Source organism: Pyrgilauda ruficollis, unplaced genomic scaffold (assembly GCF_017590135.1).
Source record: "Pyrgilauda ruficollis isolate IOZ18807 unplaced genomic scaffold, ASM1759013v1 scaffold30, whole genome shotgun sequence".
NCBI classification, from domain to species: domain Eukaryota; kingdom Metazoa; phylum Chordata; class Aves; order Passeriformes; family Passeridae; genus Pyrgilauda; species Pyrgilauda ruficollis.
The window spans coordinates 539,823-684,001 of record NW_024524378.1 but is presented as its reverse complement, the minus strand read 5'-3'; the positions used below and the strand labels follow the sequence as shown (position 1 = coordinate 684,001).

The 144,179-nt window shown below is 38.0% G+C and overlaps 3 protein-coding genes and 1 non-coding gene across 14 annotated transcripts; 2 read left to right on the top strand and 2 right to left on the bottom strand.

Annotated features, from left to right (window-relative positions):
* Positions 1-5,633: 5,633 nt before the first annotated feature.
* On the bottom strand, positions 5,634-39,527 carry ARMC1 (armadillo repeat containing 1). 2 transcript variants are annotated; one of them, XM_041473729.1, is made up of 7 exons: positions 39,320-39,527; positions 36,639-36,842; positions 32,476-32,567; positions 11,983-12,172; positions 8,605-8,721; positions 8,450-8,524; positions 5,634-7,909 (listed from the first exon to the last, which is right to left on the bottom strand). In XM_041473729.1, exons 2-7 carry the CDS (start codon positions 36,828-36,830, stop codon positions 7,718-7,720), a joined length of 858 nt encoding a protein of 285 aa, XP_041329663.1. In that variant the 5' UTR covers positions 36,831-36,842; positions 39,320-39,527; the 3' UTR covers positions 5,634-7,717. The 2 variants fall into 2 exon arrangements, with proteins under 2 accessions (XP_041329663.1, XP_041329662.1); XM_041473728.1 differs by having other exon boundaries at positions 36,639-36,839.
* Positions 39,528-41,684: 2,157 nt separating this feature from the next.
* Positions 41,685-65,933, top strand: MTFR1 (mitochondrial fission regulator 1). 6 transcript variants are annotated; one of them, XM_041473633.1, is made up of 8 exons: positions 41,685-41,745; positions 48,054-48,196; positions 51,510-51,608; positions 56,851-56,969; positions 60,136-60,377; positions 62,122-62,380; positions 62,484-62,658; positions 64,251-65,933. In XM_041473633.1, exons 2-8 carry the CDS (start codon positions 48,131-48,133, stop codon positions 64,308-64,310), a joined length of 1,020 nt encoding a protein of 339 aa, XP_041329567.1. In that variant the 5' UTR covers positions 41,685-41,745; positions 48,054-48,130; the 3' UTR covers positions 64,311-65,933. The 6 variants fall into 6 exon arrangements, with proteins under 6 accessions (XP_041329567.1, XP_041329571.1, XP_041329570.1 ...); XM_041473637.1 differs by having other exon boundaries at positions 41,698-41,716; XM_041473636.1 differs by lacking the exon at positions 41,685-41,745 and adding an exon at positions 41,779-41,819.
* TRNAV-AAC lies at positions 54,131-54,203 on the top strand. Its single transcript has one exon. It is a non-coding gene; the product is annotated as a tRNA-Val (tRNA).
* Positions 65,934-67,526: 1,593 nt separating the features above from the next.
* Positions 67,527-143,543, bottom strand: PDE7A (phosphodiesterase 7A). Of its 5 annotated transcripts, none has more exons than XM_041473627.1 (13): positions 143,365-143,543; positions 103,696-103,756; positions 96,429-96,512; positions 83,644-83,795; positions 81,913-81,976; positions 79,580-79,675; positions 76,392-76,492; positions 74,084-74,215; positions 73,694-73,785; positions 72,928-73,072; positions 71,987-72,083; positions 70,943-71,023; positions 67,527-69,638 (listed from the first exon to the last, which is right to left on the bottom strand). In XM_041473627.1, exons 1-13 carry the CDS (start codon positions 143,500-143,502, stop codon positions 69,427-69,429), a joined length of 1,455 nt encoding a protein of 484 aa, XP_041329561.1. In that variant the 5' UTR covers positions 143,503-143,543; the 3' UTR covers positions 67,527-69,426. The 5 variants fall into 5 exon arrangements, with proteins under 5 accessions (XP_041329561.1, XP_041329563.1, XP_041329565.1 ...); XM_041473629.1 differs by lacking the exon at positions 143,365-143,543 and adding an exon at positions 110,481-110,597; XM_041473631.1 differs by lacking the exon at positions 79,580-79,675.
* Positions 143,544-144,179: the final 636 nt, after the last annotated feature.

Genomic DNA, 144,179 nt, shown 5'->3' with positions numbered 1-144,179 from the left:
CAAAGACATATGTTTACACAGATGGAGGAGGGAGGTTGTAGTAATGGTGTGATTGAAAGTAAATTGGATTGGTTGAGTAGCTGATGCCAGCTGCCGTTTCAGTCTAGGAGTAGGTGGGTACTCGAGATGGGCTGTAGTCACTGGGACCAGATATTGGAAGTTTGCTGGGTACCTCTTATCATTCATTTGGATGATCCTAAACCCATCACTCAGCAGCTGAAAGCTGGCTCAGGGTTCAGGATTCAGTGAGGCATTTTGGGGTTGGGTGTTCCTATCCCGAAGGAAGGAATGGCATTTAAAGTATACGTGTCTTTAGAGGTGGGCACACAGCGCATAGATGAAGGCTAAACTTAAGTATCCTTACAACTCTCCAAAATGTATTTACAGAATAAAGAATCCAGAATTTATTTAAAGACCACACTCTCTCTCTTCCCTGATGGTGGCTGACTGTCCAACAAGCCAGATACACAACTGTACTGTTGTTTAGCCAAAATAGCATGGCATTGACCTAGCAGAAGAAACACTGGTCCTTACAGCCCTAATGTTTTGGCTGGTCAAAAAGAGGTTTCTAAAGATAGAAGCCCAGTTCCAGAATTTGGGTCTTTATGACGCACCACAGGAATACTGAAGTATCAGAGAGCTAGTGGGAACTCAGTGCCAGTCTCACATGAGCAAAGGGTCTGCTCCTCCCCACATCTCTATTTACAGACTCTGCTGCAGTCTAGTGGTGTTGGGAGGAGGGACAGCAAAGGACCGGGAGGGGCTGGGCTACATTCAAGCTTTTACTTCATTTTGTGGCATTAAGTTTTTTCCTTCTCTTCCTCCTACTCAATTAATTTAAATGATGCAGGAAACGCTTACACATTCAGGGTCTTCACAAATAATAGTGAGGTGTAGCTCTCACTGTAGTTAACCAGATATCCATCCACTCTACAAACAGGTCTGCATCATGCTTCCCTATGTATATTATGAACAGTGTCTCAAAAAAGTGTTTTTTAAAATTTAGACACATTACAATTTTTTTTAATTTCTAAAGTTATTTTTGGTACTTTACCCTAATAACTACCATTTCCTTTTCATAATTTCATAATAAAATCATAGACCCTTGATTAATTGAATTGCAACTGACTATTTAGCTTTACCTACATCAGGTTCATTATACTGGGGGTGATGTGTGTGGAAGCTGAAGAAAAAGGAAAAGAGCACAATATTTAGACATTCTTCACTTCTTTAGCCAGTCACACAAATATGAACTACAAACATAATATTAGAGGGGGCATTACTTCTGACACATCCCATGTGAAGAACTAGCCACTGCCAGCTTTTATTTACAGGTTCTTAGCCTTGAACAGGGTAACACACACTTATTTGATAATAATCACTGTGAAATTATGTATCAAATGAAGCTGTTTTCACAGTGAAGGCTTATTTACAAAAATGCTATTTACTTCTTTTTCTTAGAACAAAATTTTGCAGAATGGCAGAGAATTTTTATTGTTGAAGCTATAACAGTAAAAAAGTTTCAAAAACCAGTCATTATTTATTTTATATTTGCTTAGCCTGTTGAAAGGCTAAGATATAATTTCATTTAAACAGTAGGAGTATCCTTCGAGCACACGTAATTTGCTGTTACAAACAGCACTACATTTTATACACCAGAACATCTACACATATGGAGAAACAAAAGCAGCTACATTGACTATAACAATAAGATTGCTTCAGCAGCCTAAATGACAGAGTTAATGCTCACCTATGCTAAATGGCTGCTATTTCCCTATTATAGTGGGTGATATATCTTCATTGTTTCAGTAATGTAGCCAACAATTGAGAGCTAAGTAGTAGCCACTCTTCACCTTCAGTAAGCTTTACAGGTATTTTATATGCAAAGAAATGGACTCCTTAAAATATGCCATTTACTACATCCCACTGAATTACAGTGTATAAACAATAATGGTTATTTGCTAAAACATTACAGCACATATTTGTTGTAGCAAAGGAGGTAAAGCCATGAAATCCAAGGACAACGTATAAGCTTCTAGTTTTATACCGAGATTATGAACCTGAATGGCATTGTCAATATTGAATGTGGGACTTCCATATGAATAATACAGGGTTTTACAATCAAAAATCCATTATGGCAGTTTAAGTTTTTATTCAGAAAAAAAAATTAATCTTGCAGTAATGCAAATCAAACCCTCACCTTTAGACAGTCTCACGTAAAGCTAAATTAGCACTGCTCCTTTGGCCAGGAGGAGCAGCCATTTGCACATGCAGTCTCTTTGCCCACTAATTGCCTTTCAGTTTCCTTCCACTCCCTCCCAGCCTTCCCAAAACCAGTACTGCCTGTGCTGAATCATCTACCTACCCTTTAAAATTAAATACAAAACAATGCATGGATACTTGCCCAGTGAAGGAAGCACAGCCAAAAGGTCACACCACAAAAGGGACATTTTGGTGTGCTGTCACTTTCTACCTGTGCTATACACAGGGGCAGGAAGAGAGTTTAACCAAAACATGCTCTTGACAAGTAATTAAAAAGAAACAATACATTTATATAAGATGTATAATACTGTGTATATGGGGAGTCTAGAAAGGAGACAATACCTCCTTAGAGAAATGTTAAAGATTAAAACCAACTGATAACATTAATTGCTGGAAAGAGCACAAATGCCATGGTCAGGCTGGTGTTTAACTTTGCTGAAATAGATCATGTTGTGAAAAGCTTTTGAAATACAACATATGCAAAGACAGCTGAATGTTTTTAAACAGTTTAAAAGGGTATTTGTTACTGTTATGAATAAAAAGTTATCTATTTTTGTTTAAGGTTACAGAGCTTACCAAAACTTCTTTGCTACCTAGAACTTTAACAAATCAGTAAGAACTATTTTGAGATGAAAATTCATTTTTGGCCATGCCTTTCAACATCCTGATGCAGCAAATGTATAACTCAGTAAGGAAAGTTGCTTGTGACAGGTTTGACTTTCCTACTCCAGCCCAGAGAAGTTGACAGTGCAAAGGTCTCTCAAAATGGAAAGCATTTCAGTTTATTTATGAAGTGAAGCATGAACAAAGAATCAGAGACAGCTCACAAAATTTTGCACTTCCCAGGATTCCTGAGCAATTTGGGTAAACAGATTCTGTTGTGCAGTCTGTAAAATGAGATCAGTAGAAAAATGCTTTTTTAAAGACCTTGTGTTACTTATGTTCACGTGTCTGTGGGATCTTAGGTGTGAACAGTGTGCCAACTGCACCCTGCTCGCTCGCCATGAGCTCACAAGAGATCTCACCCTCGCTTCACCAGCAAACATCCAGAGGGACAGTTCCCATGGAGAAGCTGACACAGCAATTCCCTGCACCGGTGCGTTAGCATGCCATGAGCCTGAAGGACCTCAAAGAGAAGAGGTTTGAAAGAGCAAAGTAGTACCTCAAACAGTAGCCCCTTATTTTCTGTATTTAAACTTGGTGCCCTGATAGGAACTGAAAACAATACTCCTGTCATAGGTGGGTCTGTGGCATTCAGATTTCTGTAACAGCTACGTAAAAGACCTTTGTTATGTCAGTCAGACATAGTGCCATGCACTGCTGGCACAGAAGTGCTTTTGACATAAGAAGTTTGGTTTCACTTGTGATTTTATTCAGCTCTTTAGAAACAATAGTCAGAGTAGCACAACTAGCGTGGCTGATCAACCTGAACTGTAGCCACTGGGCAAGCATTAAACACTGCAGAAATTATTTAGCTACCAAGTTCTGTATCTTGGTAGCCACAAAGAGAGAGAGCTGCTGGGAACTTGATCCAGATAGCAGCCTTCAGATCCTAACATAATAAACAACTTCTACCATGACAACTGGCACAAAAATCTGTAACAGTGTGCATCTCCTCTGAGATGTGTTTGTATCTTGAGACTAACTGCTTCAAGGGATCTTAATTTATTCCACAGAGGAAGCTCTAACTCTTGCAGTCACTTGCATAGTGCAACATGCAAATAAATGAACAGTAACTTGAAGAAACTTTAAAATAATGTAATTCTGATGTGGCACATGTGTCAGCTCACAGAGGTAGACTTGCTCTCCATGCACTCTCTATATACATGCAGAGGACTGCAAATTTAAATCAGCTTTGTTCATCCCTATTCAAAATCTGCAATGCAGGCTAAACAAAGACCATTGCCTGCCCTCTGTAAACTACAAATAGGACAATTTCTTTTTCTAATAGCTTTATACTAAGCTTTAGAGCAGGAATCTCAACAGGCTGTCACCCCTGGGGCTAATTAGATGCTGCACCTCACTGAAGAAGTATCCAGTGACCCCTCCACTCACTCCTTTTTGCCAAATCATGTGCTTTCAACTTTTCCTGAAGAATTACAATCAGCATCAGAGATAGGCTGAGATGTTGATTCTCATCTCTATCTGTTTTCAACCCTTAATTTTACCAGACAGAGGTTGTTAACATTTGAGCAACTCTGAATAATTAGGTACAGACAAAGAAACAGGAAGGCCTGTATGATCCAGCCTTCTGCCAAAGGAATATGGGAAGGAGTGGTGCTGCTAATTTTTATTAGGTGTGTTTTTAAACTCTGCTAGTTGACAGCTAGAACCTTGTCAGAGGCAAAAAGGCACACCCACGTTTTATTTTATGTTGCAGGCAGTTACAGGAGTACTTCACACCTGCCAGTTTGCATCTGCCTAGGTAGTCAATGTTTTCTTCCAAATTAGCCCCACACAGTACCCCCCTCACCAGCTTACACGGCCTGTGGCAAAACTCAGCCACATCAGCTATTTTTGTACAGAATAAGCCATAGGTGATTTGGAGTGGGAAAGCCAGAGTATAATTTATTTCACTGTTCTGCACAATGCTTACAGTGCTTTGACAGCTGCACACAGAGGCACAGCTATGAGCCTCAATTTTGCCTCTACCTATCCCATAGGCATTTACTCTTATTATGAGGAAACATGGTAGTGATTATTCCATTATGCTGTACACAACCATAACCCTAGGACAATTCAGGAGCTTCCACCATGATGTAAGCAGTGACTTCCTTGGCAACTGAGTACTTTGCAACTTGGCAATGCAATACCAATGCCACATCTCCCAGTTAAGCTTTAAAAGCCTCTAATTTTACAGTAATTTTTTTGGTCATATCCTTAGGTCAGAACAAAAGGGTTTTCTTATTCTTCATCTGACCTCTGAAAAAGTACAAGCATAAAATTAACGAGTCTTTGTTATGACTTCAACCCCAAGTTTTATCAAAGAAATTTCTCCAGAAGTGTTGGTTTTTCTTAATTTCCCTAATGAAATATGACCTACATAGCATCAGTTATTAAAAAAAAAAAAAAAAGCTAATGTACAAACAAGCCCCCTAAGAATCAATTTGAGATAATATCCTCAAGAATCATCTGCTTACCTACTTTTTACAAAAAACTTTGTTTGAAATGTAAGCACGTTCTACACACATACAAAAGACCTGCTCTGACATACAGCAAAGGAGTCACTAAAACTGGACATCTGCATTCCTCACTGTCAAAACAAAGATGAATACACTTCTAAAACCACAAGTAGCTTAAAAGAATGGCAGAACATTTAAGAAGGCACCAGATTTTCTTTAGACATTTAAGAAGGCACCAGTCATGCTTTGTTTAGTTATATTATCCTTTATTATTTTACAATGTATTTCAAAAACTTTTACAGATGCCTTAAACTGTTCTACAAGAGCTGCAATACTGTCATAAAAGCACACCTACAGACCGAATGCACAAACGAACTGTAATACCTACTGGTATTGAACCATTAATATCCAAAGGGTGTAGTCTTTTAGTAAATAGATGTGCAGTAATGCAAATGCAAACAGATGTTAATGCAGAAAAACAAAACTCTGCATTCATGGCTATAGAACAGAGGACTTTTCAAACACATTTGGTACTGTAACATTCTAGACAGCAATATGAAGAGCATTACATATTTAAAGCAATACATGCCCTGAAAAGCCTGTATTTTCAATCTGTGCGTGTAAACCTGAATCAAAAATAAACTAGATATATTAAAAAACATGAGACATCTAGTCTGCCAACAAGATTTTGGGTTTTTTTTTTTCTTAGAATGACAATTAACCTGGGTGGGTGAACTCTGACCTGCATTATTATTATTATTATTATTTTACATTATCATATCCTCAGCATTTCTGTAGTACTATGACAGCCTGTGGGGGTTTTTTTAAATTTATTCCTTGTGCATTGGCACAGGAGAATAACTTTGATGCATTAAATTTCTTTTCTGAGTCTCCAAGTGGTAAATATGATTCATATTATAGCAAATACATTACCACAAAAAAGCACTGTATAACAACGTTTATAACATGTTTCAAAGTTCTCAGCTGTATTTCTCTGGTGCAACAAAGCAGGGGCACTGCAGCTTTCAAGCACTGTGTATTGAAACCTCTCACGCACAGTGTTTACTAAAAGCTCAGATATATGTTATTCTCTACCTACAGAAGTTTTGCTTTTATTATCACTTCTGCTCGCAGGAATTACTAAGACATCTTTAGACTTATACTGTCTGTAAGTTACAGGGCAAAGCCAATTGTTTGTATATGTTTTCAAGCCAAGCTGATGTATTTTCATGGGAGTCTCATGAAAGACATTAGGAGGAAACAGTAACTTCATATCGGGATTGTTAGGGGGAAACAAACAAAAAAAGAGTCAAAATTTACAAATGTGGCACTGTGGCAAAAGAGGCATTCTGTCCTGCTTTACACTTCAAGTTTAAAGTTTTAGTTACCATTAAATATTTCCTAACAGTAAACACCATTCCTTCATCAAATATAATCTACATTCCTCTATTCTCTGCAGGCAGAGCTGCAATGGGTCATCACTACATTAGACCACAGCTTTTTCTGCTAGTCTTCCCAGCTAGCCTAAACAGCAGTCAGTGGTATTTATTAGTTATATATATGTATATATATATCAGTCAGTCACACCCATCATTACAAATATGTTCTAGTTTATTTACTGTACAATGTATGTATACATATTTGTGTTTTTTCAGTCCCTTTTTTCTTATCTTAAGCGCTCCAATAGTTAAGGGCAGGCTGGGAAAAAAAATCAATATACATAAAAGGGTTACATATTTCAAGTCTGTAGTGATTCTAGTTTTAACAGCAAAAGGGGATCCTCGTGCTCATGCTGTGAACACGGCTGGCAAAAACAAAGGCCAGAAAAAGAGGCAGACTGTATTTCTCTCTGGAGTCAAAATCTAGAAAAGTGAACAAAACAAAGGGATGTAGTCCAAAGGGATGTAAAAATGAAAAGGGTGTTTCATTCAATGTACAACTGGAGCTATTAAGAATTTTCTTTCACAGAGGCCCTGAGACGAGTTGAATGGATTCTTTCTACCATGTGTTTCATGTGAAGTCAAACTTAACTTAAAGCTCTATAGGTTTAGCATAAACATTTGGTATATAAGAGTGGACCCATTTTTAAAAAGTGAAGCAATAAAATCTACATGGAAAACTAATGAAGGAACAATTTGATTGGAGGCCTCTGTCCTTTGACCCCTGCCCTATCAGGCTAAACATCCAATAAAATGTAAAATGCAGCATACATTTGCTTAATCTAAAATTTTCGTGATGATTTATTGCAAATTGCACTTGGCAGTTCACCACACCAATGGAAAACTGGCCCCCTTGTTGGTTCATTCACACAGTCTTTCAACACCAAATACAAGTCACCAGTAGAAAGATCTTGATAGAAAGTTTGCTGCTGTGCTGAGCCAACTTGCTGCACCTTCTGGGTGTGACCCAACACGAGACACTGCTTTGTCCTGTTCCTTAGTAGGGCTCTCATCTTCTGGCAAATACTCAGGTAGATCTGTGTTCTGCTCTACTTCCACTGGAGTATCTTGGAACGGAACTAGCATCTGGTAAAACACAACAGTCAAAGTTGTATGTCAAATGTTGTAGCTTAAAAGAATGAAACAAGGTTATAACATACACATGTTCAGGGTGACAGGCATGCACACTGTGAGACTCTCCATTGCCCTACAGAGCAAGAACATAAAAGGAACCCACTATTCTTAGAAGATACAAAAGAAAAGCTTTGGCTTAATAGGGAAGAGAAAGTATCAAGTAAATACAGACTACCTTTTAGTGTAGTAGTTGTGAAACAAAAGCACAGCAGCAACTCCAACCAGGAAAATCCACCACTTTCATTGTGACCCTTTTCATATCATTATGGAGATAATCAATTACAGTACTTTTGTCCTTCTTCTGAACAATAATTTCTGTATAACTGTTCTATAGATTCATATCCTGACATAGGATATCCTTGATTCCCCTCATCCTGGATGTGTAACACTCATGCTTAAAAAATTTTGCCTACTATCAGATGTTATGGGCATGGAGGTGCTGATATTGAAGATTCAGCTGAGCTGTAACAATTAGACAGACAGAGATCCTACCTCCTCACCACTTTCACTTTTCACAACTTGCTGTGCCTTCATAACTTTGGTTGATGCTATTGCTGTTGCCAGCGCCTACAAATACAGAAAAAAGCAAGAGCTCAGTGCAACAGAATGTAATAATGTGAGGATCTGGGGAGTTACAAAGCACTTACCTCTGCTTTTAAATCTGAGCGAATTCGGACCACGCACCTTTGAACAGCCATTTGAAAGGTAAAACTAATAACACCTTTAATTTTCAACAAGGCTTCTTCACAAAGATTCCTTCGAGACTGAAAAACAAACAAAGTCCCACAACTAAAAAACACACCAGGTGAAAATGCTCACAATTAATTGTGTTCCTGTATGTCTCAAAGCACATGGTTACAAAAGTGTGGTTGAGTAACAGAAAAACTAAACTTTCATTTTAGTGCACAAATATTAGACTCTCTTGCCACAAAAGAAAAATTTGCTTACACTTTAGAAGTCAAAGAAGGATGGAATCAACTGTAAATAATTAGAGAAAAGTGCTGAAAAGCAAAGAATGTTTTTCTCTGTGTGATCAGCTAAACAGTCCCCTCTGGTTAAGTTCTGATTGACTGAAGTGCTCATTGATGAGTAGTTAGTGTTTAAGTTGCTATTTATCAGACACCTTGGCTCCATACTGACTGAATGCATCAAAGCAGCTGTTGTATCTTTCAGCTGCTTCATCTGTGGCAGCTCACAGACATCATGGCACAGCACATGCTTAATTCTTATTTTAAAGGGAAAATACTTGGTTGATAACCCACAGAGTGTCATGTTTAAAGCAAGTGACATCACCTACTGTGCTGTAACATTACATTGACCCATACTAGTCGCATCTCCTACATTACCTTACAATGTTCCATTTTTTTTTCCCCTTTTAATATTTCTACAAGATGGTTGCAACAAAAAGAATTAAAGTAAACTTGGAGAGACTGCTAGCACAGGAATAGAAGGGGATAAAAAAAGATGGACTGCATCAGAAATAAACTGACAGCCATTACACAGGGTTTAAAATAACTATACTTTTCTTTTCATGCAAGGTTTCAAATAATTAGTTCTTTCAAAGTATATTTGTATTAGTTACCAAATAATCACCAGTCAGTATTCACTGTGTGCACAATAAGCAAATGAAATTATTTTAATCTCTGGAAGAATGAACGAAAGCAGTTTGGGGTTTTTTTTTTTGTTTTTTTTTGGTTTTTTTTAGCAGTTTAGCATATAAACTGAAACAATTCATTTGTGTAAGTTTATGTATTGAAATAGCTAACATTTTTGCATTTTCCAAAAAATAACTTTGTCCGATAGGCTACCTTTACTATAGAAAGAAAATACTTCTTGCAAAGATGATAGGCTGCCTTACACAAGTGAAAGTTGAAGCCTACACCTGGACACAGCAAGCAACACTTTCATAGCTTCTTAGCCTAAAAAAATAAATTCATACATGGGTATGTACCAATTCTGTGACAGAATTCAGCTTTTTACTCTTAAGATCCCATGTGAATCACAAGCACTTCAGTTTAATTCAAAATGAGGCTTTCAGTGATCAGATAACTGGTGAATAATTTCTTAAAAGACTAAACTTATTAAGGACCACACAAACTCCTTAAAAAGCTGGCAGCTTGGCAGCCACCAGCTTTGCTGCACAGGCATACTTTGCAAAAGGCATTTGACTGGCAGGTAGCCACAAACCCCAGCAATACATAACTAAACATACTTCTGCATGGTACTCCTGAAGCATGGGCACAGGTAAAATTTAGGTTATTTCCTTACACATCAAACCCTGATTACCATGCCACTCACAAATACTACTATAATGCACAGACTAGAAAACTGACTGAGGGGCATAACAAAAACTCCTGAGTTACTGCCTTGTTTTTTACCTTTATCACCAAATTTGATTATTAGATCTTAAAATTAAAACACCACATTAAACAACGAACGACCTTTCCCCTCTCTTCCTGAAACAATAAATTATCTACTATTTGAGGTTTTGAAGTCCACAAGCATTTGTAGGACCTGCAACCATTCCTAACAGCAGCTTCCATTTACAAATGTAAATGACTGAGAACACCATGTCTAAAGCTCTATGTTTACTCACTATGCCTTTTCAAACTCATACATGCAACCTAATATTTTCTGCTACTTAAGTCAGGAATAAACTATTGAATTAAACTAAATGGCTTTTGTTGCTCAAAAGCTTTAACACCCTCCCAGTCCCAACTTATCATAACACTTAAAACAGCATTACAGGGATGTTTAACTTCTGGTGAGCACCTCTAAACATTTCTTTAATCATCTGATGAAATACAGAGCTACGTACACCAGCTATCTCAGCCTGTGCACAGACAGATCTTCTAGGAAAACATGCTGGTGTGATCTATCTGCAGTTTTGCTCTCTAAAGATGAATATCTAAATACTCTATGCTTTTTCACAATACCTTTACCTCAGCATTGCAGAGAGAAAACTCCACAAATATTGCTAAGTTCCATCTGTTGAAGAAAAAGGCATGCTTTTAAGATAGAATTGGACTACAGGCAAAATATCTAAACTCACAGAGTAGAAGTGGATGAAATTTCTTGCTTGGAGATACCTGTGAACAAATAAATCAACTACAAGCTTAAAAACAACAACCTATGGGACTGAATTTAAAAAATTTCACAGAGTAGCAAAGCCAATGCTGTTGACAAAGCACCACCTTTCTAGATAGAGCAAGTGCTGGAAGGCCAAAACTGTAAAAAATATTTGTATAAAGTGAGCTAGAGCAGCATGTTATTTCTAAAGGAATTAACTATGGTCTTATGAAAACAGAACAGTGGGTATGCTGCTGGTAAACTGGGCCCGTGGACATGCTTACTTGGCAGAATGTAAAGCAACAAAGCAAAGGATCAGGTTTGATCATTTAAAATGGGTACAAAACTGAAAGATACAGAGTCCGGAGGGCACTTGTGGATAACGTGCTTCAACAGCCTACATGCTGTTTGGCAGCCGTAAAAAGGCAAACATGGCCCTGGGGTGTTATCTACAGGGGTATGGTAGATAAATCTGTAGAAGTTATTCTGACATTACATAAAGACTCAGTGAGACCTCATTAATTCAAATGCCATTCTGGTCACTACAGTAGAAAAGATCTTACAGACAATGAAAAGATGCAGCAAAACCATCTCAAAGAAAATACAGCATTTCTAAAGAAAAATAAAAAAAACTCCCAGTGCCTGAAATCTCTCATAACTAAAATGAAACTTTTTTTAGATAAACACACTTACACAACCACAAGAGATCCTTAAGTGAAAAATGTTGAAGGCACCTTGTTCACTCTATTCTTTCTTGAAAAACCAACACGTAAACTGCCTTTAAGCATCATCTTTAGGTGTTCTGAGTAAGCTCAATTTATGCAATATTTTATACATATCTCATGCTTCAAAATACAATTCACAGAAACTGCTGACAATTGATGATGTCATACAAGGAGCCTCACTAGATTTCTGGGGTTAAAATAAATCTCAGTAAACTCTGAAGCTTTCCTTACCGAATCATCAAGGCCATCTATATGCAAAACCACTGTCTTGGCGCGTTTATTTGTGCTGCCAAGGAAAAACTGTGCTTTCCGCCGACGATAATTCATCTCATTCACATTGTCCATGTCTGACATGTTGGAAGACTGAAGGATATCATAGACTTCAGAAGCCAGAAGTTTAGTCTCTCCTGGTGTAGTGGTCCTGAAAGAAAAAAAGGGACTAAGGTTTCCAAGTATTTTGTTTTCACATTAGTACTGCAAAAAGCTATTGATTACATCCTTGCAACTGGATTATTCCACGTGGTACAGTCAAGACTTGACAAAAATGTTACATGGGGAGAGCACAAATTGGGTAAAACTATTTTCTTTTCCCGATTCCAATTTTTATGTCAATTTGTTGATTCTATGCTCATTATAAACAGGCCTGTTCTCGAACAACATGAGCACAGTTTACATCAATTTGACAACTACAAGCCAAACATGGTAGTGCATGGTCAGTGCTCCAGGGTTACTTTGTGTTGAGCTTTATTTTTTTACAATAGAACTTTTCCAATTGCCTTGTGACATGTTTTGTTTCCCACTTTCCTTGCTACATAATAAAAATAATTTCTCTGTAGAACTGGCATCTTTCCTGAAGTTTTCTTCTCCAAAGTTACCTAGCATCAGCAGCATAGCAGAAACACAAATTTTCTTGAAGAATCCAAAGGTCATTCCTGATTAGACTAAAATTTATGGTATAAATTATAGGATGGCCTTTTTTTAGATAGAGAAAAGTAGATAATAGACTCAACATATATTGAATTGTTAGGATTTAATTAAAACTAATTTTAATCAGGTACTAATATAAATCTGTTGTCCAAATTCAGCCCTGCTTTAATTATGTTAGTGACTTAAAGCTTTGTGTAGAAACAAAATTATTACTGCATCAACTTGCAATTAATTTTAAGATGATGAATGACAGCTTTGCTGCTTTGTTTAGCAAACACTAAGTAAGTAACATGTACCTTTAGATTTATTTTTTTTTCCATTTGACTTCCTTAATTACCAGACATTAAACACATTTTCCATCCTACCATATGGACAAGAGAGAACACTAAAGAAAGCAAACTAGGAGTTCTTGGCTTGTGGGGGTCTCAGCTAGCCTTTTTTTTTTTTTAACTTCTCTGCACCTTGTTTTGAACAGCACCCACTTGGAAAGGAAAATGTCAGTTCTTGTGATAATTCAGTAGATTAACAACATTCAAAGGGAAAAAAAAAAGAGAAAAAAGTGGTAATAAGCAAATAACCAAGACCTAGAAGGGGAAAGCATTCCAACATATGCTCAGTTTTAAATACATGCTCATCTTCTGCTTTCCTACACTGAGAAATCACTTAGGTTAATGCACAGAAACAAGTGCTGGGAACTCACAAAGATTTCAACTTCATCCTTCCATCATTTATTACATAAAGTAATAAAACTGATGATAAAGCCATGCAACTGGATGTCCTGAGGTAGTAATAAATCAGCTTTTGCTAAAGTGATAGCTTATCAAGAGATTAAGGACTTAACCCACCTATTAGTTTTGCCAATTTCTTTCAACAATCCTGTCCATATAAAGTGATTTACAATAGACAAGTTTTATTTTTGGTAGTTTAAATACAGCTCACTAAGCAAACTATTGAAAATGTCACTATTCCACCTACAGCACCCACTATGCAGGTGGTAAGGGGTTTTACTTCAAAACAATTGTACTATTGCATCAGAGAGTTAAAAAAAAGTCAGACAGCCAAATGAGAAATAAAAGCATCCTTAATACTTGCCTTAATATAGATGTGTGTATATATATGCATATATATATACTAACCTATGCAAAATAAAGAGAATTTAAAGCTGTCACTATGTCAGCAAATATAAAATATTCAAGTGCCTAAAGCAAAAAATCAACAGTGATTTTCATATATGCTTTATTCTCTCAACATTATAGTTGGCACGGTTCTTGAAAACCAGTGATCTGCTATTAACTGCACAACTGAAACAACCTGTTGACTTTAAAACACAAAAAGTAAATTGGGTCTTATTTGACACAGTTATTCTGAGATCTTCCTAAAACAAGTCTATACTGATAAATTTTATGTGCATACACACATATACATGCACACACTCAAAAAACTTACTCAGAACACACATATACACACACACTCTCAAAGAAGATACTCAGATAATTTCCTGTATTTTTCCAAAGAGTGGATTACCACTATCTACCCCTAAGTTATCCCTATTACCTTAAAAAAAACAAAAAAAGAACAAATGCAAGACTTTAATCTTATTTAAAGAGAATCAGTAATAAGCAATTGACTGTGTAATAAAAAGCAGTAAGACACTCAGACACTACATTATATTAATAACCATATTAATGGTTGCCACTTAGAAATATCAGATTGCAAAACAATCTCAAGTGAAGGTGTACACCAGTTTTACACTGCAAAAATAAAATACTATGCTTTCATCAACTTCATCAATTTCAGTTAAACAAAGATGCCCAAAATTCCTGACAAAACCTTTTACAATTTAAAATATACTGGTAAAATGAGTTTATATTGAATACAAGTTTTCAGCAACCTGTTATTCTTTCATTAAAGCATTTCTGCAATAGCTGTAAAAATAATAGGAACATTTATATCTTATTATCAGATTATATAAAAGGAATTTTTTTTATGATGAGCATGGTGAAACTGGCACAGACTGCCCATAGAAACAGTAGATGTCCTTTGCCTGGAACCATTCAACATCAAATTGGACAATTCAGTTGCAGATATCCCTGCTCATTGCAGGGGGTTTGGACTAGAGGATCTTTAAAGGCCCCTTCCAACCCAAACTACTCTTATGATTCTATGATCTTTAAGGAAGCAAGTATAATAAACCCTCTTGGTTGCAAAACCAAGGTGATGTTCAATGGTGAGTCTGTTTCCTTACATACTATATTGCTAATAAAAATGAATACAATGAAACTGCACATAAAATCAAACCACAGAACAGTGGATTTTTAAAAAAAAACCAAAAAAACTGTAACTCATGGGCTGTGTTTTTTTTGCCTAAAATGAGAAAACTTAAGGAGAAGAGTTCTGAGGGCACTGACACCAGTCCTCCCAGCACCAGTGTGTCAGTAGTTTCAGATAACACTGCCCACAGCTGTCTGACCCAGCCTCCTGCCACCACCAGAGCAGCACAAGGGAACTCTTGCTCCTCCCTCTCCCACTCCAGTATGGCACTTTAGTCACTATTGAAGGTGCAGGTGCATACTATAAATTCACTGTGCAGCTAGAGCTTGTTTGAGAACAATCAATCACTGAAAATCTCACCAAGGGACACAGTACAGACCCCATTGCTGGAGGTTTTCAAGATACAGTTGGACAGGACACAAGATAGTCTCATCTAGGTCCCCTTTCCCAGGAAAGGTTGGACCAGATCATCTTCTGAGGTCCCTTCCAAGCTGGGCTGTTCTGTGATTCTGTGACTAGTGTTCTGCTACCCTGCTAGGGAAATGGTAGCATCTACTTAAAGCAGAGTAACAGTTGGCAGGAGTTGGTTACCATCTCTTTCAGAGGCGGTAACATCTTACATTACTTAGCAAGATTCAGAAGATGCCTGTCAGAAACCCAAGCTTTTAGTTTTCACTGTCTTCCTGAATTCCTGTCATCCTAGATTGCTGCCTGTCCTTCCATCATGTTTACCCAAGGCTGGCTGTGTAAGAAATATGAACACAGAATCCAAGTGACACGTGCTGTATCTGTCATAAGAAGATACAAGAAATAGTTCTCATTTTCTACACTATTATTAGAAATAATTTTTTAACATGGTCCAAGTGCTACAGAGGTTTTATTAGCACAGCAAGACATTTTTTAAAGTTTTAGCTAACCTTAAAGGACATGAAAACTAATGGCTACAACTCCAAAGGTGTGTGTGATGTGGGCAGAGTATGGATGCTTGGACAGAATGTGTAAGCAGTGTACAGCATTACAGCTGAACAACTAGCATGTGACTGAAGTAAACACACAGTATCATAAATGATAATAGAAGGGCATGACAACCTTCCTACCATAGCTTCATCTGATGCAAAGGTAACACAGACTTAGATTCTTCCTTTGGAAGAAGCACAAAGACTGAGAAAGACTACTATAGTGATTTTCCCCTTTCAGAGAAGGGTGAGACATAAATAAGTTTATAAATATGTACATGGGGGCGTGAGTGTGTAAAAAATAATCTTATCCTTTTTTAAGCAATAATATTTTATGCATCTTTTTAAAAATAAACCTGTGTACATACTTGTAAATTACATACTAACTCCTGCACCACAGGAAACGTGGACCTGTAACCCTGCTCAACGTAGAGCAGATGCTGTGCATAAGCACAGGAACTATTACATGCCTTTCCTTAGTGGCATCCATTGTGCTCTAAAGACACATTAGCCAAACATGTAACTAACACACTACAACACCATTGCTGTGTTTCTGCTGAGTTTATAACCTTGACACAGGGCATTTCCAAATAAAAGAGGGGATTTTTCTTTACCCAAGACTCAATTACATCCCAGACTCTATTGAAAGGAGACGAAAGTCATGCCTGAGCACCCCAGGAACCTTCTACAATGAAACAACTGGCTTCACTAGGATGGGAGAGCAAATGGGTACTGTCCGTTGACACTGGCCCTTACACAATCCCCAAGGAGAAGCTGATGCAGGATGGACTGGCTGACCAGATTGTGATGTAGACTGAAAACTGGCTAGATGGTCAAGCCCAGAAGGTGGTGACCAAGGCCATAAAACTCAGCTGGAGGTCAGTATCTTATCAATGCACATCAGAGATCAACACGAGGCCCCATTCTGTTCAGTATCTTCATTAACAATCTGGGGCACAACGGACCCTTAACAAGATGTGCAGATGACACAAAACAGGAAGGAGTGGCAGATACATCAGACAGCTGTGCCAGAGAGACCTCAACAAGCTGGAGAAATGGGCTAACAAGCATCTTATCAAGTTCACCAAGCGTAAGCGCAAAGACCTGCATCTGGGGAAGAACAGTCCCAGGCACCTCTCAGATCAGGCACAATCCCAGAGCAAGCAGCTGGAAAGCAGCTTTGCCAAGAACCTGTTGGACACAAAGATGAGCATCAGCCAGCAAAGTGCCCCTGCAGCAAATGTTACTGGTTACCCTGGGCTGCATTGGCAGGAGTGCTGCCAGCAGGTCAAGGGAGGTGATCTTTCATCAGCAGTGGTGAGGCCTCACCTGGAGTGCTGTGTCCAGGTCTGGGCTCCCAGTACACAAGATCTACGAACACGCTACAGAGTCCAGAAAAGGATCAGGAAGGTGATTACAGGGCTGATGACAGAAGGGAAAGAGATCTGGGATGGTTGAGGCTAGAGAAGGCACAGGGGGGAGCTTAGCAGTGTGCATAAATACCTGAGGGGAGTGCAAAGAGGACAAAGCCAGGACCAGAGGCAAAGGGCACAATCTGAAAAATCAGAAAACACTTTTCCACTGTGAAGGTGACTGAGCACTGGCAGAAGATACTCAAAAGCTGCCTGGACATGGTTCTGGGCAATGTGGTTTAGGTGTCCATGCCTGAGTAGACGGGAGCTGGACACATGACCTGCAGAGGTCCTTTCCAACCTCAATCACCCTGTGAGTCTGTGAACACATACCAAGAAGTAACTAAGGAAATTCAAACAGCAATATTCATGAAGCACATCCATTTTTACCTACTTGTGGACCTCCAATCTTTCAGGTTAAGAATATTTTAGAAGATAGGCTTTCATGTAAGTAAAGCAAAAATTTATTTAATTTTCTTGTGAACTATTTTCCTTACACATTGTCTTCCAAAGAGTTCTGTATGACAGCTTACATAATTCAAATCAAATTTCTAATTTGATAATTAGAAAGACTGATTTCAAAAACTTCCTGCTCTCATATTTAGACTTAGAGTTCATTGCTCAGTCCTAAATTGTTCTATCTTAAGGCATCATTAACTAAAAGCAAGACTAGACGCAAAAAGGAAGGCATCGTTCTCAAAGTCATTAGAACTTGCCAGTTGGTATTGCTGATGTTTTCATCTTCGTAGAATCATCCTTGAATGGTTAAGGTTGGAAGAGGACCCTGAAGATTATCTAGTTCCAACCCTCCTGCTGCGGCCAGCAACACCTTCAACTAGACCAGGTTAGCCAGACCTGCATCCAACCTGACCTTGAACACCTTCAGGAATGGCACATCCACAGCTTCCCTAGGCAACCTGCTCCACCTTAGGTTACAGCAAGATCTCATTACACACAGTCATCACAGAAAAACTACACCTTATAATAACAATTTACAAACTTTTAATACAAAACTTAAAAATCCAATAGTTCACTGGTTCAAACATGACACTGACTTCAGGAGAACACTGACCATTTTTCACTCCAAATATATAATTTCTTTGTAATTCTACTTAGCGCAATAACTGTATTCAGTAAATAGAGTATAAAGAGTATAAAGCCAAAGATGAGATCACACAGGCAAACTAAAGAAATATTTTAATCTCAAGTAGCTTCACAACATAGATCAAAAAGTCAGTATGTATAAGCTCACTCAGTAGTTTACACTGTTACTCTCTTACCTGATTCTGATGTAGCTCAAGAGTATTCAATTTGTAATTTATGGACCAATCTCAGCCTGGTACCAATGGGTCTGTTTTCCCCAGGGTTGCTCATGAACAAGAGAACCAAAGACAGACAGGGAGACCATTCTCAGCTTCTAGGTTTAGAATTTGGCATCACTTGCTTCTCAAGGCTCACCTGTGGGGCTGTCCTGTGCAGAGCCAGGAGCTGAACTCGATGGTCTTGTGAACGCCCTCCAAATGAGGATGTTTTACCATTCTCAGGATACACAGAGAAGACCTACAGCTCATTCCCCTCCTCATGGAGAAGAGCTACAGCTCATTTGTCTAAACAGAGAAACCTCTATGAGAAAAGGGCACCTATGACAGAACTCACGGCCCAGAACTCTGTTAAGATCAAAGCAAGGAAATTGATACAGGAGAATGGTACATTTGCAGTACACCACTTACATAACAACACTTTTCACACAGAGAGTGTCTGCCCTATATATATTTTCAGTTGGCATGGTCCCATAAGTAAGGAAGCACGACATACAGCTTTACAAATCACGGAAAAAGGCTGTGGTACAGCCAAACAGAAAAGGTGGACATGCACTGGATAGCTCATCACTGTGCTCTTGCTCGCTAATACTTGGGAAACCAACACAAAGAACAGCTCTGTAAAAGCAAAAAGAAAAGTAGCTAACAGTGGTGAAGGAAAGATAAACTCTAAACACAAAATTAGGGAAACAGACCTAGACATTTTAAAGTTAACTCAGGTAAAATTTCCTGTATTGACGTCTCAAGGATTTTACACAGTAATGGAAAGTAGAACCTTAAAATGCAGATCTGTAAATAGAATCCACTACACAATTCAAGTCTATCAAATATCAAGAGTTTGAAGACAAAAAACATCTTCGTTATCCAAATTAAGGCTCCAATATTTGACAAGACCTCAGCACCATCCTAAAAAACCTACTCATAAATTAAAAGTATAAACAACTCTCTGACTTAACTAACAGTCACAGAAGAATCCTAAATCACTGAACGTAACAAAGGACTGAATGTGTATTTTTTCTTTCTAAAACACTACTCTGAGAGACCTCATCTACAGAGTGATGCAAGCACCTTTCCAAAAAGTTAAGAGAAAACCTATCATCACATAGAAGCAGATATTTTAATTTGATCCCAATCCTCTTCATACATGCAAGCACTGTCCCAATATTTTTCCCTAGGATCCTAAGTAGTGATACTTTCAGCCATCATTTTATTTCCATAACAAACTTCATTCATTGCACTGCATATAGTAGCCCATATGACACAAAAAGCACAAGTAAGAATTTCATGGATTGACACAAATTATATCACTCTGTTTTAACACTGTCGGGCAAGTGCATGCATATCAGAATATTTAAAGTATATACATGGTAGAGATTTATCATTTAGTCATGGGCAACAAATGGCTAGTCAACAGATACTCAGATCACTATGCTTTAAGATCACTGATGTATTTGTTTCCAGGTGAACAATTTCTTTTGGAATACATTCTTCCTATACTTAAAGACAGAAGTAGTTTCCAGCAACTAAAGGGAGCAGTAAGCTGCAAAGAGTTGTTACATTCCATAAGAGGGGGTTGGGAAATCACTAATCTTTGATTTTAGAAGTGAGACACAGTGATTGACATGGTTTTGATGAAAACTTTGAGCATGAATGACAACCCTAAAGAAAGAGCATGGTATTAGAGAAAAAGCAATCTGTTTCAAGACAGTTATCTGATCTATGCTTTTCTGCCTGTTCTGCTCCAGTGCCAGGGCAAGATTCTTTCTTATCTCCAAGAATGCTGCTCTTTCTTGTAAGCTTTTAGTGCATCCCATGATGCAGTGGGCTCACTCATGAGCACCTGACTGCTCTCCTGAGTCGTTCCAGGCAGCAGACATGTTATTTGAAAACAACTTGAAGAGTAGCATTACTTCAGCACACACCTTCTCAGAGTCCCAGGATAATGCTACCACCATGCTACACCTCATGTCCCTCTAGCCCCAAAAACACAGCAAAGACCAGATAATATGATAGAGCAGCTGACAAAACGATTATCACCTGCTTTCTGAAAAGAAAAAAGTCAAAATCCTGAAGAATACAGACAGCAGGATCCTTATGTTGGTCAAAGACAATATAGAAAGCATAGTAGTGGCTTAACAACAGGAAAAACAAGAGAACCTGTAGGACTGGCCAAGCCTTAAGTGACAGAATAAGCAGCAGCACCATGGATCTTCAAACCCCAAAACCAAGCAGGTGGACTGCTCAATGAACCTATGCCCAGCCTGGGTACAGTAGTGTTATGTGCCTACACTCCAGTGGCATCAACCACGTGCTCCAAGCTGGTTGCGCCTCGGCAACAAGGAAGGTCACACAGATTTTCCTAGACTGCTCCCTAGAACTGAAAGACGCCTGTCATTTGGCAAGCCTTCCACACACTACTCATGTCGTACTGTGGCAATTTGACCAGGAGACACTATAGTAAAAAGCATGTAATGAACAAGGAAATCTGATGTCTTAAGGCTGATTTTGTACTTAACAAGACATACTCCACTGAAATTAGGAGTAAGGATTGGATTTCTCAATGCCACTTCCAGCTCAGTTTATGTCATATACCTACTGACCCTGAAGATGTACAGAAACCCCATGAAATTGCTGGGATGTTCTGAAGACAAACAAACAAAACATCCTAAATATTAAATGAGTTGTAAATAAGAATAAAACCACACTATAATCCCACTTACTGCTGTAAAATCAGTGGCTGTGGTATAATTTAAACATTTAGCAAATTGATTAATTACCCATACTTAGAACATTTTCCTGATTCATTCCATTGTCCTCTGATCACAAGAGAATGAACTTTCAAGAATGGAATAACGGATTTGACCATATGCCATATGCTTAACCCAGCTATTCATCCAATTTTGTTTAACTCTTGCTATTTATACACTAAATGTAAAATCAACTTTTGATCTCCCACAGCTTGGTATCTACCATATGGACATACTCTACATTAAAAAAAAAACACACACAGGGCCTGTTAACTCAACTCAAAAGGCTTCATAGCAGCATTTGCTAGACAAGAGTCCACATAAAAGACAAACTCCATGTTGAATTTCACAGTAGCTAATTCCAACATCTTGCCTGGTAATGAACAGTAATAATTTCATGGATGGCAAAAATCATGTTTATTATAGGGTTTCAACAAATTGCATCAGGGTTAAAAAAAAAAATCTTAAGGGCAATAACTGACTCTTTGGTCTTTGGTCCTTTACAATGAAAGATGTAAAATATTGGCATTAAAAAGCCAGCTCTTCCTGGGAATGATGCTGTGGTGACCAGGTAGAAGTATTGGTAGTGCTGACATCAGTCTCAGCACAGAAGCATTTCAGAAACATCTTGGAGGAAGCCAACCACTTTCTTGTGTTATCTGCATGCTAACAGCACTAAGTGTATAATATAATAATAGTTGATTATAGTCTGTAATTATCTGGAAAATCCATGTATAGCTTAAAATCCCCACTGTTTATTTTAGTTTTTAAAAGTAAGGTTCATCTGATTATTTCCCTGAAATTTACTGGAGAAAAGTTTTAAAAAAAGAAAACAAAGGGTTTGAAAGCTCTAAGATTCAGGCTTCCCTGAACAAAGCCTGTATAAATAATAATAATTAAGCTACAGCAGTAACCTGTCCCAGAGGAAAAAAAATGCAGGTTTAATCTATGTAGGCATATCTATGTCTAAGCTTTGTAACTGATGAATTTGTTAATATAGTTAATATTAATTCAGTAGAGACTCAAAGTAGGTAACTATTGAAACACCACGTTTTCCTACTCTTAAACTACCTATTTATTAGCAAGGAACTGACTTTTTTATTTTTAAGTAAGCCAGTATTAGCAGCTTCATTTCTAGCCAAAGGGACTGCAGTCCCCATGCAAAATAGGCTGAAGCATACAACAAGGTTTAAAAAAAGCGTTGTGGGAGCTTGATGATGGACTGTATAAATACAGCATGTTCTAGCAATTTAAATCTGTTTCAAGTTATTAGATAGGACTTTCTACTGCAAAATCCAATGGAAATCCTGCCAAAAGATATTGTAGCAGGTACTGCAAAACAACAAAGTATCAAAATATATTCCTGGATAGAAATACATCCAATTGAGTCTCACATAAAATTCACTTCCATCTGATACAACAGCTCCATCCAGAAACTAATAATGAAGGCTGTGTCATCATTAGTAAGTTCCCAAGCACTTCCCCTTGTAGCATTTATTGCCTGTAATACCTAACTGAAACCATGTAGGTTCTAACCACACACCAGCACCTTACTACGTTTACTGATCAAGCAGCCCGCAGGAAAAAAAGAACAATAAAGGGTAATCCACTTATGGGTTTTTAGGAAAAAAATCTGCAATTTTTTTGGGATGCTTACTCTGTAGGTCACAGACCAGGGATAAATGCCACCTGTTGACAAGGTCACTGTAAACTAAATGTAGACATTTGACACTGGCAGAAGAAGGTGAGAAACCTCACAGTGTTAAGAATGTACCAATGTCCTTTTTTTTTAAGTAAATTGCTCCAGCCTACAATACTGTCAATCCACACTTGCATTAGTATTAAATACTTCACCACACAATTTGTTACTTTAATTTCAAAGCATCTTAAGCCTTCTTAGCTCTTAATTTTAGTAAGCATCAGTAGAAGTCAGCATATTGAAAAATCTACCTCAGCAGTTTTTCTTGTAAACTCAATAGTCACCAGAGAAGGTCACTGTATTCCTGAAATGCTTTCACCACCAGCTGATGACAAGGTTTATCAAGCATTAGAGGCATCCATTACCATTAGAGGCATTGCCATCGCTAATCCTGACTCTTCTGCCAATCCACTTAAATCTCTACCCTTCAACACAGGTACAGAACTGCACCACAAAAAGAAAAGAAGCTGCCTTTTGGCACACCATGTCAGGCAGGTCTTGAGGCACTGAGTTCAGCATTATAGGCTTTGTTTCCTATCCTACAGTCAGCAGTTATTTAAATATCAACTCGGATTCTATTTGTTTTAACATATCATAATGTTGTGTCTCACTCTCTAAACCACTTAATTTTTTTTATAATCAACATTTCTGAGTTCCCTGTTTGTTTTAATATAAAGTCTGCAAAAAAACAGGAAGTAAAACATCCTAAGTTTCAATGACTTCCTAAAATATTTAACTCCCTGTTTCAGCCAATTTCTAAATAAAGAAGAAACTGGCTAAGACAGCCTATTGAGCACAACAGGCTTTTAAATAGATGTGTTTTTAATAAAGCTATTTTATACTTAATAACCTTTTCTCAGTGTTTCAAAGTTCTCTACTTGTTAAATTCTGCAATACTCATCACAATATTTTTTGCCTACAGTGAAAAGCAACGAGCTCATTTTCAACTTCCCAACTAATTTTTTTCCCATTTCAACAGAAAGCACAGAAAGCAATTATTATTATGGCACTCCTTCTGTCAGAAAAGCAAGAATAACACCTATTTACCCAGTAACAGGTACTGAAAATTCTCTTCCAGGTTTAGGAACCTACGAGTTGACATCACCACTGTACAACTTAGGTGATTTGAAATCACCACTGTACAACTTAGGCACCTCAATGGATAGGTAACTACTTTCATTGCTTATCATATTCTTAAGCCAGTTATTGTAAACCAGCCAAAGGCCATGATTTTGAAGAACTTGCAGGTACTCTTTATAAAAGCACTGCATTAACAACCACTTGCTTTTTGTCAGTTAGGTAACATGGAATACTCAAAATGCCAACAAATGTAACATTTCTAACAGAGAAAAGAAGCAAAAGAAACTGTTGAAATGCAAGCAAGCATTGTCGTGTCAGAGAAAGTTTTGCATCAACTGCAAGTGCTGCACAGAAACCAGTAACAAAAGTCCTGCTGTTTCATGGAGCGTGCAAATGTTTTGACATAGCAGAGTAAAAGTTGCTCCATTGAACCAGTATGTACTGAACTGGTACTCTGAAAAGTCCATGGAAGCACAGTACCCGGATTACAGCGAGACAGACATCAGGCAGTGTAAAGCTGCACAACCAACAGTCCTGACAGAAGTGCCAGACATCAAGTGGAACATTGTGAGGTAAAAGCAGTAGCTTGGAGAACAAAGAGCAAAACAACACGGTATTTCTGATCACAGTAAAAAATACTGTAATAGGAATTACACACACAGGACAGAATGAAAAAAATAGAAAACACAAAATCCAAAACTAGAGATTAACAAACACCTAAACTGTTAAGTACAGAAACAGTACTGATCATTACATGATCTTGCTTAGTGAGCTAAGTCCTGCACATGTTGAGTACAGCACAGTTCTTAGCTAATTAAGCATGTTGCATGCGAATAGGAATGATGACTGTGTAATGTCTCTGACTGCAGAGATCCTGAGATAAACAAAAAATGTTTTAAAAACCCCAATAACATGAAAAGTACATCTTGTAAGGGCACGGAGGAGATCCCTCCATTCGGTCATGCTTTTGTAGTTTTTTGTGATCAACTCTGCACACAAACAGTAAGCTTATCCTAAGTTGTACCTCTCAAAACAAACATTTAGAACAGTTATTTACACAACTGCTAATTTCTATTAACCTAACCCATGCAAATATAAACTCATACTGTTGAAATACTCTATAGTATTTCAACACGTAAATTGCTAGTTCCATTTGAATTGCTGATGATCCAGTCTTCCACTAGTCTTACAAATTACATCCATCTTTCCAAGACTTTAAACCTTACTTCCTAACCTCACAGCAGCTGTAAGATTTTCCCAGAAAGCCTATTACATTATGACTAAAGTCCAGGTTAACACCAATACCACAACAGTAGTATTTTAACTAATGCTTTTTGTGTTTTATTTGTAATCATTTGTCCCTGTGCCAGCACCTCTGCCTTGAGATCATAACTGTCTATATGGTTATTAACACTGAAATACACTAGGGGAAACAAAGACTAGGGGAAACAAAGACTGCTGAACCAAATTTGTTAGTTGTTTTTTTGTTTGTTAGTGTGCCACAAACCAAAAGAGCAGAACTCTTTTAAAGAGCAGTACTGAGAACACACCTAACTAACTGAGGTAGTGCACTACATTAAACCCTTTCCCCTAGGTAAAACCTCCTTCAAATACCAGACAGCCTTTGACAGACAAAAAGAGCCTTCAGTTATTTAGAACAAATAACATGGTATTTTTAAAGAGGACATACTGATGTCTCTTACATTTTGTAATATTTCATTGCTTTGTTCTGGGGGAAAGCGGGCAGAGGATGCTTTTTCAAAAGTAACTTCAAGAAACAATCTATTTCCAAGACTTGCAACATTTAGACAATACACAAGAAAAACATTCTTTCAAGAAACTCAGGGTATCTAGGAGAGAGGGGGATATTAAGCTACTTTGCTTAACAATGCTGAACAGAACAGCCTGCAGTCGTCTTCCTGCTGTGACCTTCTATTATTAACAAACACATTGCTCCAGCAATAAATACACTGGAGCCCCACAGCCCAGAGATGCACCAGCAACCAAGGGTGTCATTTCATTGCGAAAAATAACAGGAAAGGAAAGGCTGGGAAAGTTACCATGGGACAGACAGAGATGTGTGTATTATTCTTCCTTCAGGTGATACACTACAATTTGGAAATAGTGACTAAAAGCCAAGTTTTTGGAACCTACACAAAAATCCAAGGCCTAGGATAATCGCATTTTTCACCAAAAACACAACTTCTCAGAGCAAAATCACAAGTACTGTAGAATTCAAAAATTATTATGCAACAGAATCATGCTTCCCATTACCCAATCTCAACTGTTTCTCAACTTTGATGTGTTAAAGAAACCCCACATGCCAAGGACTGCAAAAATAGCATTACTAAGTGATTCAGGTAGAGAAAAATAAAATCTCTACAGTGTATAAAAAGCTGTTTCATTCTCCTTTGCAGATGAGAATTTAAGTATTCTACTTAATAACATAAATGCATTAAATATAAAACATTTACAGTTTTTTAACTGTAATTTCTCACAAAGTATTCTCTTGAAGCTATATGGCAACTTCCCTTTAATCATCAAATATCCCTTTAAATACATAGTTTTCCTACTTCCTAATTAATATATGGCCTTTGCCATCTGTCTTTCTCCAACCATTCATCCTGTCACAGAGAAGAAAAAATAGTATGCCACACAACAAAAATATTATAAAACTATTGTGATGCTACATCCCTACTATTTTAGTTTCAACAAATACTATCTGAAATACTTGGCTTTTGCCTTTTTTATTTGTCAGATATCATAAATTTAAACTTTGCTGGTTTCAATGAATAATTAAATTCTCAAAAAGTGCAGGTAATTAAGACTACCAAAAATTAAAATTGAGTAAGAAGTCAGCAATTATAGACTGCATGTATTTTACCAGATCTGCAAGGGACTCTAATTAAACACATATTAATTACCCTAATCTTCTTAGGCAAGTAATAAATTGGAAGAGCTGATTAATGCACTGGATTTAGTTCAGCTTGTTAAATCTGACAACCTGGCAAAGGAAGACTATCTTGAAAAGCTCTTTTAGCTAAGTAATTGGAATTTTACTCTCAGTAATTTGCCATTCCATAAGAAGAGCTATTTAGTACATTGACTCTTCATCAGTGTTTTTTTTAAAAATACATACTAGTTATACTGAAACAGTACCATTATGCTGCTCATAAAGATTATGAAAAATTATGAACTTTGACCTTTATTGTCCATCAAAAGACACTTTCACTCTGAACACAAATTAGTGTATTTCCTTGTAGGCAATAAATCCTAATTAATTTTAATTCTAGAAGCTGCTAATAACATTTTAGGAAGTCCATATGGACACATTAAGTCCTCTATACAATTCATAAAGCCAGCAACTAAACCAGTTTTCAATATTAAATTACTGCTGATGACTGCTGGAATACAATGAAATACTAGTATTCAAAGAGTTTCAATCTCTTCTCTCTTTTTTTACCTATTTATGCAAATACTTCTGCATGTACACATGACAAGGGAGTGTAATATTTTTGTAATATCAGCCGTAAGAAAAAAATAGAGAAGTTTGGAAACCTCCAGGTAGAGACTGTCAAGGTCCACTATCTTTCCAGCACAATTTCTTATTCCTAGCTTGTAACATGGAAAAATGCCTCAAGTTTCACTTAAAAATAAGCAGATGTAGGTGAACAAAAGAAAAAAAATCTCCCTTGCTAAGGAAAAAAGCAGCAAGTAAAGAACAGGGAATCAGAAATTTTTATACTTGAAAAATGTTTTGAAGTATTGCATGAAAGCTGAAACAGCTCTTCATATGTCCTAGAAAATGTGAAAGTATATGAAGTCTTTCACATGAAGAAGCTTAGAAAGTCCTGTGTTCCAAATCAAGCTCAGTCATAAAACAAATCCTAAACATAAAAATATCTAGCTGCCATCAAATTTTCATTCTGTACTCCTCAGAGCTGACATTCGATACTTGTCCTGCAGAACCTGCAGCTTCTAGGATCTACATTTAAAATTTGTTACTCTTCTGTTAGCAAAATCTTGAAAATCACTCACAATGAACCTGAAACCTATTCTTTGTTCCGTAAGTGTAGTATCAACTAAGGCGTCAGCCAGACATCAGTTTTGAGCAGCAACATGATTTTCACAACTAAGCTTTAACACTTAGAATAAGCAAAACAGCAAGAAGTTGATCAGATAATACTAGAGGACTGATAAGCCATGGAAGGAGACATGAAGGTACCTCAAAGAACTGTCGAACTCAGATATCTCAAATATTTCCTACTCATTGCTCATGATGCAGTGCAATTTACTGCTTCTCACTGACGTCCCTAGCACAGGAGAAATTCTTTACTCTGAGGGTGGTGAGGCACTGGCACAGGCTGCCCAGAGAAGCTGTGGATGCCCCATCCCTGGAAGTATTCAAGGCCAGCTTGGATGGAGCTCTGAGCAACCTGGCTGAGATGGAAGGTGTCCCTGCCCAAGGCAGGGGGTTGGAGCTAGATGATCTTTAAGGTCCCTTCCAACCCAGGCCATTCTGTGAGTCTATGACTGAATAAACAGGTGGCACTCAATTTCAACTCTCATCCTCAGTAGTCTTCATGAAAGAAATAGTACTTTGCCGTCATGATATTGAGTTTAATTAAGTGGCATAGCCTTTTTCCATTGGTTGTGTATTACCTGCAATGGAAGGGCTAGGGCTTGTGCTGAGGCTCACATGTACTACTACAACATGCCATCAGTAGAAAGCCAATTCCAGCTACTTCCCAGTTGATGGCATTGACCATTTAAAGATCTGTTAGACTTGTTAGCTGCACTTAGGCTATGAGACAAAATTCCATATCTGAACTTGAGGTCTCTAACACAGAAACCTTCAAGGCTTATAAAAAGACACATGATGAGAAAAGCCCTCAAATCTCAGGATTTGCATAACTGAAAGTAAAAGAGAACTGGAATGTTAAAACACCTCAACTTCCTAGCACAGTGTCAGTTCAGCACTGCTGAACATAAACTTAAGTTTGAAATATGACAATTATTCAGTTTGTGACTTGCCTGTGCTCCATTTCATTGCTTGAGAAGACATACCACAGCTTTATCAGTGGCAGAATGCAGTTTGTCATAAATCAGCACTGAATAGGGAAAGCCACTGCATATTATTTAGTTAAGTGAGAAAATGGACAGTGAGAGTTGAAAAATCCTTGGAGAAAAGGAACTATTCCGATGACAGGATGTGCGTCATCTGTCAGGAGCACAAAGCCAGTGACTACAACTTCTGGCCCAAAAGATGCTGGGTTCTGTCTCACTTGAAGGAAAGAAACAAAAACAAGAAAAGCAGAATTCTGACAGAAGTATCTTTTTTTGTATAATTTGTTTGCATTTTTGTACCACATTACAAAAAAAATTAAATCCCAAATTAAATTCTGAAAATAAAAATATTTTAGATAGAGCAATGAGTTAAATACACAGCTTCAGGAAAGTACATGGGAACAGAAAGCATGAAGTAATTCAGACCAGAGCATCCATTAATGTCTAGTTTCAGTTCAATAGACTACATCATCTTCTGGTAAACTGAAATCAATTAAAAGCTAGAACCTGCATTTTGTAAAGCAAATCAAAGACAGCAGAGACCTTGTTTTCTGCCCTATAGACTTTCTAACAAAAAGCTCCACAACCCAAAACCTAACTGTGATAAAAAGAAGTCTACATTTATCTTCTCAGCACTTTTCTACCATCTTTCCCCATATTTATGCAGGCAGTACAAAACTCAACTTCAGCATTTCCTGTCAACATTAAAACCTAAAATCCTGACAAGCACATGACAAAGCCTTGTGGTTGAAGATGCTATGTATTTAAATTTTCATGATATCACACTTTCCAAATGTTACAAGCATACAAATCAAATGTATGTTCTTCGGGTTGCCAAAAGCTTTCTAGAGAAAAAAAAACAAAAGGAACACCTACAAGATTTCCAGTTTTCATTGACTTACCTCTCATTTTCTGCATATATCTGAACTTTGCTCTTTTGGCCCTTGAAACTGAAACCCCGGAAAAAACGTTGTTGAAGAGATTTCCATAAAATTCTTTCATGTTTCCCAAGTAATATTTGCATGCTACAGAGACTGATAATGAACTACCATTCCACCTCAACTTCTACAGAATGTCTCTGCACTCTAAAGAGACATGCAATCCATACTAAAAGTTGTTTTGAAACGCATGTTGTCATTACCTACATGTTTCAGGTCTTATTGTTACTATAAAAGTAGCAAAGACTTCTGTAAGTTTCACTTAATTATGCTAATCCTTAGAAAAGGTAAATATCTAAAGACTTCATTCCATTTTTCTCTCCATACATCATATTAAAAAACCTATCATTTCAAAAGGTATAATTATTACATTATTTTTAAAAAATTGACATATCTCTTCTAAATTTTAGTAACTTGGTTAATTTTTCTTTTTAAGACACATGTTTTAAAACCTTGTGTTTTGCATAACTGGTGAATCACAAAATGATACTCAGGCATAATACTGAACTCCATGCCAATACCTAACTGTCTTTAGCTTTAGCACAATTACTTAAAGGTAAACAGTAGTAATATTTCCTAGATCACACGGAACTTGAGTACAAACCATAATGTCCCCTCCTTCAGGTTAACACATATAGGTAAGGAGTGTCAGAAAGAGGGAAATACAACAATAATCCTGTAATAGCCAGTAACAGTCCTGAGTCCTGGGCAGCATCAAAAGCAGCGTGGCCAGCAGGTTGAAGGAGGTGATTCTCCCCCTCTACTCTGCTTTCCAGAGACCCCACCCAAACTGCTGAGCACAGTTCCAGTGTCCTCAACATAAGGACACAGAAGTGTTGGAGCAAGTCCAGAGGAGAGCCACAAAGTTCATAAGAGGACTGGAGCACCTCCCTTACAAAGACAGGCTGAGGAAGTTGGGGCTGTGGGTGGAAACCTCATCTTTCAGTTTTTGACAGGGCCTACTGGGAAGCCAGAGAGGAACTCTTCATCATGAACTGTAGCACCAGGACAACAGGTGCAATAGGTACAAACTGAAAGAGGTCAGATATTAGGGAGAAATTATTTACAGTGAGGGCAGTTAGGCACTGGAACAGGTTACCCAGGGAGGTTGTGGGTGCCCCAACCCTGGCAGTGTTCAAATCCAGGTTGGGTAAGGCCTTGAGCAACCTGGTCTAGTGGGTCGGGTAGATGATCCTTAAGGTCCATTCCAACCCCTTAGCATTCTATGATAATAGGACACACTGCCAAAACTGGGGGGGCTGTGGGATGAAGGAACTGTCAAAGTCTAGCTTTGTGTTTTTTCTAAAAGAAACCTGTACATCTATAGCACAAGTGACAGAGGTTCAACTGACATTAAAATATCCAGAACTTTTCTACCTAAATATTTAATATACAATTCCACTTGTGTTTTACTCTATTCTAAACAATTGTTCTGAAAATTCATCTGAGACATCTCAGAGCAGAAACATGACTTTTCTCCATCCCCATGGAACAGCTCCTCACATCTCCAAAGTCCAGAGCTCCAACAGAGCACTACCAAACTGTGTGTAAAATAATCACCTTCAGATAGTTTGATGGCAAGTAAATTTCTGCTATAACAGGCTAATCTTTGAAGGAGGCTGTTGGGGTTTCTTTTCTTTTCTTTCTAGTCACTTTGAATAGTGATTCACCTTAGTTAATCACATCAATTTCTGTTGATTAAGTGCATAATCTCCAGTGTGCATGTACACAGAGACCTTCCAGTACTCAAGACTTAGCAGTTAGAAATCTTCAGAAAATCCAACAATCACAAGTTTTAAGAGCCATAACCCATCTAACACCTCATATAAAGATATCAGAGACCATATAAACCTCATTAATTTCTACTCCACCTGCAAGATGTTCTCTCAACACAGAACTGCAGATACTTACTTCCAAAAATACATTGAAACAAATTCCCTACCCAAAGGTGGGGTTCAAAGAATAAATGTGGCAGATGCCAAGCAATTTCTTCAACTGCACTACTGCAAGGCAACCTTATACACTGATGAGTAGGATTATAAGACAACCTGAAGGAAACGGACAAAATCAGTTATCTTGTAACAAGGCAAAGAAAATTTGTTGTTTGGCAAATGACCTGCAAATTAATATTTCTTGTAGGCTATGGTCTGACTACTTCAAAATACCGTAAAATGAAAATCTTCTTGCAGCCACATAATTTCAAGAAGGAAATACTAGAAACTTAGTACACAAACTCAGTCCAAGTTGCACTTTGTACCACAAGTACATGTTTACACTGTTTGGATCCAACATTCCATTGTAAACTTACTTTTGTATTACAGTTTGTAAGCTGAGCATCATACCCAATTCACTTTTCATCTTTTCTCTGTTGACACGGCACTCAGCCAAATAGCGGAGAGCCTAAAAGAAAGAGGACCACAGCAGATTAGCAACACATCCAGCATATTACCAGTCATTTCTGTTAGTGCACATCTGCAGAACAGTCACAGAGGCAGGTCTAGTAAGAACAGAAAGAATTATCACCTACTACGAACATTACAAAATTATTATATTTTTATAAATGCACAGAAAGCACAGAATAGCTAATCTATGAGAAGAGGCTGAGAGACTGGGTTTGCTAACACCAGCTGAGAGCCTAAGGGACAATTTAACAGCTGCCTACAGCTATGCAAGAAGCCTTTACAAAGATGCTCGAGCCCAACTTTCCTCTACAGCAGCAGACAAAGGGGAACAGCCACAAACTGTAGCTTGGGAAGTTCAAATCATGTATAATAAAAAGTTTTTTTCCTCTGAAGGTAGTACAACACTGGAACAGATGACCTAGTGGAACTGCAGAACGAACGAGACAAAGCTACAACTGACCTGATTGAGTGCTGGTGACAGTCCCACTTCAAACAGGAAACTGAAGTGAATGACTTCCAGAAGTCCCTTCCAATAAACATTTATGTGACCTGAGAGCTAAAGTAATTTTTATACATGATGCTTCCAGTATAATTTCCCTCAATTCAGTGGGCTCCCCCAGTACTAGAAATAGAAACCTCACCACTAACAAGCTCCTACTGTCCACAAAAAGGGGTCTAACACATGTAAAAGCTTTTGAAGACTAACTGCAATTTCATCATTCCATGCAGGAATAAGAATACCAGCAGTAGCAAGCTTCTTAGCTTATTGTGACCTAAACTGGGAAACTGCACTTATTTGTTGCCCAAGGTTTTGTTTACTCGACTTTACAGGTAGATTCTTTGCACAATTTTACATGGTTGACCCCATGTACAGTTGGTAACTGTATATTCATATGATCCTCCTAACATAACACTCTTCCAAATAAAATGTCAGTCCTTCTTTTCATGAGACCTCTCTATTGTTTGTGCTGAGAAAGTTTTCTTAGAAGGAGCCTCCAAAGGTGTTTTAATGATGTAGGTACAAGAACTGCACTTGAAAAATCCTGCAATACACAAATACAGTAATTTATAAAGTGGGGTTTGTGACACAAGCACACCAACTCTTTATATATAGCCATGTAGCAGCTACACTGCACAGTAACTGCTTTAAAAATAACATGCTCCTTAATCCCTTCAGAAATAGAGGACTAATCATCAGGGCTTGTTTTTTCCAAGTCATCTTCAGCACATATCAGGTAAAATTCACCAGACCATTTTATTGCCTTTCAAGAAACTCTGGCTGCTGTCTGGCATGGTAAGAACCTGAGATGTGATTTTTTTATTTCCTTATGTGGACCAGTATCAATAGTTGCAGCTTATGAATGTTGTATATCCATTTATTATCTTACTTTTCAACTATGAGGAAATACCTAAATGATATCTCTCAACTAATTTGCATGCTATGAAGTGTATCCTTGCTGGTGTAACAAGTTTCTCATTTTTATTCCGGCACTTTAATAAGAGTGCAATTCAGCTGGACAAAGAAAAACCTATTCTCTTAACAGCTAATTTTTTGAGTCACAACTCAAATAAGGCCAAAGTCATGAGACCAACTTAATTGACCCAAGTTTTCAACACTAGGAAGTTCCCATCCCTCCTGCCTCCCATGGGAGATACAAAGGTATCCCTTCAAAGAAGTGAGATAATTTACACTTATTAAACACAGTATACTGAAAGCATAGGGAAAGTTATTGATATGAACTTTGGCTCAGCTTCTGTTCAGCTAAACACTTACCTCTGCTAGCTTAAAGGCTCACATAGGTGAGTTCATCAATTAAGTTCAGCATAATGAATAGGACTACCTGCATACTTTAACATAAAATACACTGCTGGCAGTCTTGATAAAAAGACATCTTTGATGGCTTTTATGTGAAATTTTAAGTAGTTCCTTAACTTCAGGGTCCTATTTAATAAAATTTTAGTCCAAATTTCAGAAGGGAAAAAATAGTAGTACTGCCTGTGTTACTTCTGATTTTTATTAATTTATATCATTCAAAAATTCTAATATACGAAGTATATCAAAAAATTTCTGAAATCAAGACTAGAGAAAACTAGAAACAGAAATATATAGAACATACATATCAATTCTTCATCAGATACAAAAGAAACCACCCTCCCTGAAAAGTTCTACAAAACATCAAAAAGTTAAATATGGAACTATTATGATTCATTCAGATTATTAGAATTTCAAGTACAGGAATTTCTGAGCAGTACGAGAAGAAATTTAAAGTCAGTGCTGCACATCCCTTTATTAGGTACACATTTAATGGAAGATCATTACTTTTAACTATTCCCATTCAAATGGAAGCACTTTTTGACCAACAGGATGACTACAAAAACAAAAAGACTTTTCAAAATGGAAAAACATAAAACATGAAGGCTAAAAAGCTGTCAGCAAAGATATTTAAACCTTCAGAACCTAAGCAGTTCAAGAGCTCAGTAACACAAGGAGTTCGAGCAGCAGACCAGAACGTGTATTCACAGTAAACTGATCCATTTCTCATTGCAGCCACATCCTGGTCTCCAAATCCTGATTCTTAATCCACTCTAACTCTATGTTATCACTACATGGAACACCCACCTGCCTCCAATCCTCACCCAAGATTTACTTCCAACACAACTTGAGTACTATCAGGGGCTGTGGAACCACACTGCAAACTGGATTAGTGCTCATCACTCTTGACAAAACCAGTCCTTTTACATAGAACTAGTTTTTGTAACATGATCAAGAGACTGATTTGTGAATCTCATGCAGGCAGTGAGAATACACAGCCCAACATAACAAAGGATGAAAAAACACAGTGGGACATCCAAACTTCTTTTAAGATCACAGCCTAAGGAAGCTACACTGGGAAGAAAACCAATGCAACACATCTCCAAGAATAGTAAACTCAAATCTACGTTCTCCTACTGAAGAAAACTACAGTCTGCCAAACACTATGGCAAGGCTAACCTAAAAAACAGTTAGCAGGACATAGGTTTCCTGGCTTATGGGACCTTCCTCCCCAAACACAAAAGGAATAAGTCACTACAGCAATTTCAAAAAGTGCATTAACATCCACTATGAAAGCAACACAAATGAAAAACAAAGAATTATGGTACAGATAGGTCTCAGTGATATAAATAATGTACACCTGCCATGTACACTTGTAAAAGCCAGAGCTCTTTGATCTTTCACATTCTTTACAATTAAATAATTACATAATTGAAAAAAAGGAGCACCACATAAACTTCAGTAACTTAAAATCTTAGAACTCTAATCCAACTCTTGAAATGACTAAATTCTGACTTTTGTTTCTCCCATTTCTAAGCAGGAAATACATTTTTTAAACTAATATTACAATTCAGGATAAGAAATCAGGACTTCAGCGTTTATGATTTAGAATGAGAAGAAACAGGCAAAAGCTAGAACAAGTTGTATATAGATACTGATAGATTTTGGGTTGGTTTGTTTGTTTTTAATACCATGAGGCTGTTCAAACGCTGGAACAGAGAGGGTATGGAATCTTCATCCTTCAAGATGTTGAAGACCAAGTGAACACAACATGAGTTGTGATCTGAGTGCACCTAATTTGGGCATGGGATCAGACTACATTACATTGGGAGGTTGTTTCTAACATAAGTTATCCTTTGATTGGATTTTGATTTTTGTAAAGTGAATATCAAGTCACTGTCCATATTTACCAAGCTCTATGGCTTCATCTTAAAAAAGAGATTTAAGGGTCCTTACCTCCCTCCACACAAAAAGTGAAATAGCTGTACTAGGGAAAAAATGCAAAGTAAATTAATATCTTTTCAAAAAAAATCCCCTGGAACAATGTGTCATTTTTGAAATACATGGGGTTTTTTTCAAAAACCTCATGTAATGAATATCAACATAATATAAAACCAGACATTATTTTTCACATTTTCACTTGTTTAAACAAATTGTTCAAACAGTTTCATTTGTAAATTGCTTGTTTAAACAACTTGCTTAACAAAGTTTAAAAATTCCCCACCAACACAGAAATTGCATCTCCAGAATACTTACTAGTAAAGCTGAATGAACAACCTGAGGGTTGGGATGGTCCAAAAACAGAATAAGGCCTGGCAGGCATCCTTGATCCTGAACAATGGCCCGTCTGTTCAACGGATCAGCTGCTAGATCTCGGAGTTGATTAACCACAGACAGTGCATCAGGCTCCTCACTCATAGCAGAATTCATCTTTTCTGCACCATTCATACAAAATACCTGCTGAAAAAAACATTTATTACTACTATCAAAACATTTATCATCAATTAAAACAGAGACAAAAAAAGCACAACAGCAATGATTTGCTCTAAACCAAAAGGTGTAAAAACCCCAAGGATTAGAATTCATGGAAGGTGGATGGAATTGGTAAGGATGTGGGTCCTGAAATTTATAAACTGGAAATCTAAACTTCCTATGCAGAGAACAGATATATTTGGATAACAAGGTTTTTGTTTCCTATATGTCATTTCAGACCAGTCGATCTTTATGGGAGTACTGTGTGCTGGTTTTTTTCTCCTTACACTAGTGAAAAATGTTTTCCATAAATCCAGTCTTCTCACAAGGCACCCTAGAAGTATATAAACATCCTTCTGTGCAAAAGTGCAAAACCCAAAGTATTTTCAGAGTAGCTTTAGCAATCAAAAACTGAACCACAAAAGTCAACAAAATATTAACAGTGCATCAAGAACAGTGAACCTTAAGCTTTATTCTTCATCCAAATATCAAATAACTAGTGCAATGCCATACACTCAAAGGCAGAAAGGGCTTTAGAGGCTGGGTTTGAGTTGTTTTTTCTCCTTTTCACAAGTATCCCTCGATAAAGAGAGAGCAAGCAGGTCATGCCTTGCTCCAGCCGAAGTCCAAGCCACCAGATCAATTTCAAAGGAGACACGTGTTAGTGTGAGAGTATCAGATTGCAGAGTTGTTTAATAATAACTACTTAACAGGCAACAAAAGCATAAGTTTGCTCAGAGATGCAAAATGCAAAATGCTAAAATCTTGACATAAAAGAAAGTTTCTTTGTGCCTCAGAAACTACTAAATGCTAACCGTAGTCCTGGTTGTTGCCAGTACCAATTCAGCCAAGTAACTTAAGGCACAAAAGTGGGAGTGAATGCATATTGTTAATTTGTTATATCACTCATTTTCCCCCAAATAAAGAACAAATATAATTTTTAAGCAATCACATTCTTTTAACATCATTTGCCAACATTAAATAGTTTTTCTTCATTGAAGGTTGGCCTCTGAGCAACATAAGTTTATCACACTTATCAAAAACAATGAACCATAAACATGCATTTAGATTATGATAATTTCTGAAATTTTCACCGAGAAAAAATGCTGTTAATCTCTAAGTCAATGTTTCTTACTTCAGGAGAGTGCTAAAGTGAAAAGTACAGGCCAGTGATTAGTGTCCAGACTATTTCTCTGGACTATCAGAAATCAAAAATGTATCAACTGGGAGATTCAGTAGCTCAACCAATACAAGTTTGTGTTTCCAAAGGAAAAAACTCAGATATAAAAAAAACCAAAACAAAACCTCAGCAAACAAAACCACCACACAAACAAAGCCAAAGCAGCTCTGTTCAGTATTATTAACTATTTTCCACAGTACACAAAGGAACTTATAAGTCTTAAAAATTGAGTCAGGGTGGAGCTGATGCTAATCAAAGTCTCTCATTTCCAGGTCTGTGTCCCAAGCACCGTATCATTTCTATAACTCTTTCCATCCTGATCACCTTTTGCCTTTTTCCTTCTAATCCTCTGAAAAAAAATCTCCCAAAAAACCAAGTTTTACCCCCACCTATTCCATTAGGCTGCACTCATCTGAAAGGAGCTACAAGAAGACAAGGGCATTTTACAAAGGCATATAGTGACAGGACAAGGGGTAATGTTTTTAACTTGAAAGGGGGCGGGTTTGAATTAGATATTGGAAGAAATTGCTGTAAGGGTGGTGATGCACTGGAACAGGCTGCCAAGAGAAGTTGTGAATGCCCCATCCCTAGAAGTGCTCAAGGCCAGCTTGGATGGAGCTCTAAGCAAGCTGGTCTAGAGGAAGGTGTCCCTGCTCCGGGTACGGGTGTTAGAACTTGATGATCTTCAAGGTCCCTTTCCAACCCAAACCATTACGTGATTCTGTTACCCCCAGACCCTCTTCCGTCTCTCCTAAGCCTCAACTCCGGAGACAGCTCTGAAATCCTCACTCTTCTCCATGACCTGCAACAACCAATTCCAGCAAAACTCACACCCCCGCCCTCTTCCCGGAGTTTTTTAATTAAAAAAATTAGGCGGTCTTAAAAGTTACAATATCTATAGTTCAGGAGTCTGGCAGAGCAGCGAGCCAGGTGCCTGCTCCTGTCTCCTCTCCGTAGCTTTGAGATAAAAGCCTGACGCAGGCACCACAGCCCCGTCTCTCTGCCGCTGTTCCCTCCGCTTTGTGCTCTGGCCGGGACGGCCCTGCAGAGGAACCTCCACGGCTCCGCTGCCAGCCCTCCCCAGGCGGCCGAGGCCTCAGCCCGGCTGGGACCAGGCCCCGGGACTCAGCTCCCCAGGCCCCGCGCTCGGCGGAGACTCAGCCCCGCAGCCGCCGGGCAGCAGAGCTCCGGGGTGTACCGGGAAGCAGGGGGATCTCGGCCGCACACGCCGCCCCCTCACGGCCCTTCCCGGCGCGGCCTGTTCCCCTCCCCGGCAGGGCCGTACCGTCGCAGAAGCCGTCCCTGGGAGGACTCGCAGCTCAGCTCCGCGCCCCCATGTCCCGCGGGGCGGGGCGGCGCGGCCTGCGGAGAGCGGCGGGAGGAGCACGGGAAGAGGCTCGGGAAGAACCGCGGGATGAGCACCGGAACGAGAGCGCCTGCACCACCCACGGAGCCCGCTCTGACCCGGCACGGCGCTACACCGCGCTGCGCGATTGGCGCGTACCGAGCGCGGCCTTCCGCCAATCGAGTTCTTTGTTTCTGGGAGGGGCGCGGTGCAGGCCGGGAGGTGTAGTCCGAGGGCTGTAGTCCAGAAACACGCCCCTCGCGCAGCTCCATTTGGATTTATTTTTTTTTTCTCCAAAGACGGCTACCACCAGAAGTTGAATTTAGTGCTCAAATAAAGTGTAGCGTGTACTGTAAAACATTCTAGTGTGAACCACAGCTGATGCTGTATGGACAGAGAGTGCCCATCTCCTGGTTTGAAACCTGAAGTGGGTATTCCCCACCCCATGAGAAACCGAAATTAAATTTGGTTTAATAGAATCAAGACATCGTTAAGGCTGAAAAAACCCTCTAACAACACCAGGTTCAGCAAACTGATCCTTTACGATGGTTTGAATCCCTATAAAAGCAAAGGTTTTCTGCTTCCACATACTCAAGCATTTTAAAATAAAGTGCGAAGGTTAAAGTTCTCAGAAGTTCTCAGTAGTTTCTAAAGCTGAAAACACCCGCTAAGTAATGCTTAAATCAATTCAGCACGAAGAAACTTTGAGTTCCCCTTTATCACACCTGCCGCACAGCGATCCTGACTTCCCGCCCGGCTCCCACAGCGCTCCGGGCCCTCCTTTCCACAAGGATTGAATGGGACGCAGCCGCCAGCCGCCCTCAGGGAGCCGCGGGCCGCCGGCCGGCCCCGCCGGGGCTGTGAGGAGCCCAGGAGCAGCCCCGCCACCACCGCACTGTTATAAATGACAAGCTTGACTAGGCCAATATTCAAGCAGCAATCAATCTGTTAATTAATATGAAGTACGAGCAATACAGCGCTGGGTACAGGGGGGGAAGCTTTCCCTCCAACTGCACGGTGGCGATAGTTGAGGCTTACAGGTATTTACAGGGGTACTCGTAAGCTTTCTCAGCAGTTTCTATTCCCAATTTTTATGTCACAATTCTATACATTATTGTGATTTAGTTTTTCTCAGGATGTATCCCAGAAAGGAGCATCCCCAGATGGTGGGGGTCTGGCTTCCAAAAGAAGTCTCCCAGCTGGTGAGGTCCAGATTCCAGATGTGGGTCCACCTTTTAATTGCAAGCACTATAAATCTCATAACAGTGATGTCCAGCTTCCCTTGGTCGAAACTATCAATCCTTGAGCTGATGTTCATCTTCCTTTCTCAAGCTGCTTTTCAGTGTTTTGTTAAGGCATTGAGATAAGCATGTTTCCTTTTTATATATTCTAAAGCTACAGTTTCAAAGCTCCTTACTACAATATGCTAAAACTATACTTCAAAAGGTTATTATTGCAAAACTCTTTAAGGCTTGGTTACGAGCAGAAAGTTCCTGTCAAACAGCAACATCCTTAAATCTTTAATTCAAATGCTCCTAAATCAACTTAAGACTCAGAAAGGTTAATTGCGAACAAAGGATAGGTTCAAAGGCCTTCTTCCATGCTTTACTTCCTCAGTTATTAGAATTCGTCTTTATAACTGTCCCATGGTCGGTTTCCACGCGTGTCACAGATACAGACATTGCCTGTGAGCACCTGACACGAAGCACAGCTTTGTGTTTCACCAGGCGAGCGCGGCTGCCGGCGGTGACAGGGGGGAGCCGCTGCCGCTCGCCGCAGAACGGCGGAACCGGCGAGGCTGGAAAGGCCCTCTGAGGCCATCGAGCCCGGCCTGCGGCCGAGCACGCCCTGACACCTACACCGGGGCACTGCGTGCCACATCCAGCCTTTCCTCAACACCTCTGGGATGGTGACTCCACCACCTCCCAGGGCAGCCCACTGCAAAGCTTTACCGCCCGTTTTGTGAACAAACTCCTCCTGACGTCCAACCTCCCCCGGCACGGCCCGAAGCCGTGCCCTTTATCCCAGCGGACTGACACCGACCCCCACAGTGCCGCGGCCGCGACACCCAACCCACCGAACCGCCCATCCCGGCGGCGCTCTCGGCGTCCGCCCCTATTGGCGGGTCCCGCCCACGTGACTGCGAGGGGGGCGGGGCGGGGCGGCTCCCCCGCCCGCTGCCGGCTCGGCGCCTGCCGGGTAGCGCCTCGCCCCCGCAGCGCGCGCCACGTCCCGCCTCCCGCGCCCGCCGCCGGGCTCGCGATTGGCCGGAGCGGCGCCGAGCCGGCCGCCGATTGGCTGCCGAGGCAGGGTCGCGAGCGGCCGCGCGAGCAGCGGGTGAGGCAGCGCGTCGGCCGTGGCGGCGGGTGAGGCGAGGCGAGGGGGGTGACGGCGGCGGTAGTGGCCGAGGCCGCGGCCGAGATTCTCCCTTTTCCATTGGGTAGCCCCTTCCTTCCTCCTGGGCATCACATTCCTTCCACCTGGGCGGCCCCTCTTGGCGCGGCCGATCCCGGGCGAGGGGCGGTGCGGGAGGGGAAGCTTGCCTGAAACCACGTACAGGCCGCTCGGGGCGGCCCCGCCGTCCCCGGGTAGGGCAGGTGCCGGCAGGACCGTGGAAACGCCTCGAGGTGCTGGGCCGAAGCTTCTGTTCGTGCAGGGAAACTGCTGTGATGAGAAGGTGACAGGTCACGGGAAATAACGTAAATACAAGATCATGTGGAGATAATATGGGAAGTTTTTTAAGGACGCTTTAAAATAGAGAGTTGGCGTATAAGAGGAAAAATGAGCCCTAAGGGGCATGGTGTTTTTATTTCTCTTTTCTGTAAACTTACACAGCAAGCAGTGTAAGTTTACAGAAAAGAGACATAAAAACACCATGCCCCTTTAGTGATACTATTGCCGTGCTCAAGTTCTTCTATAGTGGTCATAAATGAGTAACTTGCTGGGTGCGTGTTTTCATTTTGTTTAACGAGCTGTTGAAATTTCAAATATTGAGGGTGATTAGAGTTTGAATGCTGAAATCAATCGTTGTGCATTGATCTCTGCCTGACAGCGTCAGCAGTACTTTATTAATATTAACATGCTGTCCTCAGAGTGCTCTGCAGTTCTTGTGAAGGCAAGACTTACAAAGATTAAATGAACAGGAATTACGTTTTCTGATCCCCACTGGTTTTTACCTAGGTGATGAGTCAGCTGAGTTATCTGCCCATCAGGTCTAAAAGTTCTGGTTACTTGTTGCTGAATGCAAATAATGTGCTTTTTAGGGGTCACTAGCTAAAATATGATTGTTTTGTGTAGGAACTCAGCATTTTTACACAGAGAGATATCTGGGGGGAAAATTGGACATTTTAAATGCTTTTTCAGACAAATACACCCTTTTGTTTGCAAGACTTACCTGCTGTTGTCTCTCAAAGCTGTAGCAGAAAGACTGACATTCACAGCAGCTGGTGGGGAGGTTGGTCTGTCTGTCCATCAGGGAAGTGCTGATGTTTGGCTGTCTCTGTCATGTAATACCTTGTGGTCTATAGGTGTTGAAGGGTTTCACTTACCTGTCAGTGGTATCATAGTGCACTGTGCAGGTTTGATCATTGCTGAGCAAAAGCTTTTGATTAAACTAGTGCTGAAACATGGATATTTATTTATTCTCTGTCCTTAGCTGGCAAGATGGGATAGCATGAATGGAATCTGATTAATAGGGTTTTGCACGTTCAGGTAAATATGATGGGGCTGTATTTTTAAGAAAGCTTTAGCAACTTCTGTTGCAAGTAGGTATGATTTTCAATTCCTGCTTTAAATTTCATACCAGTACTAGTTTAGATTGTCCTTGCAGTATTTACTGACTTCTATGTCTCTCTTCATATCTTTCCAGACAGGTGTTTCTGTTAGTACTGGGGTGCTCCATTATTTGTAGCTTTCACATCAAAAAAACAGACTCCTCTTTCTGGCTATATAAGCTCTGCCAAATGCATGTTTACTTTGCTTGTAGCTGGTCTGTGTCAGTTTGGGACAGAGTCTGGTCCTTTATCCAAAGATTCTTCTGCCCATTGGCTGTTGTGATAATGAGGGTTTTTTTGGTTGTTGTTGTTTGTTTTTTTTTTTTTTTTTTTTTTTATTACTTTTTAAATAATGTTTCCTTGTAGATGTAATTTTATTAGATGGACTTGGGTCATGTGTTAGTCTAAAAGACTGAGTAGATACGCTTGCCCTAGTTCTTGCTCAAATAAGGAGGAGCCTGGTCTTTTTGCATTTCATTTTTTATGTGGCTGGTATTCCTTTGAACCTATGCTTCTTTGAAAATGTTACACTTCTTAAAGTTATGCCTTTTGAATTTAGAGACTACACCTTTCATTTTTCAGATTTCATACCTTTGTTTATTCTTTGTTAAGGCTAATCTCCATCAATCCCATTAAGTCATTCTCTTTTATGTTTGTATGGACCTTAAGTGAATGAGAGAAAGCTTCAGTAAAAAAAAATATGAATATCATAAATCTTTTAAAGAGCAAGAACTCATGCTTTGAAGGGGACTTGGATAAATACAACATTGCAAAAACTCAGAAGAATTTCAATTTGAAAGCAGTCGCATCTGATTTTCTTTTAATCTTTCGTGTGTAGGACTCATTAAAAAGCCTGGCAAAGGGCTTCTGTTCATATTTACTGGATATTATACCTTATGTGTAGAGATTCCAGAGCTTTTATATTTATTTAATGAACTTTTTGTCATATATAAGTGGTATTATCTCTCAGCTTTGTAGACTTGATATTTGATATGAGAGCATTGAACAGAGCCTGCAAAAGTGGTTGGGAAAAGTAGGGGCAAACAAGGTCCAGGGGGCTTGGAAATGTAGACCTTCTCCTTTCTAAACCAAGGAATTCCTCCACATTTCCATATCAGTAAGAAAGTTCATCAGCATTGCTAATTTCTGGGTTTCATTGAGATGAACCTGTGAAATTCCAACCCCTTCATGCTTTATGCAGTGAAATGTAATTCTTTCTGTTACTGCTCCTTGGACGTCTTGGTAATCTTGTCTTTGACTGCTGCTCATCCTTGCAATAGTTTTGCTGAGGCAGAGCAGGACCTTTTTTATGGCAATATTAGTATCACTCAGGGCTCTTCATTGTAGTAATTGAGTTATGGAAACTTTTGGGGAATTAAACTTTTTACTGTAGGTAGCACCAAGAAGAGAGAGGATAAATACCACAAAGATCACTATTTTAAAAGAAGTATTATTCTGTTTACTAAAAGCAATAAACGTTTAACTTCTGCTTCTGAAAATGACATGTATACAGAGCACAAGAGAAGAATTTGCTAATGATTTCATTCTTGCTGTCCAGCAGTTTCTTTTGGAATGAACCCTGTCTGTTCTTGGCACATAAACCAATTGTGAAATAGTTTTGTGAAGAAAGGTATAGTGCAACATAGTCTGAAAGAAATAAGTATGAAGTTTGCCTGGAGATAATTCTGTAAACTCATAATCATATAAAAATATACTTAGAAGCGTTTTTCTTTTAGATCAGCTGGAGGTTGTTCGGACATGGTGGTTTTCCTTAGTGCCACAAGCTAAGGAAGGTAATCCAGGAACTGGGTGGTACTCTGTTCTCTTACAGATTGATTTCAGTCCCTTTCTTCTGCAAGAACAGACAGGTCATTGACAAGAGCTTTGATGACCCCAGTCTCAAATACTTTAAGTATTTTGGCTACAGAGGAAACGGTAACTTACAAATTGAACTATAAATATTCGCTTTACTGAAGTAGTTGTTTCATTGAATGCATGCTCTTTTGTGTTCAGTCATCAGAGTCTTGGAACCTGGAATTATAAAGGGTCATCTTAATATTTTAGGGCAGGATAAGTGTTCTGGAGTATTTCCAGTGCTTTGTGTCATCATGCTCCTTCTTTTATTCCTGGGGTTTTGAATCCCATTGACCAAGTTTCTGAAATTAATTATCAATATTTCAAAAATTTCTTTGACAAGTTTCTGAACTTTGCAAGGTGAAATTCACTGGATACTGTTGTCCTGGATGCTTATAACTTCTCAGCTTTGTCTGTAATTGTTGCTAACACCTGTCTGTCTTACATGCCATTGTCAGGTGAAAACACTGAGTACCTACTGACTGTCCATATCACACACTGCTTTCTTTCCTGTTGCATCATGGTTGTCCCTCTTGCCTCTTACTGCTGATACATGTAGGACTTCTTTATACCAGTAAGATGGAACCTGCTTTGTAGCTTGTCTTTTTTAGCTTACTACTTCATATTTATACTATTCTGTCATCCTCGTATTGTGCTACTTTTTTCTACATCTGGTTTTGTGCTTTTAATTGGTTATCTTGTCTGTTTTTGTGTTGTTCTTTTACCTGTTTGCATTTAAGTTTCTTAAATTCTTGGAAACTTTCTGGACATGATCTGATTTCACTGGAGGAAGTTCTAACACTCACTTTTCACTTCTGTCCAAATTGCCTTTATTGTTAGACTCGGACCTCTCATTTCATCAGGAACAAAATCATATATTTTCTTCTCTGCCTGGAAAAAAATGTGACTCTGACTTCTTTTAAACCTATGAGCTGGCTGAAAGACCAATGTATCAGAATACAGTCATTCCTTTTAGTCCTATCACTTGCCTTTCCCAGCCAGCCCTGTCTTTGCAGTTGCTCAGCAAAACTATTACAAGTTTTGTACTTTTTTGTACCCTACCTTTTTCTTTTGTTTGAATTTGCCTTGATGCAACTTTGTTTTTTCCTCCTTTGATTTCCACACTGCTTGTTGAACAAGTCTGGACTTTGGAATGAGGTGGAGTGTGTCCCATGTAATCACACCTCTGGAACAGGTTTCCCCTTTTAAAGGAGCATTCCTCTCTTTTATGTCACTGCATGCTGCAGTGCCAGATACGATGCCCATCCAGTGTGGGGCATTGTATCCTTCCTGTTTTAAGAACACTGCAGGTGCAGTGAGATCCAAGATCCATACAGTGGGTTGTGTAAGGGAAGAATAACAGATGCCTAAAGGAATAATAGATCAAGTAGATGGTAATGCTTCTCTAACAGACTTCTCCAGCATTCCATAAAGAAGTCCATGACTTATATATTTACTATGAATGAGTGTAGCTTGTATTCATGGCTGTTTGGTAGCTAGCCCATTATTCTTCCCTATTGTTTTTCCTGTAACAGTTGCCATTTTCATTCTAATCTCCTGGTGTAGATTAATAGTTTCTTCTGAGCTTAGTCACAAACAAAAGAAGATCCTGTGATGATGAGAAACTAATATCAACTGTCTTTTAAGCCTGTCTAAAAAAAGATAGCTGTTAGATTGTACTGTTTCTGCCAAGTTTCCACAAGAGGTACGTTATTACTAAGAAACTATGAACTGTTGAAATAAATTTGTAATGGAAACAATGATGGTTTAACTGTAGGGCTTGTTTGGCTTCTCCAAACAGCAGGGCTTTTCCATCTCGTGACTTTCAAACTTCCCAAGTACCAGTTCCTTGCTGCTGCATTGCTTTAGTCATCCCTGTCTGTTTATAGAGTGACTGCAGCAACACCGTTGTTCATACTACAAATACGTTGCTCAGGGTGGATCAACAGAGTGTTGTTTCCAGCCTGCTACACAAAAGAAATGTAAACCAAATCTGTGGCTTCCTTTCCTTGTTTTGGTGGCATACACTTCTCAGTGATGTCCAGGTTATGACTGGTGTAGAACACAGTTAAAGAAAAAGTACACTGTCTTTGCTAGAGGAGTAATAAAACCATCTTGAGTCAGGTGAATGGAAGTGTATATAAACAGACAAAATTTGAAATCTGTCTGATCTTATAAACTGCTTGAATATTTTCATGTCCTACATCTGCAGTATTTCATGTCATTTTCCTGCATTAGTCATTTTTCCATGTTTCCTTTCTCTCCTTAGTTGTAGGAAAAAGGAAGGAACAACAAAGCTGTCAGAGAATGTGAGTCAGGAGAGGTGATCAGATTTCTGCAGTCTGTTCCTGCATAGAAATGAGTTTTAGATATGAGGATGGCATTTCAGTCTTAGTGCTAATCCCCATCTGCAGGCGTTCCATAGGGCTTGATGCTCACTTAGAGTCGTTGAACGCCATCATCTGTCCAAGCTCAAGTGAGCAGTCATTTCACCAACTTTTTAATTGTTAACTTTACAACAGCTTGGATTTGTTTCCAGTACCTGAAGGGGAGTACAAAAGAGCTAGAGAGGAATTTTTTTCAAGGGCATGCAGTGATAGGACAAGGGGCAGTGGCTTTAAACTGAGAGAGGATAGGTTTGGATTAGATACGTACCATCATGAGGGTGCTGATGCACAGAAACATGTTGGTGGAAAAAATTGTGGATGCCCCATTCCTGGAAGTTTTCATGGCCAGGCTGAATGGGGCCCTGTGCCAACCTGATAGTGGAAGATGTCCCTGCAGATGGCAGCAGGGCTGGAACTGGTTGACTTTTGAGCTTCCTTCCAACTCAAACAATTCTATGATTCTATAAAAATAATACTTCTAAAAAGTCACTGTTACCTGTATTAAGTAGATGCCTTCTGAACACCTTTGCTTTGCAGTACAAGGTATTGGTGTCATCTAATATGTCTTGTATCTAAAGCTTGTTTTTTTAGTAATCTAACAGTTTACTTCTGTACATGTTCCACAACATGCATCTAAAATTCTTATGTGTCTCATTTCAGAACTACTATGGAACCTTGGCAGCCTTGTAGGTTTGGAAGGCTTAAATCCAAGTTCGGAAAGGCCTTTTCCAGTCCTGATGATTTGCTGGCTGAAGCGCTTAATTAGGATGGCTTTTGAGCAAATTGGATTGAACATGGAATCAGTAAGTGTTTCAAATTTCCTTCGTGTTTTCAGAAAATAAGGTATAGCAAGCGCTTCATGTGTTTTAGTTTGTGCTTATCTAGAAGAACACTTTAGGTACACTCAATACTGGGATGATTCTGCATTGCTGAAAAATCAATTTTATGACTTGAACACTGAAATATTGAGTAATAAATGTGTTAAAAATGCTACGCAGTTCCTTCTGGTTCTAATAAACTGTTTACTTTGTAAACACTGCAGTTCATGCTGGACTTCCGTGTGTGTTTTGAAGCTGAAGGAGAATTCCATTATTTTTAACAGTGATAAAAAATAATCTTTTTTCTTGTTCTTACCTTGGAGATACAAAAGCCCCATGAAACTGAGATTATTATAACTGTGCTACTTTTACCTCTTGTGTGCTATAGTTACCTCTTCTGGAGGCGTAACAGTACATGAGAGCAATGCAGCTGTGTTCTTTACTGGGTAAACAGAGGAACAGGCCTGCATAGCTCTCCTCTTGGAGGAGACTATATAGAGAGTTTTCTTTGAATGCTGAGCTGAGAGAGACAGAGAACTGCTACACATCAGCTTCTCTGTCACTGACCTTTAGGAAGCTATTTTGAGTACAAATGTTGACTTCAGTGCAGTAATCCCTGTAAGTTTTTGAAGTATTTTAATGTTTTAAGAATGGGCAAATCCTTAACAGCTATGTGCAGTATTTAGTCAGTATTATGGTGGTAGAACCTTTTATCAGTCTTGGGAATCTATGGAGAGCAAATTGTTTATACAGTGTAAATGAAGATTGACAACAAGAATCTGTATTTTATATGAATTTTGATCTGAGATTCCATGTCACTTTGAAAATTCAAAGTATGAGAATATGTTGCATTATAACACTAGTAATTCAGCAATTTCAGCCTAAATGGGGAGATAAACAAGTTTTTAATCTTTTTCTCTCCATTCTCTACTTAGATCAAGCTTGTGATAATGCAGTTGCATTTCCAAATGTCAGTTTTTCTAGACAACAGCAAAGCACTGATGCAATAGCAGTGTATGACTAAGTAGCATTTTGCAGACTTGCTCAGCCAGTGCTTCAAGTCAACAAGAAGTTGTGTGAACTTGGTTAAGGCAGTGCTGAGACCTCATCTCAGCTGAGCAGGGAACTGATTTTACTTGTACCCTTTGTGGCACAGTTTGCATTCAGTGTTCTGAAAATAATGTCCTGGCATATCTTGTATTACCAAAACTGAGTCATTCAGCGTTTTGGTGCACCGAATCACTGTTGTTGAAGAGCCCCGAGGGCATTTGGAAACCAAATATTTTTGACTGCTAGTCAACAACTTGTCTGTGGTCTGAGCAATATCTAAACAAGTTTTGCTGCTTGTTTAAAATGAATTGCACTTGTGTTGGTAATACAGCATGTAGTCTAGATTGTCTTGCTGTTGTGGAAGCACTTCTGCAACTTAATAAGTCTTCTTTTGACTGTCATTATTTGTTACAATGCCCCATCACTTTGAGTCTCTTCCCAACAGTTCCTGCTTTAAATCAGAATCACTTGTGAGTGATGAGACTATTACTGTGGTGCTGTTTTTCAGTGAATTGTTTTTGAAGGCCACTGATCTACCTGCTGTTTGCTCAGACATGTAAACAAATAGGTGATAGGCACAAATGTGAGATCTTGGTTGAGGCAACCAAAATGCAGCATCAATAGACTACTCTGCATTGAAAAATTTGTGTTCAGCTTAGCAGTGTATGAAGCAAGAGAATGTATTTTCTTATAGAATGGAAAAAAATAGATTTAAGTGTATTTGTGGCAAAGTTGCAGCTCTCTTGTGAGGATGTAGTGTAGCATATGTGCAGTGCACATTTATTTTGTCAAAATTTTCACATTCCAGTAAAGCCAGAGGAAGGAAGGATAGAAATTAGAAATAGGCATGTTTATGTGAAGTTTGTGAAATAATCTGGGGATCAATACCATGGAACATAAACTTCCCTTTTTAAGAGAACCTTCAGCATCTGTGAGTAGTGAATTTTGCTTAGTATATTAAAATATACTGTGTGTTATGTATATTAAAATATAGCTGTGTGCTATGCAGCTCCCACAGCACCGCTACAGTCATACAGGCAGTATTGCCATTGCCAGTCAGAACAGCCTGGATTTTTCCTATTTTCTTTGTTGGGCAATCTTCTACCAGGATGTCAAGTTTGCTTAAAGCTTTTTTAAAACCTAAAATCTGACTAGTAAATTCATATTTACAGCCATAATTAAACACTGGCCAAGGTTTTAAAATTACCATACAGTGTTCTAATTGTTTACTAACAATGTACCCTGTGTTAGAGTCTTCTCATTATTCTTTTTCTCTTTCTTTGCATTGTTTTTGTTGCTTTTGCCTGTGCTGAAATCTTTCCTACTTCTCTCCGGGGTGTTTGCTTCTTTTCTGGCTCATTTTGCAGTATTCTCCTAGGATTAAACTCCCATTTTATTTCCTTTCATAAGGCTGTTGTAAATACTAAATACAACAAAAAGAAGCAAACTTAATCCCTGTTGAAACAACATAGAGAAAATGTAAATTGCAGTAGAAACAGTTGTAATGAAGCCTAGTGTGTTGAGCTGCTGTGGGCAGTTTCCTCTAGGTGAGTCTGTTTTTTTGGGAGCAGGGGACAAAGTTTCTTTCTTACAAAAATTTTGTCTCATTTTCTCCATTTTACTTTCCTTTGCTCTTTAATTTCACAGTTATATTTTCATATTTATTGTAGCTGTATGAATACTTACATAATATTTATATAATACTTATATGTATATATGAATACTTATATTCATTAAGAATGATAGACACTATTCCTGTTTTAGAAGAGCTCTTAATTAAAAAAGAAAAAAATATTTTGAGAAATGAAGAACTATGCGACTTCAAGAATTTTTAATGAATGGGTGGCTGTTCTTGAAACCCTATAAAAAGAGGTGTCTCACTGAATGCAGGTTCTTTATTGTCTTGAAAATTTGAATGTTGTGTTTTTGAAGATACTTTCAGCTCCTGAAGTCTTCTGCATTACCTGATTTATTGTTTTGGCTTCAGACTTTATACAAAGGCTGTCTTGACCTTAAGCACCCTTGGCTGTACTGTACTGATGATGTGTTTGTGCCAATTAGGGGATAGAATGTAAGGAGTTCACTGGGACAGAATTCAGTGTATAAACATTATATCCTACTCCAGCATGAAAGGAATTATTAAATATATTTAGCAAAAGCATGGTATAGAAGAATAAGGGAGAGCTATTACAATATGATACAAAACTCAGTTCCCTTAACAGCTGGCTTCTTTATTTTTCCCATGCAGGTGCTTTGGTCAAGCAAGCCTTATGGTTCATCTCGAAGTATTGTAAGAAAAATTGGTACTAACCTCTCTCTTATACAGTGTCCAAGAGTTCACTTTCAGGTAGGTGTTCTCAGCAATTTAGAATCTGTTTCTCACTATACTGGTAAAGGGATTTGCTCATGACTAGAAGGTTTGTAAAAGTAGGATATGATAAACTAGATATAGGAGAATTAGCCTACTTTCCTCTACTTCCAGTTCAGATTTTTTCCAAATAAGAAATTTGAAAAAAATTCATAAAAGAGAAAAATGATTGAAAATTCTTTATATAAGCAGTACTTACAAGCTAGGCTTAAGAGGCATGTAAAGATGAACAGTATTAAAAATACTTGGGAAAATAAACAACTTTATCAGAAATCAAAAAATTAGTTACAAGATAACATGAGTACCCTGTTTGCTTTTGTTTAAAATACAAGGCTAGCACTGTGTAGGTGAAAGGGTAGGGTAAAGAGCAAGTGTAAAAGCTTAAGGAAGAGAAAACCCATGCTTTCATAATGAGTCTTTCAGGAACAGATGGGAAAGTGGAAGCTGTTACACATAATCTCTTCAACTCTGGTGTTAGGGGTAGGGGGTGGGTATAGAATTGGAGACATTTAGTGTTTGAAATTTAAGCTGAGAGAGGAATGTTTCGTGGGCTGAGCAAGGGTGGGGAGTGTAAAGATGAATGGAGGGAATCAGCTGCCACACTTAAGATATAGTAATTTTCACACTGCTAAATTTTTCAATGTTTAAATTAATTTCTTTATCATAAATGAAATGTATGAACAATATTTAGACTTGAAATTACAGTAGCAAAACCAGATAGTTCAGATTACCATAGAAGCCTTATTGGTGTGATAGTAAAAGCCATGGTAACATTTTGCCTCTCTTAAAAAATTACATTGAGAAAACTGGGACAGCCATCTCACATTTCTAGTGGCTTGATGAAAAAAAAAAAAGAATGTGGAATTTTGTGCAGGTGAGGACAACAAACGACATACTGGATTAAACTTTTGAATATATAATTAGTAATATATAATTATTGAGTATATAATTAGTAAGTGTTTTGCCAGCAAGAAGGCTCCCTGTGCCTCAGATTTAAAAGGTAGTGAAGTCCTCCTATGTGTTTGATTTTCTGTGCTGTAAAGGCCATACAAGGGAAGAAAATGCTCATTTGCAGATAGTTAGCCTAATGCTGACTTCTCTTAATATGGTACATAAAAGAAGACATTTCTGGTTTATGTTCTTGCAAGGAATGGTAAGATATATCTGGGGAATCTGTTCCTGATTATTTTTAGTATTTAAGGAAATAAATAAATACATAAATATGTTTTGGTCAGGAGTCTGTTAGAATAAATATAGTACTTGCCTTTTTAGTCCTCTTAAAGAGACATTCATTCAGCTTTGTGGGTACACTAAGTATAAGCATTCACCTTCTGTGAGGTGAAAGGAGAGGATCCTGAAAACAGAAGTACAGTTGTGAGAGTTGATTTAATTAGAAATAGGAGTTCCAAAATTTGAGCCTTGAAACACATTGAAATTTGTATGGTTTGTGCAGATTCTAAACTACTTTAATATATAAACTGCTGAACATGTTAAGTGTGATGCTAACATCTGTTCTTTGTGTCTTTATCTCAGCATTAAGATTCTATAGTGAAGTTCAGTACTGATCTCGATTGCTTTCATGCTGTTGCAACTGACACTTTCCTATAGCTGTCTCTTCCTCTTTCTCTCTTGCCAGCTTTAGCTCTATTATGAAAGGACCATGAACTGAACCTTGCTGTAAGTCATTCTATTTAAAAAAAACAAATCAAATCTTACTTGCATCATCTGAGGGTGCATGTATGGAATCAGTGTTTCTTACCCCAGAGCATCAGGCTTTTCACAGGTCTGCATTTTCCTTATGATAAATAAGGAAATGGATGAGACTCACTGAAATAATATCTCTGTAATGTCCATACTTACCTTCTAGCATGCTTTTGTTCAGCTAGTCTGAAAAAAAAATAGTAGCCAAACATTTTGATCTTTGAATACTACTGACTCTGTAGAACTTGCCATAGTCAACATTTAAATAATCTGCTAAATACTGAAATGCAGCTTGCATATTCAGTAGGAGGCGGCAGAGCTTATGTGCCTTATGCACTCTGTATGGCATGAACAAATGAAAATAGTTCATATAGATCTTTTGTGTCATATTTCTTAGATTTATATGTAGTATTTAGGAGAAAATAAAATTAAACTTACCAGTATAGCCTAGGAAGATTCAAACCTGTAGTAGTGTTTTTCAAGATATCACCCTTCAGCTACAGCATCTTTGTTTTAGTCCCATGCTTCTCCTGTCTGATGGATACCTGGTAACTCAGTGGAAGTCTCCTAATAAATTGGTGTGCATGTAACAAACATCTGAATTTACTGGGCTAATTTGAAAAATCACAGCAAGTTTGTCTTACTTGAAGTGTTTCCAAATGTTTAATACATTACTGTTTTAGTAATTTGAAACGAGGTTTTTATTCTGTCCTCAAGTGTTTTAAAAAATCTGTCCTGCTTCGCACTTCGTGGAGCGAACAAAAGAGCAGGGAGCCTGCCGTGCCGCACTGCCCAGCAGCGTTTCCGTAGTGTAGTGGTTATCACGTTCGCCTAACACGCGAAAGGTCCCCGGTTCGAAACCGGGCGGAAACACTGGCGAGGCTGACTCTTTCTGTGGGAGTCGGACTCGATGATTCTTTATGTGTCCCTTCCAACTGGAGGTGCCAGAGTGTGCATAGTCTTCAGAAATCCATGAGGGGTCTGCAGCCCTCAGACGTGTCTGTGTGTGCAGCATATATGCACACTAAGGCAAAAAGCCTGGGAAGGAAGAAGTGGGGGAAGCAACTACACAGTTTCCAGAGAAAGAAAAGCAGGCTACAGCACTGATTAATTCAGCTCCTGCCGTCCAGTAGAACTGGGCCTCTGTTTTCAGTACTCTGTTCTCCATTTTAGGTGCTGGCAGAGGAAGTTCAGGTCTTTTTCTGCTGGAATTGACTGGAGGAATAGGGTAGTCACAGAGGTGTTCAGGGGCAGGTGAAGGTTTTGAGAGATGGGTATTGGCTTTTCACCTTTAAATTAAAATGAAAATCTTGCATTAACGTGACCTTAAAATTCCACTGCTGAGGAAGGCTTTGTTGTTTTTAGGGATAGAGAAAAGAAACATCTGTATATAGGGTAACAAGCAGATTCTGTTTACATATAAATATGAATTAAAATTAAGAAGAAACTTGTATCACAATATAACAGAAGGCTTACTACTAATTCTTGGATTAGAAGTTATTTATCTATGCAGGAGTTCTGGCAGTGGTAAATATATTCTTTACTGTTGATTTAGAAAATTATTTTTGATTCAAGTATGTGTAGTGCCTTTATTTAAAAGTGGCTTCAATCTTTTAATGGTAATATTACTGCCAGAAAAATCTGCATCACCTGCAAAAAGTGGCTAATGTATTATGGATTTTTTAAATTGCTATTAACATTAATACAAATGCTGTGGTCCTGAAAATTTCTGTTCATTTTAAAAAGAAAAATGCCAAGGAAACCTCAAACAGCAAAAATCCTAACATGCAATATAGTATTCTCTAGACTGCTTTAAAGAGAGGCAGACTGTAATGGTATTAGGCACAACTGTTAATGTGATAAACATATTACCATCTGTGCTGATGCTACCTGGAAAAAACCCTGTTGTTTCCAAATGATCTGATGGTGCCAATATGCACTCCTGGGAGCTGTGATAAAGACTCTCATACAAGTGAGAGTGTGAGGTGAAGGCAACTAATCTCAATTTCTAAGGCTGTTTGCAACAACTCCCAGGGAAAAAAACAAGCCCCAAGCCCACAACTTCTCTCTTCCTGAGACTTCTGTATCAGAGGCTACTACTGAAATAAGCGTGGATGTTCTTCTGAAATGGTTTCACCTCATCCAGGCTGCAGTCCTACTGTGACAGGTCTGCTACAAATTCAGATTAATGCTAACATTTCATAGTAGTTTGCTCTAACAGAGTGGGATTTCCTTGAAAACTGACCTGAATGCTGATGGTCTGGGTGCAGGCTGCCCTTGCAGACTGCCACCTGCTGCCACCATCTTGGTCAGTATTCCCAGCTTCTTGGCCACTGCTGGCCACAGGCAGCACTTGAACAGCTGCAATAACTCGTGCAGATTTGGCTGTGGGTTGGTTTGTGGTGTTTTGTTAACAGCTGGACTCTGATCTTAGAGGGCTTTTCCCACCTTAACGACTCTGTGATTCTATGGAATACAAGGAAAAGCTGGGGCATGTATGTATTGGAGACATGGAACTCAAGGTGAAAGACTGAGCAGAACAAGTCACTGAAAGTTGTTTCAGTAGCTTTTTATCTGCTGAGATACTGATCCCAGGCTGCTCAGGAATCCAGTGACTCTGAACACATGCCCTCATCTGACCTGGGGAAGCAGCCAGTGTTTCAAAATAGGTTTGAAACCATTTTGTTGAGTTGTGACTATGGAGTGAGTATTGATGGTCGAAACAATTTTTCAAATCACCATTCAGGTCACTTAACTGGAAATTGAAGAAAGGTTCCAGTCTCTGAAGCCTTGTTCACCTTTGGCTTCAAACAGCTGTAAAGCTAATGGCCAGAACCATGCAGGAAAATGGTCCATTTGTTTGGCATGTTGTAAATAAGATTGTTAGCACATAATGTATAATGTTATGATTGCATCCTACCTCTCACTCAAAGTCTTTGTGATTACTGAGCTGGTAGAATTGGCTTTTCGCCTGGTTTTGGGATTGCTTTGCTTGTTTGCTTTTCCCCCTGTGCAATGTACATGCTTCTTATACAGAAGTTGTAGGGAAAGGGAAACTTTGGCAGAATTTCACTTTAAAAATAATACTAAATTAGAGCAAAATGCTTAAGAAGTATTGACAGCCTTAATGTCTTGTTTAACTACTGGTCATGAATATAATTTTAAAACGTGCTGTTTGAGTTATTACAGAAAATTGTGTGAGAATGTTGATGTTTGTTTGTCTTGAAGGTAACAATTTGTGTTGGATTTTTAGTGTTCATTAACATCATGTGATGGTGTATGTAGTTAGCCGTGAACTTTTGTGAAGCGTTCAGCAGAATGGATTGAATAGTTTGAAGTCAGTGAGATGGTTCTGGACTGAGCACAGGACAGAAATAAGTGTTTCAAGTTTACAGATGTGTTTTGTGCGTGTATGTGTTAATAGTTACATGTTGCCTCAGTAGAAGTATTGGGTAACATAAATGTGACTTGGGCTGAAAGTATTGACTCTAAAACCTTCAATCTTGCCTTTAAAATTTAGCTTATTTCTCATGTCGCGGAAGGAAACACTCCTGCTCACCTCAGAGAAGATGCAGTGGCCTCCTTTGCTGATGTGGGATGGATTGCTGAAGAAGAAGGTGAAGTCTCTACAAGGCTCAGGTATGTTTCTAGAATCTTCTCTCTGAACTTCTGAACTGTGAGGAAGAAACTCCTCTCCAGTGAGAATCTGCTGTGCATTGCAAATTAACAGAGAGCACTTGAATTCTGGGAGAAGAGACAGAGGTAGGGTCTGGAAAAGAAGTAGTAGAGGTTAGACTCATAGGATTACGAAACCAAGACTTGTTGGAAAACATACAGGAGATTGACATTATACAAGGAAGACTCTGGATTTTATTTATTTATGTATTGAAAGAACTGCACACAATAGCTTCAAGCAATGAAAATGTCTGCTGTGCTATGGCACAATTGCTAACAGTGATTCTCAGTTCTCCTGAGATTGTCATTACCATGGGGCAGTGAACTGTACAGCTTCCTCATTAGCAACAGTGGTCATTCTGGCAATCCAGTAATTGGCACGTTGTTTGTCACCTTCCTGGTTAAGGCTCTGCAGTCTGCTAAGTACAGTGAAAAAATTGTGGTTTGTGTTTCACATCTTTAATCTTCATAACAAAAACTGGCAGGGAAGCATGTGAGCACCTGTGTCCAGGATGCTGGGATAAGCACTGCTGTGTTGGACCAAGGGTTCTACCCAGCACTGTTGCTACATGAAACAGTTTGGCTGAAGGGATGAAGTTCTCTACCCCGTCCTACTCAGGTTGCTGCTCAGACTGTCCAGAAACAGAAGTACAGTTCTGTTGTGCAGAGGAGGTTTTTCTTCTGAACAAACCAATCTGTCAGAGAAGGGCACAGATTGTTGGCTTCAGAGATTACAGGAGGATACTGTTCTTAATTTGAAAGCATGGGTTTGAAAATAGGTTAGTAATGACCTAGATGCCCTCCAATATGACTTGCTACAGTGAAGCTTTGCATAACAAACATTCTGGCACTGCCACATTAATTTCACAAGCTCAGAGGGGAGTCACAGAAATCAGCACTTGCTTGGGAAACACTATTCCTGAAGTCTGTTTGATACAAAGGAAATTAACTGTCCGATACTAGTTTTGTTTGCACAGAAGTATTTTGTTTAAGGATTGAACTGTAAAGCTATTACATTTAATGGAGACAACAGGGAGAATGGCTCTTTGGTGCTTCAAAGAACCTATTAGGAAAGATGTAGGACTGCATATTTGCTGAAACTCAGCATGGGAAGGGGGGAGCGGGGACAGATGGATGTGGGATGGGACTAAAATAATCCTAGAGATACATAGTGACCTTAAGGCAAACAGCTTATGATGGAGCACAGGAAGTGAATTACTTAGCAAATATGACTATTTCAGTGTGCACTGTTTATTACGTCTGTGCACGGTATTAGTAGTGGAGCTGGTATGCATTAGGTGTTTTCCAGGCATTTGAAATTCTCTGTTTCGACAGGATCACATAGGTGTTACTGTTAAATATTTATCCACTGTAAAATTTAGTAAACAGTCTTGCAGACACAGGGTTTTGATTTTTTTTTTTTTTTTTTTTCTGTGAATGCAGTTTTGTAGAGGAAGCAACTAAATGACAAATCATTTTCCCTCTACTCCTAGTCAGAGTAGTAGTGACAGCTCAGGCATAGTATTTTTGCATAGTGTTAGATTTCAGTCAAGACATCTCCTTAGAATTCTATTACTGCTCTGAGCAGAAAATACCCTTTGTTGTTTAGCTATTCTGCTCCTTTAAAGAAGTTCTGGAAGGCAGGTTTTAAGGAGTGAAGTGACCACTGGCTCCTTCCACCTTACTTAGGGAGAGCAGGGAGGTGGCTGCTATAGGAGGTATCCCGTTCTCAGCTTGAGTTGCTCTCTATTCCTGTCTAGATAACACCACCTAAATTTCATCATCCATGATAATATTCAATTCTCCTTGATCAAATTTCTGCAAGTTGTGCTGATGGTTTTTGTCAGTGTCATAGAAGACTTAAATGTGTATCTAATCTTGGTTTGATGTGGTCAGAGCTTGTTCTGGCCTTAAATCTTGGCTCTTGCTTTAGGTCCAGCACAACTGCAGATCTAACATGATGAGCACCAACAGCAGTTTAATCCACTCATCCAGAGTGATGGGGCATTTGGGCTGAGTTAGCCTGGAGCCATTCCACGCATTTCAAAAAGTCCTTTTACCAGGCCCTATTCTCACTCTCCTGTTTAAATGAACAATGGAATCCTGGCATGCCTGACAAGTTGGGGGATTGACATCAAGGAGATTGAAGAGTTAACTATGTGACCACATTTTGTGTTTCAAAGTTTATGATAATTTGTTGTCATCAATTCTTACCAATTCTACTTAGAGAATCATAGAACAGCTTGCATTGGAAGGGACCTTTAACAGCCATCTAGCCCAAGCCCCCTGCAGTGAGCAGGGACGTCTTTAACTGGTCAGGTTCCTCAGATTATTGAGATAAACAGATTTAAAATGCTGGTGTCTTTTTAAAGGCCTATTGGTCTTGTTTGAGCAGATGCTCAATAATGCCTCAGTGTTTAATATGGCTTGGGCTTTGGTGGGTATTAAGGGAAGGCAACAGAGTTACATTTTCTTCCGAGAAGCAGAGGGAAGGTCATGGACTCTTTAAAACTGTATGGAAATTTTCTTCCCTGTAGTTCTAATTACTGTGTTAGAAAACTAGATATGAGATGCTTTCCCATCAACTGGCAAGCAGTCTCTGCATCACTAAGCTGTTTCATGCACTCCATATTTCCCAATGCTGCTAAAATTGGAAATTTAAAAAAAATTTTAAAAAAAAATTCAGAAATCCAAACAGTACAAAAAAATACCGTGTGGAACCAAGAGGCTCTTCTTTCTTCAAAGGAATCAACTGCAAATGGCTATTTGCTGCCCATGGGGAAAAATGGTAGCATTTAAGGGAAGAAAAATCTTAATTCAAATGAAATATACAATAAGTGTGAGGCAGAGAAATAGATTGGGATAAGAAGAAATGTATTCCTTTTTTCTTGCTGAAACCAAGGATTCTACAAAATGCTGTCAGGGGGAAGAGAAGAAACACAGCTCATGATGCAAAGAGAAAGGATGTGGAGCTCTTATTTACCTTAAACTATTTAAGGTCTTGATGGAAATGATTTGTATAAAAACATTTCTGAAGTCAGGTCTTCAACTTGTACCCATGATTTGTAGGTAACATTGCTTTAGTCTTTGTCTATTTCAAAGCCCTTAAAATATGATATTTTTGTTACAGGTCAGAAGTTTGGTTAAAAACAACCCAACCTCTTCCAGGTGAAGCACATCATTCCAGGAAGCCCCCACACAGACAAACATCCCTGCAAAGCCCGTCGGGAGAGGAGCCAGTGCCCAGGAGCGCAGCGATGGCAAACGAAGAGGCACTGCAGAAGATCAGTGCCCTAGAAAACGAACTGGCCTCTTTAAGAGCACAGATAGCCAAAATTGTAACCTTGCAAGAACAGCAGAGCTTGACAACAGGTATTAAATTTGCTGCACTCTTAGTAAAAAATACTTAATGATTTGTCCCTTTTATAATTACTACTGTGCTAATTCTTTTTTGTAAGATACTGCAACACCAAGCACTTCTCCATATTGTTTTGGTTAGTTTGGCACAATAACCAAGGGGTACAGAATAGGTCTTGAAGACAAGTGACTTGCCAGATTTTCTGTATTTTTTAATATTCCTAAAGTCTGTAAATCTGCCAGAGCTCTGAATCTGTGAATGAGTAAGGAAGTATTAAACAGCTTTCAGAGCAAAGCTCATGATAAACATGATGGCTTAAACCAAACTAAAAGAATGTAACTTAATTACTGACACTGAAGTCTTTCCATTCAGTAAGGAAATAGGCTCTCTGATATCATTAAGTATTCATACAAGATGCTAATTATGCTTTTGGAATATGTAATATACATCTCAAGTAACAGAAAAGGCAATTAATTGTTTATTGCAATCATCTCTGGGACCAGACACATTGTCCATATGGAACCAAAAGTGGTGCACTGTTTCTGGTAGTAAACAGAATTATTCTTTTCCTGAATTTCTTTCTCCTCTTTCCATCACCTCTGACTCCTTTCAGTTTTAAGTCTTGAAAGATTAGCAGGAGATGGCCCTGCAGATGACAGGCATTTGGTTGTCACTCTTTCCTAAGGTCACTTAACACGTACAGCTTTGCCTATGTTTGTGTATAAAATCATATTGTGATTTTTCAGATGCTCCTTTAGCTGTTAACTGATAGGAGTTACTTTATTGTTCATGAACTGCTCATATTCAAAACTATGAAATAGTTTTAAGGATCACCTGGTTTCACTCTTGAATTTTAGTTATGGAGGGGGAGGGTGGGGGCATGTGAAATAACTATAAACTATTTTTTTTCCCTTTACCTCTGTTTATTCGGGAAATTAAATTTTTATTTTATCATCTTTATCTCCCTCTTGTGGTAGAACGTGGTAATGACGGTGTGTGTTTATTTCTATAAATATCTTTACACGCTTTATACTCCAAGCCTTAAAACTCTGTTTTGATCTGATTTTTCTCAGTTTTTTTAAAGGTGCAATTAAACAAAGGTTTCTTCATTTATTTGTCAGGTTATTACTGTTACTATATTTATAACACAAATTTTTACCTAAAGTATACATGGAACTCAAAATCAAGATTATTGTGAGAATCTCTATGAGTAGAGACAGATGAGTAGCTGGCCTAAAAATCCTGAACCTTGGACAGCTGGAATAAGCTTCAATTTAAGCACTGTTTGAGCTCTGAAATTTACATAGAAAAATCTTGTATGTTAATTTCTTATTTGTGATGATAAGTAGGGAGAAGCACTGCTCCTGTGTCAGATTGTGACTTCCAGCTCAGTAGACTTCCTTCTTCCAGACTTTCTTCTCAGGCTCTGAGAAGAAAGGGAAATACTAGTAACATTAGGGGCAGAACATAACTAGAAGATGTCATGGCATCTGTCCCACTGCAGTAAGGACACAAATGCACCTAGAATTAGGACTGGAATGTCAAAGGACACTTCTGACTTTTCAAGAAGGACTTTCATGTGGCTTTTTAGCTGAACCTGCTTAGGTGGTTTAGGAACACAGAAGTTACAATCTAAAGGGGTAGAGGGGGACGCAATTGAAGTTAGTACAGTGATTTTTTCTTACCTGAGCATTTGTGACATGTGTGATTTGTGATAGTCACGAGTAAACTGACTTGTAATGCATGTTTTATTTGTAGTTGGGTCAAGTCCACTTGCTTCAGCTGCTGTCCCTGTTCCACCTCCACTGCTGCCACCACCTCCTCCTCCTCTGCCTCCACCCCCTCCCTCAAGTCTGGGTCAGAGTAAGTCTGCAATTGATCTCATTAAAGAGAGGAAAAACCAAAAAACGAACACTGGCCAGAATGTGGTGGAAAATGGGCCAAAGAAGCCTGAAGTACCAAACATGCTAGAAATCCTCAAAGACATGAACAGTGTGAAACTGCGCTCGGTGAAAAGGTAATAAATGTCAGTGTACCAAGATTGACATTAATGATTTGTTTTTCATGACTCTAAAACTGTTTCAGGGTGAGACAGATGCTGATACCATTTTCTTTTCTAGATCCTCAGAAGGTACAAAACCTAAAGTGTCTCAGCCTGCAGATCCTGCAACGTTAATAGCAGAAGCTCTCAAAAAGAAATTTGCATATCGATACCAAAATGATAGCCAAGGTGAAACAGAAAAAGTGATTCCAAAGGCTGAAACAAAGACACAAACAAAGGCTGAGGTAGTGCTGGTGAGTATTTTGATTCTGAACACTTCCTTGAACTAAATTATAGTTGTGCAAACCAACCTACATCTTTCTGCTAACATATGTAGGTGTTACACAAGTTAGCATCTCATTTGTTAGGTTCACAAAACCCTGTGAAGTACTGCTGATATGCCAGGACTTTTGGCAATCAAATGTTTTTAGTGGCAAGTCTTAGGACTGTGTACTGTCTTGGCCCTAGCTTTAAAAAAAGTCCTGTTACAGTTTTGTTCTTTTTTAAAACAAAAATGTTTTCTGTTACCACAGCATCTGATGTTCAGAAAGCCATTGCTAAGGGCTCACATCAAATCCAGTCTGAACTGAGTTTGCCTGTTATTACCAACCTTAACCATTCACCTGGTGCAGGTGAAACTTTGAAGCAAGATCCTGAAACATACCAGACATTCCTAGGAATTTGGAAAATAAATTGTTCAGAATGCCTGCTGGATCTTGGTTCTTTGGTATAGGGAGTTTCTTCTAATAATTGGAACTGCTGAGCATATGAAAGCAGTTTCTTTATAGCATGAGAATGTTAAAATGAAACTATTTTTGAAGTACACCTCCTGGCACAAGTTATAAATGACTAATAATTGATTGCAGATGGATTTGAATTTGGTTTTTAAGCAGTGAACATTCAAAATACAAATCTCTATCAATGTACACTTAAAAACCAGCCTGGTATAGACCAGTTTTGTTTGTCTGCAATCCTTGAAGCCTTGTGCTGTGGAACCAGAGAGGAAGAATAAGGAGGTTTTTTTTTTTCATTTGTGCAATTGAAAAAATGCACATTAAAGTCCAAAAGATGAATTACATTTTAAGGAAAATAACAGTTCGTTGCCACAAATCTCAGGACTTTTGAGTACTTCAGCTAATTAATGTTGACTTACTTGCCTTTTGGCCTCTACTGGTTTATTTCTGTAATGTTCAGGCTGTTCTTCTCAAATAAAAGGCTAGATGTTTCCCAAGAATTAATCACATTTCCTCAGCAGCTCTGGTCATTAAGAAGAACACAAGTTGGCAATGTTTATTCATACAGGTTTTTTTAATGATTTTCTATTCTTGAAATTTACAGTCCACCTTTTGAAATAAAGGATCATGAAGTTCTCAAGAGCTAAGAAAGCTGAAGATTTTCATTAAATGATAGAATGTTGATCCGTCATGAGCTAATAAAATCTGTCCATCAGTTACTTACCAGTAGCTAACTTCGTTAGACTTGTATGACAGTTTTGAAAGGGACTTGCACAGAAACGCAGGATAGAGTAAGAGCAGAAGCACTGTAAACTGCGGCTGGAGCAGTTGGTTGTTAAGGTGTAAGGGTTACTGTGTCCATCTCATTTTACTGTGCTGGAGCAAGCTGCCTCTAGCCCTGCTCCAGCAGCTCCTTGGCTCCCTCCTCTGAGCAATTTCAGCTGTTGCTAACACAAGTTTTTCCCTTTACTTTGTGACATCCATATGCAGAGAAGCAGGGTGATAAAGGAAATAATTTCTGCCCAAGTTCTGCTTTTACTGCTTGGATAGACAGTAGTTCAACAAGGGGTCTGCTGAAAGCAATCTGAACATGTTTCTGGTTTTCTTTCCAGTTTGGACCACACTTGCTGAAGTCTACAGGAAAAATGAAGACTTTAATTGAAAAATCTTAAAGATTATTCTGCAAAAGACTGTTAAGCTGCTTTGTATAAAATATTTTATGTTGCAAATAGCACTAGTACTGAGAGGTCTCTTTTCTTACAGCACAGAAAGATCTAATGTGAAATGCAGAAACGAGGCACTAAACATGTTTGTATGTAGGTGATTTATCAAGGGCAATAAATTGGACCATTATACTCAGGTATTAATTTTGTATTCAAGCTTGGCTTTCCACTCAGATTTATGTGACGGATTTAGTTTATTAACACTAAGTTATATATACAACATTTTTTGTGCATAACTGACCAGCATAAAAATTTGTGTACATGTTATTAATGATGGTGATACACCCTTAAGTTAATACCAGTTTTATGTGAGCTCTACCTATAATTTGCACTACAATGTGTAATTTTATACTGAAATCTTCATGTTGAAGTCTTTCTTTTAAACTTAACTGCAGCAAATTTGTAGCCCAAAGAAAACAAGAAAACCTGGAGGCACTGTGCTTCTTACTGACACAAAGTGAAAACTTGAACTTGCTGCAGAGGTCCTAAATTAAAAAAAAAAAAAAAAAAGAAAACCAACTAAATTTTACATAGTAGTACATTTTTGTGCAGGATTTTTTGTTTGTTTCACCTCAGCTTGCAGGGGTAAGAGAGTAAAACCTGCTTTAATCATCCTGTGGCCATTATAAAGTGTAAAATCATGCTGTGGGAGCCTCTGTCAAAAGACAGTCAAGGGAATTTGAAATAGTCAATAAATAGCAGCAGATTAAAATAACAAAGAGTATGTGTTAATTAGCATGAAGTGCTGTAGATAAGAAAACAAAGGTACAAAGTGGGGTGCAAGTTGCCAAAAGCAGCTCATCTCTGCTGCTCTAGGAGGTGCTCCTGGACACCTTCTCCCCAGCTTGGCTCCCTGGGTACGTTTCTGGCAGGTGGGGCTTGCACAAGCCCTTGTGGCCCCCTTTGCAGGGAAGGGATGGAATAAGCTGTTGCCCATAACCCATTTTCCAGGGGAAGCCCTTCTGATGCAGCAGCTGTTCCCTGCCACACACCTGTACCAAGCACCTGAGCTCATGTCTCCAGCCACAGGTGTAGAAAGGCTCAAGCTGAAGTACAAGTCAGGGTGAAAAAAGCTGTTCAGGAACCAAGAGCTGCAGTTGAGGTGCACACTGAAACAAAGCCATGGTTTGCTCTGACCATGGATGAGCATTGGAAAAGCTGAGCTTGGGTATTTTTGGTGCTCTAAGCTGATCCCAGCTACTGGGACAAGTGCAACTGCCTCTGGGAGCTTCTGTTTCCTAGGAAAAGACAAAAGCAGCACTTTTTTAATAAAGACAGCTGAATGGCTCTGACAAGATTACTGAAGATGGGGAAGCTTTGCTGCTTATAACTGGAATGTAAGTTGTACATGGAGGAGCTTTTGTTTTCCGGTGGGAACTTGAAATGGTGTTAATACGTACGCAATGTAACTCCCTTCCAAAGTGCTCTGCCATCAGTCCTACTGATTGACCTTCCAATCCTTCAGTTCTTTTAAGTGCCTTTAAAACACCTTTGTGAAAGTTAACTTTGGTTTTAAGTTTTGTATCTTATGCTCTATTGCCACTATATAAAATTAAAAGCAGATAAAATAAAGATGGCATATTTGATTTGTGGTACTCTACAAATGATAGTAGCCACAAAAATAGAAGTTTCCGTTCTATTGCAGTGACTGTAAATCAGTGTAGTGACAGCCTCCTTGCATCTCCTCCAGGGCTGGTTTGCTTACCTTGCTGTGCAGCAGGAGTACCAGCAGGGGGGAAACAGCCCCGCACTGTTAATTCAGGTGCATGCTGGTTGAACAAACCAACAACCAACCAGTGGTTCTCAGGAGCCACTGAAGAGTTTATGCCTCACCAACACGATAGCAGGAAGGGACTTGTTCAACAGCCTCTCCATCTCCTGGTACACTCAGTTCCTCTGGCACTCCAGTTAAATCATTAACTTGTAAAATTCAAGATGTCACTTGACCTGTTAAACCAGGCTGAAGCATGAGAATCATCCATACCAGACACAGCTCACCTGAACTGAGGTATCCAGCACCAGAAATAAGGTGAGCTTTAGCAATGATGTAAAATTACTGCAAAAGAAATGGCATCTGTGCCAGAAAATCACTAAGTTGCTATCAAATAACTTATCTTACCCTGTACCTTAATGTGTATCTGTTTCCTTGAAATTGCACGTAATGCCACTGCCCACAGAGAACACCTTAAGTGCTCAAAGCCATGGATGCTGGGCCCCCTTGGACATAAGCTGAGGCCCGTTTGTGTCTGTCTGTGTACAGAGCAGTGCTGGGAACAGCTCGGGGGCCTGGCCCCCTTCCCCAGCCGCGTTCTGGGCTCCAGGGGCTCCTGGTGGCTGAGGGGCTTTCACTCCTGTGCCCAGCATGCCTGGGCTCTCGGCTCTCAGCAAAGTGCTGAAGCTGCAGGAATGTTAAAGTTCAGTGTGGATTTGTAGAAGGCACTTCCAGCCAGCATGGAAAAAACATTTTTTCTTATTTCAAGTCCAATGACAGACACTTCCACATGCACGAAGGGGGATTAGAAGCAGCCTTTCTAAGTCCAGTCTGGTAGAGAGACCCCTTTCCAGGAAGGATGGCTTAGAATAAAACTGCTCTTCTAGGTCCTGTCAGAGCAAAGGATACAAAAGTTTGCACAATGTTAAAAACCACAGGCTCTTTATAAATACTGTTAAAATACTCCATATACCTATTTGTAAAATTGTTAATCTTAATTTTCATTAAAATTACATATTAACATATGCCTGTAACAAGTGGCAAAATTTAAAATGCAGTTGATGCTCTTTAAACCAAGTTCATTTTTTAAAAATATGTCACAGAAGGCATCAGACTGATTTTAGTTGTCATTTTGAAAACAGCTGCAGGTTTGGCATGTGTTTCATTAAAAAGGTCCCAGAGGAATCAGTACTTTTCCACATTTAAACCCAGTTAAGTGCTGCTCTGTACTAAGTTTCTCTCAGTTTCTCTGTGCTAAGTTACACACAGTTCTTACCTCTGTGTTCTCCCAGCTTTAAGCACCCTTTCAAAAGCAACCTGTCAAAAATGGCTCTTCTCTCCTCAAAATTACAACCAGAGCTCCTTGTCCCATCTGATCCTTCTCTGTTGGAGTCAACGTCAAGAACTTGCACTGACAGCGAAGGAAGGAAGTTCACGCAGGCTCAAAAGAATGGTTTCATTAGAAATTTATTTCTTTAAACATGGCCACTTTGAGATTAATGATACTACTTCAGGGAACATGAAAGAATAAACAGTTTTAGAAGGGAAACAATCAGGTAAGTCAGGATTTGCTTTTCAAACAGTAAAAGGCCAAGCTCCAAGAGGCAATAAATTTTGGCATACGAGGACTAGTATTTTCAAATCCAAAAGTTGGCTTAGTTTTACAGTGGAAGCTGACTGCAACCTTAGCTACCTTTCCACAACGCTGGACTCAGTCATAACTTAAATGTACAGGAGCATAATGTGAAAAGATTTTGTTTTATTAATTAAAAGTTAACAGCAACAGGCACATATTAAAATGAATATGGCAAAGCCTTTACAAATGGCTTTACGCTGAAGCTCTCTTCCAAAAATGGCTGTTGCAACAAACTGTAAACAGAATTAATAAACAGTCTTTTACAATAATAACAGGGAAATACAAATGAACTAAAAGAAAGCACCAGTTTCTCAAACTAGATTACAGTTGTGCTTACTGTACTTAAAACAATGTAAAACAAATTACAAAAATGGAATGTTTTAAGTTTAAAATTAGTCCTTTAATTTTGTCCTAAAAAACATTTTCTCCTTTTCCCATCAAAAACCCATCAGTGGGTAATGTTTCAGTAGAGGGAGGAATACGTAAACAATGCACTTTTTTTTATTATTTTTTTTCAAATCAAAAACAAATTTGGTCACTTAGCTTTGTGCATAGTTTAAGGCATCTGTAGCAATTTGTTACAGTTTCCTCCCCAGTGTGGCTGTTCATGAAATTGTCACATTCTAAAAGAATAAATTAAAAAAAAAAAAAAGAAAAAAAAAATGTTGCTGTTCAAACCCTTCCCCGAGCCCTCCCGCCCTCCCCCGTCCCAAACGTACTCACACACCCACACATACACACACGCTGCAGCGAAAGGGGCATTTGTACCCTTGTTCTGAAGGACACGCTTCCCATCCCACTTTATTTCAGATTGGCAAATACCCTGAGCTGATTATGGTGTTTAGACATTCCACCTTTTTCTTGCATGTGCAGTTCAAGTGTACAAGAGTGAGAACAACATGCGATGTTCCCACTGCAGAATCGCAATGCAGTTCGGACGCTTCCCCCCCACCCTTCCCTTCCCAGATTCAGAAGTGTTTTTTCGCTGTTAAAAAATTGCATTCCCATATAGCACTGGAGTAAAGCTTGGCTGTGCTCTATGATGAATGCTCAGTTCCCAGTGCACAAACAAAATTATGGCAAATGGGAGGCTTTTCTGGCATCCAAAGAAACAAGAGCTGCAGTCTCAAATTTGATCTTTTTCTTTTAAAAAAGCAAAAAACCCAAGTTAGTGGTTCCTTCACAGCCATGCGCAAAGGTTAAGTCTAGAACCGACAGTTTCAGAGTACATTTGTAAACATCAAGTCTTGCCAGAGGCAGCAGAGGATGGGCACTTCACATTTCCGTATTAAAACAGGGACTGAGTGGAAGGTATGCTTTGAACACATTTATGCAAGTCTTGCTAAATTCCAAGGGAGTGGAACAATCCATGTCAAGTCTTGGATTTGAAGACTGTATTCCAAATATCATGAGAAAACCCAAGCCACGGGGCACGGAGATGCTTTCGTCCCGTTGCTCCAAGGCTCAGTCGCTGCTGTGCTTTGCATATTCGAGGTTCCGAACGACAACCAACTGAGGCGGGTGCATATTGCTCTATGTTCAGATCTGGCGGCTTAAAAAAATTCTGGGTCAAATGGTCTGTGTCAAAGGAAAACTTGGAAATAAATAATGCTGGCATCATTTTACCATTCTACCAAAACCTTGGGCTGGCATGTGTCTCCTTTAATCCAACTGTGCGGATACCGAGGGAAGAGGCAGTTTTGTCATGGAGATTGAGGTCAGGACAATCGAGGTTCCTGAGGTAAAATGTCTGAGTCCATTTCCTCAAAAGTGGGGTCAACATCGTCACCGCTGCCCGACTGTTCCCTCTGCACTCCCTTCCAGCTTGCCTTGTTCAGTCCCAGGTGGCCAAGCATTGTCTGTGACAGCCTCGTGTTGGAAAACCGGGCCCATTCCCCAAACAGTGGTTCCACTAAGTAAGTCATAAAACCTTCAAAAACAAGCAAACAGAGGCAGATCAAATAAAAAAACAATGCAGAGAAAAAGTAAAATACTTATACCAAATACTTTTAATAGCATTTAGTAGCAAATAATAAATGTGCCAAACTACTGTTCTCCAATGTGCATTTAAATATTCATTTAGATATTTTGGGAATCTTTACAAAAAAGACTCTCAAAATGTAGAAGATTTTACGAATCAGTCAGAAGAACAGCAATACACTGCATTACAAATTAACCTTTCTTTCACAGCAATGACCAAATGAAGAGAAATACTGGACAATATGGAGGGGGAGAGAAATCTAAACATCAGCAACTAAGTCACAATTTAGAAAACCTAAAGTTCTAAAAGATTTTATAATTAATTACCCTTCAGTGTGTCTGAATTATTCTACATGGGAAAAAAAGAATATATTGTTTTCACAATAGTAGGGTGACTAAAAATACTTTAAAATACAAATTTTAGAAACTTTTTAAACAAGGCCACAAAACAACACATTGATGTACTTTGTGTGTATGCACATGTTCATTTATTTGTAATGTCTATTTCTATCAAGAAAAAAATCAATGGTAAGATAGCCAAAACTGAGTATTTTAATTAAAAAAATATTATTTCCTAGCATTCTAAATTAAACAGTGCAGTTGATTAAATACATCAGCTTTTGTGTCAGTCTAAAGCATTAATTCATACTGTGCTTGTTGTTAAATTTGTTCTTTTCTTTTACTATGTTTTTAACTGAGTCCCACTTCACCTCCATAATCAACTTTTTTTTTTTTTAATGAACTATAAAAAGACATTTTACTATTTAAATCCAAGTCAGGTTAGCAAAAGCTATTAATATAACGGCCATCCACCATTCTCCATCACATCTCTGCTCACCATCCTCCTTAAAGGCTGTATTTAGAAAGGGAATGCTGACATTCCAAAAAGCTGAACCCCGCATGCCCAGCTGTGACAAGCTCACTGCAAAAGGCACCCAAGACCACGTGGCAAGGGGAAGGGACCCTCCTCTTCCCAAAGCACCCTTCAGATGAGGAAAGTTCTGGGCAGCAGTGTGGAGAAGTCAGAGCTGCCTCCCACACTGTACCTGCTCTGTGAGGAAACAGGGGCTCCAGGACTGGCAGGGCAGCACCGTTCATAAACAATTCAAGAGATGTTATGGAGCAAATAAAAATAAAATTGCTCTTTATAATAAAGTGCTGCCACACGGAATATGTAGGAAATGTATCCAAAGGTGCTTTTTTTCAAATTGCATGCTGACAGAAATCTGCTAAAATGAACTGAATTGCAGTTACCAATCTGGATGTTAGCAATAGTTTCTGTCTGTCGGTCACAAAGTGGACTCACGCCCAAGTGATATTTTTTTTCGATATCACCTAAAGAAACAAGAGTATAACACAACCATTAAATCATCAAGTCCCAACCAAATCAAACACTAACAGAAGTGAACTTGAGTGTTGGTTAACAAGGATACTACCCTGCAGCTGGTGGAATGCATTTACCCTCTCTTCCCAAAACCAGGCAGATCTGTCAGACCAATAATACTTACAACTACTGTATTTAAACACTTGGTATTTTTCATCAAATAGTAATTACAGAAACCCCACAGAATCACAAGTTTCCTGAAGGATTACCATCCTCTTTCCTATAAAGCCTACACTGTCATAGAAATGACAAATTAATCCCCCCTCAGCAATATGGAAGAGGATAGCTTAGCTTTCAGAAATTTCTTGCTAAAGGCAATCTGTGTTTCTGCTTCCCCATCACCTTCATCTAAGATTAAGTCTCACATGATTAGCACCAAATAAAGTAGTCTGTTTCCCATTTACCACATTCATGTGCAAATTAGCAGGTCTCAAGTCCACCGAACTAGCCTTAATTTTATTATAAAACAATTTAGTAACAATGGAGCAAATTCACTCCATTTGCCAATGAAAGGCTTTATTAACTGCTTACATAAGTAGTGTAAACTGCACAGTAACTAAAAATCTCCCTGGCTCTTACCTGCTTACCAACAGGCCTCACAGCTGAAGCTTAAACATTGAAGACGCATGATGAACATACTCCCTAATTTGCTGAAACCACTAGGGCAATTTTAAGGTGGCCATAATTATTAATCTGAAGCACCTTTCAGCTGAGGGATGTATTGCACCAGCCATTCTAGGTTCAGATTCTAAGCAGATTCTCTGCTGAGTTTTAGCAACTCTGACCTTTTGCAGGAAAAACAACCCATGAAAATAAAAAATCCTATACTGTACATCCCTATTAGTGCTAAATATAAATGGACTAGGGCTCACTAAATACATTATATACTGACAGATACTTCTACTCTTACTTGCCTTGATGGAAGAACTCCTCCGTTACTTTTTCACTCCACTGCTTGCTCAGCTCCCATGTCCGACAGGGGTTACAAATATCTGCACACTTCAAAGCCATCTAACAAGTTAACACACAATGTTAGATCACCTTTCCTTCAACACAAGTGCCTGTAATTACTCAACTCCTGATAGCAGATTATTTTAGGTTTTGTGAATAACAAACTTGCCTACCATTTGTGCTCCAAAGTTATGTTCTGTAATATTTAAAAAACACTCAGGGAATTGTGAGATCTCATGATCATCCCTGAGTAATATGGAAATTCAGTCAACTCAAAGTATTTCAGGACCACTATATTTAGTATACTCACTGGTACAGGAACCAAAAATAACTTCAGAAAAAGAAGCATCAAAGCAAGCAAGCAAGCAGTATTTTCCATTTCTGGCTCTCATGCTTGTATTTTTAGCAATAGCTTGCACAAGACAGAACTTCCCATCAGTTTGTCCACCTTCTCTTTAGCCCACAATATGAACCTAGTCAGAAAATGCCTACAAACCTAAGAAGAATCTCAAGACTACTTTTGTTTTTAAAGTTTGCTAAAGCTCACTAGCACAACTGCAAACTGATTCACAACAGCAGTGCTTTCCTTCCCCAAAATACGTTCTGACAAAGCATTTCACAGTTCTGAGGCTGCAATGGAGTTGTTAGAAGAGCTAAACCTTGCCTTGGAAACACCTTGCTTCAGCAGCTCTAAGCTACCAGACTTAGCAACACACACCACCACTTGGGAGAAGTGCTGGCTGTGGGAATTGGAGTCCATTTGTAATGGAACAGAAAGACTAAAAGACAGTTCTGCTCCATTTTGAAAGGAGGAGAAGGCCTGGCAGAAGCAGTTTTTAGTATTTTAAAGTAAATTAGTTTTTCCACTAAAATGTTGTTTTCAAAGACAACAAAGCAAGATCACCTGTAAGATGAAGTGACGGTGGTTTGCGTTCTCCAAACATAGATCTCCTCTATCCAGATGGGATCGGAACATGGACAGGTACTCGTTTTGTTGACTGATGTCTGTGGCAAGAATGAGATCACCTATCTGGCTCTCCATCAGCTGCCTGAAATAAGTGACACCAAACATTCAAAAGCGTATCAATTAAGAACAACAGCCATCACTAGATCTACATGGCATTTTATTATGTTTGTTATTATAGAAATACCAGCTTTATAATAAGCATTTTCACTGAACTGTTTGTTTTCTTTTCCTAAAAAATTCCTGCAACATTCACAGAAATATCAGAATATTTCATTGGCAGCTTTCAGAAAGACTAAAACAATTTTTAGCTTTCTTTCCTCCCCCTCCTTTTTTTTTTCCCTTAAAAATGCACGAACTGATTGTCTCAAGATTATTTCTTGTCAAGAGTAGGTGAAGATGGTCTATTTTAAACTACAGTTGTGGTGGCAGAAGCAGAAAAGACTGCCAAGTTTAGTCTGAACAGGTGCTTGACTACAGGAATACACTCCTTCAATGTGCTTGCAATACATGTTATTTTCTGAGTATCACGTTGCACCATGAACTGCTCTACTCTACCAGCACAGTATCCAGGAATTCTTAAAATAGATCTCTATATTCTGTACTCAAAACTGCTGTGCAATAACTTATCTTGTTTTGCAGGGCTGTCTTAGCTGACAGATTGCTTCTATCTGAAACTAATCTATACTATGTGGTATAAACATACCTGTTTTCTAATGACATATGTGCAAATAAACCAGATTCTCTCAGCAACCCCACTGCCGATCTCCAGTGATGGTTCTCTAATACTGAGGTATTCTGTGAATTAAAAGGGAGCAACACAATCAATCAATGCATTTTTCTTAAACTGAAGAGCTATATACAATTTGGCTGTGTTTTCGGGTTGGTATTTTCTTCTCTTCTGTTTTGTTTTTCCCAGGAGTTAAAACCCACAAATCCTGAATACTTACTTAATTTGCACAATTTTTTATCCCAGTGACATGGAAATGATGTCTGCATTCAATCCTACCACTAGCTAAACACATCACAATTTATACTCCTTTTCTATACTCCTGTCCAAACCTGGTTTTAATAAAACAACTGATTTTATCCTTACCTTATATAAAGTCGCTAAATAATGATTTGTTTTAATTAGGAAAGGTTGGTTAACACCTGGGTGATCCAAATCATGTGTGGCAGCTGCTATTAAACTAAGCAGGACATCCCATGGAGTTAAAGACTTGGAAAGCTGCAAGGCAAACCCAACAAATGTTAGTAATGCAATATGGCCTCAGAAAAAGTGCATGATTGTTGCATTTTTGTTTTTCAGTAATTAACAGCCAATAGAAATTTGGAGAAAATCTTGAAGATGTAAAACTAACATTCCACTGACTTTTCACAGTATTTCCCCCCCAAAAGCTACAAAATTTCAACGATGGTTTAAGTATTATTCTTTCTGAATGGCAAAGTCCCCTCTTAAAAAATGCCAGCACACAAAATCTTTTGTGTCTGGTCATGAAGCACAATTCCTAACCAGACCCCATAAAAGCAGCATATTGTTAAATTAGCTCTCCCTCTCATTTACCAAGTCCATTTGTGTCTATTCTGCTTTAAATTTGTACTAAATTTTAAAAAGCATGAAAACCTTTCCTCCTAAGAGGAAGAAACTAATGCTCTGGAAGACTTAGAACTATTTAGAATGTATTTCTACTCTTATGCAAAATTGTATTTCAAGGTCTACCAGGAACAGAACCAAAGGAGGAAAATCTGCCACAAATAAATATTTTCAATGAGCATGTCAATTAACTCAGCATGCATCTACATGGACTTACTGTCACTGTTCATAGGTGTTCCTTCTTGTGGTTGAGAGGTCTGAAAGTTTAAACTCAGTAACAAAGTCTAGTTTGCACTAAAACAGAGAGGACAGTTCTGCCCATATAAAGGTGAACTGCAGCGAACACCCTGCAAGGACAGAAGTTTATGTTCCCTGTTGCTTTTGCCATCTATCACACCTCACATGTTTATTATGTACTTTAGTGCAACAGAGCTGTAGTTCAGTACACTGAACTATAGCTGTACATGTTACTAAAAATACCAAGCCTATTCTTGTATCTGAAGCTTTACAAAACTTCCATCACGAGTATTAAATAAAAAATGCTCAGAGCTTCCAAACTGAATGCCATAAAAAAGCTCATCGTGTACCAGCTCTGATCAGGCTCACTGCACCAATTGGTCTGAGAGCAGGACTGAGAAACTGAGTGGGAGGAGTGGGCAAAGAGCCTCTGAAAAAGGTTTTATGGAGCCAAAATTCACTTGGTTTTACCTCAGAAGCTGAATAAAGAGCTATGCTATTCAAGGGAATACCAGATTGCTGATAATCTGCATCAAGGTAGATAACTTTTCATCTAGCAACAGAGCACTACAGCTTTCAATTTAATACAGGACAGGACTTTGCCCTGAAAATGTCCAAGACATCACTTGAAGCAGCCTGACAGCAGTCTTAAGTAGCAGAGGAACAAACACTAAATTAGTTTAGCTCCTTAAGGTCTGTCACTCTACCCTTTCTTAAAAAAAAAGCCAAAGAGAACTCCCAACGTATTGCTATGAACTGCCTCTCGTAGAAGCAAACTGTTCAGTAAGAGCAAAGCAAAGGTAATGATAATTTATGGGAAGAAAAAAACCACCCCAGATGACAAGTACACAGGTTTATTGTTGCCAGCTCTGACTCAGGATGCAATTCTATATAAATGTCTTGGGGCACAGCACTATATTAAACAGCTGCAACTTTAATTCCCTGCTCTTGTTCAACAGGAAGTCACACAAAAGACAATGTCAGCTCAGAGTGGGGAAAAAAAGAAAAGCACACTAAGTCTGAATCCACAGCCTCAGCAACAGGGAGGGCAAGTTCAAAAGTGTTTCTTGTTGGTTTCTTTACTTTTGATAAATAATAATAAATATAACCTGTATGTGAATATACACATTCATATATGCATGTAGGTTTATATACAGATCAATGACCTTACTGCTCTCTACAACTGCCTGAAAAGAGGTTGGAGCCGGGGGGGGCTTGGTTGCTTCTCCCAGGTAACCAGTGACAGCATAGAGGACACAGTATAAAGTTGTGCCAGGGGAGGTTTAGGTTGGACATTAGGAACAATTTCTTCACTGAAAGGGTGACTAGACATTGGTATGGGCTGTCCATGGTGGTGGAGTCACCATCCCTGGAGGTGTTTAAGTCAAAATGTTTAGGTGGATGTGGCACTCAGTGCCATGGTCTGGTAGACAAGGTGGTGTTCTTTTGTCACAGGTTGGACTCTTATCTTGGAATGATTCTGTGATATGTGCACACAATCTATTCATATGCACATACACACATACACATATTTCTGTGTGTATGAGTGATGTAAAAGAGAATGCTGCCTTACCTTGGGCTCTTTTAAGTAACAGTGCATGGCCTGAGTCACATCAGCAGCATGAACTGCATTATGATAAGGATTTTGACTGTGATAATCTTCTTGAACCATAACTGCAGAAAAAAAACAAATATCCAAATTTAAATAAAATTGTAATTTTTTCAAGGACCATTTTATAAGCTCCTATTAGGCACAGAAATATGCAGTATCACAAGTTACATACAATAAAAGCATCAGAGTCAATAAATTGTCAGCTGAAACACGATACAGCTGTAAGATTTTTATGCAAAGAAACAGTGTTTGCTAAAGGAAATCAACTAGATGTAAAGTCACCTCAGAGCAAAAATTTAACAACTTGAAATCAATATATAATCTGAGATACTCTGACTTTGAGAACTTCCCAGGGAAGGCTGTCCTTGACAATCTGTCTGAATGGTGAGGCAACACTGAATACAAAATGAAAATCATGCTATTTATCAAACCATTAGGATGACTTCATATCATGAACTAAAACCAGGATTTTAGAGGAATTAAGCACTGCTTTCCCATCACATGAAGTGTTTTTCTTTCCCATTCAGGAAAGTCGTCATGGAATGACCTATATGTATTCTATATGTATTCTAGGCATTTTCTCATATTTGGTACTCAGGCAAATGTAAGCCCATATGCAATTTAGAAAAGAATCTCATTTAGATGATGGTCTGACTAACTACACCTATATTCCATATTCCCTATTTAACTTCCTTGCTTTCCTCCTCTTTTCTCCTGACTGTCCTGGAACATTACAGGCAGGCAGAATTCTTTGAAGGGCATCAACATTAGCTCAAGTACAGGGAATGAAAAAACTATGTTAAAAAGGATTGAGGAGAGAAGCACAGCAATCAAACTATATTCTGAAGTCTTGCCCACTACCTCTAAAATCTTGAGGTTTGCTTGGAAGAACTAATGTGTAGTTCTTCCAAGCAAACCTCAGACGAACATTTTCCTGTCTGACTACAGTCTGTCAGTCCTACCAAACAAACATGCCCAAAAACTTCTTTTCTACTCAATTTACAAGGCCAAAGGATCCATGTAATTATGAATGTAATGTTACAGCATTACTGACGTGGTATTTGTGAAAGCTGAGGTTCATGAAAAGTCAAAATACTGTCACCACCATGTCATCTCAATAGTACTCAAAGATAGGTGACAGCTCATATGAAAAATAATGAAAATCAATATAAATGTCTTTGGGCTTTATTAACCTGCAGTAGAACTCTCTCCCACCTATTCCTCATATCAAGTGCATGAATGCATATATCCCTGGCTTTCTTCTTAATTTTTGTATGGCTTCATAGGCTGATCCAGCTACCTGAACTTTACAGTTTTCCTAACTTACTTATTTTTATTAAAGCAGACCTAGGTCAACATTTTGATCACAGTTTGCTAGAATCAGAATAGCACCACAACCCTGTTTTCAGGAATGTAGTACTTTGCATTTTCTCTCCCCTGGTTCAGGTCTGGAATTAGAACCTGTAAAGACACAGTAAGAAGATGCAGATCTCCAAGCAGACAATGGAAATCACTGAAAGACCGTGTGTGTATATCTGTGTATGTATATATATACACATACACAACAAAACAAAAAAAAATTAAGATCCCATTGGGGGCTAAAATCAAAATTTCTCTACTTAAAAAGATTCTAGTAGATTCTCATATAATGTGAATTTTGTGCAGCACTGGACCATCTGTGCTGTCCTAGTCTTCTGGAATTTGATTTTCAGATTGCTACGGATTAGAGTATAAGAGGTAGCAAAAGAAAAAAATTAATTGTGCTCATGCTAAGAAGCTGTATTTGGAAGAAAGTCCATTATAAAATCAAAGAACCTAAGACAAAGCTTTTTACTGATATTAAGTAGAAGGCATTACCAGAAAGGGAAAGCTGCTGAATTTAAAAAAAATTTAGAAATAAATTTTGCCTTCTTTAAAGACTAATCTCATTTTAGTGGATTATGACTTTGAGTAGCCATATCTAGTTAGAACTCTTATCTTCTGATAACCAGTTAACTAAGCCAGTCATTTCTAACTGATCTTTCAAGTATTATCATTTGCATAATGTCAACTAATCAGATGAGAAAAACAAGCCCCATTCAGTTAGAACTCGAGAAGCCTAAAACCAGATTTCTGTAATCATTTTCCTCCATTCCAAGATATCAGTCATTAAGGTCAGCTGATTAACATTCCTGAAACTGGAGAAAATTTAGTCTACTTTAAAACAACATGAAATGCAAGACAGAACTGATTTTTTTTTTAACTGAAAGAGAACTAAATTGTGAAACCAAAAACATTCTCTTATTTGAAAGGGGAGAAAAGACTTCCAAATGTGATTGCTCTCCTGTTAAGTGACAAACTTTGGAACCACAGAATTGTTTTCTCTGAAACTCTAAAAAACTGCTGAAAGGAACCAGAAACTTGTTTCTCCCAGTCAGTTAAAAAAAATCATCCCACTTCACAAAATTGAAGGTACTGTCACAGAAGAACCAAAGGAAGGAGGTCTCATACCAGCACCTGTCTATGTATTGGGATGCAGACAGTTCTGTCAAGTGAATGTACCACTTGGTTTGAATATGCTACATTGTATTTACAATTATTTTCAAATAAGCACTCCAGTGACACAGGCCCAGACATTAAATTAAACTTGTCCTGTACTCTGTCTAGGAAGAAACTATGTCCAAAGCACAGTGCTTACTTGTAGGAGAATTTGAGCAAGACAGAGGTAACACCAAATTGGCACCAGAAAGTATTTCTGACATACTTCATACAGTTAGGAAACTGTATCATCGGAAAAAGTAAAGATCAATACAGAACTAAAAATCAGAACAAAGATAGGAGCTGTCTAGCCTTTCCCAATATAAATGTCACACAATGTCACATATATTCCTGATTGTTCAATAGATACTAAATAGATTTAATAAATACAATACAGCATCAGCTATGAAACTATTAAAATTCTTAATACTTATTTGGATTTAACACAGAAAATTCTACACTCATACAAACTTTGAGAGATCATCACAATTAATACAATTTAAATCACTGTACAATGTAGACTGCATCAGTAACCCTTCAACCCTTATTGCTGAACTATAACCAGGACTTCAGTTAAGGTATAAAAATGCAGATAAACAGCAATATTCATCAAAATAAAAAGCTGTATTTACCCAAAAATCTACGAAGTTTCATCGTATCTAATTGGAAGTGTTCAATTAGTCCATGTAGGTTAAACAGATGAAAGGTTAAGCTGACTAGACTGTTTCCTAAAAATAAGATGAAAATACTAATTCATTGGAAGCCATGAAATCAGTGACTCTTCCATGAGAAATGCATTATTTCAAACAAATCAGTACAAAAATTATACAAGCGAACTTCTCTACACCAAGTCATGATATTCTACACCAATTCATAAATATTTAAATCTTACTACATGACAAGTTTCCATTAGCTGTCTCTAGTAACCAGTGATTTGGCTTAATTCCAAGGCAATCATCAACTGTCCAATAGCAACTGATAAGAAGAAAATTTTACTGAACATTAAAAAACCCACTTCAACATGCAAATCCATTATAATTACATTTCACTTTATAATTATATTTATGCAACATATCACAAACAATACACAAATATAATCAGGCAAAGAGAAAAGCTAGACAACACTACTGATTAGAGGACATTGCAAATATGCTCTCTCTCATTTTCAGCATATACTTTGCGGACTTCTTATTTCACCTGAAACTCTACAAAAAATGTATACCCTTACAAGCTTATATGTCATCTACTTATAGCTTTATTATAATCTTTTGCAGTGGTAAAATAAGTAAAACTGTAAGAGACACAGTCCACAATGTTTATTTTTTAATAGCTTGTCCATTATTTGCTCTGCAAACGATGTCATGTCTGAGAATCTTCATTTAGCATTACAAAACCTAGCACAGACAGAAACTGAGGTACAAGAAGATAAAGATTTCTTCTAAATCAAGCTTATTACTAGGCTAGAATTAATGTATTCTCATGTCACATCCTCACAATGAAATAAATACACAATTCTTAGAACAACATTTACCGGGGAAATGCCTCCACAGAGGTTCATCCAGGGCAGCTCATCCAGCAGAGTTTTATACACAGCATTCTGCCCGTACAAACTTTCAAGAACAAGGCTGCCTGATCAAAATGTCCACCTAAAATGATTTAATTAGGATGCAAAATGGATGGTGGTATCGTAAGGCTTCCACAATAGAAGCTCTCCTGGTAGTACTTTAAATGTATTTTAAAAAAGCATATCTAAAAGGTAGAGAGGGCTCTTATGAGAAGGGTGACTTCAGATTTCTCCCATTTGATAAACTAATCCAAAAGAAGCTATGCTCACATGTTAACTTGTACACATAGCTTTTTTTCATTCAGTTACGTAAAGTTTATCATTATCTATAAAGCATTCTATTTTTACAGGTCCTTGCTATTTTCATTTTTTTCTATCCATCTTCTGTATTAAATATAACTGTGAAGTTACTATTTTTACACTTGGTTAAGCAAGCACCCCTTCAATGAAACAGAGAAGAAAAAGATCTTTTGGGGCTTAATTTCATGTTCTTGCAACTTTAATTGCAACTTTGCTACCTACTCCACATGACTGCTGCATAATCTGCAAGAGCTGCCCTCCATTCTCCTCCCACACTGGCACTAATGTCACTGTGATATTGGACTTGCTCATCTCCTCCTTCCATTCTGTTCAAAACCCAGCTGCCATTGCTGAGATTGTCACGCAAAACTTTACCCTACCCACTGCAGCAGCCCTCCCTCCTCCTTCCCAGCACATTTACAGATCTGTTTTCTGCCCACAAATGAATACTTAGGGTTTGGGTTTTTTTAACCAACTATTCCTGTAATTCCTACTGCTATTTGTAATGGGTACACAAAAATCACCACAAAATGTCCTCTTCCTTTTTTCTATGTTGTGCAAGCTATCTGAACAGCAGCTTCCCTCTGCTCAGCTCCCAATTCTCCAGGTATTCTATGTCATAATTATAATGGATTAACATCAACATGTCTCTTACAGCACTATAAAGTAATAGAACTATTTTATCTAACACTACATTTATCAGAAAAATACTTGGTCGATACAAATGACCTTTTGGACAGAAACATAAAAATTACCAGCACTCTATAATTGAAAAAAAGAAGTCAAATATCATAAAATTATTTGCTAATTTATATCAAATTACTACTTTAAATTACTAAGAGAGAACAGCAACTTCTAAAGTACATCAAGGGCCTCTTCTAAAAATCAATTATTAGTATCAGTACTGACAGTATCATTATTTTAATGGAGTGACTAGGCAAACTAGGACTCAGATTAAAAACTATTAAATCAAAAAGTACTACCTGATGGAATTTGCACTTTTTAGTACACAAACAATCACAGACAACACTGCAACATAAGTGCCATAGTTACGTTATGCTAGAAGATAAAGCACAAATGAAATACCAAAAGTAAACTCACCATTTGTCAGTCTATCAAAAAGAAAAATATCAAAATTCCAATTTCCAACCTTCTCCAGCATACACTGAAAAGAAACACAAAAGCTGTCATTTTTTAATCAGTAGATGTCTATCTTCCTGTAGCTCAGAGGAGTATTTAAGATTTTAGAGACAGATAAAGTCTTTAGAATTTCTACATAAAAAATAGTAGCAAAAGAATAATTAGATTTGTCTGATAACTGAACAACATCACACATTTACAAATAAAAAGACTAGAGGGAAAAAACTGAACAATAAGTGCCTTGACAGAACTGGTTGGAGATACTGCTTTCAACCTTTAGGCAGTTTCTCAAAAGACAATTAAAAACAATTAGGTTCAAATCAGAAATAGTATGGCAGAATGGCTGCATTCAGATTAGCAAATTTATCTCTGTGTAGTCGTTTACCTTTTCCTTTTTTCGCCTGCTTACAGAACAGTATCGACATGATTCACTAGATATTTGAGCCATTGTAGAAGCATTTTAATTTAAGAACCTGGCTTTTGACTTTTCACCCCACTGAACTAGCACATCTTTATCACAGCTGTTCCACATAAACTGTTCTTCCCACAACAGCAATGAACAGAACAGCAAAGAGTACAAGAGGCCTCACCAGAGTTGAGCAGTTCCAATCTTCGCCTCCCTTACTTGTATCAGAAATACCTGTCCAGCACTTTTTACAACAGATTCCTGCTTTCTCCTATTCTCATTAGATTGGTAGAGCTGTTTTGTGACCTAATTTTTGGTTCTAGTTTTTCTCTACCAGCTGCTAAAACTCTGCTATCAGAAGAAACAAAAGCATTAACAGTACATTTTTATGGTTAAATTACACGTACATTTTTAAGATCCATTCTCCAGGTTCTCCGATATTTTTGTACACAACAGCCTGATGATATTCAGCATGAATACATCCATTGTATTATAAGTATATTCTTCTTCTGTATCACATGACAAAAAAGCACTACATGCAGTGACACAGCCTTTGGGATATTGAATAATTTGAATAACCTTTGCCTGCTCAATCCCCTTCAGTGCTTTTCATCCTCTGTTGCAAATACAGCAGCCTTTCATCCAGGTAGCACCTCCCTTAGCACCAACTCTCTTCCCAGTATCTGCTTTCCCTGCTTTAGTGCTGAACACATGTATTACAGCTATCACTTTTCTTTTCTAGAAGAAGTGCCTACCAAAGACAAAGTCAGTTTGACATAAGCATGTCCTGAGAAATCCATTTCCTACACTTTATTGAATTCAGGCAGTCGCTCTTCCAGTTGTTCACTAGTGAGGTTAGACTAAAAATCAAAGGGAGCAGTTGTCTAAATTGCTCCATTACATTTCTTAAATACAGATACATTTTCCGCTCTTCATTTTTTTCTTCAATTATTCAAGGGCATCCTTAATTCACCAGTTATTAAAAAAAATCAAAACAACAAAACAAAAAACCAAGAAGAATGACAAAAACACTAGCCACATAAAAATCATACAAGCAAACTTGTGGGCAGTAGAGGTGTTTGCTACAGACCATGAAATTTTGTCTGGATTTCATTACAATATATACATATATAGATATAAATAAACACACAAAAATACATGCAATACATAAAGAAATATGCTTAAAATTGGTGTTTGGTTGCACTTTTAGTATGTGATATAGCTATATGTGATACAGCAAGCATTTAGAAAAACATACTTTAAAAAATAAGAATCAAGCAACAAACCTTTGCTTGTCCATTATAATCATCATCTAAAATGTTTGAAGAATTTGGAACAGTGATACCACGGAAAAAACGGGAAGATCTCAGGTATCGCTGGAAACTAAGCAACCTTCTCACATTTCTTGCAGACACAGAGACTTCGATTTCAGAATTTGCTACAAAAAACAAGAAAATAAACACTCTCTCTAAAAAACCTTTATCAAAAAGACAAGTGATCAGGGAAGTTTGGTATAAAGATTATGCAATTTTTTGAGTATCAAACATTTCAGCACAAATACAGTTATTTTTATTAACACTACATACAGAGCCATGGATTAGGAAAAAAATATGTTCTGTGTGAGCATCCTGCGAAGAAAAACAAATACTTGAATCACAGCTGCAACTGATCTTTTTAAGGAACTCTGTTATTGAAAGGACAAAAATACTATGGATATTGTTTAAAAACACACACAGTACTGCAAACAAATTATTTTTGGAAAATTGGTGTCATGGAAACACATCCAATCCATGTCACTAACACATCACCTAAGATGACATGTATACCAGCAAGAGAGTATCAGAAACTGAGTGTTGATAAAGGAGATACAAGTAGGCTTTGAGCAAGTATAAAATACTTTTACAGTTTAGAGCTCAGAAAATTTTATAATTCTACTATGCTGAAGTTTTAAACACACTCAAGTAATTTTGGTGCTTTTGCAAATAACTACACTCTTCTGCCAAACAATTATGACATTTACGTTCACAGCATATCTAATTCTGTTTCCCAGTATGGTGAAAACACAACCAGAAAATTATTTCAGACTCTTTTCAAAGATTAATCCAAATATTTTGCTTTACTATTATTAGGTTAACTGATTTACACAAACGACCGATACTAGTTTATGTCCAGTTCCATTTGATATGCCTGAAGTGTTTAAGAAACCCCAACATGAAACTACACAGAGCCACAGTTCCTTTGTGGCAATCCAGACAGTCTCATTTTGAAATACCTTAGGCCAAACTCGGCATTTACTTTCTTTTCAACAGTGCCCTCAATAGCAGTTTTATATAACCAACAGGAAGCCAATAATCTTGATATTCACTCAACCTGCCTGAATGACTCATGTTAAAGAATAAAATTTTAAAAAGAGGTATTAAGTAAGGAAGTCAATGCCAACATGCTTTTTCAAAAATGCAGATCATCAAAAACCACATTATCACAACTCTGTAGCACAGACCTCTCGTCCTTCCAAAAACGAGACATATTAGAAGTTGGTGAAGTAAGGAGTTACAAGTTTTATTCTTAAAGTCAGTCTAAAATGTCCACAGGAAGATGTGGCCTTATTGACAATCTGAACTAAAAGCCTCAGTGATCCCTAGTGACAGCAGCTTAATTCTACATAACATAAATCTTTATCCATTTAAATTCTTCTCCCTGCAGAAGTTCCAGCTTACTTTCTGTTCTATGCTAGTTCATTAATATATAAACGTTAAATTAATATATAATTCCCAAAATACACTAATAAAACATCTCTAAAAGAGCTGACAGTGGCATGATCACAGAGTACCTAACCAAACACAGCACCATTCCCTATCAATCATCTGTGTTAAGAGATTAAACTGACACAACTGAATGTTCTTTCAGACATGCCTGAAACACTTCATCAAGACACTGAAGTTCAGGGCTAACACAGACATCTCCACATGCGGTATCCTTCTTCCAGCTATCATTCTCAAGGCCAAGGGCTCTTCCCCTGAAGACATTGGTATCTATAATATATCCCAGGGTTTTTTTATTAAGTAAACAGATGTACTACATATGATAAAGGTTGCTTATAAAGCAACAATCATGGGTACAGCAGGAAAATAAATAGATTCTGTCATGCTACATTACTCTACCAATATTTCTAAGCACATTTGTGACCATGAGGTTACAGTCTGAGCACTACCAGCCTGCAAAACAGAAGCAGGGAGCAATACAGCTGCTGCTGCTAATGCAGTGTATGCTACAGGTAAAAAGTTTCTCTCCCTCACTCTTGATCCAATTCCTTCAGAGCCAAATTTCAAAATAGAAATTATTGGGTTAAAAATAAAATAATATAAAATGGTTATTATTTTGGTTATAAAACTATCTAAAATATCTACAAAGTCACACACAAAAGCCAGAAACTTCACTAAATCTCTATTAAAAAAACATATTTAAAGCAGGAAACATAAGCACTTTTCTGGAAACATACATAATTTTCTTGTTCTCAAGTGGTCTTCTACAGAGCTACAGTTAACAAAAACTTGTTTTTGTTGTCATGCTACGAATTAAGTCTCACAGTCACAAGTACCACCCGTTAATCTTGGAGAGAATAGTACACTGTAGGTACTACAAGAAAAACAGCAGCTTCTGGCAACAAAGTACACAACAGAACACAGAAATGCAGTAATTTGGAAATACAGGCCTGTGTTCCACCTATACTTGCATTCAAAGTCATTTAGGAGGGGTTGCACGTCTTCTTGCTTCAGGATTTTTTCTGATGATGATAGAGGTACAGAGGCAAATGAGTTACTTGGTTTTCTGTGAAGCTGAACCATCACTCTCTTCACAATACGCTATTGACATTTATTCATCTTACAAATATGTTTTTACTCCCTAAATTATCACCACTTTGCATAGCTCATAAACCACTACTACTTAACCCTAGTTTTTCTACACCTTGTTAAAAGGAAAAAAGCAAAACCTACATTATTCCAGCTTTCCTAGCAGCAATGCTGCTTATTACAGAATCACAGCACTGGTGAGGGAGGAAAATACCAGATGAGGTTCATCTGGTCAAACTCCTCTCCTCAAGCCAAGTCACCTAAACCACACTGCCCAGAACCATCTCCCAGAGGCTTCCATCTCCAAGGATGCAGACTCCACAACCTCTCTGGTTGTGTCAACACTTGGTCACCCAGCCTCACAGTGAAAAAGTGCTTCCTGATGTGCATCAGTTTGTGCCTATTGCCTCTGGTCCTCACACTGGGCAACACTGAAAAGAGCCTGGCTCTGTCTCCTTTGCACTTTCCCTTCAGGTATTTGCATACATTGAGAAGTTTCCCCTTGAGCCTTCTCTGTAAGCTGAACAGTTCCAGCTTTCTCAGCCTTTTCTCATCAGCCCTTTAATCTTCCTCACCCTTTGCTGGACTCTCTCTGCCATGCCCATGTCTCTCTCTTACTGGGGAGCTCAGATTGAGACTCCAGGTGAGGCCACTCCAGTGCTGTACATAGGAGAGGTATCACCCCCCTCAACCTGCTGGCAACATTCCTCCTAATGCAGCCAAGGATACCACTTGGTTTCTCTGCAGAAAAAGAGAATGGCTGGCTTATGTTTAACTTGGCGCCCACCAGGAGGCCTAGTTCCTTTTGTGCCAAGTCATTTTCCAGAGGGCTGCACCCTGCTTGTTGGTGGGGCCTGGGGCTGCTCCTCCCCATGGGCTGGGCTTTGAACTTCCCTTCGAGCTATTAGTTACTGCACATGGATAGCCCAAGATAGGTAATAACACCTTGACTAAATAAATGTCTTTATCCTTTAGATCTGAAATTATCAGAATAACTTCCAAATTAGAAAAGAGATTGTGAGCCTTGCCATCCCTCTGCAGCTCCAGAGCACCTGATTTGTGGGACTACACCAACCCAAAAACTAAATGTCTCTTTTTAAAAGTTAAACATTTACTCCAGGACAATGCAGAATAAGCAAGTCAGATGCAGACATTTGACAGGTTATTAATTTAAAGGGGAGGTTGAAACAGAAAATAGCTGGCTTTCAAGGAAGGGGGTGAGGGAAGATATGTTCTCCAGCTGCAGGAACACTGATAGCTACTGTGCCTGCCTTTTCCTTTCCCTCACAGATAAATTATTATTAAGGATACAAAAAACAAGTGCTTTGTGGTTTTGGCAGATCAGCTAAGGCCTGTTAATGGAAAAGACTGGTAAAATGAATGATACAGTTGTGCAATGGAAACTTGGCATTTCTCTCCTGTCACGTTCATTCTCTTTAGATGCATGATTAATATGAGAATGACAACCTCCCCTCTTCTATCACGAGTCACGAAAAGAGATGCTAATTTCAGATACCCTAGCAAACCAAGGTTCAGTAATGTATAGGTCATGGAAAGAAGACAGTGAAGAATGAAGAGTGCACTGCATTTGCTCATGAACAAGCATGCTGCAAAAACATCTCCCAGCCCAAACACCTTTCCTTTCATTTGGAGCCTTCAGTGTGCTAAATGCCCTTCTAATATCCAATATTGACTATTTGCTCACAAGGACAGTTTAAGGACAAATTAGAACAATAAAATAAATTTGACATTTACAGCCTTATGAACTGAAAGAGAATGAAAGCAAAGTTGGGATGATGGGCATATTAAGAAGGACACTACAGCACTGAGAAGTGCTTTTGATGCAAGGAACCAGAAGGCAAACTGTAGGCCTTGGTGCCTACTCAACAGCAGCTGTCCTATGACATTCTTCTTGCCATTCCTTTGTAAATTGGAGTTATCACCCAAAGTATCACTCATAGGTTTTGGGGCTTTTTGTTTGTTTGATTAAAATGGTTATATTCTTGTTTCTAAGCATCTTAAGTGAGATGATGCTATAATAACAAAATCCTTTCTCTAAAGTAAAGAAAAATAAGTATTTCTGGTTATTAATATCAGTTATTTTGCTAATGTGATGCATATATAGCAACAAAATAACACAAGTCGCCTTCATGCAACAGATTTCATCTGTATTCTGAGACACTAATTTTAATCTCTTCCCACTCCCAATCTTTCAACTTCAGGAAAACCTAAAATAAAATGTTTTAGCACATTTCACAGGGGTATTAAATATTTATTTTTCTCATGCCAATATAAAAAAACTAAGTAAAGACAAGTGACAATCACTTAAAAGATCACAATATACTGATGGTTTTAGTCTCAAAATTATTCTATCTTTTGTATATTAAGGACAGTCCACAAAAGGAAGAATGACAAATATGATTCAGTTTAATTATTAATGGAACCTTAAATCCTAGCAATATACTTCAATTTTCTTATAACACAGACTTACACCCTCTGACAGCAATCTGGTTAAAACAAGGCTATCCAGCTATAAGAACTTTACCTCCATTTCTTCCTTGCTACAGCCTGAAAGGCAGATAGAAAACTGTCCATTACAAAAAGCACTGAGCTTTGCTACACACCAATACAAAGAGCATAATTGAGGATCTTGGGTATCACTGCCACCAAAAAAAAAATTAAGGAAAAATAAAGTATTCGAGTATGTGATCCTTCCTATGTTTGAATGTAAAAATGAACTTTGAGGTGAGCAAGGCCCACCAGAGGGGGCTTTTCCCCCAAAAGTATGAAGGAATTATCTTTTTTTAACTGAAGTGATCTCTCACAAATTTTCCGTATTAACCCAACTGCACATTTAACAGTTTTACATAGCAGATACTATCATTAAACCTGACACATCACCTGAAATTTGTTGAAAAGAAATATTCCATTTTACATGACAATTAAAACCATCTAAGAATGCACCTTTCTAAAGATCCATCATTCCAGGATAGAAATAATTTGCAATTTATGAATAATTTGGAAGTATGATCTAGCATTTCACACCACTAGAGGGACCTATAAGCATTCTAATTCCACATCTATTCCCATCAAACCATTAAGAAATGCACTATATCAGATCCATGAATGTTTGTGTTTTTTTTTTTTTTAAATTAAGTCCTGCTATTTAACTCTCCTGTATCTTTACCACTAATGGTTTGAATTTTAAAATATTTTTATGACATTCAGCATTCAAGTATTATATAAAACTATTACTTCATTTGGAAGATTTAATTTTAGTAAGGATTTTAAAGTTACATAAAAAGACTAATTTAGACTATTGGGGTCTAAATTATCTCATTATACTTCCTGTCTTTCTTAGAACCACTTAGAAGACATATTTAGCATCATTGTAGGGCACTACACTACTTCTTCTTAAAAAAATATTAAGCCACACTCTTTTGGTTTTAATGTACAATATATAACTACACACACATTCATCAATATTTTTTTATTTTCCAAATATTTTCCATTATTTTCCAAATAATAATGACTGCTGAAAAATATGCTGTGGGTTAAGGATTAATGAAATAAACATGGCTTTGCAAGCGTCTTCTTAGTGGAATCAGAAAAAACAAATTAAGTTTCAAGAAAGTCTAGCAGTACCACAACTGTCTTAAAATCTCTAGTGGTTTCCATCAGATGCTCCCTGATGGAGGGGAAGTGCTAGGCATCACCTCCACCAAAGACAACTTTTCCTGAAGGATCTTACAGAGCAAAAGGATCTCACTGCCTTAGCAAAGCACACAGCCACAGAATAATTTAGGTGGGAAGGGACAGAAGAGACTTCTGAACGTCCTCTAGTCCAATCCTCTGCTTGAAGCAGAGCTTATTTGAGGGAATTTGCTCAAAGTGAAGGGATTAGATTACTTCAGTATGAAGTAAGTGCCAGTTCTCCAGTGGCACTGTAAGTCATTGCATAGCAGCAGAAGTGTTAAGAAAATAATGAAAAAGGTATCTACAGGACTTTACTAATTTATCACTTTTGAATTTCGCCTCGTCTTAGAATTTCTGTAAATACCTCAGGAAAGATACAAAATTAAGTGAATTAAACACTGCCATTTCTGTGCTCGAATGAGTAACATTTTGCAATAATCTCAGGACTAGGAAACTACATACAAGGCAGTCTTTCCATACTAGTTTACTGAATCATAAGCCCAGCAATCCTGTGCAGTGTTTTTGGGGATTTTTTAACCCTAATCCACTCATTGAGCACAGCAAATCAGCAATTCTCAACAGCATACTGTGAACTAAGAAACCTTGCTTAAGCTAAATATTTAGAGGAACATCATCAGAACACAAATATACAAAATATATACAAACACAGCTTTTTACAAAATGGGTTATGCCATGTTAATCAACATACTGATCCTCCTGAAGAACATGACATATAATGGTTCCAAACTCTTTTCCCAAAAGGATAATATATTTCAGATCATTGCCAAATCATTTTCTTGCTGTCTTCCCAGAAAAACCCACCTCTCATCGCTGTCCTAGAAATCTTCAGTTCTACAATAAATGAATGACAGAACTCTCAACTCGTCTTTTTTTGTCTATTTTTCATCACCAGAAATAAAAGAAGAATTGAAAAGTAACCCATCATGGTTAACAGAAAAGGAATTTCCTTTACCAGTCTATATGATGGTCAGTACCATGATATAGAAAGTCACACTGGGAGCAGAGATGAAAAGAAAAGAATTCACACATATTTTCTACCAAATTGTCCAGCATAAAAAAAAAAAAAAAAGCCTTTCCAAATAAGGTACTTAGAGAAAGAACACATTAGAGAGGTTCAAAAGAAATGAGAAAAGAAATAGAATGTATCTCTGTCTTCTTCTATGGTCAAACTTAAGCCAGCAATGAAATACAGAGTGGCCTCTAGCTGTGCAAGACTCCAGAGCATACATACTGTTCTACAGTAGCTTGGGAAGAAGAAACTGTAGGTAAAACAAACATCTAGAATAACAAAAGAAAAAACCAAACCTGCTCTATATTCTCAATTAGAACTTTTTATCCCCAAATCGTCCTCAACTAATTTCACTTCAAGCTCCCTCTTCATTTAGCCAATACAACTGTATTTGGAGCATTTTCTGTGATTTCCCCTAGTGTAACTGCATTCTCCAAACTAAATCAAAGTCAAAATTTCTCTCACATTGTGGAACACAATTTATTTGAACAATCTGGACTGAGAATAATTAGAAGACAAATTCAGAATTGCATCATTCACAGAAAGTCAGCTTTTGAAGTAATCTCTCAAGTACAAGCTTTTTATTCCTCAGTGATGGTATTTTCAAAAGAAAACAAATACTTCAAGCTATGATCACATACATCTTCCTGCATTACTTTACTCATTGTGAAACTCACCCTTCTTCACAGTAGACTGCTGAACAAGATAGACAATTACTGTTAAACATAACCAAATAGGTAATCCCTCTATTTTCTTGAAAGAAAAAAGGGCATTGAAATTAATCTGGACTCTGCTCAGTTTATCTCAATCTCTAGATGGTATCACCAAAAGCATCATTAGCTGCTGCTACACAAGGATTTTTCAAATTGCTTCAGGCAATCAATTTGGATTTGCACTCTTGTCTCTTCTTTGAATTCTGGCTTCTCAACCAAGGGAAGTCTAAATTCACTGTTCAAGGTAAACATTTTCAAATGGTTCATGAGCTAAGAACCAGGAAGTTAAAAACATCCTTGAAACGGCACATGCTGACATTTTTGCCAGATCTCAGAATAGCTTATAATATGTTCTACAAATGGTAATTTCCAAGTAAACAGTCTGAAGGTTGTATAATAAAGGTAAACTCTGAAATTTCATCATGTATTTGCACTCTCAAGGAAGAGAATTAGATTTATCCATCACCTATAAAAATATCTCTTCCTTTCTTTCCATTTCTCCCTAAAAAGGCTCCATACACACCTAAGGAGAAAAATCATCTAAGTCTCAATTAAGTCTTTACTGTACCATTACACTGTATGCAAGCAACTGTTTTCTTCAAAATTGAGCATTCCTGAATGTTACCAAACACACACTGATTAATTCAAAACCTCTTCTTTCTAAGCTATTTTAACTCACAGATGCGACAGATTTGGTTATCTATAAAACACAGAAGAGAGTCCCCTGTGTTGGCAACATCATCATCTCCCCATAGAAGCATGCTCAGATGAGACTGGCACGAGAGAATTCTAAAAACCTTTTTGACAAGATCTTACTTATTCTAGGCCAGGCACAACAGGAGAAACAAGAAGAAAATCATGTTTCTTCTCTGCAAAACCGAAGTATTTATTTTTCTATCTGGTTCCTCCAGACTATATCCAACAACCCTTTCCTAAAAGGAAGCTTAAAATCATTAATTTCAGCTGTATCTGCATACGACATTTCTCAATATTTTTTTCTGTTATCCTAATTATTCATTTGATCTTTATTCATTTTGGCTTCACTTCCTCACTACAACATACTGTACATATCACTGTGCACACTCACTGTTTGGGGTGTTTTTTTTCAGAAGAAACAGAGTGATTAGAGCATATTATATATGCCTTTCTTTGTGCATGCTAGGAACACCTCCAAAAATCAAAATTTCTTACGTGTAGTGTGTATACATACATACATATGTAAAAAAAATAGACATTATTTACAACCTCTCAATAGCAAGAAAACAAAGCCTAAAACTTTATTGCTGGTTTATTATTTCTGAAAAAAAGGAATATTTTTATTTTGTCACTTACCAATTCTTCCACCAAAGATTTTGTTTCACATTAGCTTTTATCAACATATTCTGACAACACTGAAGACTGAATTACTGTCTATGAAGTCTCAAGTAATGTAAAGAAAATTTTGAAGTATTCATGTAAACCATAGCCTATTTGCAAACCAGAAGACAGTAAGGGTGATCATAACCACTGCAATCACTTTTTCAATAACTCCCCTGAAGACCAAACAGTACATGCTGCATTCTCACAGTGAACTGCAAAATTTCCTTCTTGTTGCTCACAGAGTGAAAAGTGGATCCAGTGGTCTACAGTCAATTCAATAAAACATTACAGTGTACGCATTTTACTGTGCAACAGTAAATTCAGAGTAAGAAAGTTGTGTGGCTGCTCTCTCCTTTCCAGAAATGGTGGATTTAGGATGCCATCTTGACGTTATGCCCATGGTCCCACACAGGCATAACCAACAGAACACAATAAACTGATAACATTAACCAACTGCCAACCAACAAGAAGAATATAATCCTGACTTTCCCCATTCCCATACCAGGAAGCAGTGCTGCTAAAACAAAAATTTGTTTATTAAGCTATTCTTCTTGGTAGTTCCCACAATTACCTATAAAAAGGAGACTTCTGGAATAACAGATAATCTAGAAGGAAAACTACCATCAAACAAAGTTAGCTTAATCATCAGTGAAATCCTGCATTTAATAGTCCTCAGATATAACTCCCATTCCATTGTCCTAACAACAACAACATTTTTCCAACCATCTTCCTAAAATCAAACTTCCTATAAGTCACTATTGAGAATACCTCTAGACAGGTTAGAAACTTGAATATTCATGTATCAATTACAGAATTCTGGGATTGAGATATAGATGCTGAGCTTATAATGCCTAAGAAGACACAGAAGTGATCGTTAGAAATAAGTGCTGGCAAACTTTACTTCTGCAACACTGGTTGAAACTGCAAGTTCAAATAGTGTTATGAAGCAAAGTAATGCGTTTAAAATTCACTACTCTTCCAACCTATCAGTAAAATACTGGGTTAAGAGCCTATCAATAAATCTTAGAGAAGAGACTGGTCAACATATTATTAGCTACCCCTCCTGAAAAATATTCAACCTCTTCTCAAAACATCACTGACAGAAAAAGAAAACAATGCTGAACAATCAAAGTTAGCTAAGCAAAACACAGAACAGCACTACTGCTTCAGCACTGTGACTGACAGCAACTATGTAAGTCCTCTGCAAAACACATAAGCAATGATCATTGCAAATAATTCAGAACCACAGAATATAGCCAGTGGATAGTACAAGAAAGTTACAGTGAAACTACACAAACACAATGGAGGAAGCATGTCCATGCATTACTGATGTTCAGGATACAGCTGTGGTGGGGAGGGAAAAAGAAAGACAACATTCAGATGGTTTAGTCTGCTTCAGCTGCAGAAGAGACCCTTTCCAGTTCAGTATCTGCCCCAAGGAAAGAAGAGCTAACTGACTCCTCTCACGTTATTGCTCGAATGGGTGAATATTTTTCAGTCATTTACCTCTATGCGGCAAAATAACTCCTTTTGAAGTAACCAGGAGAGGGCAGGGGAACGGGCAGGGAGAATATCCTAAAAATTAGGTCAAGTCTGATTCCTGCAACTTCTCTCTACTGGCAGTCTCATAGTGCATTACTCTTTGACTTAAAACAATTAAGGAAACACTAATCAGGACAAAATTAGCATTGCAGAGAGAAAAAGAAAACATTTTATGGATAAAAAAGAATCCAACACTTATGTAAATTACTAGATAGCCTACTGACTTGGTGAGAGATTGTGCTGAATTCTTGACATTGAAAGAAGCTCCACAATGTGCTGAATTCCTGACATTGAAAGAAGCTCCACTATGTGGCAGGAGCCTGGAAGTCAAAGAGCACCTCTTCAACAAGCTACAATCCTGAAGTGCAAAAAAACTGACTGTAACATGACAACTCTGAAAACTAACAGAGCAACTGACTTGAGAGGGAAGTTAAAGCCAACGAATTTTTTGGGCCTCCTAGCAATATTTTTTGCTGTCATTAGACACCGCAGGTGGTGTTGCTAAAAGCTGGTGGCTGTGTCTCAACAAGTAGGGGCAAGGAGAAAGGGTGTGAAAGTCCTTTTCCAGACTAGTCATGATCTGCCTGATGCACAATCATCAGGATGGAAAGAAACAGTGTGATGAGGACCATAGAAAAACAGTTAATCTGAAAACAGCAATATCACATGTTGACTGCCCTTTAACAGGCCTTTAACTTTCAATACTTCTGTTAGTATATTCCTGTATCAGCATGAAATGCCACATATATATATACACAAAAAGACAATTATGTACTTCATAAATTGCGTGCTATTTCTTCAGAGAATTTATTATACTCAATCAGGACTTGAGATGAAACTCTTATCCTCTTTATTGAAAAAAATCTACATAGCACACTCTTCAAACTTTGTTTTCTCACCTATTTTTATGAAACTTTTGAACGAAACTAAGAGTTTAAGAGTTTTAGAAATTATCTACTTTTAAAAATAATAACTTCAGTTAAGATCAGAGTATAAGACCAGTTTCTGCCACTCATTTTTATTCATAAGGTAATTACAACAACCACACTTACTACCATGAAATCGGCTTTACTAAATCTCTCCATTGCACTCAGAATACTTGGAATTGTGCTGATACAATGTTGGTATATATAATTTATGACACTTAATACCTTAATTATTGGCATAATTTAATTAAGACTCAGATCCCCTGCACTTTTGCTGCATATTGGTTTGGTGGTGTTGAAACTTTGTATTACCACAACTACTGACAAATTTAGCTGTAACAATATAGATGGATAATTTTACTTTTTTCTCTATAAAAATATTCTTCTTGTAACACTTCTGAAAAAAACAAAAGATTCCTCAAACACACAATCAAAAAATTTAGGCTGCCACTTTCTCCTAAAACTTTAATTTTTATTTAAGATCTATCTCTGTTCAAAAATTTAAGTCCTAGCTACGAACTTGAGTAGATGTAAATGTTAATTCATTATGATGAGGTCAAGAATATTGATATTACTGTAATTCTGTTCAAGCATCATCTTGGACAGGGCCTTTCTAGTGCTTTACAAAAACAGAAAAGTATTCTCCTCAGCTGATTGTGTCTGCCAAGTAAGCACACAGCACACACATCAGTATCTGTTTAGAAGATACGTCTTCATTTCCATATGGATTCAAATCTAAATTAAATGAGTTTAATTTTTATTTTTTTTAATATTTAGCAGTGAAGATTTTCCTCTTCCATTTTTGGTAATGAGCTAGAATGAAAGATTTTCCTAAGAAGTATTAAAAAATAGTCTTGCTATAAGAGCTGCTAACTTTACTTTACTAGAGGCTCAGTAGTTAAAATTGATGGAAGCCTTTGTTTATCTGTAATTTATCTGCTTTTAAATACTTACAGTGAAAAATACGGAAATCAATGTATGGATGAGAACCTCTTCTCTCTGTTTCAAATCCTGCCCGACTTCTTACTCGCACATCTCCTAGAAACAGGGTCAAGAGTGAAATAAAAGTGTGGAAGAGTGGCAGAGATAAAATGCAAATGAACATAGCCTGGAGGGGTAAAGATTCATGTACTTAATGGAGGAGAGTAATTCAAACAATAGGCCTACTTCAATGCTTTTTGTTTTAAAGGTGAAATTCAAAACAAAGTTTGAAGACTTGTTAAACATGCAATCACATGCTTTCTTGCCAAAATCTCTCCTGCCTAAGCATACGCTGCCAGAAGCATGTGATAAGCATTCAGATGAAATTAGGAAGAGCTTGCTACACCAGTATGGTAAAAATGCACCTTAATATGACAGAAAACAAGAACATTTAAAGTTGATTTGTTCCTCAGTAACACACATACAACGATAACATTTTGTAGAATACAAAAAAGATTCAACTTCTAAAAATGGTAGCTTTTAGCAAATAAGCTAGTTACAATATGGTTTTATATATTTTCCCACTAGCATTTACTTACTTGTGCTCAGCTGTTTGAATATTACACAAGAGCCTATTAAAATACCAAAACTCAGTATTAAAATTTGATCAAACTATTTTGCACTGTAATTAGCTTCAACCTGAATCTTTTAACATGCTACTTGATTTCTACTTATGCATTTTACCAACTGAAAGCTGATCAGTATTCTTTCATTAGATAGTTGTATGTATTAATATAAGCTGTTTACCTGCACTAAAAGCTTTCACTTAAAATCCTTTTGCAATTACAAATTTGGAGAAATCTTTGAGAATCAAATGCAATACTGTTTCCCTCCTCAAACCCTAACAAAGATAAATTTAAGATGCGGAAATGTTGTGGTTTCTAATTATGAAAATCCGTCAAGTGTCGTATTCGCCTCACTTCAAACACAGCACTTCCCATATGAAACCAAAATAAGTAATTAACAAAAAGCACTACGATTGAATTTATAAGAACTATGATTTATAAGAACTAAATAAAAAGAAAGCTATTTATTTTTCATCAAGTCATAGGCATCTTGAGAGATTTTTTTTCCTTTTTTTATTTTCTAACCAGCAATGTGTAATGCTGAAGCAGTCAACTTATCAGAAAATAGCTAAAGGTACTGGCTCACATTTCAGTAATATGCTTTTAAATACTTAACAGGTATCTTTCTAGAGATACATATCTATAAACACTGACACATCTACAGTGATGCACTTCACATGAATGTTATCTTGTGAGGCATGCTGGAAGGACCACAAAGGGTAACTAGGCCCAGGGCTCCCCTAAAGTACGTATCAGTACAAACATAGTAAATAAGTGTGCCTTTCAGTTATTAATCCTTTTTTTTTTTTTTTTTTTAACTGAAAACCTTAACCGAGCTACAAGGGAAAGCAACCCAATTACTATCTGCAAGTATTATTTTTCAGACCACTTACAATATATTACTTATAAAGGCTTCAAGCATTCATTTGAGCAGAGTGCAAGAGACTTGTCTCCTTCCAGGCAATACAGAGGCAGCAAATTGTAGAACTCTTCTGTTAGGCACAAGCAACTGGTGAATTTTATTTACAGAATAAATTAATAAAAATGAAAAAGAGAGGAAACTTTGGAAGAGAGGGGGTGAATGCATTAGTAGCTGTATATGAAAATAACAGTGTGCACGGAGGAAAATTCGACTTCCATTACCTTTCACTCATATTTATCTGCATAATCAGGCATAGCTACAGCTGTGTGAATGAGTTCACCAGCTAAATTAAAAGAAAATAAAAGAGGTCTTTTAGTGGACCTAATTTTTTACAGAAAAGGTGATACAGTTTTTGTAATTTATTTTAAATCTAAAATGCAGGTTTTTACTTTTAAAATTTACAAACCACAGTACCAATTAGCAAATAGTTTCAGACAGTGTATGACTAGGTTGTGGCAAACAATTTGTTTTAAGTGCCAAGAATAGGAAAAGTTCACAGAAAAATACCTCAAGACCAACATGGAATTCTGCAAATAAAAAAAAAGAGCAGGTTCTGGACATAAATAATGTCCAGAAAGTTTCTCTGCTTTGTTCTTTTTCATTTACTACCCTTGACTAACAGCATAGACTGAACAGTGTCCCCGGTACCCTTGAAATGCCTACAATGTGAGAACTTTAGGGAGGAAAACAAGAGAAACTGTCTGTAAGTAAAATGAAGAAGTGCAACTGACTACATTACTTTAAACAGGAATTATTGGAGTATCTATTTACAGGAATATTTAGCCAAAGAAGGAATTGTATACTAAAAATGCACATAGCAAATTAAGGAAAAGGCAACTGTAATAAGATAAAGCTAAAATCAGTATATTTACTTGCATACATATAAAATGAGGAATTCCCAGCAAGGAAAGCTAAATATTTTCATTACATAGTTATTGAACAAAATTCTCTCTCCCTAGTCATGGTAGAAGAAGCAATTAAAAAAACCCAACAATAACATCTCAACAATAGATTAATTTTTTTTACATACAAATACAACTGGATTAATTCTGGAAAAATATACCCCTTCTACAAGACTGGAATTCATTACAGCAAACAAAGCAGAAAATTCTCTTGTGCCAAAACAAAAGCAAAAGAGATGTCTCCATATCATGGTACAGAACTGTTGCATTTTTCAAGATTTCAGACAATAAATGCACTTGAAAAATATTGGTACAAGTGGAATTTGATGATACCATACATCCATCTGAAGTTCCTAAATAAATAGAAGTAGAAGAAGGGATAACTGGCTGCACATTATGAAATAATGTGCTATTAGCACAGTGAAACTAATCTCTAGTGCATATGTATAGTTAGTTCCAAAACATCCAGAAATACTGGATCATCATTATGCATTCACTCTTTGGTTAACGTAACCTGCAGAAGATTAATGGATCCCAAATGCACCCACTTCATTGTACCTTCACACAACATAACATGTTCACATCAATTTGCTTGGGAAATCCTGCACAAGTGTTTTGCAACCCTGTGACTGTGAAGTTATGCAGAATTTAATTTTAAGGAAGAGACATGTTTATCTTCAGAAGGAACTTCACAAAAAAGCAGAAGATATCTCCAATTTGAGATTACTTTTATCAAACAAAAGCACAGTTACATAATTCCTTCAAACAGCATCAGAAGTCCAACCTCAGAGCCAACCATTATTACAGTAGCTGAAAGACAATTAAAATTCAACACCTAAAACAAAAGAACTTATGAATAGGTTTTGTTTATTTAGACCCTTACAAACATATTGAAATGCTTACACAATCTTTTTAAGCCATTAGATCCCATGGTCTGCTTATAGGTAAATTTCCTTGGGGGAGGGCACAGAAGTGGCAGCAAGCTGACTGACAGCTTTTATCTGAAGTGTTTCTTCTTGAGACACTTTCAGCCACACTGGAAAGATTCCTGTGTTGCCTCTATGGAACACATTCAAGTCCAGCATCTTAATGATACTGGACTTCCAGAAACAACTTTTTCCCCTCTTTCAGAGTTTTGCTGATTCAAAAGAATCAAGAAAAAGATTAAAAAAATGTGAAGCCTTCCTTTCCAAACTTTATTCTGAGCACAAAAATGATACAATATCTGATGGCTGAGTATTTAGCTACACTTTTATTCCAGAATAGTCCTGCATGATCAGGACCACTTGCATTTTTAAGACAAAGATTATACTGGCAGAAATTTAATTGAAGACTAAAAAAATTATGGAAAAAGGAATGGAAGAGGGAGGTTTGCAGCTATAACTGAAAACTGAAAAGTAATTAGGGCTGTAACAAAACTTACCTTGAAATAGATTGTTTAATTCCTGCCCCTCTCTCAGATTCCTGCTCACACCACAAGGACAGCTCTGATACTTACGAGGCAGCTGAAATGCCACAGCTGACACCCCTGGGTGTTAGGGTTACCCAGCACATACTTGGTGCTACCCTAACATTGCAGTGTGGCGCAGCAACAATGCAGCAGCTGCTTGGGGAGCTGAGGCCATCCGGAATAGGGGCAGAAACCTCAGAGACCATGGAGGACAGCTGGGAGCAGAAATTACGACAGCCACCTCAAGGTAAAGGACAAGTCAAAGCCATGAGGTTGTGAACAGCAGGATTTTCAGACAGAACTACTAACTTCACAGATTAAAATTCCTATTAAATTTGTTGGAGAAACAGATGACAGGTCAGCTGAATACGCCAGAATTAAAGCAAACAGAATACAACATAAAAACCACCACCAGAGAAGAGCATGCACAGTACACAGTAGCTTTTCTCCAATGTTTCCTATTTGAAGTGATCTAAGACCTCTAAAGGAAGATAAATGCTCCAACTGCAGCTGAGAGGTGCATGCTCACCCATACAAGCAGTCAGTGCCCCACACTTTCTACCCCATGCACAGTAGAAAAATTTTCAGTCAATATAAAGCGACAAGAAAAGGAAACCAGAAAAGAAATAGAAAAATCAAGAAAGTGTCAAGATTACACAGAAGCACTTACAAGATATTTTGAGAATTCCTCATAGTTGCTGAGAAAAGTGGTTGAGGTGATGCAGATGTTTTAGCCTTTCCAAGGTCTTAAAAGAAAAATTCTACAATGCTGCATCTGTATCTATATTTTAAAATAGTAAATAAGCCACACGGGAGTGGCTTAGTGTATATTTTGGGAATGGGGTATGACAGATGAGTCATTACAGTCAACGCTGCTTGTTTATATCGACACACTGATGAAGGCAGTTAGGAGTTAGCTTTTTATTTTGCATACCCCCTAAAACAGGGTCTTTTAAATTGAACCTGGACACACTGCCATAGCACAGGAATTCCTGTTTACTTGGTGTAAATGAATTTCCATTGGATTACCATTGGAACAGCCTGAAAACGTTGAATGAACCAACTTGGCCAGCACAACGAAACAAAGACAGAGGGAGATATTGCAGATACTCTTAGCCTGACATTTTTGGTCTGCTAAGATAAGCACTTTATCAAGGGATATTTTATTAGTAGATACAGTCTGTATGGAATAAAGCCAACCAAGTAAAAGGCAAATCTTCTCATGACTGTGTCTAACTTCCCATTAAGTTACAGCTGAGGATTCCTTATAGCTTCTTCTGCTCAAGTGCACTAAGATAAATAGAAAAAAAAACAAACCTCTAATAATACTGCAAGAAAAGCAATGCTTTGCATTTCTTGCAAAAAATTGCAATGGAATATATTAACCCTTGAATCTACTCTGATATGAATGTTTCTACATTCTGATGAGTCCAACTGTTCAGCTTTCAGGCTGGTCTTTTTTACAGTCGATTTACAAGTACAAAAATAATAAATATGTAAATAGTTGCTAACTTGTACAGTATAGTACACATAACATTTGCGTAAAACAAATTATATCTATTAAGTGAGAAAATAACATAAATTTACCACATAATGACTCAAACATGCCATGAGAAATTTTTTGTTTGCTTGTTGGTACCCTCCTCCCCCACCTAAGTTGGAAGTCAATCCTTTAAAAGATTTACTGCTTCTGAATAGCAGAACAGCATGAATGAATTATGCCAGCAAGAATTATACTATTAATAACAAGCATCAATCTCATTAGGTAATAATTAATTTCAATGAGAGTACAAGTGAAAAATTAATTTACTTAACATCATGTTCTGAATATTCTCCAGTTTTTCTTATGAGAATAGTGGAAGTTTTCCAAGACAAATTAAATTTTTCTCTCCAGTCAGATGTATATACCAAAAACTAGAGGAAGCCACGCTTTGCTTCTCTCTAGAATTACTTGAGCATTATCACATATCCTTCTGCAGAAATGATGGGTCTAACTACTTCATTTTAACCTTTGAAAACAAAATAAACCTATTTACAACAACAACAACAACAACCCAGCAGCTATTTCAATAAACATTTACAATCCAGTATCTTCTGTTCTCATCTTAACAAATCCCCAAAGTAATTAAATTCTCTGATCAAAACTCCTTCAGTAGATAGTCAGTGCTACAGTATTAACAACTACACAAATGTAAAAAATCAAAATAACTGGAAAAAATGTGAAGCTGTTAAGTAAAAATTGGATTTATATGTATATATAGCCATATATTCCTACATATGTGGGTCAGGACTATTAATTCATATACACACATGCATATAGCTTACAACTTTAAATTCACAGACAATGAAGTTGTGAATTTCTGGGGACTTTAACATGTACAATATACAACAAAACTGAAAAAACTCAGGGCATAAAAAGACATGTTCTGGCTGATTTAGTTGGAGATGGTTAAGAATTTGTAATGAGTAGCTGTTGGTGTTCATTGAGCTGTGTGAGACACCATGCAAGCATTCATAGTCCATTTCAACACAAATTCATAGCTCAAGGTGGCTTAAATTAAGTGGCACCACACAGCAGTGGAACAGACTTAGAGCACATAACACAGTCCCCGTGCCATCTGCACCACCAGCAGCCTCCAGAAGGGGTGTAGGAAATACTGAATCTGGCAGCCAGATCTGCAAGAGCTTTGCATCTTTCTCCTCTCAACAAATGACCTCAACTCCTTCTGTGCACTCACTACCACAGAGGGTCTCCCCTGCATGCTTTCCCCTCCCAATAACATTCTTTTGTTTGAACTCAGCTTTACCCTTTATCTCCTTGCTACTCTGGAAGCACTCCTCAGTAAGTTGACTGAGCTACGCAGCCCGGTCAAGCACCCTTTCCTTTCTCAAGTCACCTTCTAGGATTAACAAGAAAAATATTGTTTAAAATCATATCATTATTTCAAGAACACCTCAAGCATTTCATAGGCTCAGTATTGAAGTTTTTAAGAGCGTGTGATAACTCTCCAATAAGTGCTCTCTAAGCTACAGTTTTAACTAAAAATATACCATGCAGAGGTGGTAAATTCAAATACAGAAAGACCAATCATGAGACCCTTAGAAAATTTTACTTCTACCAAACACATTGGGTTAATTATAAGACCTTTCCTTTTTCTTCAATATAGGAGTAAAACATCCTACACAATGTTTAACTCAGGAAAAAAAAAAAAAGAAAAAAAGCAAACAACCAAAAAACCCAGGTCACCACATAATGACCCAAAGTCTTGTAGAGATGCTAACCAAAATATTATCCAGGAGAAAGAGAATGCTAAGTTTATTAATTCAACAGAGATACAAAAATGTTATTTAAATCAACCATAAATGTTGAAACTTGCAATACAGAAAATGATATGCTCACCTAGCATACGAATGTACAACGCAGTCTGATCAGAGCTGTCATAGGAAATTGCTCCACGTCTCTGAAAAAAATAAGTGTATTTTAAGCAAGTTAGAAGCAAATAATTTTTAAATGGAAATGAAAATGAAGTATTAATTGACCACTTCCATTCTGACTCTTAACATTAGTTTTAGAAATTGTGTGTCTTTCATGCAAAATGCATTTTTCTAGTATATGTATGAACTGATTTTGCTTTAAGAGGGAACAATGGAAGGATTGGAATTGGTAGTGAAAAGATTATGAAAAACAAGATGAGAGTGTGGTTAAAAACACCCCCACATATTCCTTCCCAATGTTCCTCAACCATTCTTCACAATAGGAAAGATGTAGAACGAGATTACACAGACACAAGAAAGCCTTCTAGAACACCATACTTGAAACAAATACTTGCAGTTCCTGGTTCATGTATCTACTTTTACCTATGGAGTATTTCCATCTTCCAAAGGTAAGAGATGTAAAAACTGAAATTACACCATTACTGCCACATGCTACTTTCATTCTACCCTGTATGTTCTGTAGGTAAAACAAGGTATCACTGATGTAAGATGTTATATATAAAGGCATTTCAGAGAAAGCCAGCAAGCAGTATTTCAAATTTGATGATAAAAGTTCAGAAGAGTCATCAAATTATCCATGTACAAGACTGAGATACTCCCACATAAGCTGTATTTTTTACCTACATGGGACACACATGTTTCATATATATTCAGCTACACGATAGTTACAATCCAGGAAGTCTCCCACAAAGCAGCGAGCTTCTCCTCTAACAGCTAAAAACTGGAGCAATGTTCTCACTGGCATCACACAGTCTGCAAAGCATGACTCCACCTAGCCTCACATTGTGCCTTAATTGTACTTGACCATCTTCTGCCCCTTCCCAAGGCCTTTGTTAATGTTACTTGTTAATCCTAGGATTAGAGGATCACCTTCACAATCAGACCTCCATTTTGACAGTTCGGAACATTTGTTCTTTATAGAAATAAGATTTTTTGTGGGAGGTGCACATTAGAAACTCCTATGACCCTTCTCTGTACATCACACTTCTTTCTTACACTGAGGACAGTGAAGTCCTTGATGCCACCAAGAGTCACCACGTGCCTTTGAGAACTTCAGATAAAAGTCAGCCTGGTGGCAAACACAATCAACCATTTTTTTATGTATCCATACATAAAATATTGTATGGATATGTATGTATATTATTATCCCATACATCCTGTGTCAGGAACAACACTACCTCAGGGACACACAACAGCCTGAAATGTGCAAGTTCAAAAGATAAGAAATCAAACCATGTTAGGAAACAGGATAGAAAAAATAACATTGCCTATTGAGAAGAATTCTGAAGGAAAGGAAATGAAGGAAATAAAAACTACATGGAAAGGCAAAAAGGCAGAACTGCTGATATGCATCTATCTACAGAACAACCTAAATGAACTCAAAGACAGACAGATGAGTAACCTCAATCACCATGATCTGTACAAGTGATGTGCTAAGGCTCCAAACTCATAAATTACACTTATTCTTTTTAATACTTTTCATGCAAAAAAAAACAAAACCTCAGACTTGAAGTTGTAGATGTTTTTTCCAAAAGTAAGCTTAATATGCAATTACAGAAGTGACCAAAAGACCTAGGTCCAAATAGGATCCAATACTAATAATGGGGTCCAAGCTGTTGTAAAGACTACAAGGAAAAACTCCCTGTACAGAACTTTTATGTTGTCTCAGCCTTTGTTCTATATTTCCTTGGAATATCATAAACCATGAAAATAATTCCTCAATATATGTTTGTACAGCATTTCTCACAGCAGTATGCCTGTCCCGATGGGAAAGGTAGAAATACAACTACTCAGCCAGCAAATGATGCTGATTTCTCACTAACATTTTCAATGTTTTTCATTAAACTTGCCTTTAAGTTTCAGAAGATCTCAGCTGAATATATTTTCCATAGCCTGGAACATTTCATATCACTGACTAGGCACAATCAGTGATGTAATTTAGTGCTAACTTGCAATTTGCACCTGTCTATCACAGATTTCTGGACATGTCCAGTACAGTTCTGTAATCTAATACAGGAGAAACCTAAGCACACATGCAGCTACAAGACCCACATACAACTGGTGCATTAGTCTCCAAGAAAGAAAACAATATACAAAAATTTACTGAAAAATAAATCCTTTTGATATGTCGATTCTAAAAGTAATGTCTATTACTTGCTCCCCAAAATAAAATATTGTTAGATAAAGCAGTATATATAGTGTATCCATGTATGATATCAAATACAGAGCACATTTTTAAAAGCATACAGTAGTTGCTTATACAGACAAGTTATTTTGCTCTGCAAGGATATACTTGAAACAATCAAATCTAGTAAAATTACCTTAGAAAATTTGGTTCTCTAAGGAAAAATAGAGACAATTTATTGTATAAATTTCACTAGCAATGCTACACAAATAGTAGGACAATTTCAGCTAATTCTGCTAAAAGGACTGAGGTCTCAAAGATACTTATTCATTGAAATATGTGAAATAAAATATATAAGAGGAAAACAGGTATTAGCAAGTTCCACCAACAGATGCTGGGGGGGTGATGAGTGGTCAGATCTTTTTTCTTTAGGCCAGGCAAGTAAGTGAGGTACAGAGTTGAGCACTGTGGTGGGCAGTCAGAAACAGAGGACAAAGCTAATGGTACTGAGGTTTTTTAGCAACTTGTGATAAGTAAACAATATTGCACTCATCCAGACACGATGCTGATCCAGGCAGATGGCTTTGTGTCAGCTTACCCTGCAAGTATGTAACAGACCATCTCCTGCACGTTGTGGTGCATCACGTCTTTTCCCATTTCAAATAATACTGTCAGTGCATTTGTTATTCTACCCCCTACAGTACTCCAGAAAAATGCAAGAAAAAAGGCAGAAAGAGAGAAGTAATTAAACATACCCTCTAAGGGGTTCTTTAAGATATATTGTTCAGATTCCACTACTTAAAAACAGCGAAGAGAAAAACCAGATTTAATGCTTCAGTTTTTACTGCAATATGATCGGACAGCAAATTCATAAGGAAGGCAAATGGGTCTTGAAGAACCGAAGTTACTGTCAAGCACCCAACTGTTCAAACAATTTAATCAGCAGGATTTTACCCTTGTTGATGACCAAAAAATGCCACCCTCCTCATGGCTAATCAAAGGCCCACTCTCTGTAGCCTACACCAAGACACCAACACCATACTAACCTAAAAATACACCTTACTTACACAGTTGAAACAATCATAGCATACACTGAATCACCCTGCAGACACCTTGGATCAGAAAATATTACTTGTCGTCATGTTATTGTCAATATTTTTAACTCATTTACCATAAGAATTTATTTCTAAATCTCTGCACCACCTCTTCGATCCACCTGAAGGTTTGTACCTGTTAATAACAATACTGACCCTCTGTACAAATACCAAACAAATAAGCACCATTCCAGCAAGCAGACAAAGTTACTGGTGCTCAAAGACAAGACAACCCTAATGTGTCTGTGTTTATGAATGGCAGGTTCCATTTTCAAACACAAGGACAACTTGGTTGGTGGGAATGTGCTGGATTTTAAGTGATTCAACAGATTCCTCAAATGATTACCTGAGGTTCTCAATTGCTCTGCTCCTTTCCAGGCACAAGCACAGCCACCTGAACCGGGTGGACTATTTTGCTTCAGCAGTGAAGATGGATGTCAGAAACATGACTGGGAAGGATAGCTTATACTGGATTTCCACTTTCAAAGCCTCACCTTAAACTTCAGTTTCACACAGGAGTATTGTTTATTCTTCAAAAGTGCAATACAGTCAAAAAGCTTCCTTTTTTCTTCTCCTTTGAGACAAATTTGTGGAAAGTGAATGGAAGCAGTTCAAACTAAATCGAAAGATACATTAATCCCCTAAGAACAACACTGATACGAGGACTCTGCAAAAACATGCAAAGGGAGTATCTACCAGAACTTAGATTTTAAGTCAGATCGTTCTGAATATCTTTTCAGAGAGTATAGAAAGTTATTAAAGGCCACGCAACGGGAATAACATGCCAAAATAGCACACAGATACATCTTCAAAGGGAAACCGCTTTACTGATGTTTGGGAGTACAAGCATTTGCATGTACCACTTGGAAACGGAGCACCTGCTGCTGTTTGTGTCAAACAGAAATGTTTCCATTGATGTATCAGTTTTATCACACACACTTCCCAATCTTGTTGAGAGCAGTGCACCAGCATTACTGCTGGGCACTTCATTTTGGCAAGGGCGAGCTTGTGGACTGTCTACCAAAACAACTCCTGTTCTCATTCTCTAACAAAACCTGCTAGAGCTGCTGGCCTTCAAAATTCAGTAACACCCATCAAAAGACATGCTTTTTGATGGACTACACGACCCTCATTCTGTTACTTGGTTGTTTATTCAGAAGCTCAGAAAGCAAAGACAGAGGACAGAAAGCAAGACAGGCAGGTGTTTTTACCTACCTGACTTTCTAGTCCAAGATCTTTGCTGAACTATCAGAGCATTAGTCCCAACTGCTTTGAAGACAAGTGTGGTGCAGTTGTTATACCATAGCAACTGCAATGTACTGGTTATGCTGCCTCAAATATACACCCTTGGAAAGCATTTAAGATCATAAGACCGTTTATGAACTAGGAGTCTTGAGAATGACAAACTAGTTAAGACCTGATTTCTCCATTATTAGATTTCAAAAGCAAGACTGTCATGTATCTTAGACTTATTTCAAGTATTTAAAACTTTCATGCTAAGATTCACGGTTTTCCAAAAAGCACCATCAAGTTTTTAACTCACTAAAGCACAAAAAAATACTCTTTACAAGCACTTAAACTGACACTGAATTCAGGTAAGCCACTGCAAAATAGTCCTACTACTATTTAAAAATCTCCCTGCAGTTCAAAGCATTACTCTGAAAGTTTATCAAACCAGCAGTAAGAAAATGTCATTCATACTGTCTTCCTGAAATTTCATCAGCAAAAAGAATCACACCTTTCCATCAAATATTCAAACGTGATAATTTTAATATTTTCTTCCATATAAAGCTATTTCACATGATCACCTCCCAAGACAGATGGCAACCATTTTTAAACTTAGCTATCGTTTGAGTGATAGTTATCAACGTTAGTGATACATATATCTCACAAGCATCTGTAAGCTATTTTTTCTTATACACCTCAGATGTATATCATGTGGCATAAAATTTCTCCAAAGCTTTATCAATATTTAAAAAAAAAAAATCAAGACTTAAAAATCTACAAAACAAAAGCTTGAGAATTGATCAGAAAGAATGTACAGTCAAAAAAAACCCCACAAGCAATTGGTTTAAGTAAGGACAGTAATACACTGTATTGACTAAGGAAAGTAAATCAGAATAGCATCAAGGCAATGGCAAAATAGGTAACTGAATGAACACAAAAACACTAATTCTTTAAAAGAAACCACCACTAGCACATGTAAAAACACAATCATAAATAGCAGGGAATTTTATGCCTAATTGTATTATGTCAGCTACCTGGAATTTTTATTTTTCCTCACTTTAAAACAATCTCTGGCCAAACTGGATTAGACATAATCCTTGAATAGGTTTTTTATATCAAGTTCCAAAAAGCCAGCAGTTCAACAACATACTGGTAAAATGCAGATGATGTACTGGTCTAGCACACAGGCTGTAAATCTGTAGAATCTGCCTTCACTCACAAGCGAACATCCATTGGGCATCCTGGTCTTTTTCTTGATGTGACAAAAGTTGTCACAAGTGCTAGCAACTAAGCCTGACCATTTTTGCTTTTCATAAATTTAGAAACACATTATTGGCAATGACTGAAGAGTACAGGCATGGGTGCCTGACAAAGCTTGTTTTCACAACAAACTCAAATTCATGCTTGCTCAGATTCTCCTGTTAATTCTACAAAAAATTTAGAAGTGTGTATCAGTAGCAATAACAAAAAAATTATCTATGAATGCAGGAACTGTATTTTTTTCCAGTTTCCTTAATTATCTCCAATTATTCTGGCTCTCCTTCATTATCCTACACTTAAATTTATTCCTCCTTTTTGCAGTGAGCTATGCTGAGAAGAGCCTGATCTCATCTCCAGACACCAATCTCACCTATATTTACTAGCAACAATATCCATTATGGGGATACTTATATTCTTTGGAATGAGACAGTAAAACCTTAATCCTAACATTAGCACGCATTTTACAGAACACAGGGATCTCAAATGGAAAGGCTACAAAGTAAAGCAGACACTTCACATAAGCAAACAAAACTGGTATTTCCACTCCTGCAACTCTGAAATCAACAACACAAAAAGGATATCCTGCGCAGGAAGCAAAATACACTAATTTGTATTATTCTCACTATGTTTAAAATAGTTTGTCCTTATTTTCACAAAGGCTTTAAGGTGCTATAAAACTGGAAATCTGTTGGTAACACAGGCAAGCCAACTTCTGCCATTCAGAAGCCATTTCAGATCCCTTTTTTCCGTCTCCTCACTGGCACTGCTACAAACACACTCCTTCCCACTTCAAGGCAAGCAGAAGTCAAGAGCTACAAATTCATGTATGAACACTTAAGAAACAGTCTTAAATGGCAAATGATGTTTCCAAAACATATTAGATTTTAAAAGGAAAAATAAGCACTTGTGAAGTTATCATGACCTGTTTTGTCTCAGACTACTTATAAGCCCAGTTAGTCAAAACATATTTAAAAAATGGCCTACCTTAGAAGTAATCCATTTGATAAGGATCAGAGCTAAACACCAGATCAATGCAATTCCCATTGGATCACCCCAAATACCTGAAGCATAATCTCCCCCCGATGGCCGCCAGTGCTGAAAGCAGCAGGGCACAGCAGTGAGGCACAAGGCAGGCAGCAGCTGTCACCTGACAGCCCCTGCAATGTGCTCTGCCCCGCTCCTCTCGCTGCCAACGCTGGGCTCAACAAGAAAGTTTTACAACCAGAGGATATGGCAATTAGTAAAAACTCACTAAACCCCAGAAATGCCAACGGAAATGTAAAACCATGATTACATCCTTTCATCATCTTTAACTACAGCAAAGTGTGCCAGACAATAGGATCAAACCCCAGTAGTCAAAACATTTGAGCTAAGTCAGGATACTGCCTTGCCTTCAAATGCTATGAAGAGCCTGTTTCCAGCAGATTCCACCACTTGTGATATTCACAAGTTCCTTTTATCTCTGCCACCTGGAGAACTGCTAAGAACTGAACTTCAAAACATATTTCAAAATTGCTTTTATAGCAACGTAATATAAATAATGTTAATGAAAGTTAATGCACTTTTATGTGCAATTGTTCAAACCAATTGTCATTGTCTAACTTCTTTTGTCCACTAAATACCAAGCCATCCTTCATACTAACCATTCACACTCATGCCTGAACTGGCATGGGGCTTTTATTTATTGCTCCAAGGGTTGAACCTGCCTACAGCCTCCCTAGCCCTTCCCAGGGTTGGAAAGTTGGAAAGCACTTTCTCCAAGAACACTGACTGTGCAGCCAAGTGGTCCTACATGCTTGGTGCAGCCTTGAGATTCATTCTAATGTCTGTCATTTTAAGCTGACAAGTGTTTCATTTGGAAAAAAAGGAGATACAGTGCGGGAGAAAAAGGAACAGTGTAGGATAATGAGGGGTTTAAAAGGATGACAGCGAATAACTGAAAGCAAAATTATATGAAGAGTCTCCTCTTCGCTATAATTTTTTTTTTCAGAAAAATCGAATTCTAGTATGTCCACAAAACACAAAAGTTAGCTCAGATCACTAAAGGAGTAGTTTAAACATTAAGAAACTAACTTCCTCCCCTCTGAAGGAAAAGGGGACACACACCACAGCAGATGTTTACTGAATTAAAGTGATTTGTTAAGTGGGATAGAGCTCTTTGTTATTTTATACCATGATTCTGGGTATTTATTATGTCTTTTAAGCTATAAGCATGTTCTCAGCACAACCTGGGAATCCCTACAGAACCATTACATTCCCAGCATTTATCTTCTGCCCTGTCCCCACGCCCCAAAAAAGCCAGATCAAAACCAAAGGCAACAACATTGAGAATGGGTCTTTGTGTACATCACTTAGTGAATGCAGCATTTATCTAAAAGTCTGTTAAGTTCCACACAAAATGCGAACTGTCACAGAAATAAATCTAAAAACATTACCACCTCCAAATAGTTGACAAGGTTAAAACACCCTAACAATTAATCACCACTAGTCAGATGTTTCTTTAAAAAACAAACCCACAATAAATGGCATCAGGCTATATTTGCATTACAGTTTGGCACAACTGGAGCAGATCAAAACACACCTGCTGCTCAGATCTGTACACCTATACTATATGAAGCCCAGGAGTTTTAGTTTGTTTTTGAAGGCCATATTTACTCCATCTTCCCGAACCAGATCCTACCACAGGAGGTTCAAAGCTGCCAAAAAGTGATCCAGTAACTGATCAAATCTCTACAACCTCATTGAGGGTTAAGGCACATTAGGTGCACACAATGAGTGAATGATTTAGTTTCTTTTGGAAGATGCCTGGTTAGCACATACCAAAACCACTTCAGAAAACAATCAAATGAGCAAAGCAAACAGGGACAATGCGGTGATTTGCTTCAAGACTGAACTCTCCTCTGAATACAACTCAAGCATAAATAGCCTTATACTGTTTGAAATGTCAAGCATTTCAAAGAGTGTAAGGCTATTTATGCTTGAGTCACCACTATTATCAATCCCTGGCATATCTTCTTTTCCTGTCCCAAAACACATGAAGATGTTCTTGGAGCGTGTGCATAGTCTTGCCCCAGGTGCATGGAGCAAGACTTTCTTCCACCAATTTCAGAAATACAACATTATCTTAGCAAACAGAGCTATACAAAGTGATCACCCTTTCCTCTTTTGTCTTCCACCATTAAGTGGTTTAATTAAGAAGCCTTCTCTTACTGGAAGTTATCTTAAAACTGGTCTCATGCATAAGTTTATTATGAGAACACAGAAATAAAAGTATTTTGACTGCATGTTAAGCACCACTAGACCATTATTTGTTTTAATTACAGCTTGGTAATGGAAAGATTCTTTTTGGCAATACAATTCTGAATTTGGAGACAGAGTAAGATCAGAAAGTGCACTGGTTTGTATGAGAAGTTTAACAAATCACACAGAAGCTGAAGTGCTTCTTTTGGGGAAGTGCTGCTTTGAATAACCCCACTAACAGCTGCAAGGTGAAAATGAATAATTTCTTCTTTGTAAAATGTAATCTAAGTTATTAATAAATACTGTAAACCCACAGGTAGAAGGCTACATAAAAATGCAGTAATACTGAATTCCATCTGGGTTAACATTCTCCCTGTAATATTGCCTCAGTTCTGGGATTGCAGGGACCCTTGAGCTGTCGACATCACCATCAGTCTCAGCTTCATCTTGAAACTAAGAAGCACACAAAAAAGAATAGCTATCATACATTGCATTGTATTTCTTTTTTAATTGGGAAAGTTGCTAATGCTGTTTCATTTTCTTTACTGCTTCCTAACAGATTCTTTTTGAGTTTTTCTAAAACCCATTTTCTTGATGTCTGCAGAGACACCACATTTGGTAAGGCAAGATTTACAGTACCTAACATTCACATACAAGTTGTTAATTATTCCTCTCTCCTTACCATTAGTTCACATGTACAAGTGCAATTGCTGTCTCTTACCATTTCTGAAGAAACAGAAATATCCCAATGGCTTCAATGTACACTTGATGATATGCAGCACTGTAGATGCATTTAAGCAGTCAAAGGCATGTTTTGCTACAATTTTTGCATTGACTGAACAAACCTCTCTGTGCTATTCCTGATAAAACAAGCATGCATTATCAATACAGCAGAAAGCAGTTGGAGTCTTGAAACAGTTGTTACAAAGATTCCACTCAGGAATTTGCTAAAGATACCAGTTTGCTCTCATTGGGAAACAGACATCACATGGGATCAGCTCCTATCCATTCAAAGTAGCTCCCCCATTAACACACCATGATTATTTGTAAGGCTCCAATTATTTCCATATACACTCCTAGAGATCGGCAAGGTTCCATGTGGAAACCCATTATTTCCCATTACGTACTCTGCTATTTGAGGTACCATGTACAGGATCCCAATTTTACTTGTATATTTCTAAGTACCCACCTAATCCAAATACCATATTTATTTATTTTCCTAATGTTCATCAGCCATGAGGAATGGCTCAGGGTTGCCTTACAAAGCTTAGTATCTACTGTTTGTGCAAAAGTGCCTTTAAATGCTCTAAGACCCTCAAAAAAAAAACATTTCAGTAACACCTACAAGAAATCCAGAGCTGAAGCAAGAGCACCAGATTTCAGACACACTGCTGGGTCTCAAATGACACTCCATTTTAAATACAGCAGGGCTTTGTAGATCTCCATCACCATCTGAGTTTTTATGCTCAGCTGGAGGCATAAAATTGCTTATCACTCCTACTTCAGGTCAGGATGACCTGATTTCATGTGCATGCACCTGTACACCTGGCCCAGAAAAGCAATCTCTATGGAGTCTCCTTTGCCCTTCAAACACCCCCTTTCAGAACAGAGTCCTGTGGCACACTGATTTCTAGGATACACTCCTGACTGACCTATTACTTGCTGTGAACCAGTCTGGGAACTTTACTATATTAACAGCATGTAATGACAGTAGAGGAATAAGCCTATCATTTACAAATTCATCAGCACACAGTGGAAAAAAAAACACAACTCATTTCCATCTTTTCTTTGCTTTTCTCCCTGTCTCGTTATATATCATGTGTGATCTCTCTCTCCAGCAGACTTCACTAAAAAAGAATAATTAAATGGTAATCTATGAGTATTCTTGTAACAAGTGTGGGTAGCTGCTGCTGCAGCCCAACCCAACCACTAAACACTGCTCTCATGGGAAAAAAAGAAAATGCACCATTATTTTTATAGATATTAAATATAGAGATTTATAGAGCAGAACTTCTAGAATTTCACAATGTATACATAATGACCAACTTTTACAAATGCTACTTCTATTTACATCTTATTTTAAAATGTTATCTAAGCATTTTTCTTCCAATTCAGCTTCTTATTTAAAAGATCAATCATGTTAGCCTAAGTTGCAACTAGGTACAAGATTCCAACTACTTCAGCTGTTTATTAACAAAATCATAGAATCATTTAGACTGTTAAAGGCCTTTAAGATTATCAAGTCCAGCCGCGAACCCAACACTGCCAAGTCCACCACTAAACCACATCCCTAAATGCCACATCTACGCATCTTCTGAATAATTCCAGGGACAGTGACTCATCAACAAAGCTACATATCAGCTAGCAAGCAATAAGCAAATACAAAAATCTAAGAAAGCAAAATTCACCTTCACGACCACAATAAATCACCATTGCAACTGCCTAACTCATTGCAACTAAACTCAAAAGGCTGGTTGATCTTAAACCAAGGGCTGAGAACTCCAAAACATGAACTTTGAAAGTCAAGAACAGCTACGGATCCAGAGGGCAGAAATTATACCCTTAAAAACCACTTTTCAGTTTTAGAAATCTTCCATTTCAGCCCTCAGTAAGATAGAAAAGGAAAGAAACCCCCTTAGAAGAGATACAATTCCAATGAATGAAAGAAGTCACAACTTGCATTTCTGTACCATCACCCATTCAGTGAATTTTCTATTGCTACTGCAACATAGCAATAGAAAACAATCAGGATCATGCTGTGTTCTTTATTTCTAAATGGGGTAAGAGGTAGTCTATATTTTATAAATAAATCATATAAATCTTTGTCCAAAAAAAGCACATTATTAAACACTGCATTTTTCTGTTGGCTGTTTTAAACCTTTCCTCTTATTTGCTCAACATCACGATTTTGCAGGTTGACAGAAATGGACATGTAACAGTGAAAAAGGCAAAACCATACATATCATAGTTGAGGGGTGTATAAGAACACTTTTTTAACTTCCTCACATAGATTAAACACCTTGAAACAGTTTACTTCTTTTTAAAATTATTCTTTTGCAATACAAATTAGAACACTCTCAGTACTTCTGTCATATCATGAACTAGATGTGTTTTCATAAGAAAAAGTATTATATGGTATAAACTGTCTCAGTGACAAGCAATCCAATTTAGATCATTTAAACAGAGAAACTCTGAAATTTACTGTTTTAGGTAAAACAAATCACCACAAGATTAACTGAAGCTCTACAATACAGTATTCTTCCTCTGATTTATTCAGACACATGCTTTCAAAGGATGTTTACTTACTGTGGCATTTTAGGACTTTACTTAAATCCACAGAACTAAGATTTGTCCTTCTCTCTGGAGAAAAGATTTTGGAAAGGAGTTATACAGCACTTTTTTTAAAACCTCTTTAAAAAAACAAACAAAAAAAAAGTATGAAAAAGTACATGACGCACATGTATTTGTCATCTACTTTTTTTGGAAATACTCATTTTTAAGCCTTGGATGTAGTGAGTCTTATCACCTTGGACAGAGAACCATATTAGCAGTTGCACAGATGCTCAATCAGGACTGGTCTACAGCAGCCTGTATCTGCCCACACCTGTTGGCAGGTACTGCCAACCTGCTCATTCACAGCAAGAAACAAGGCCCATTTTAGAGTTCAATACAAACACCTTCATCTGTGATTTCAGAGTTAAAGAACTGTACCATTGTTATAAAACAAAGTTCCACCAGGGTCTCAAGACTGCAATGCACTCAGTAAAGGTAGATTTAGAACTCAAGAAGTTGAGTTTTATCTGCTCCGAGTTACTGTGTTTCACTGTTAAATACACCTTCAGCCAAGACTGAATGGTATACTGGAAGCAAATCAACAGTAATTTCAATTCCCACATACTTCACATATTGCAAGTAACCCAGCTATGTAAGTGAGAACAGTTGAACATTACCGTGTGACAAGGAAAGCTACCAATGTTTTAGACTTTGGAATAAAAAAATGTATGTTCTATTTCTAAAGCATGTCCTTTGAACAGTGAAAGATCATCTTACTGTGCTATATTTAAATGGGAATCTAAATAAAAAACACTGAGTTTACAATCTCACAGAAAGACACAGCAAAAGTGTCAACACATCACAACAACCAGAAAAGAAAATTACAGAACTTAAAGTCACACAAGTTGTATCTTATAATTCTTTACAAACTATCAATAAAAGACACAAAGGACACAACAAGTCTGCCTTCTAAAACCTCCAAGGTTTAAGCTTTATGCCTTGGAGAGAAGCTTTCCCAATAACTTTTACACATACATGAACACTACTAGCTCACCCATGATTCTTCAGAGCCTCCAGAAGCGTATGTGTGGAAAGGGGGAGCACAGGAAGCACTCAGGGCCTCCCCACTCAGCAGCTCATCCATGAGTTTCTACAGATGAGCGTCTGTCCAGCTCACGAATTCAGAGAAGCGAGCAACGCAGTGCAATAAGCAAAGGCTAAAAGGCACAGGGGCAGGGTACAATGATGATGCTCCTTTTCCCTTGCTCCCTGGGCTTCTTTCTCATTCACACATGAAAAGGAAAAGGAAATAAATAAAATTTATAGCAACAACTAAAAGCCTCTATTTGACGAAGTGATGGGTATTCCCACAGCTACGAGGGCTCACCTCTCTCTAAGCCTACAGTAATATCTTCCTGCCTTTTTCTTGTCTAGCAAGTTTTTCCTAATCCAGCACTGCTAAAAGCTACCTTTAACCCCTTCACGCACACTTCAATTCACTTTGTAGGAAGCATTTAAAGAACAGTTTACACAAAATGAAAATATTCACGCTTACTAAGACTCCCCAGGCAACACAGCTACCATTTACTTTAAGCAAGGATGTTCAATTTTCAAATCTCATTTTAAAAAAATTAACAATTCCCCTGGGGAAAGAAACAAAGACAAGAAAACAAAACAAAACCTAACACATTTCAGCAGTTCCCGAGGCATACTGGCACATGCTAAAGCTCCAACAGTATGCTAAATATTAGAAAGGCAGTAATAAAATGATTTTTGTTCCTGTTTCCTTGCTAGCCATCACATAAAAATATTAGGTTGTCAAAAAACTTATATTTCAAGGGGAAAGGTGGAAGATTCACTTTCACAAATTAAGCAGAGACAGCAACAGAACATCTGAAATAAATAAAGTCTGGCTTTCATCCTCTTATTTTGTGATTATTTCCATTAAAGTAACTGAAGAACTACAGAGAATGAACACTGAAACTGGTTACACCATTTGCTATCAAATTCACAAATCAATATTATATTTAATTTATGATAGTAAATGAAAATAATAATTAACTTAAAGTCATCACAGAGTTTATGAAGAATAAAGGGTGTCAAAGAAAGATCACCAAAAGGCAAAGCACAAAACTAAGAAGCCACCCATGGTATCACAGTACATGAAATACAGAAAAGACTGACGACTACATTCAACTTCTTTCACCTCAACAAAAACCCTAACATTTCAAGATTAAAGAAAACCCAAACAAATGAAACTAACAAAAAACCCCAAAATTAACAAAAACCAAACAAAAGAAAACCCCATACACACCTTATACAAACCCAAATCATAGCAGTTACTTTCTGCTACAATGCTCTTCCCAGATGAAATTCATCTAGAGATGCACCTGCACTAAACACTTACTGCAGAATTTGCTCAGCCACCATACCCAAAAATGCTTTTAGTCTTCCATTTAAGGATAAAATGATCAATTTCAACTGAATTGAACAGGCAGACCAATTTCAGCTGAACCTCTTAAACCCTGAAGAAGCTCTAATGAGACAGCAAGCTGAAAACACTAGTTTCCCCCATGGCACACACCTGCCACTTCAACACCTTCCCTCACTTTCCAGGCCAAAATATATTATTGCCAGCTTCCCACCTTTCATTTTATTGAGTTACCTTTCTTACATACTTCTAAAATCTCATTCTCTGACCTGTAGCAGATGCAGATTTTTTTATAGGAAATGCTCTAAAAACTTGCTAATGAAGTTTAATAAAAGGATTTTCATACAAACCTTATGTTTTACAGATGTCCACACAGCTCTAAACATGTAACTATTGCCTTGCATTAATATTCTGCCAACATGTGGGTGCCAGCAATCCATGCATCCAAACACTTTTCATCAAAAACCAAATCTACTTATTTCAGCTTCTCACCCACTACAGATAAAGCTGACCCTGAAACAGAGAGAGCTTTCCAGTGGTGTTGTGCCTCATGTCTGCAGGTGTTGAACTGAAAAAGACTACTGTGTTCGAGACTGCAATACACTGAAAAGGCTCAGCTTTCCATTACAGAGATGTCAGTGTAAGAAATATTTTCCTGGACATAAAAAAAAAAAAAAAAACAGATTTGTTTTTGTTTGGTTTGGCTTTTTTTTTAATAGGTCAGTACTATGAAAGAAGCTGCTCACAAAGGAAGAAGAATTATAAGCTCAAAACTAATATAAAAAAAATTCCAAGGCAAAAAACAATGCACGATTGCAATCCTCTTAGGGGAGGAATGGAAGGAGGTACGGAAACAGGCATACAAAGAAAGTGTTCTATTAATAGATTAATACATTTTTGATACACTTCACTGCTGACATTGACATAGGAAAAAAAGGTGGATATTACCACTAGTATCTTTCTACAGCCTTCTCTCAAGAACTATATCCTTGTACAGACTCCTCATTATTCAACCTGAGTGTGCACTTTATCTCATTTACAACATTCCAAGACCTCCTACAATTAAAAACTACTTTAAAGAAATTTTTCTTACAGCAATTTCACAGCAGTACACCTCTGAATTTAATATGCCATTTTTGAAGGTAACAAGATGCTACTTTCACTATCAGGATTTAAACACTAAACAGAAATTGAATTAAGCATAGAAAATACATTATTTCAACAGAATTTAGAAGATCTACATTTGTAAAATTACGTGTCATTACTATTTACTTAGTTATCCTGCAGGGATGCTGAAAACAGCCATATAATTATTACATTGTTTCTTAAAGCAAGAATTGTAGCAATACCAACAAGAATGTTTTTCTCTGAAGCTGCTTGCCACCCACTGGACACCTGTCAGTCTTGGCACTGGCCTTTATGTGCCCATGTAAAGAAGATTTTGCATGGCATAGCCCTCTCTTGACCAAATTAGGCTAACCTCATCTGCATTGACATCAGTGCCTACAATTTTGGAATCTCATCGACAGAAATAGCTTTATCACAGGGCCCAGCATACAAATTAAGCATCTGTATAGGGCATGCTGAACTTGTGGAAGTGATAAAAAGCTGTAGTGGAAAAATCTTAGCATATACTTTGAAGCTGTATCTAATTAAGGCAATAGTTAGCTACTCTGGGTGAACTTGTTATTTGAAGTCTGGGGTTTAGTCCGCTTGCTGCATGCTCTGTTTGCACACAAACTAATGATAAAATCTTACATTGTAACCAAGAATCATGACCAGTAGCTCCGTATGTATTTCAGGAATGTGGAAATCACACACATTTTTGATATCAGATTCCAGTTTTGTCTTCAAATCTGGCATCACTAATCATCCTGTTATTCTGCAAGAAGCCATTTCAGCTTGCTACAGGATTATCTCCAGGACTAAACTTCTGCTGTCTGCATGACAAACTAAAAATATCAAGACACAATTAATTTCATTAATGCTATATGATTTCGGCAGGAAAGGGGAAATCTGGTATATTGGATCATAATTTTCTTATTAATGTAGTGAACTAATTTTACAGAGGAACTTTTGGAAAGGAGCAGAAGGACAAAGCAAACTAGATAAGCAACCCCCAAAACACAGTTGGAAAATGAGGTAAGAGAAGGAGAGGAGTAGCTTGTATGACTACAGCAAAATTCCAGACTTCTCATCATTATGTCAGAGCTGGGAGTTCACAAATCAAAAGGTGCACAGCATCACTCGCCCCGTTTTCCAGGAGAAAGGAGGATCTGCTGTCAGTTACTTCATCAAATACGATAGAAAACAGACAGAAGACCTCAATATAATTAAAGCCTTTCTCATTTTGACAGAATTTTAACTCATGGAAATACAGATGATCATGCAGAACAAAAGAATAGTAGAAAACATTAAAAACATTTTTTGCTTTAGAATAAGTTACTGAACATGGATGTTATTGCTCCTAAAGGGAACAGTACTGGAAGCGCAAAGACTACTCCCAAACACATAGCTAAGAAATATAGAAAGAAATGCAACCCAACCTGTAGTTCAAGATCCCTGGGTTCAAGGTTCCATGGGGAGCCAGCCTGTGACACGCACAACAGAACCTTTCTTCCCATTCTGTAAATCAGCCTACTCCCACCAAAATTGCCTCAATGTCTTTCTTATTGCTTCCTACACAAAATTACAAGTTGCCCTCATGTCTCTAATCAAAAATTTCTGAACAACTCACTCTCATTCTAATGTCCCGTCTTTTGCATCATATTCCACCAAACAGTGGAGGAGAACAGGAAAAGAAAGGTAGCACATGCTGCGGCTAAATTGGTTAAATTAGCCTGGGTGAAGTCCTATCGCATACCACACCAGAGAACTCCTTGAAATCACCAGTGAAAAGCCCAATTCTCGGTCTTTCATTTACTTTCCAAACTATGAAGAGCAAAAACTTCTCAAATCCTAGAAATAATAAATTCATTTTTAACATTGAACTTTTTATTCTGCTTTGAGATACACAAGCAATTCTATTATGCAGTTTTTATGTCTTTCAAGGAAGGTGCAGACATGTCCTTCTAAACAAGAAATGCAAACATTTTTGAAAATATCCTGCACTGAAGATATATTTGGCAACAAATCATTAGCTAAAACAGTCAGTTTATTATAAACCATACTTATGATGCCCTTAATTTTGAACTCACCTCAAAAAATATATGTTAAAAAAACAAAGATTACTACAGCATATACTCGCTGTTGTTTAATAGACCAAGAGTAAGATTGCATTCTGGTTTTTCACAGAGTTCCCAAGACAATTTATGCATCCATAACTAACGTTGTTGTTCCCGTAACTAAGTCGTAATTCTTTACTTAAAAAGTGGAAGGTCTGAAATGGCAATAGCCTTCACATACTGCAAAGGGTTCAAACACCAAAGAAATAATTAATTTTTTCAGTGGTTTCTCTAGAGCATTCATCAAAACTATCAGAGCACTTCACAAGCTGTTGCCCAGAGAAGTTGTGGATGCTCCTTTCCTGGAAGTGTTCAAGGCCAAACTGAATGAGGCTTTGAGCAACCTGGTCTACTGGAAAGTGTCCCTGTCCCTGGCAGAGGGGACAGAACTAGATGATCTTTAAGGTCACGTCCATCCCAAACCATCCTATGATTCTATGATAAGTATTCATCCTCAAACTCCAGCCAGCATCAAGACCATAGCCCAGTCATCAGTTCTTCTGGGCACACAATTTAAAACTGCTAGAATTGTATTCTTCAAATTTTTTTTAATTACATGCAGCCTACGCATAAGCATGGCTCCCGAGCCTAAGCATCTCCCTCTTTTGAGGGGGTGGAGAAGAGGAAGAGGGCAGGAAAGGCAAATCAGGCTGCCAGATCTCACATCAAGCATTCAACAAATGAGAAGCATACAATCATGATCTAGGAAAAGCTTGATGTGTACATCCACACTAAAAAGCAATTACAAGATGGAAGCATGGGAAGTATCTTTTTCTCCAGAGTGGCATTTAACTGCCTTTTAAATACATCCAATCCTTCATTCTTCACAGACAAAAAACAGCACAAGGTATCATTAAAATGCTTTTCACAACAAAAACAAGTACATTTTTAGCAATAAAGGAGGCAGGGATTTCCTGTAAAACATTAAAAAAACTGAAATCTCACAATGCATTCATGTAAGGATGCTAACGTGGATTGCAGAGGCAATTGAAATGCGTATTTCCCAAATGCTGTGATTATCTTTAGAGTTAAATCCATAAGGGAAGAAAACTTATTTCACAACTCTTCTGTTTTACTTCAATTGGAAAAAAAATTTTAAAAACCACACCAAAAAAAGAAAAAGACACACTAAAACAAACAAACCAGAAAAACCCAGAAAAAAACAAACCAACAACCAAACTACAAAGCTATTGGTCAGAACATACTTTACCCACATAACCTAAGAAAGAAATTAAAAAAACTCTACAATCATCTCAGAGACCACTTCTGGTGTTTTAAGATATAAACTACATATAGAACTCATAATTTCTAATTATAGAAAACAAAAAATCTGTTTCAAAAATTAACACATTTTAAATGTATCTTGAGCAACAGAGAAATCTTTATACAGAGATAGACAAATATACACACAGCATGTAAGCTGTAACCAAATGCACAAATTTAAAGCAATCATTCTTAACCAGTGAGTACAAACGTTTTATGGAAAATAGTACAATAGAAAAAAAAAAATTAAGGTAGTTCCATAAACTGATACATTTTTATCCTTCTAGACCTGAGATACACTTTCCAGGAAGAACTGAACTTTCAACACTGGATTGGCTTTTTCTATTATCTACAGACCCTGTAGTTCAATAAAAATCTTTAAAACTCTGGGTTTAGAAGTAGTCTGAAGCTGTTACCCTATGCACACAATGCCTTCTAGGGTTGTAAGTAGTGTAGCAATCAGGGCTAAGTGTGGACAGGGCATTAGCAATAAAGCAATCTGTCCTTAATGATGAGAGTAAGTTTTCAAGTGCACAGTTCATGCCAAAATGCCTTTGATCCTGAAAATTCAACACTGTACAAAGCTTTGAACTGGTTAGCCACAAGAGCACTGCAGAGTGCTTGAGAGCCTCCTCCTTTATAATAATTGAAATGAGACTAAACACTGCTCAAGTTTCCTTTTTTAATAAAAATAATTGCTTGATGTCTTAAAAATCCCAGGTATAGCACAGTTTATCTGAAAAACTGATGCCTCTCATTCTCAGCTTATGGCTTTTTAGTGGTACAAGAGTACTTCCAGCCCACCTTGAACTCAGAGATTGCAATGCTGCATGGGGTACAACAGCCAGGGCTGGCACTGACCGGCACATCAGTGCATGGACCTTGTTGTATCTTCTTTTCATTCCTGAATTTTGTGAAACAAGTTTCAATGTAACACTCAACATCGGAGAAGCAGAAATATGACTAATAAGCTGAACTCCTTTCCTGGATCCAGCCTCCCCCATAGCATGGGCACGTGGTACAGGAGGCTCGCTGCCCTTCAGCTCTACACCCTTCAGCCTTTCACTGAAGTATGACTTGTCCTACGGCAATATGTATTATTCCACCTCTTTCTGAATCCAGACATGTTGTGGAGGAGTGGGACAAGCTCATACAAATGCAAGGCTCCTGAAATGAGGAACTGGAGGAAAAATTTTTTTTTTTTGCAAGTAATGTTGGAAGACCACAAAAACACAGCTCTGAAATCAGAAGTGTAACTATTATTATTGTATTACAGAAAAATATTGTTTGAAAAGCAGTGTACATCTGTGAAATGCACAGGATAAATTTTAGTTTGCATCAAGCAGTACTTTTTTATGCGAATACTTTTCCCTTTTTTCGTAGGAAAAAAAAAAATAAAGACAACTAGAATCTAAAAAACGTCTTTGAATGCAAAGTTATAAAGGTCACAACAATATCCCCCACAAAACCACATGAAGAGACAATAAGCCACCTTCTAGAGACAGATGAGATTACTGGAAATTTCACTATATTTTCATGGTAATCACTCCATATGAAATGGAATTCTATAGGTGAAATTGAGCAAGTAGCTTAGCAACACCCAAACCCTTCCTCTCTATACATTAAATTACATCACAAACCCTTTGAAAGAGGAATTTAGCTTTTATTCTCTAAACAAATATCACAGCATACTTATTTATTTTGTTTTAATTTTTCCTAGACATTTTGTACATATAACATATTCTGACAAACTCCCTGATGGATTACTTTGCTATTTTTTTCTCCTAACTACATATAAACCATGTGCCACATTCTGACAATTTCCCTTTAAAACTGAAAGGGTGGTGATTTCCACAATTGCCAGTATTTTTATTATTTAAAACATAAAGGGTAAAACCATAAGAAATCAAATGAACAACTGAACAGAAAGCCTCCTTGCTATGCTGTGGATAAAAAACTAAAAGTAGGAGAGAAAGCTTAACACCAACATACTTATTTTTCCTTGCTCTTACAACAGAAAAAAATGAGAGGTGATGGAGGTCTGAACAAATCTTTGAGACAGAAATATAATTTTCAAGGAACCATATTCGGATTTGCATCATTGTCAAAGCTGGGGTAGCCACCTCTGGCTTGTAGTGAGGCACAAGAACCACTCCTGAAATGTGAGGAGCAAGCATTCCGCAAAGCCAGAAGAATAACTCACCTCTTCACAGAAGCTGGGAAAAGTGACTGAATTCCTAAATCTACAAATGTCAACAGCATATGTATTCTAAGAAAGGGGAAGACAACATTCACAGACCTTTCTTTAGCTCATGACAATTAACTACTTGCAGGTCAGAGGTAAGCATCACCACTACCTGCTTAATCCAAAAGAAACCTGGGCTCCACTTCACAGTCCACACCAACAGTGAACCAGACGTGAAGTCAGGAATACTCTCGCCTCCCTCAACAAGCAGACTCTTTGGGCAAAGTTTTTTAAAAGTAACTCTCCAATTTTCCTATATTTATCAATCTGATATATGAAAATCTTTCAGAGAGCAACTTGGCATCATGCTGAGCACATCAACAAGTTCTGTGCACTGAGATAATTTGATACTACAAAGTCTAGAACAGATTCTCAGCTTATGATTATGGGAACTGCCTCCACGTATGTGCTAAACCCGTGCATGTCAAAGCCTGCTACATGTGTGCAGGAGGCTCCTCTCTCCAATAGAAAATACCAGGTGACTCATTTCCTTGATATGCACATGCATGATCTCAATGTAGGTAAGAGACCTTTTCTTTCCAAAATGCAGGTGGTGTCAAACTCTATCAGACCAAATCAACGTCATACCAGTGATGTCCCTTAGAGTGACAACAGTCCTGCTAATAATAACTTGGCATATTTGTTGTCAAAAACACATTTCTGAAAAACGTATGGGGTGAATTGGAGGACACATGGACAAACAACTGGGAGGGAGGTAATCCTGCTTTCTAGGCTACTTTTTTGTATCTGTGGTCAAAACTGACAGGCAAGCTACCAAAAAAGTTTTCAACACTAAAGTATGAACAAATCACCAAATCAAGAGGAAAAAAAGCTAAAAAATGCATAATGCCAAGCATCACACAGACTTGTATCTGAGCTTTGCCAGTAGCCAAGAACTATGGTACTTCTTAAAAGGCAAATCACTTCTGTAATTATTACCATTGAAGTAATATGGCCATTACATGTGTTGATATAAAATGATAATTCAGTACCTATAAAGACAGTTTAATCTTTAACAAAACTGATAAAACTATCTGCAGTATCTTGATATAGTTGCCATTTAAATCTACAAAACCCTACTCAAGTAGGACATCAATTTTTTTTTCCCCCTCACACTCCTATCTAGATCTCTGCAACAATCAACAGCCCACAGCTGAACTCGTATGACACAGTGAAGGCCTCCAAGACGTCAAGGCTGCCAGATTCTGAAGGTGTGTGATGACTTTACATTAGGTTCTTCATTGTGCTGGCAAAAGAACACTCTGTGTGCTGATGGAACTGAGATCATTAATACCCACAAAAAGTCTTTCATTACAATACAGAAAAGATGTAGTCAGGCATTAACTAGCAAGGCTCTTTCCATCCCCCAGCCACCCCCGAAATGAAGATCCTCAAAGTCTCTTAGAAATCTTCTGTCAAGGGACTGCCTTCAGGAACAGCACCGACCCATGCCAAAATACTATCAGAATAATGTACTTGGTCATGATGGAATGGCTAAGACAAAAACCTGTTTTAAAAAGCACAAAACATAATTTGAAAACATAATAATCACCCATTAATTTTATGACAGATCTACCTATGTTTGCAATTTAAAGGCATTGGACTTCCACTTTTTCCACAGATACAGAAAAACACTAACAAAAGCTAATTGTTACAGAAATACTGAGAATTTTATCTGAAGTATTAAGTTACTGAAAACATGCAAGCTTGAAATAAAAGCTAAAAAATGAGGGACTGGATAAAAACTATGACCTTCACTACTACGAATAAAAGCAAGTAAATTCCAATAGCTGCAATTATGCTTCACCTGTTGTATTTGAATGAAAGCAACAGGATACAAAAATAATTTTTATTTGCCACGATGCCAAAAGCATTTTTTAAATAAAATTATTTAAATCATTCTCATCTGCAAATATAATTAATTCATCATATTATGTAACAGGTATAAGGGTTAACTTCTAAGGAAAGTTTCAACTAGTTTATGCGACCTTCGAAACTCTTAGTAAAAAAAAATATTCAAGTTGCAACTGGAGTTGTTACATTTGTCAGCCCAGATACAATTTCTGGAACACTGCTCTGTACACTTTCTCTGCATGGGCATACTTATATTCCAGATAACACCAACAGAGATAGTACTTACCCATAAAGTCAGTTACTTCACTTCTCCAAACAACAAACAACAAATACCACCCAAAACCACCAGACTAGAAGTTCACTTCAGAAAAGGCTTTTCTTTTTTTTTTTTCCCACTTACCTGCATACCCTGAAAACAGTTTTCAGAAAGAGACACAATACTGAAAACATCATGGAGGTCTCATTTGCCAGAAAGGCCATTAATCATCAGGTTATTCAGCTTTTGTTCTTCCTGCTCAATTTCTTACAACCACACTTTCCTTGCCTATACATGAGGTACCACAAATTCTTAAGTAACTGACATCGTTTCCAAAGACAAATCACCTAGATGGCTGGACAAAGCTGATTAAAAAGATACAGTACATCCATACCAGCTTCATTTGAATGCGTGGGAGGAACCGACAGCCGTGCCAGCACATTTATGTAATGTGGTCACTGCAGATGTTCAGAGCTTTGAGTTGTCAGCTGGATTTGAAGATACACATCACAAAGCAGACTGGCAATTTAAAGAAGAACCCTCCAGGTGGTGTTGTGTGGATTTTAACATGGTGAAGCATCTCGAAAAACATGCTGGGGTATCCACCATATAGAACAGGTTTTAAAAACCTCAATGACACATTCCACCATGGGCTAATTAGAATTAATTTGTGCCCCATAGCCTCAAGAGCTGCTCTTGGAATCCCTAAAACTCCTTAATCATCTTTAAGAAGGCACCTTTTTGCCATAGTTTGATCCATGATTGTAGGACAACTTAAAGTAGCAATCCTGAAAATTCTAAATTCCAATATTTCTTAATTCCAAAACTTGTCCATCCTCATATACCATGTTTTAATGCCTTTATTTCTTGTTGAAGTGTGTGTCTGACAGAGAGAATGAATTAATAACCTCACCTGTCCCTTTACCACTGCCAACAGAAGCCAGAAGGCTGCACTTGGGCCACGTTTGTACCCTTACAATGAATCGACGGACAACAGCAAAGAATGCATAGTTCTTCAACACCACTGCACAGAAACTCCTCTCTCAAGTATGTGAAACATCTATCCATGAAAATCCTCTTCCCCACCTGTATTTTTTTTCCTTTTACATTACACACTCAGCTATGCCTTTTGCCTGGCCTTCCTACTAGTTTTACACATCCAGGGTTTTTTCTCCTTCGCACTGCAGTTGAAATATTTTACCTCAGTGTTTTTAATACCAAAAAGTACAGCTCACTTCTAAATACCACGTTTGCTTGAAGAATTCTAGTTGAAGTTGTGAAGTTAAAAAAAAAGACAAACCAACATTCTTAGACAAGAAAGTAGGAGATACTAAATTTATGTGCTTCATATTGTGAGTAAGGAGGACAGATTACTGGAGTTTTCGCACACATGATGAAGATTCAGCATTACGAAGCACAGACCTTAAACATCTGTTCACTAGCTAGTTTCATTCAAACACTGCTTGAGAACTTAAAAACAAGCAGCTTGGTAGTCCTTTCCTCAAAATGATTACTAACAAGTCAAATAATAAGTTGATACTTAAATACTTGAAATATACTCAGGAAGGTGAACATGCATGAAAGATAAATGCAGTTGCTTATCATGCCAAGAGTATTTTAATGTCTATGAATTACTAAGAAAACATTTGTTTTAAAACCAGAGATGCTTTCTAGTCTAAAACAGAAAAAAAAAGACACCATGTTGCTCTCCATAGCAAAAAACATTCCCAGTAATCAGAATAACCCATGATTGCTGCTGGAAGCTTAATAAATCTTGGAGATACAGCATAAAAAAGCTATCATCAAAGACATGTCCTTATCTAACAGAGCAATTTTTCACAAATATGCCTAAACATATTAATTTCATTCAGTGAAAAAGCAAAGCACTGCAGTTAAAAGTGAAAGCAACACTAAAGAGGCCAGCACTAATGTCTATTGTAGATCTGCACCAGTAATTCTGTATTACTGGTTCTGGGTCCCCCGTTTACAGGCTCAGAGCCCAGAGTATTTGCCTTCATTCTCAACCCTTTTCCATTTCAAACAGCAGCATGAAGGATTACAGACTAACCAGACTCTTCTTCCCTAAGTATGAGTCTCTCTCCCCCTCAAAAGTATAGGCAAAGAACTGCCGTTTTCTATGGTAGACAAAACAGTGTATAGGAGGGCCATTAAGACAAGGAAAGGGAACTTCAGCAGTGCCTTTCAAAAGAGGAGAGATTCCAAAAACATCTAAGTGAAAGGATGCCCTTCTGTGTGTTTGTGTAGCTGAGGCTGGAACAGAGATGCTGAAGGAGATGGACACTTCAGCAGTGCCTTTCAACCACATCACACAGGACATGAGTGGTCACTGCTTTTAGGGCAGAGAAAACTAAGTCACTTACCTCACCTACAATCTTTATTTCTCAGCTGTAGAGCAGAGGTTTAACAGTACTTTGACTTCTAATTTTACTGCACCATTATTTTTCAGAACAGTACTGAGAAAGATTTAAAATGCAGACAACCCATGCACATTTTAGCCAAGTAAGTATAACTAGCTAGTTCAGAAATGCAAACTGAAAAAAAAATATTTAGATACATAAGGTTTAGACCTGCACACTAGAAAACTAAAAAACACAATCACTTCACTAATTATCTATTTTAATAATTATCTATTTTAACTACACAAACATTCAATCTGCCTAGCAAACTGCACATCTCCCATCTTTGTTTAACCCAAACATTACATTCTTGAATGCACCAAGGAATTTTCACTAAAATGTTTCATTTTCCTGAAAAAGAAAATGTAGGGCCACAGACTCATAAAACAGTGAAAACCTGCAGGATGCCTGGGATTGAATATATATGAAAAAAAGAAGGTATCGAGAAAGTACTGCAATGACAGGATATGATATTATTTCCCTTTTTGCATATAATCAAATTTTGCCAGGTCAAGGATGAAACTTGACTTAGAATTATTTCAGTTTGTTATAGGTCTAATTAACCCATATCAGAAGCTTCCTCTGGATATCATTGCTCTGGTGCTTTTACCAAACCCTTTCCAATCGCTAATGTGTGGACTAAGGACAAAATCACATTTCCACAGTCTCCCTTTGTAACAGGCTGTTTCAGGCCTGTACTCCCTACTAGTTGATTTCGATGTTGAGACAGCAAAAGAAGAGTATGGTTTCAGAAAAACATACAGAAAACAGAAACTGTAGAGAAAGTCTCTATCTGAACTTTTATTAGAATGAGGCCCACTTCCAAAACCAGGATTCTCTCTCTTTCCCTGTGTCCTTGCTTTTTCAAGTCACTTCAACCCTAAGTAAAAACTACCCCTCTTCCCAAATTACTAAGCACTTTAACAACCACACTCTGAAAGATCCTGTCACCCCATAGTTAGAGTATTCTCACACCTGCACCCACCACCCAAAGTCAGCCTGCCATCCAGAAGCAGGACTGTTGAAGCTGCTGGTGAATTATGTGCTAGGCACACCTCAAATATGGCCCCTTTATCCCAGCTGCATGCAGTCAGCAGTCCTGGATCGGCTGGAATTCGAGACAAGGCAGCAGCACAGGGGGCCCAAACCGGAGGCAGAGATAATAACAGCACCTATGAGAAAACACCATGGACTAGACACATGTGAAGCTGTTCACATCCTTGTGAGGACCCACGACAGGCTTAAAAGATCACTGGAACAGAAGAGTAAAATCTGTCAGACTGCGCTGGAAGTGCTAGAGGCTATTATATGGTTTCAACACAGATGAAAAAACTAATACAGAGGCACTGAAGAAGCAACTGAGAAGCAAGCTCAATATTGGAAACTGTAACTCAGCAACTACTGCCTCACTGGAGGCCTCTATTGTGTAGGCGCTGCCATACTCTGCACACAATCTTTTTTTTTCATTCCCTGCAGAGAATTAGCGGCACAGCCCATATCCACACACAGAGAATATCGGGTCACAAGAAGCAGGGATGAAAGCATACACCACCATTACATGACAACACACACACACCTAGGTGCCCATGGAAGATTTAGAAGCTCACAGCTCTCTCTTAATGACAAGAGCCACTTCCTCCTGTTTCCCAAAGCACTGATCAGTGGAAGCCCTAAAGAGCAGAAACCTGCTTAAAACCTTTTTACATATTACTCTAACAAATAATATATACTTTCACTACAGGTCCATCTTTTTTATTTACCAAACATTTCCATTGGCATTTTTAGAATGAAGTGAAGCACTAGGCCTCATAAACACACCTAAAACCTTCATGGAAGGTTTTTGAGAGGCTGTATCTGGGCTTAAGCCACCATGTAGGAACAAGAAGAAAGCAATGCTACAAAGCAGGTAGCAGAGGGGGGAGGAGATACTACAGATGAAACAAATGCAGATCAATGTGTGCATTCAACAAAACCACACTGTTTTCACAACCATCTCATGCAGGGGTAATATTCTGCTATCACGCACGTCACACAACTATCTGATCTTCACCTTCTCCTAAGAGGAACAAACCCCAAAAGCACTGGTGGCACATCTCTCACAATGTCCCTTGTCAACCCTCAGTCTTTGCTCTCCCAAGTACTACAAAGGAGATTTCAGGCATAACCTCCATGAGGTATCTTCTACAGCAAAGAAAAAGAGGTACTAAGAGAGGTCAACCGTGCACATCACCTTTTCCATCCTCAAGTTTTACTTCAACTGCAGAGCCATCATCTGCTACTGATCTATTCTCTTCTCAAATGCCAGCATGCACGAAATAGAAGCCAATACGTTTACTGCTGCAGCTTCTTCTCCTCTATCAGGATCCAGCAAAGGTATCAGCAGTATGGCCTATTTTATCTCCTGTATGATGACAGTTCCCAGGAATGCTCTCCTGGTGCTACTCTGGGCAGGCGGCATGTGGCATCCCAGCTTGCTCAAGGCACTGCTCCTAGGCCAGGGGTTGAGTTCCCCACAGGCCCCTAATGAACCCACACACAAATACCTCCACAGGACTGAATGCACTTCAGGACACGATTCAAAATAATTCTGCCAATCAACATAATCAGCATACTGTGTTCTCTACTAAATTTCCAGCAGAAATGGATGGCTGAACAACTGTGCACACATGTACACAGTCAATCCAGATTTGTTTGACTTAGCAACTCAGTAACATAAAGAACAGCTATTATGGTGACTGTCCTTGGCCTAAGACATGCTTCAGGGCAAGCTCTACAAAGTTTGAAGGAGATATCTAACTACATGTAACATGGAAACAGGAAAACCAAAAGGACTAAGAAGAAGAATCCCAACAGTTACCTGACATCATCCTGAAACACTCCCAACTGTAAAACTAACGTGCCATTCTGACCAAAAGCTTCTAAAACATTACTATAAATGATAAAGGCTGGCAATCTAATAAGTAAAAATTTCTTACTTAGAAAGATCAACTGAGAGCAACAAATATTACCAAAATTGTTAGCTTTAGGATATTATTTTGTCTCGTGACTTGATGGAGACAGGACAACATGGAAGCAAATGCTACAACAAATACTGTTTTTTACACTTTTCTGAATCTACGCAGCACTCACCATATCCTTATACAGTTACCACATTTTCATATATATCTATATATTTATTTTCATATGTGTATATTTATATATATACACACTCACTCTCACATACAAACACACACTAGCAAGCCTTTTAAGTATGCTAAACAATTCTCCAAAGACAAATGACAGGATTGAGCCTCATGTTCTCACACACTTCATTTATAAACTGCAGCAACCATAGCTACTTTTCATTAAAAACAAGCAGAGAGGAGAGACACTTTCAGTTTCACAGGAAAACAACCTTTCATTTGTGCATTATTTCTAAATCACTACTCATACAGACAAGAAAACCAAAAATTTTCATATTCTGAAGTCAAATAACCGAAATTTTGAAATTGGATGTTTTACAGGTAAAAAAAAAAAAATACACATTATTTTGACTTAATGTACTTAATTAAGCATTTCTTCAAAAGTTATCAACAGTCCTTTTAAAATGTTCTATCAAGTCCTTTTAAAATGTTCTGTCAAGTCTAATACCTGAAACATACAGAACCATGGACTCACCTAATAAAGATTAAATTACAGATTTTGAAGCCGTGTGAATAATAATATATAATAATACAAATATATAAAAGACACAGGGTGCACAACGCTTCTTTGGAAATACTAAATACCTGAATACAGTGCATTACTTAATTTGAATAACACCACAGAATTAATCAGCCCACTCTTGTTTGCCAAGAAAAGTGAAACAATTCCACACAGTTCAGCTGTTCTGGACATTCCTCCAACTGCAATAGAAACAACTTGAGTCAGTGTTGCCACACACGCTGGGTGGCCTCTGCCTGCATATCCCTGCTCCTTTCTGTGCGCCAACACTCCTCAGATCCTGCAAGAAAACCAGGGAGAGACAAATGAGCAGAAAATTACTGCTACAAAAATTAAAGGGCTTTCTGCTGCTGCTGCAGCTCAGCAAACCAGCTTTCCACAGGGTCAGTGGAGTGCAACTGTCAGCACTAAAGCAGGAGTAAAGATAGGCAGCTAAAATTACTGTGCAAGCAATACTGCTTACATTTAACACCAAAAGCACCTTGGAACTATGACTGCAGACATTAAATAAAACTCATACCTGAAAAAGAATTTCCATTTAAAATAATATTAGTAATAAAAACTATGGCTCCTGTCAACAATAATCATCAACCACAAAGCCTCTCCAAACACCAAGCACAGCATTACAACGTGTTAAGGCAGAATTTAAAAAACTGCTCTTCTCTTTCTCATAACACATTAAACACAAAAATCATTGTACTTAACTTTAACAATCTTAATTTCAGGAGTGTCAGAAACAAAAACCTTCTGTAACATGTATTATTACACCGAGAAAAGAGACATTTTTTAGCCTTACTGACCTTTCTCTTCTCCCACCTTAACCGGACCCTTTGTCACCCATGCTCAGCATAAGAGAAAAATTTGAACTCCTGACTCGCAAATTGCTACCAACACAATCATGTTTTTCAGCATGTAGCTTCTTTCCCATGTTCTCATATAAATACAACAATAATAAGAATGATGAGAGATGTCTTAAATTTCATTAGTCTTAATTGTCTTTCCTATTTATTCAGCCAATCATGAATATCTCCTTGTCTAATCCTCTCAAATCATCCTTCCCAAAAAGCTCATGAAAATGGATTAGTCCTGTAGTGCACAGCTGATTATTTCACTCAGTCTATTGTACCAAAAGGTGATAGGTGAAGAATTTTAACCAAAGGCCTTTAATTAAAACAAGCAAAAAAACCATCCCTTTAGGGCTGAACTTAAGATGGAAGGGCATGGCAAAAATAACATCACAATATCACAAGGAAAAGAAAAAACACAAGGTAACCATAGCTTCAACCATTCAACACCCTTATGGAGACAAAGCCTTTCTCCTCCTTAAAAGAACCCGAAAGTCAATACAGATCACAAAGTACAAGCCCAACACAAAACTTCAGGAATTTAGTACCTGCAATTTGCTAGGTTTGATTTCTAGTCTTCACTTATGGTAGGTTGCAAAAGTCCTGCAGTAATCTGAAGTGACAAAGACATAAGCAGGACTAGATGCAGAGGACAACCACTATCCTTTCTGAAAGGAGAAGGAAAAACTACTGAGGGGACAACAAATGTTTTTAGCATTTGGGACATTATGAGCTTCTCAAGGTTAAAAACACAAGATTATTTTTTGGTTTTAATTCATGCAATAAAGGTTTACTATTTTATCTGCCAATTTGTGAGCTAAATATTGGACAAAAATATAATCAGTTTATTTTGCCAAATGAAAATAAGTTAGGACAACCTTATTAAATATATTGTTTAAATTAATTGGAAAGTGCAGAAATTCCTGTTATCACCATGTTAAATTAAATGTAGCTCAAACTTCACAACAGAAGAAACAGAACAATGGCAGAAGTCCATAACACATGTACACTCCGGATCTCATAATACACAAGGGCATCAAAAAAACCTGACCTTTACTATCCATGTATAGACATTTATTATTTAGCAGTTTCATACTATGCTTGCAGCTATAAAAAACTTTTTTTTTTTTTTTTTTTTTTTTTTTTGCTCAATACCTGAAAAAGCTCAATTGTTGCAGCTGAAGTCTAAAATTCCACAGGTAATAATCAAGGAAATTTAAGTTTGAAAACTGGTTGCAGGACTTTACAATTACAAAAGAGAAGACAAGGCACTACTGATAAGACACACACCCCTGCCACACATACACATTTCAAGAGATTACTGTGGCACATGAACTTTACCGGAAAGTTTAAGAAAATGGAAGTGCAAGTTCATGCCTGACTAAACATGAAACCTCCTCCTCTGCATGTGAGCAACTGCAGCATCAATATATGTGGCGTATTAGCTACAAACACAAAGAAAGAAGTAACAAGGGCCAGTGCCATTCCTGCCATGACAGCTACAGTTCCTCCACTACCAGACTATTCTATTAGAAGTATTTTTTGTGAGAGTGTTAAATTTTTCTGATCTATATATAACTGAGTCCCTCAGGAAATTACTTGCTTGCCATCATCCCAACACCACATGTACCTTCATTCTCAAGACAACTAAGAACCATTACATCAGACAGAAATTTCATGCAAAGTTTCTAAATCCTTTCTGTTCCAAGGCTGATCCACCCACTCAAGTCTCAAAATTCCTATTGTAAGTTTTTTCCTTCACAGCCTTGGAATAGGTTTCTGTATATTTTCCTTTGGTTTTCTTTACTCCGTGGGACAGAATTGACCCCTTGCCCTAAATGGGGCAACAGGCTGTATTTCACACGTATTAAATATTCAGTTTTATTACTCAGAGTAGCCTCCAGCTACGTCTGTCATGGGGGGGAGAAACAGGAAAAAAATCCCTATGACTGGTAAAGGAAACAGTGTCTTTCTTTTTACATACCTCATCTGGCAGATACGAGAGGAAGAAATAGTAAAATATTCTACTAATACAGACCTTTATTATTTTTATTGATGCATACTCCTTCTGAAGCTCACACAGGCAGAGGAAGAAGGCATGCTGCAAACCTTGGCTCCTTCACAACTCCAGCTAAGAGCTGAGAAAAGAATTCACCCTCTACCTTGTGATAAAAAGCAGACTCCAGGAATCTCTAATTATAATTATTGTGGGAGTGTGGTCAGGAAGATAATAAATCAGATTGCCATATCAAAGGTGTACAAAGAGGGAGGAAGTGGGAGGAAAACAGGAGTCAGGCTGCTGTAAGAGAAGTTAAAAATTCTCAGGGTATGGAAGGGAGGAGGGCAGGGAAGGCAAGATAACAGCCACAAATTTATTTTCAACTAGAAAGAAAACAAAATATTTGGCTACAAATTCCTTACAATACAGCCAGGATGCACGCATACAAATAAACAACACTCCAACTAACCCCTAAATCTAGTTTCCCATAACTGCATTTTTATATTAAAACATTTTTTCTTTGGCAGGCTGCCTTGTTGGATTACACAGGGTGGTTATTTACACTGCAGTTACTTGTTAATGACATAATCAGAACAAACTGAAGAAAAATTCAAATCTGATAAAACTCAAACTCTTTCAAGGATTCCAGTGAGGATTTTGTGCATAACTCTGAACTAGAACTTGAGAAGTCTGTGTTCAATTCCTGGTCCCAGACACACGCTTCTTGTGAGACCCTACATGCATGTGCGTGCCCACACCATGTATTTGTGCTTGCTTATATAAAAGACTTTTTTCAAGAAGAACTGAACATTTCATTCAGCTGTGAATGCACACAAATCATGATTTACACTAAATGCTTTATGTAATATGACTACCGAGATTAAGATTCTAATTTTTAGCACGTCCACCTTCACAACTTCATTTAAAAGAAAAGACATTCTAACAGAACACACTACATTCCTTCAATTATATGATACATGAATTTGTATCTTAGACACACAACTGCATAAATTCACATGAGAAAAATACTGACACATGTTAACAAACACTTACACAGCAAAGAACAACCAAGCGACTCTGGTTCTACATTTCTGGGAGAAAAAACAAAAAAAACTTGAGCTGCCAAATTACTCATTATTCCCATGCAGGTGCAGTGAACAAAAGCAAATACAACAGGTTTACTCCAATCCAAAAGGTGTTTCATATATATGAGCCATAACCTGGCATAACTTGGAAATGCAATCATGAATCTGAGATATTCAATGCAAGAAAATTACTGAGCTAGTGCAGAAATCTACAATTTTAGCAGAAAACTAGTGAAAAGTTGCAGATACCAAGTGATGAGGGAAACACAAGAAAACAAGAAGCCAATGGTCATTGACATGATAGAGAACTGTTCTAACAAATCACCATTCTATTACCAGCAATTTTTCCACTGTAGGCTTTTCAAAAATAGAAGAACCAAAGAAAAAAAGGTTCACAATGCAGATGTCCTCAGCATTGTTTTTGACACACCAAAAGTGCACAACAAACGTGTCTAAAAAATTACATTATTTTATGATATGTTATTAACTCAAAACTGAGCTTATTGACTCAGAATTAACTGAGTTTGGACACTGTTGCTTTTCTCAAGCAACCTAGAAAAACACACTTACCTAGCAAATAGGGGTTTTTTTCAGGAAAGTTGCTGAAACAGACATCCCACAGAAAACACTCCGAATTCCAACAACCTGTATTTGCCTGCTATTACTACATAATTAGTTCATATAGAATATTGAATATTCATATACTAATGCTGACTTCTTGTAAAATTGTTTTATGGTTAAAATTCAATATTTCCCTTCTTGGGAACATAGCTATAATCTCTCTTTTCAAATCAATCTCTCTTTAAATACAGCATCTAGAAATTGAGGTTCATACAAAGCACAAAACATACTATTACACAATCTGGACAAAGGAGAATTGACTTCTGGTGATTTAAGACAATCTAATTAATGGGAACTTTAAACTATTATTCTGTTTAGATCTTACATAGACAATTATAGGCCATGAAAGAAGCTGCTATGACCTTTTTGCTGAATGAAGTACCAATGTTGCTTTACACTAGAACATATGAAAAAGTTAATTGGTCATAAAACTCAGGGCATTTTAAAAGTGCACTGCCACATAAAATTACTGTAGTGTGTGAAAGCCTCAATCAGAACTTGTCTGTGCTGTGCGTAGAGTCAGCGTCAGTCTCTCCCTCTCATATGAATAGATGCAATCTCAGCAACCAGACACAATAAATACAAGATGAAGGGAATGGCAAGCAGAGCAGCAACACAGAATTAATTCCAGAGGCTAGGAATCACAACATGAAAATTATTTCATTATTTTAACTCATTAATTATTCATGCAGCAGAGATATGGGAAATGGCAGGAGAAATCTAATGAAAGAGCCAGCAACTGAGAAGCACTGATGAAGAGGATCAGAAAGGTATAGAAGAAAAGTTATGAAAAATGGTGGATGAGAAAAGAAAGGGGTTTAGGGCAAGGTTGCACAATCAGTAGTAGGGCCAATATAAGGCATTCCTTCTGCTGCTCCACTGCTCGTTACTCCTAGTCTAGCATTGCGGTGTGCTGCTTCCTCCTTACTAACAGTCACAGTCATTTATGAAACTGTACTATGAGTCAGACAAGGCTGAAAAATAACCTGATCACAAAAAAAAAGAAAATAAAAGAAAAAAAAAAAAAGGAAAAAAGAAGTTGACACAACTAAGAGGGAGATGCAGGAGTAGAAATGAACAGCTGCAAGGGAAAAATAGGTCATGCCAACACTTCTCTCAGCAAAAAGGTGCAACCATGGGATTAAAAACCAATGTCTATATCCAGACCACATAAATACGTCTCTCAACTGCATCTTTTAACTTACCACGCTATGTGCAGAGTGAAACATGTTTGAATCACATCAGGCGACAGTGACAAGAAAAAATACACAAAAAAGGTGGCCTAAGCACTTTGTTAATGCCAGGAAAGAGGAAGGATACACCTTACACTGAAGGTATATTTCCAGTTCCTCTTAGTGACTTTTTCCCCCACTACATCCTCCAAGTCAAATCTAGGATTCCATCTGCGTGATCTACAATCCATTGTCCAGGTATGAGAGTCACCAAGTCTGACACTACACTGCTTACATGCATGAAATGGAGATGCAATGAAGAAGGGTCATGAAGCGGGCTACTGAACACCAGGTAGCAGGACATGGTACTGCCCGGTACACAGTAGTACTTGGTGGAGACGGTGCCTAAGTTTCTGAGATACAAATGGAGTCTTGTATTATTTGTTCCATTCCCTCTTCATGCAATTTCATCATTAGGAGACATCTTTCTTTATCATCATCAATTTCAATCATTTAAAGACAGAAAGGCTAAAGCCTGATCTTTACTTCTATTCAGACTCTGCTACTAGATACCATTGATGCCATTTTTGGAGGAACTGAAGAGACTGCAGAACCAGTTACAAAGCAGAGAGATGGAAATGAGTCAAAAATGGCAGGTTAGGCCAAAGTTTTCTTACTCATTTGTGATATGTTTATGTCAATTCAACATGGGGGGAGGAGGGGGAGTGCAATGCAGGACAATCTAAAAGTAGCTTGCAGCTACATTTGTGAAGTGGTTTTCATTAAAAACTCTTATTCATAAAAATGCAGACTAAGAATTTTCACACTAAGTAAGTACAATTCTAAAAACTTTCTTACTGCTATTAACAACCCAAGTTAAAAACTAGATGAGGCAATAAATCAAAAATTGTTCTCTGAAAGCTCAGCTTTAATTTGAAAAACACAATTTCGTAATAAATGGAATGAACACCCTGAATGAATGATCCAAGGCACCAGTTAACATCCACCTGATCTCACAGTGAACCTAAATTCAAATCTCATCAATGTGAAATGTCCTGGTAATTTCAACACTTACACATTCAAATGCCCTTAAAAACAGCTTTTAACACTCGCTCTTAAAATTATTTCATATTTAAAGATGATTATTAACTGAAACATTTGTATATACCTGTACAACAGTAGCTTTTCACTTGACTGGACTTAAACAATAAATATCAAAATAACCTCTAGATGTTACCTTTATTATTTTTATTGTAAAGACTCTGAAATTGACAAAAATTAAGACTACTTAATAGTAGTATGAAGAAATAATTTGCACATAAAAGAAAACAACAAGAAAAAAGGAATAAGCCTTTCTCTGCATTTACTGCTTAAAGTAAAAGGTGCAAATCACCACAAGGATGACTTCCAGTATTAAGAAAGAATTGTTTTATGACAGGAACACTTAAGCACTATTAAGAACAGTTGACTAGTGAGATTGAGTAATTTCTATTATTTAAAGCTTTTATGACTTTCAAAAGCCTAGTGGTACCATCTTTTCCTTTAAATCACTTCTGACAGACTTCAATAAGCCTGTTTTATTCAAAGTGATGGCAGGAAGCTACCAAGTTTCCTGCTTGTGTTAGTTTTCTGCTGTTTTAGTGAACTGAATGAGCAAACACCTGACAAGCATCAGAGATGGCATAAAGGAAGCAGTAATAACATGTGCCCAATATCAGGGCTTTTAACCTTCAGCAGTAATGTCAACTCACTGCATCTCATAAGACTATATCTTAAAAAATAGATTAAGTAAACAGATTAGACAAACATCTGCCAATAATGCTGTAAGCACAATTTATCCTTCCTAGGGCTGAGAGGAGTAGATCAGAATCCTCGAGGTCATTTTCAGCACCACTTTATTTAAGCTTTAAAAAAGCAACATACATTTTCAATTTTGAAAACATTTTGAACCCACGCAGAGAAACTTCAACAAAACTGAAATGCTACTTAATAAATTAAGAGATATATATTTGCCTGCTTAGGACTGTCCAGTTAAATGCTATGTCTAATGTAGTGTGCATTTATCTCATGTATGTTTCCTATGTAAAATACCTTCTTGCTGGAAGGATAAGCCTAAAACATCTTATGACTCAATCATGTCAAGTGACTTTTAATCTGTAAGTGGGAATGTAATTTTCAAGGCATAACAATTTTCAAGAAAATCTGCTAAATGCCTGTTAGTTGTAAAATGCTGGCTGTACATACCAGCTCCTTGGGTGCATATTTCTAGTGTTACTCCTATTGCTCAAAGCTAGCTGGAGCAGAAGACTGAAAATTACAAACTGCTAAGGGTTCAGCTCTCTTTGGACAGGAATGAAACTGGAATGTCTTACAAAAGACTTGTAACGTGAAGCTACATTCACAAGTTACACAGAATCACTAATCTCACTAGTGATGCTTCTTAGTCCATCATTTACACCAACCTGTGACTGCAGGTCTGGTACACCTATTCATATCCTATTGTTTGCTGGAGACTTCAGGGAAAGAGGAAAAAAAGGTAAAGATAATCAGATGTTGGACAACAGCAAAGGCTTCCTCACTTAAATATCCTAATTCTTTATTATTAATGCATAAACCTGGTTACCTGTTGGTTTATGCAGACAAAATACTACTTGGTTAAGCACACATAGTTTCCCTTTTTTGTCAAGTTATTCAATCACCTCTTCTTTGAGCTCACTAATATACCTGCAGCATACCAGCCAGAAAAGAAAGAATCCATTGAGAAGCTTGAAAGTTAAGAGAAAAAGCACTATAAATGTCAATATCAGATGTAATCTGGTAAGCTTGTATACACTTTTGCATCACCTGTTCTGGAGACCATACAGAAAGGAATACAATGTATATCACCTTGACCATTTTGCCTATTCCTGATTAGAAAACCACAAATACTTCAAACAAGGGAGACTCTTCTCTCAGCTCCACAGAACGAAGTGTGCTATATTAGGCTGGACTTTCAAGACAACTTATACATATGGAAAAGCCACCATCACCAAGTACAGCTCAGAACAAGCAGTACAAATGGAAAAGATCCTAACCCGGTTGCTACAAAATTAAATTTGCCATGGAAAATTAATTTGCCATAAAACCAAAGTTTTTTGTCAATTATTACATTTATATCAGGGAAGGAAGCATTGTCAACATATGTTCATCTTCATCTGCTTGCTAATAATTATTTCCACATGCATTCGAGTTTCTGGTCATTAACACAGTATTTTGTTCATTTTTCCTGTACAAACATACATGTGCCTAATGCTCACACACACAGCTCCACTGCTATGAAACAGGGGAAGAAGCCAAAAGCGACTGGCAGCTCTGTACTTTCGACAAAGACGTATGTGTAGCACGGCAAGTCATTAAAAAAAAAAAGTAGAATAACTTAGTAAGATACACCAAAAACGTACAGAACAAAAAACTACCACGACACATGCAAAGACAACATCTTTTGTAAGGACAACATACTTCACAGCACTTAAACAGACCTTTCAATCTCGACATAGGAAATCCCTCGAAGCCAAAACGGGCTGACTCCACCAAAACATACGTTTTCCACCATAATTCCAGATTTTCTCCAGAGACTTCCGCCAGAATATAATTTTATCACTGGGTGCTGGGAAACCATACTAACGCACATCCAGAAATTTAGGGCATTGTTCACAAGAAAAACCTGCCTTTTGTCTTGAGAGTTATAATGACCTTTTCAACAGTATTTCCAACACGATCAGATGAAACAAAATACAGTACAATTCACATTGTGACTGATGTAATATGGGCCGGGAGCAATACCGTGGAAACGAAAAAGCCAAGGATCTTTGTCTCCTTCTAGACAAATTGCCAAGCCTCAATAGTTGGAGGGAGAAAAAGCAGAGCATCCCAAATAAAACACTGCAGTGCATGTTCACCATTTCAGTCAAGTCGCTGCAGCTTTTGGCAACCCCATAGGAAACCTGGACCCTTCAAAGAAAGCCCAAGCTCATAAAAGAGCTAAAAAGCAGTCCTAGCTTAAAAATTACAGGAGAAAAAAATAACCCACTGGCTGTAGAAATAAACCCCATGCAGCTCACCGCTCGCATCGCAAGCGATGCTAAACAGATAACCCCGGTAATAACTAGTCATAAAAATATTAAATGCTGCATTTTTCTCGCCACCGCGCCGGCATTCGGGGGCAGGCGGACAAGGGCGGCGGGCCCAGCGGCAGTGCCTACCTGCGAGAGCTGCCGGGGGTTGGGGCAGCCGAAGAGCGCGGAGCTGGAGCTGAAGCTGATGGCCCCTCTGCGGCTGAGGACGTGCTGCGGCACCGGCCTGTCCAGCGGCAGCACGGGCAGCTGGTAACATACTTCCATTGACGAAGCCTCCGTGCGCCGGCCCGCCGCGGGGCAGCGGCCTCGCCCGGCGGCGGAGCGGGACGGCTCTGTCAGCGCCCGGGGCGGCGAGTCCCGGCCCGCAGCCCGCGGCCGCCGCCGCTCCCTCCCTCCCTCAGGCGCGCTGCCGCCGGCGGGAGCCGCTGTCAGCCCCGCTGCCCGGCGCCGCGCATGGAGGGCCGGGGGCCGCGCTGGGGGAGACACGCGCCGCGCTCACCCCTATTGTCCGGCACAGCCGGGAGCGGGAGGAGGAGGAGGCGCCGCTCTGGCGAGGGGAAGGGGCCGGGCCGTCAGAGAGGGGACCCGGGGAGGAGGGGGAGGAGGAGGAGAACGGAGAGGAGGAGGAGGAGGAGGGATGGCGCCTCCGCCCCGCCCGCGCGCGGCGGCCCGGCTGGAGGAGCAGGCACGAGCCCGGCGGACCGTGCGTGGGTCGCGCGGCTGGCGACACGCGCAGAGCGGCGTCATAACGTCACCACTGCCCACACTCTCCCCGTCCGCGCGCACCAGGCAGGGGCGGCTCGGCGGGCGCCGCGCGCATGCGCCCTGCCCCCTCCCCCTCGCGCCTTCGCCGGGGCGGGGGGCGGCACCGCCCTCCTTCCCTCCCTCCGCTCCTTTCGGAGGCACGGAGCCACGGAAGGGATTGGCCCGGGAAAGGCCTG

Coding starts and splice junctions, on each gene's coding strand:
- ARMC1 (XM_041473729.1), bottom strand. CDS start 36,830: ATGAATGGTGCAGAAAAGATGAATTCTGCTATGAGTGAGGAGCCTGAT. Junction 8,722..11,982: donor TAGATGGCCTTGATGATTCG/GTAAGGAAAGCT, acceptor TTTGTTTTTCAG/TCTCGAAGGAATCTTTGTGA. Junction 8,525..8,604: donor GCTCAGATTTAAAAGCAGAG/GTAAGTGCTTTG, acceptor CTGTATTTGTAG/GCGCTGGCAACAGCAATAGC.
- MTFR1 (XM_041473633.1), top strand. CDS start 48,131: ATGATTTGCTGGCTGAAGCGCTTAATTAGGATGGCTTTTGAGCAAATT. Junction 51,609..56,850: donor GTCCAAGAGTTCACTTTCAG/GTAGGTGTTCTC, acceptor TTTAAAATTTAG/CTTATTTCTCATGTCGCGGA. Junction 62,659..64,250: donor CAAAGGCTGAGGTAGTGCTG/GTGAGTATTTTG, acceptor TTTTCTTTCCAG/TTTGGACCACACTTGCTGAA.
- PDE7A (XM_041473627.1), bottom strand. CDS start 143,502: ATGGAAGTATGTTACCAGCTGCCCGTGCTGCCGCTGGACAGGCCGGTG. Junction 96,513..103,695: donor GTTGTACATTCGTATGCTAG/GTGAGCATATCA, acceptor CCCTGTTTCTAG/GAGATGTGCGAGTAAGAAGT. Junction 73,786..74,083: donor ATTTAGCGACTTTATATAAG/GTAAGGATAAAA, acceptor TTTAATTCACAG/AATACCTCAGTATTAGAGAA.